The sequence below is a fragment of the Salmo trutta genome, chromosome 40, assembly GCF_901001165.1.
Source record: "Salmo trutta chromosome 40, fSalTru1.1, whole genome shotgun sequence".
Lineage (NCBI taxonomy): Eukaryota > Metazoa > Chordata > Actinopteri > Salmoniformes > Salmonidae > Salmo > Salmo trutta.
The window spans coordinates 12174072-12318250 of NC_042996.1; the positions used below are offsets into that span (position 1 = coordinate 12174072).

General features: G+C 42.4%; 3 protein-coding genes and 1 long non-coding RNA gene across 9 annotated transcripts; 2 read left to right on the forward strand and 2 right to left on the reverse strand.

Moving 5' to 3' along the window:
- Nucleotides 1-329: 329 nt before the first annotated feature.
- Nucleotides 330-4861, reverse strand: LOC115180084 (ubl carboxyl-terminal hydrolase 18). 2 transcript variants are annotated; one of them, XM_029741992.1, is made up of 11 exons: nucleotides 4261-4861; nucleotides 3431-3569; nucleotides 2852-2948; nucleotides 2590-2720; nucleotides 2396-2475; nucleotides 2137-2271; nucleotides 1872-1967; nucleotides 1613-1777; nucleotides 1307-1435; nucleotides 1155-1198; nucleotides 330-1035 (listed from the first exon to the last, which is right to left on the reverse strand). In XM_029741992.1, the coding sequence occupies exons 2-11, from the start codon at nucleotides 3498-3500 to the stop codon at nucleotides 963-965; spliced, it is 1020 nt and encodes a 339-aa protein (XP_029597852.1). In that variant the 5' UTR covers nucleotides 3501-3569; nucleotides 4261-4861; the 3' UTR covers nucleotides 330-962. The 2 variants fall into 2 exon arrangements, with proteins under 2 accessions (XP_029597852.1, XP_029597851.1); XM_029741991.1 differs by lacking the exon at nucleotides 4261-4861 and adding an exon at nucleotides 3739-3853.
- Nucleotides 4862-7078: 2217 nt separating this feature from the next.
- Nucleotides 7079-42027, reverse strand: LOC115180629 (protein mono-ADP-ribosyltransferase PARP12). Of its 2 annotated transcripts, none has more exons than XM_029742868.1 (13): nucleotides 41658-42027; nucleotides 13858-13993; nucleotides 13336-13612; nucleotides 12270-12416; nucleotides 11941-11991; nucleotides 11717-11843; nucleotides 11357-11522; nucleotides 11126-11246; nucleotides 10811-10907; nucleotides 9405-9489; nucleotides 9103-9233; nucleotides 8491-8642; nucleotides 7079-8350 (listed from the first exon to the last, which is right to left on the reverse strand). In XM_029742868.1, the coding sequence occupies exons 1-13, from the start codon at nucleotides 41930-41932 to the stop codon at nucleotides 7845-7847; spliced, it is 2271 nt and encodes a 756-aa protein (XP_029598728.1). In that variant the 5' UTR covers nucleotides 41933-42027; the 3' UTR covers nucleotides 7079-7844. The 2 variants fall into 2 exon arrangements, with proteins under 2 accessions (XP_029598728.1, XP_029598726.1); XM_029742866.1 differs by having other exon boundaries at nucleotides 12270-12428.
- Nucleotides 42028-43521: 1494 nt separating this feature from the next.
- Nucleotides 43522-62322, forward strand: LOC115180469 (transcription factor ETV6). Of its 4 annotated transcripts, none has more exons than XM_029742569.1 (8): nucleotides 43522-43909; nucleotides 45562-45694; nucleotides 56304-56468; nucleotides 57600-57734; nucleotides 60215-60802; nucleotides 60919-61061; nucleotides 61172-61272; nucleotides 61406-62322. In XM_029742569.1, exons 1-8 carry the CDS (start codon nucleotides 43877-43879, stop codon nucleotides 61506-61508), a joined length of 1401 nt encoding a protein of 466 aa, XP_029598429.1. In that variant the 5' UTR covers nucleotides 43522-43876; the 3' UTR covers nucleotides 61509-62322. The 4 variants fall into 4 exon arrangements, with proteins under 4 accessions (XP_029598429.1, XP_029598430.1, XP_029598431.1 ...); XM_029742570.1 differs by having other exon boundaries at nucleotides 45565-45694; XM_029742571.1 differs by lacking the exon at nucleotides 43522-43909 and adding an exon at nucleotides 44000-44068.
- A 406-nt stretch (nucleotides 62323-62728) lies between these two features.
- Nucleotides 62729-117286, forward strand: LOC115180470 (uncharacterized). The gene is made up of 6 exons (XR_003873084.1): nucleotides 62729-63407; nucleotides 100962-101065; nucleotides 105682-105834; nucleotides 110657-110781; nucleotides 113037-113093; nucleotides 116020-117286. It is a non-coding gene; the product is annotated as an uncharacterized LOC115180470 (long non-coding RNA).
- Nucleotides 117287-144179: the final 26893 nt, after the last annotated feature.

Genomic DNA, 144179 nt, shown 5'->3' on the forward strand with positions numbered 1-144179 from the left:
TGTGAGATTCCCCAGACAGACGGCCTATACCAAGTTGTACATGTACTGTAAAGTATGTTGAGAAGGAATAGGCGGATTGGAGATATTCTATCTGTGCCTCACTCTCCTTTTCTGAGAGAAAGATGACAGGCAAATGAGAATAAATAGAAGAAGAAAATAGAAGATAAGAAAATAACAGAATAGAGAAGACTATAGAAGAACATAAAATTTCAATGCATGTCATTCCAAACCACATTTAAGTATGATTATTGAGAGAGCCTGTGACACACACGGTGGGTGTTTTAGGTCTTGCAGGGCTCATATCAGTAACTGGAAAAAGACACAATACATTTTAAGTTGCTAGCTGGAAAAATGACCGTTTATTTCTCTGTTGACAGCATTATATCGGTAGTGATATCGAAACAGAACAGAGTACCGGTAACGACTGATTAAACCAACTGTTCTGAAACAAGGTGAGTCACATGTTTTCCATGTCAGGCAAATATTATCACCAATGAGTCAATGGCCTTTTTCAGGTTTTCCCCCAGAATACCTCAACTCAGCACTCTCTTCAAACCACCCGTCTTATAGTGGTTTCAGAACGATTTCAGAACGGTTTCAGAACGGTTTCAGAACGTGTGGTCTCTGAAGCTTACTAGATGACTGTACTAATGACAGGGTGACGGGTCTTTGCCTCCATCTATTGGCTAAGCTCAGTAATAACCTATGAATGTCCAACGTATCCAACATAAACAAAACCTCCAAACATATACACACCACACCAAATATACTTAAACAAATCCATGTAATTGCACATAAACAATGACCCATTACCCATAATTTTAAAGTGAAAATCATCAAAATAAATGACATCCCCAATGCTACATGAAGACAACAACCCCTCCAATAGGTAGTTGTGCACTTTGTGTTTGGTCCTTGATTCCTACGGTCTCCAGTCTCCACTCTTTATCCCTTTAGCTGCGTCAGCCTGAGGACCACTCCTGTTGCTTTCCCTCTGGGGTTCGTCTGTAGAGCAGCATATACGCTGTGCCTTCTCTGTTAACAAAGGATAAGACACCTGTCAACTGATGCCATTTCCCCCCCAGAATTGATCGAGGATAATACTGAGAGTTGTCGCCATTCTAAAGAGAAGTCATTTTGTGTTAAAACCTTACCTTAGACTCCCTCCATAGGTGTTCTGTACTTCCTTCCAGCTAACCTGTGTTTGTGCAAATGTTATGTTACATTTAATGATACAAAAGAAAGGTATATGCATAACACAAACTTGCTGAGTGGTGTAAACATTCTTCCACTAATTTTCTCTTACCTGCCGTACACAACTATCATTAGCGTAGTACCAGCTCTGGTCCTTGTGACGAACGTATGCTGTGTAGTGTCCAAACATGGCCTCGCCGGAGTGCACTATGACAGCACACAAACTGTACTGGCTGTCACTCTGAAAGAATGAACAAATACAATTTGATGTCCGTCAGTACAGCTGCACTATTTCCCTCCAATGATGTTGTGATAAAATGTAATTGTGTTTATGTAGGCCCATGTGTAATTGTTTTATGTGCATAATGTTGTATATTAGCATACCTCAAACATAAATGGTAAACATATGCCTATCTACCTGTACATAACTTTCTGACAGTGCCTCTGCCGTCAAGATCTCAGAAATGTTCAGGGTTTCTGGGAAGGCGACTTTGCAGTGTAGTTTCCTGGTGTAACCATGGGAATTACGGAATCTCTTCAGGTGAAGACACAAGACCGGGGGCAGGGAGATGAGTTTGAAGCCCTACATTAGAAAGAACAAAATGGAGTAATTCAGTGAACAGGCAAATCACAACAGTCTCTACAATGGAACATCCCTTTAGTTATAAAGAGCTGACCTGTTTGGATGGCTTCTTCTCTCCACACCTTTCACAGTAGCACTTATCTCCATCCCGTAGCTCCTGAAGCTCGAAGAAGAACCGTACGCAGTCCTCCTGGAAGACCACAGAATAGGAAAGACACAGAGACTCAATTTTCATTTTAAACAAACCTCATCCTCCCTTTGACAGCTATCAAATAGAGCAACGTAACATTCAGTGCTAAGTACTTGAATAGAATCCCAATATAAGAGAAAACTCGAGCCAAGTTTGAGGGAACCCTCACCAGGGAGTTGTGGCTCTCCCTTATGTGCATGGGGAGGCTGAGCAGAAAGCTGGTCCTAGTTTCGATGTATGTACATTCTAGACACTGAAGGTATGTCTCCACGGTAACCTTGTACAGAGACTGAATCTCTTGAGCCTGGGGATGGAGAACACAGACAGAGAAGTGTCCTATCATATCATCTCCAACATGCTTTTTGTTGGGTGTCCCTGTTGTTATTTTTTAGTTGATCTAATACTATGTTAATTTAAGTAGTACATACCAAGGCCTTGTCGCTCATCTGTTGTTGGATAAGGTTTAGAATGGAGAGGAATACCTCATCTGCATCCTGCTGAACATGGCCTGAGAAACACATTCTTGTCAATGTTAAAGTTGCAGACAGAAAAATGAGATTCTTTGTAATTCATAATTGTCGTTGCTTTTTTCTCCATGTAATGACACGTAGACTACTCATACTGCGGATGTAATTTCTGTCCAGGCAGTGCAGGAAGTCTTTATGAGGAGCAGGCTGGGATTGGTCACTCTGCATGGCTAGTAGCACCTTCCTCAGATACAGAGGGACACTCTCCTTGTCAACTGGGTTCCACCTAAGAACATAACATTCCCAGCACTCAATGCTTTCCCACAAGCAGCCTGATAACGACCAGTAAGCTAACTAATGTCTTTGTTACATGTTGATTCTTAATAGTGAAGTATTGTAACCTGCCACCTGGCTTACCCTTCTAGCAGATCTACCAGTTCCCAGGTGGCAGAGAAGGACTGCAGCAGAGCGTTCACACAGCACGACAGGCCATAGTTCTGCAGACCTCTTAGGCCTATGGGCATCAATATGATCAGAACATAGCTGCATGCCTCAATTCTATCCAGACAGTTAAGTAATAATAATGTATTATGTCTCACAGGAGGTTGTTGGCACCTTAATTTGGGGTGGACTGGCTCATGGTAACTGCTGGAGCAGAATCAGTGGAATGGTATCAAATACATAAAATATATGGCAAATATATGGTTTCCATGTGTTTGATGCCATTCCATTCACTCAGCAGCCTCCTGTGCTTGTTTATTGATCAATGCAAAGTGTGTGGTGTAAATTGCAGTGATGCTACTGCTGATTATGGTCAGAATTTCTTTCTGGTCATGTGATCGGGAAGAGGGAAAACTCAAGGCCCTATAGCGGCTCAGTAGGGTTCAGTTATAGGGAAAAGTGTAAAACAGGTCCCGCGATCAGGGAAAAATAGCCAGCCCATTGTCTTGTTTCAGTATCTACTTTCCACCATATGCATTCAGTCCAAGCCCGTACCTTGTAACCTACTACGGATAGGTAGACTCCAACTACCGGTGAACATTGAGAAACTTCTTCGTGACATCATGGCTATCGTTTTAGCTTATCTATTGCTGGACTACCGTTGTTGAGTTAAGAAGTCCAAGGGGTCCACCTCCTAGTGAGTGAAATACAAATTAATAACTGGATCGTCATCATACATTTTTACATAGCTGCGTTTACTCAACTTTGAGAAACTCGGCTAACATTAGGGGTGCAATTTTTGTGAATCCAAAACACTGCATATAGCATAATATGTATTTATTTTAAGCAAAGATTTCACTTACTTTATCGATGTCATTGACTATCCACAGCCTTGGGAAAAAAATTATGTGGAAAAGACGCGACTTGACGCGTCTACAGCAGCATCACTTTCATTTTCCATTTCTGGCAAAATTGAGGTAAAAACGAAACTAACGAAACTGAGTCCATTATATCGCCATCTGCCGGCCTTTGGGCTAAGTGCCATTCATTTCTATCTTATATTATTGTTGGGCTTTGTTGAGGTCGCCACATACAGCATTTTAAAACAGCATTGACTGTTATTTGCCTGTAAAATTCCATGTCAGGACTATAAAGTAGTTGACAGCGACAGTTAACAAAAATGTGACTTTTGTCATGTAAAAGCTTGTCCACATAGTTATAGACAGCTGTGTAGGCAACTATTTTAAATCAGCATGGAGGCAACCTTTCGTAGCAAGATAAGACTTATTATGGGACAAGATATTGAACTATTGATGGGCCCCTCCTTCAAAGCAGTACAGTATGAAACCACATAGTTGGTTGGATGGTACCCCCTAGTGACAAACCTGATCAAGCTGTAATTTCTTCAATGGAGAATGAGGATGAAGCTCCCAGGGGTTGAGGTCTTCATGGCAGGGGCGTCATTTCATCTAAACCTAGGGTATGGCAGCTCATTTACTGCATTTCTACACAATTCAAAAACTCTCAAATGCATTTAGAACAGCAAAAACAACCTCAATGTACTCCAGCCATTATCGCCTTGGCTGCAGTAACTTCATTCACCTCAGTCGATAGGGGACTTAACATTCTACAAACATGTCATACTGCAATTAGCTACTACGCACTAGCTCAGCAAAAGGATCAAACACTCTAGTTTAGTTACACGTCAAGTCAGACAGTTGCCTAGCCTTCTTCCAGATCTGCACTGTTCTCTGGAGAACTGCGTCGATGTTCTCTCTGTCTATAGTCCACATGTTCCTAAAGCCAGCCCTCTAAAACCGCTAAACTGCATTTTGCTTTTAATTGGGATTGGAATGATTTTAGTTGCCAATTTTTAATTGTTGGTGTTGAGCTAGGTTGGGTATGTTGACTGCCATGCCCAATTGACGCCCTACTTCACAGGTCCAAAACGTTGGTCCCAGACCCGAACGAGAACAATTAGACCCGGATTGGAACGGACCCGGTCACTTGGTTGTTGTTTTTTTTTTACTAAAAATGTATATAAACCCTAGATTGCGTTTTATTCCTATTGCCCAATGAGAGGTTTTGAAGCCTCCGTCCGCCATATTGGTACTCCTCAGAAGGAGCAGTAGTCATAGACGGCTTGGTTGTTTAGCAACAAAACTGACTTGTGCGCAACTATGGGGCAAAACAGATGGGGTTATCTTAGATTGTTGTCAACATGTTAACTCTATTATGTCTCCAAATGTTTATTGAAAACTTAAATACATTTGCACAATGAGCACTTGTCTCTCAAATACATCATGACAGTTGTTGATAAGCTAGCTAGTGATTTATTTTTGCCATATTAGCATTGACATGAAATCAGTCAAAACACCTCAAAACAAGACATGGTATCAAGCACAAGATAAAACTAGCTGAAACGAGCCACCTACAATTCCCCATACGGTAGGGTGACCATACGTCCTTTTTTTCCCGGACATGTCCTCTTTTTGGACCTAAAAAAATGCGTCCGGCCGGGATTTCTAAATCGCCCAAAATGTCCGGGATACGGCTTTTGCTTTCTACAGTCGCCATTCATTGTGTGCGTTTTGGGTTTTTTGCATTGCTTTGACCTTTCTCTTTAGGTCCCGCCTTCTCACACGCCACCATTGGTGGGTCATGTAGGCCTACGCAAACATTGGTCAAACTGCATCTCAATCATTACCCTCACCATGGCAAGAGACAGAGCAACAGCTTGCTCGTCAACAGTGGCACATGGCTCCAGAACAGAGTAAAATTGCCCAAACGTAAATGTAAATTCACAGACGATTTACAGAGAAAATTCCCGTGTTTTCGTCTTGGTCGGGATCCGTGTGAAGCAGAATGCATGACCTGCAAAGCTGGCACGTACGTGTCAGTGTCAAATAAAAGTGCTAGCGACCTAGAAGCCCACATAAGCTCCGCAAAACACAAAATTGCAGCTAAAGGAGAGTTCGTCAGGTAAATTTAACTGACTATTTTGTGAGAGCAGGTAAAACAGAAGATGCCGTTACTGCTGCGGAGGGAGTTTTTGCATTCCACAACACTAGGGTGACCATACGTCCTCTTTTTCCCGGACATATCCTCTTTTTTGAAAACTAAAATATGGTCACCCTACCATACGGCAGCTTCTTGTCATTGTTACCAGCTATCTGACCGCTCAGAATCATAACAAAGTACGGCTTCCGGCCACATCAATGTGCGCACATTTTTTTATGTGACGTTGTCAGCCGACCCATCATTACAATTACAATCACTAGGTTTAATTTCATTATTGGTGCATAACTTTACACTTACATTCTGGTGTGTTCATAAGAATGAATAAAGTGCTACTTCAATCAGCAAAATTATACTTCTCAAAATATTTACAAAATTGGGATTAATGCAAAGAAAACAGCTGGATTATATTCATAAAATGAACGAAACCCCTAATCGTACAAACATTGAACTAATGCACACCTGCAGATACTGTAAAAGTACTGTACTGTACTATAAATGTATAAAGCTTATAAAGTACACAACTGCTTCATGTTGCGAGGGGCACAATTTGCCATTATGTAAAGTGTGCAAAGCTATCATCAAGGCAAATGGTGGCTACTTTGAAGATTCTCAAATATAAAATATATTTTGATTTGTTTAACACTTTTTGGGTTACTACATGATTCCATGTGTTATTTCATAGTTTTGATGTCTTCACTATTATTCCACAATGTAGAAAATAGTAAAAATAAAGAAAATCCCAACTTGCCAGAATTATAGTTTGTTAACAACACTGCGGCTGGGACTTTCGTCCCTCTTACAGATCTCACAGGGGAATACCCCCTCTAGGGACCTATCCTACATGTCACTCATGGATCTCACAGAGAACTAGCTTCACTCGGGACCTATCCTTATGGAACCTACCCTACACCATATATTTACGACCGGTTGTTACACAATGGGCCGACTGAATAAACTCAGGTTTTCTGGGTCCGTATCCTATAATTGTTCAGCCTACGATTCTCATCTCCCCAAGATGTCAGAATTGGTGGCAACAGGTGTAGGAATTGTGCCTACCTTGTTTCTGGTGCCAGCTCCTGTTTCACTGATTCAGAATCTCTAGTTCGACTGTAAATCGTGGTGAACCCTGCTCGCAGCGCCAACTGTTAGATTCTAAATAAATGGAGTAAAAACTCAGACTAGTAAAGCTCAAATCAAGTTTATTCACCCAATGGGTCAAACAACTGAAAGACAAAGACATATTTACACAAGCACTGGTATTTAAACCTTCCTCCTATGCTGAGTCTCGTCCTTACACATCTGGACAGCCAATAGATCTCTGTTGCTAGACAGGACATTAGTCATTCCTGTTCTCTCCTCACTTCATCTGACCTGACCTCAGCCCAAATTCCTCACTCCTCCCCAACTCACGGCTGTCTTGTTGACTTGTACCAGACTGTGGCCTTTCTCCTTTCCATAGGATACCTGATGTCTAACCATGTCTGACAGAATGTAAACATTCTGCATTTCCCTCCCTCCCTCAGTGACATGAATAAGGATATTTCATATTTTCAAATTTAGAAGTCAGAACCCATCAATGCAAAGAAAACAGATGGATTATATTAATAAAATGAATGAAACCCATAATTGTACAACCATTGAACTGATGCACATCAGCAGATACTGTAAAAGTACTGTAAAGGTATAAAGCGTATAATGTACACAACTCTTCATGTTATGAGGGGCACAATTTGCCATTATATAAAGTCAGTAGCACTACAAAAATATTTGCATTGTAGAAAACAGATAATAGCACATCTAGTAATCATAGTAAGGTGCATCCCAAGATTATCTGTAATTTGTCAAACACATTTAAGAGTGCTAAATCCATTTCTGTAATTCACAAAAGCATATGTTTTTGCCTCAGTTTAATATCAAAAGGTTCACAAGTCACCCCTCGCAGTCAGCCTCAACTAATGACACAGGAGTTGTCAGGTTTAGGTGGAGGGGTTGGTAATGGTGAGTATGTTGGTGCAGGTCTAGGCGCTGTGGCAGCCGCTGGTCTGTATGCTGGTGCTGGTCTAGGCGCTGTGGCAGCCGCTGGTCTGTATGCTGGTGCTGGTCTAGGCGCTGTGGCAGCCACTGGTCTGTATGCTGGTGCTGGAGCAGGTACAGGAGCTGGACGGGAGTATTGCTGGTAGACTTGTGACCATGTGTCGTCCTCACCATAATGGATGAGGTACTCTGGGTACACTTGGTGCTTCTCAAACACCACAAAGATGGAGGGGTTGCTGACGTCATCCACACAGCTGTCGTAGAAGATGGTGTCCCCTCCGTCCTTCGAGGGGGGCCGGAGGTAGCTCGAGTGCCCTTTGATGTAATCTCCCGCCAACACACGACAGACAAACATGGACCTCGTATTTAATTTGCCAGTGTAGCTGTTGGAGTATTTGGCATCCCTGGCAAAGTAACTCCCTGAAATTGGATGTTAGGGGGATGAAGGGGTAAGCAGTAATCATTAATCACAGGAAAATATATTATATCAACGATATCATCTCGATTTATGTCAATAATTAAAATGAAATGTAATAGCACAAGCACATGAGACAGCTCACCTTTCCCGTAGGATGTTCCGTTTAGTCCACAGATCCTCCAGTCAAAGTTGTTAAGGCAGATGGCATCCAGGTATTTGGAGTCTGTGCCATGGAAAAGCTGTTTCTCCGTCACATTCCTCCCTCTGTTGTTCTTCTTCATGAGATCCCTTTGCCTTGCAATCAGAATAATACACATAAATCTCTTTGCCTTGCAATCAGAATAATACAAATACATCTATTTGCCTTGTAATCAGTGTATGTCCTCTAGAAGCACTGTAGACAGTGTGCAGAATGTATTGAAAATAAATAATTTTTTGAGATTATATTTGTGACAGAAAGTTAGTCGAGAGAGAGAAATATTGTATAATGTGCAATTATTGTGGGTGCAGTCAGGAAGTGAGCATCAGGCTGTATCACATCCAGCTGTGATTGGGAGTCCCATAGGGCTGCGCACAATTGGCCCAGCGTCATCCGGGTTTGGCTGGGGTAGGCCGTCATTGTAAATAAGAATTTGTTCTTAACTGGCTTACCTAGTTAAATAAAGGTAAAAATAAATAAAAAATAAAACATCTATTCTAGACCAATCAATAGGTGATTGTCAATTGAAGGTGTATGTAGTCTTAGGGAACGTACCACTGAAAGACTTCCCAAAGGGCTTTGTTCTGAATCCTCTCGATTTGGTGGATGCTGAAGCCTCTCATGGTGTTCTGAAAAAGCCCTTCAATCTCCTTAAACTCCACTGACGAGCACGGAAGGTCGACTTTCTGATAGGGACATGATGGGAGACAGAGAAACAGTCATAATACACCATTAGCCTACCATGAAGGGACAGATTGGAGCAGTTATTTGCCTAGGAACAAAACAAACAGTCATCTCCATTGGTCTAAAATAGCAGGTTCCTTGCATCCTTGCATGTACTGTATATAATATAATACCTTGTATCCTGTTTCAGGAGTTTGTGCCTTATCCCAGTGTCCTGGTAAAGCTCGGAAATTTGAGTGATTGCTCGGAGCCCTTTTGCTGAAATGTAGAAGAACAATAAATATTCCTAAAGGTAAATGCAAAGAGACATTTGGTTGTCTAGCACAGAGGCCTAGTTCAACCACAACATTTAAAACAAAACAAAAAGACAAATAAAAAAGGCAAATGGTTGCAGATAAATAGTAACCTGGTTAAATAAAAGACTGCTCTTAGAATTTTTAGACTGCCATTGTTTTGGGGAAATCTGTCTATTTCACCAAATATCAATATATTTATGTATTCTGATGTTTTGAAGTTCTTCAGAATTTTAATCAAGATAATCTATTCTTTCTAATGATGTACATAAGTTTGGGTAGAGTATTATGCTGTGATCAATTTCTGTAAGTTAATACTTCACATTGTTTCCTATAGGGGAAATAGGGGTATGTCTGTCTATTTCGCCAAATATCTACAAAATGTATATATTTTCACACCATAATAAATCACTATAATCTCCTCTTTGTAATGATGTAAGGCTGGGCAGCGAGCTCTGCTGTCATCAAACGCTAGTCTTTAAAATGTCAGAAATTACACATTACTGTTGAGGCTGCTGTTCCATTGTTTCGCTATGGGGAAATTCTACAAGGACATGTCTGTCTATTTTGCCAAATATCTCACAATGTGTACATTTAGATTTCTTTCACGTTGGACACCATTTTTAATCAGGAGAATCTCCTCTTTTGCATGATACAAGTCGGGGCAGCGAGCTCTGCTATCATCGATCGCTAGTCCAGAAAAAGTCAGAAGTTGCAATTTTTCTATACTTCCTCATTATGCAGATGTAAGCACTCTTGACACCACTGAGTTGTTATAAAATAATATTTATAAAATAAAAAGGAATACTTCTTTTGGTGCCATTTAGGGGAAATGGAATTCTAAGTATCACTTCTATCAAGCATCAAGGTAAGACCCAGATGCAGACCGTGTCGAAGTAACAATGTTTATTACAGCAACAGGGGCAAAGGTACAGGACGTGCAGGCAGGCTCAAGGTCAGGTCAGACAGAGGTTGGGAATCCAGAGGTGGGGCAAAGGTACAGGACGTGCAGGCAGGCTGTGCTCAAATGGTTTGAATCTGGTCGTTGCCAGACGGTATCCGTGTTGCGAAACAGAATGTAAGCTTGCATCATCAGGATGGTTCGTACGAGGCTATAGTGCTACGGCAAAAATCAAAACGTGCACCCGGTCAACTCTTCTATAGACAACTTTCAAGGCAAGAGAACACATGAGGAGCCTAGTGGTGAAGTGAGTGAACAATCCCCAGGAGAGTCATTTCAAGAGCAAATTGATCCATACAAAAAAACATTGACAGCTTTATCTTACTTGGTTTTGATAGTTTGTGCATCAGCTGAAGAGACAAACACAGGCCGTCTTCTCACAACCTTCTTGGTGCTGTACTGCTTGTTTGTTTGAATCATGTCTGAAAAGGAGCAGAGCTGTTGTAACAACAGACAGTTCACTTCACATGCAGATGTCATTGTTTTACCATAGTGACTCCATTGAGAAATATCTCAATTTGTCACATACAGTAGTAGCTGTAAGAATCACTGCATATCTGTTCGTAATATACTATGTTTGGTGTATATGTTTTTAAGGCTGCAGTTGGTTTATCTTGGATATCATGTCATCTGTGCTCACCAGGGAAACTGAGTTCATAGGTCTGTGACCCCGCGGTGAACTCTATCACAGCCTTGTTGTCTTCCTGGAACCTCTTCTCCAGGTCTTCACTGGTGATGGTAGCTGCCCTGTGTCGACCGCTCTGTAGGGCAAGACAGAAAACATGGAGGTTATGCATTATTTGCATTTAAAGAGGGACTGAACTCTGTCCTATTCAACCATCACTATTCAACAGTGCTCGTCGTCACTCACTGCTGATGCGTACTGGATCCAGCTTCCAAACTCGTCCTCCCAGAACCAGGCCCACTCCGTGGTGAGGATGAAGGTAGGCTGTAGCACAGAGGAGATGGTGGAGAGACGCCGGGCTTTGTTCAGACCGCAGGTCATCGTATCGAAACACACAGGCTGGACTCCCCGACTAGACAAGAGAGAATAAAAGACAGCGAACAATCAGCAATCACAATAGGAGAAGCTGTATATCACACTAACTAGAAGCGTATATGGCATTAATAACTCATTGTATTAGCAACTAGCAACATTTGCCCACCATGGACTAAGTGCCCTACGTGTTACTGTCCATTCAAGTTAATTCTTCTTAAACGTAGAGCACACCTGTATGTCTTTGCTGGGTCGCAATAGTCCTTCTCAATCACCTCGTTGTCTTGTAGAGCTGTCCAGTTTAGTCCCTCCCTCACCTCCCATTGGTAGGGCATGGTAGAGTGGGCTTTAAAGCACTTATCTGAAGTATGAGTAAAGTTAGGTGTTGAAGTCTTATGTTTATTACGCTCTAAGCATTGATTATTCATAAAATTATGCTTTGCAAAATGCTGTCTTACCACCGTGTTTGCAACTGCCCTTGATGAAGTACATGCATATTTCAGTTTTATCTGAAAAAGAGAACTGGACATTTAATTTACCATGCCAATAGAATCAACATCTATACATTTTGAGAGCTTGTGACTGGGAACTTGTTCTTAATGTTCATCGGATCTTAATACAAGTTAATAACCATACAAATACATTGTAACTGAGCACATAAAATAGTTTCTGCTAAATGTTATTTTAAACAAGAAATCCACAATTAACCTACGTGTTGTTTCTTGACATCATGGTGGGCTATGCTATGACTGCATGACTACCATGCTACGTGCAGTATTGGCATTACCTTGACTAGGTCTGTTGGACCTCTGGCTTGTGTTAAGGGCAGCGGTGGCAGCAGCAGCAGGAGTAGCAGTATCATGGTCAACCTCTTGGAGTTGGAGCGCCCTGAGTCTGGCGAGCATAGGAGCGGGAAATAGGGGTGCTGGAGTTTCTGCAGCACCCTCTGATAAATGTAAATATATTTTCCCAAAATATATAATTAGCCTATGCCTGTCTGTACAGACATTTATAAAAGCATTCAAAATAATACAACAGAGAGTTGCAATTTGGGCAGCAAGCGTGCCAAATATCGAACTGCTTGTTGCGTTGTGGCCATAGAAATATAATCCATGGAAGGGTCTTGGAACCTCTAACCCTGGCACTTTGACTGGTAAACTCATGAGTACACTCAAGATGCCTGCCAGTCCTGGCTTCAATAGACACAACCATTCTATGTATTCTAATTATATTGTTGCGGTTGTCAGTGAAGAGCAAGCTATAGGCCTTTCGTTAATGTCTAAATACAATCGCGGGAAAAACTTAGTTTGAAAAGCAAATGCCTCTTGCTGAACAGAGAAGACTAATCTGTCTGCAGAAGCTACCAAATGTTTTCTCAACACCTGCCAATATTAAGCAAACAGCAGTTATTTTGATTGGCTCAAGCGAATCGGCCATCACCGGTGAGTAGCCTGCGTATAGTCATGCTTTATCATGAATGCATCTTTATCATTGGGTAAGCCAGTATCACTGGATATTTTATTTTGTAGCCTATACTGTAGACCAGGGTTTCTTAAACCATGAGTTGGGACCCAAAGTGGGCTCGGGTCATGTGAGAGGTGGGTTGCAGTTATGAGAATGCATCTATAATCACACACTATTTCTTATAACTCCTACAAGATATTAGGAAGTAGCATTAGGTTCCACTAAATGCTATGTTCTCATAAATTAAACAAACTCACTTTACCATCTTTACACTTTAGTAAAACTATATTAAGGTATAACACAATATTATTTAATAACTTATGAGTTAACATGCTAATAACAGTGTAGGCCTTTGTTAAACATGTTACTTGTGTTAGAGGTTGCATTACCTTTAGCTCTTTGATGTTGCCCCTTGCCTTGCATGGCACGGTCTTGCTTTTGCAACCACTCGATGTTCATGTACACAGACTTCAGGGAGGCAATGAGCTCGTTGGGAACCCCTCTGTCCTGCAGGATTTTTAATGGGTGGGGTTCGTAGAAATCATGACACCTGGGACAGTTGCAGCTACCCCTGAGATACATCTCACAGATGTGGAGCCTCTTGCATGTCTCGCCATCCTGGCATTTGCCATATTCTCCAACGCCGTTGTTGTAGTTGTGGCACACCTAGCAGAAGAAAAATGTTTGTATGAGAAAATACACACAAACACACATGCATGCACACCCACCCATACACATGCATGTATGAGTACACACACACACAATATTCTGGGATATTCCATGTATATTTCTACACACCACAGCACAAGATTGGAGGAACATGAACTTAATTTAGATCATGATCACTAAACACAACGCCTTAACCAGACAGAGCATACTTTAGCAAAGGGGCCTACTGCAGTGTTACGTACTGGTGGTAAGAGGAAGCCATCATTCTGAAGCAGCAGGGTGCACAGCTCAGATTTGCTCAGTTCCTCCAGTCCGTGTTCTTTCAGGATTCTGCTGTTCCCCCCCGAGGTCATGTCATGGTTGAAGCGACATCCTCCTCTGTAGTCAAAAGTAAACATTTTCTTGATACAACCTTCCATCACACTATGCACAAACTGGTTAAATCAACGTTATTTGTCAATGTATTGAAACGTGAAATCTATGTGGAAAACACAGTCAGTGTACAAAATATTAGGAACACCTTCCAAATATTGAGTTGCACCCTCTTTTGCCCTCAGTGGGGCAAAAGAGGACATGGACTCTACAAGGTGTCGAAAGCGTTCCACAGGGATGCTGGCCCATGTTGACTCCAATGCTTCCCACAGTTGTGTCAAGTTGGCTGGATGTCCTTTGGGTGGTGGACCATTCTTTTTTTCACCTCTTTTTTCTCATGATATCCAATTGTGATCGAGTTACAATTTTGTCTCATCGCTGCAACTTCCCAACGGGCTCGGGAGAGGCGAAAGTTGAGTCATAAGTCCTCCGCAACATGACCCACCAAACCGCATTCCTTAACACCTGCCTGCTTAACCTGGAAGTCAGCCACACCAATGTGTTCAGAGGAAACACAGTTCAACTGACGACCAAAGTCAGCCTGCAGGCACCCGACCCGCCACAAAGAGTCGCTAGAGCGCCCGACCAAACCCTCCCCTAACCCGGACAACGCTGGGCCAATTGTGCGCTGCCCTATGGGACTCTCGGTCACGGCCGGTTGTGACACGGCCTGGGATTGAACCCGGGTCTGTAGTGACACCTCAAGCACTGCGATGCAGTGCCTTAGACCACTGCGCCACTCGGGAGGCAGTGGACCATTCTTGATAAACACGGGAAACGGTTGAGTGTGAAAAACACAGCAGCATTGCAGTACTACCTTTCTCTGTTCAAAGTCACAAATCTTTTGTCTAAGCCATTCACCCTCTGAATGTCACACATACACAATCCATGTCTCAATTGTCTCAAGGCTTAAAAATCCTTCTTTAACCTGTCTCTTCCCCTTCATCTACACTGATTGAAGTGGATTTAACAAGTGACATAAATAAGTGATCATAGCTTTCACCTGGATTCACCTTGTCAGTCTATGTCATGGAAATATGTTTTGTACACTGAGTGTACATTTGATTTGGAAAAAGTTTTGAAGGTGAAATTTCAACATAGACAAAGCTTATCTAAAATATGTTGAATTTATATATTTGAAACAACGTCAGATCTTCAACATTATATCCAATATCAGAAAAAAACAATAGACTTGGCAGCATCTCCTACCAATACTGATCTACAGCTACCCTTTGGTTTCCCATACAGGATTTTAACCAAGCCCTGCACAGCTTTGATATTTGTCACTGACTACAACCAATGTGCTATTGTGAGAATTATTATTAAGAGATCTCTTAATAACCAAATAGATTTACTGTTCTTATCAAAGTCATTCCAAAGGGTAGGTTTAACAGAGCAAATCAAATGTTACCATTCTTTAAAGATCATATATCATCTAATAGGCCTATGTAGCATTCGCAAAATCAACAGCTATTGTTTCTATTTAACCCAGGGTTCAACTAAAAATAGACATCACATATAGGCCTAGGGTTTCAAGCTTTGGTTGATTTCAAATATACTCTTCAAGTTAATAATTAATATGTTGGATTCATGTCTCCATCTCAACAAAAAAATCGAAGTTAAAGATTAGGACTAAATCAAATCAAACCACATTTAAAGTTTGATTTGATTTAGTCCTATTCTTTAACTTAGATTTTGGGGTGAGATGGAGATGTGATTCCAACTTATTCATTATTCATTTGTAGACAAACTGGATATTGAATTGTGTTTGGTTGTCAATGCAACCAAATATCAACATTTGAAACAGATGTATATTTTGTGCCACTGACTTAGTCTGGATTACATTCCAGTTGGTCTACAAATTCATAATGGATATGTTGGATTCCTGTCTCCATCTCAACCAAAATTATAAGTTAAAGAATAGGACTAAATAGAATAAAACTGTATTTAGAGTACATTTTAAAGTTTCATTTGATTTAATCCTTTAATTTATTTGTAGACCAACTGGAATTTAAGACAGACTAAGTCAGCGCCACAAAATATATATCTCCTTCAAATGTTGATATTTGGTTACATTGACAATTCAATATCACTTTTGCCATACAGTAACTTGCCTTAAATTAAGGCTATCTTACAAACTAATGTAACAGTATTTATTTAAGTGATAATGCCCGAGACGCCGGTGATTGGAGGATATATTGGCACGGGATATGTTGGCAAACCGTGCCAACATATCCTCCAAACACTGGCTTCAATGGCATTATCACTTTTATACAACGGGTTACCAACATATTCAAATAATGATTGACATATTTTCATTAACGTTATTTAGATACATTTATTCATACAATTTCATCCTTCCACAAGATATAGTTCTGACACAAATCTAGGGTTGCTATCCAAGCCGGTTGCCAGGGACACGACCCAGTTGTTCGGGCTTTTTGTTCTGTATCTATGGATGTGACCCAGTCGTTCATTCTAAACGTTACATTGCCATACTGGCTGGCAACGTTCTTATCCCTTGCTTGCTAGCTAGCCAACTACGGCTAACTTACAGTCACGTCAAACAGTGCAGCCAGAATAACAACAAAGTAGCTGTATTTGCATTTGCTTTAGCTTTTTTCTAAATTACATTTATTTGGATACATCCATAACAATGAGCGATTTCCCCTGGTATAGAAAATGTTCTCACTCGTCAGGACACTGTTGTTCAGAGGAGCTAGCCAACAACACAGCTAACACAATCACTTAAAACTGAAGCTGAAAAGTCTGCAAACTAGCTGCACTCCTATTCGTTTTACATTTTTTCAATTGACATTTATTTGTATATATCCATAAAAATGATGCCAGCTGATTCATGATTTCGACTGGCTGAGAAACGCTGCCTGCCTGTCTATCATCCCGACATATTAATTACTATTGGACAGTTGGAGATTTTTTTAAATATTGAAACAATGTTGCAAATGTCGAGGAGACAGACAGCAAGGTTTATACAAATCTCTGCTGTTGAAAACTAAATGTCAGTCTAAAAGAAATGTGAGATAATGTCTAGATGCTTTTTAGAGTGGAGATCAAGTTTATAAATTACCTGGCTGGACTGATGAGACAGTGATTGCGCAGTCAGATGGAACAGAGTAAATAGGCATTTTAACATCATAGATTTAGCCGGTGATAACTTGTGGAATAGACACCGGCTGGAATGCGGTTTTAACCAATTAGCATTCAGGATTAGACCCACCCCTTGTATAATCAACTATAAACGTCTTATGTAATCACTGAAAGTGTACATGCTCAAAATAGCATGCAAAGGTTGCAGGTCTGTGAAGGTGATAACACATCAAATAGATTCATAAATACAACTTATCTGATATTGTATTCTTAATTGAAATTTGTGGTTTTACATGGTTGAAAGTGCAGTGATAACACATTTAGATGATGTCACGCTGGTATGAAAAGAATCGGGAGACAGGCGCAGGAATGCGTAATAGTTTTTTTTATTACACCCAAAATTACGGCGTGCCGTGTAAAGGCACGGGGACAAAGACCAAACAAACACATACACAAAACACAGGGTTGAAACCCAAACAAAAGAGCGAGGAGTACCTTGAATAAATACACATGCGCACAATGATTATCACACGGGACGAGACCCTTAATCATCTGTGCAATCCACAACGGCACGAAAGCCAAAACACACAGCACAGGTACTAACACACCAACGGACATTGGAACAATAATCGACAGCACCATGGTTAACAAAGGGCACATATATACAAATACAATCAGTGGGAATAGGAGCCAGGTGTGCGCAATGAAAGTTCCAGAGGGATCCGTGACAGATGACAACTAAGAGCTTGATTCAATCTGTATCACCGAAGTTCAGCGCTATAGTGTGATTGAAATTTTAAGGTAATGTTCCTGCATTCACAGTAAACACTGCATATGTTGGCTCAATCAGAAATGACCTTAATATTTTAAGCGCGCTATAGCGCTGAACATTGGCAAGACGGATTGAAACGAGCCCTAAACCAAAATCAGACATCGCTTTTAGATTGTTGAGAGCATTGTGATCTAGAGGTGAAAGAAACGCAAACCTATTTAGGCGAGGTGCTGGCTAGCGGAATGGAACACTTGAAAATAAAGGGGAGCCGCACACTCTAGGAGCTCAGATGCAAAAATGTAATGTCCAACGTTTCGACAGACAAGCTGTCTTCATCAGGGTATAATGACAAACACTGCGGAGTGACTCGTTTATATAGTGTCAATAGAGACACACCATGGCCGGGTGTGGCCTGATATCATTGGTTAATTCTCATATTAAAATAGTATACAAAAAACATAAATGGATAGCGTACGATCATAGATACAATTTGGCCACATAAGCCTACAAACACTTACAATAGCAAAATCCCAATAATCACAAGAATAGCTTCAGATCAAAGTCTACGTTGAGACGGAAGGAAGCAAGGGTTTTTAAATGAAAGGTCCATTCAGCCTCTCGTTTTAACAATAATTTATCGAGGTCACCCCCTCTCCTAGGGAGGGTGACATGTTCGATGCCAATATAACGTAGAGACGAAATCGAGTGGTTTGTTTCCAAAAAGTGGGACGCAACTGGGTAAGTCGAGTTTTTGTACCTAATGGTGCTACGATGCTCCGAGATTCGTACTTTTAATTCACGCTTTGTTTTACCCACATAGTTTTTACCAGAAGGACAAGTTATAAGATAAATAACTGCCTTAGTGGAGCACGTAATAACACCTTGGATTGGGATCTGTTTCCCTGTTTGGGGGTGTTTGAAGGATCTACATTTATAAGTGCCATTGCATTGAGCACAGCCATTACACTTGTAGTTTCCATCCAGTAGGGGCGCAAATAGACGTTGTTTAGGAATATCTTGGCCTGGTAAATCAGAGTTTACCAATTGATCTCTGAGATTTCTGCCCCGCAAGAATACGACCAAGGGAAGGTTTAAAACACATTACCGATACTATCATTGGATCTTAGAATGTGCCAATGTTTGTGAACGATTCCCTTAATTTGTTCAGAGCACTTTGAATAGCGGGTAGTTAAGCAAGAATGCGTATTTTAGCGAGACTGACCTTGAAAAAGGTCATGTCTCATTTTGTTTTGAATTTTCTCAATGGCAGTATTAATCTGACCAATTTTGTACTCCCTCTCCTTGAATTTTCTTTGCATCTCAGCCATATTTCTATCGAAATCTGATAGTTTTTTGCAAATTATTTTGATTCGACAGAATTGGCTGTAGGGCAAGCAATTTTTCAAGTGAAGTGGGTGACAACTATCAGCCCTCAACAAACTGTTACGATCAGTAGGTTTCCTGTAAAGACCAGTGAATAGAACATTATCTTCACACAAGATCAGACGATCAAGAATTGACGTGTATCAGATTGCATAGTAAATCTCAAATGCTCAGAACAGGAGTTAAGAAAAGCTTGGAATGCCTGGAGCTATTTTGCATCACCCCTCCATAGAACAAAAATATCATCAATATACCGTTTCCAAATAATGATGTTAGGCAAGAAAACATTTTTGAGAGGATTGAAAATAGACTGTTTCTCCATGTAACCCACATACAAATTAGCATAGTTAGGAGCCATGGGGGATCCCATAGCAGTACCCTTCGTCTGAATAAAGAAATCATTTAGAAACATGAAGTAGTTGTGTGTGAGTACTATTTCAGCCTATGTTATAATGCATGCACTGGAAGGTAGTTCATTGGGGTCACGTTGCAGAAGAAAATGTTCCATAGCTTCAATACCGCCCTCTTGTTGAGTCGTTATACACAAAAATTCCACATCAAAAGCAACTAACAAAGTATTCTCAGGGAGAGGATCAAGAGATTCAATGATAGAGATCATACTGCTGGTGTCCTTTACAAAGGAGGGGAGCTGTTCTGAGATCATACTGCTGGCCTCCTTTACAAAGGAGGGGAGCTGTTCTGAGACCATACTGCTGGTGTCCTTTACAACGGAGGGGAGCTGTTCTGAGACCATACTGCTGGTGTCCTTTACAACGGAGGGGAGCTGTTCTGCGAGTGGTCTAATAAAAAAGTAACCAAAAGTCGATAGAGGGGCTGTTACTGCATCAATGCCCGCTACAATAGGACGCCCTGGAGGGTTTGTAACATTCTTGTGTAATTTCTGCAAAGTATAGAAAGTGGCAATTTTAGGGTGTTGAATAGCCAAAAAGTTGTGTTCTTTTTTGGTTATCTGATCAGAACTTAAATACCCATCTAGGACAGTAAAGATTGTGTTCTGAAATTGGGCAGTGGGGTCACTTCTGAGTTTCTTTTTGTCAAGCAGTTGTCTATGACACTCATTTACATAAGCTGTCCTATCCATGAGTACAACCGACCCACCCTTATCAGCAGGGTGGGTAAGGACTGCCGTATCGGGTTGTACAACCGACCCAACCTTATCAGCAGGGCGGGTAAAGACTGACGTATCGGATTGTAAATCAAGCAAAGCTTGTTTTTCATCCTTAGGTAAATTATGGAACGATATGTACTCCTGTTTGTTCTTAAGGAGATGAACAACATCTTTTTCAACAAGTCTGCAATATGTCTCGATAGAGTGATTGCGATTGGCTGGAGGTATAAAGTAACTCTTACTTCTAAAAGGAGTCGGAGTATGTGCAGGTGAGCAACCTACTTGTTCAGTAGAAAGATCACGATTAGGGGAGCTAAAGTATTCCCTTAAACGGATGTTTCTAAAAAACTTAAACATGTCTACCTTAATATAGAAATCGTTGCACTGAGTTGTAGGCACAAAAGATAACCCTTTATTAAGCAAGGAGACATGGGCAGGGCTCAATATCTTGCTTGATCAATTAAAGACACTCAGTCCCGTGGGTTCTGGGACCGTGTGAACGGTCCCCTCTGCCTCTGGTAGTCGTTTCTTCTTACCCCGTCGGGTGAGGCATCTCGTCGGTGCGCCACCTCCGCGGAAGTGCGGCCACCTCCGCACTTCCGTTGGCCCAGTCTCTCGTTGGATAAAAAACTGCCACTGGAAGCGGATGAGGCGCTGGTTGTAGAGTGTCGGTCAGACGGAGAGGATAGAAGTGAGCAGCCTCCCTCCTGCGTCTGTCATGGAGAGGAGGAGCAGGACCTCTTTTGTCAGGGTTTCTACAGAAGTAGACTTTGTCCTCGGCCTTGTCTTTTTTGTCTTGGTTCAATTTCTTGATTTTAAGTTCCTTTATTTCTGTAGACAACTTGTCCTGGAGCGCTTGGTTAGTTTTCATCAGTTCATTGAATATGCCATCATCATTAACAGCTCCTTGACGAGCTGTGTGTTTCTCTTCAATCGTGTTATCCATTTCAATAAAATCATTTTTCAACTGGTCAACAACAATTTTGTCTCTACGTTATATTGGCATCGAACATGTCACCCTCCCTAGGAGAGGGGGTGACCTCGATAATATATTGTAAAAACGAGAGGCTGCCTGGATCTTTAATTTAAAGACGTTGGACATTATAGAGTGATAATACATTGGGAATTCAACAAACGTTTGTCTGTCTTTCTGAGTGGGTATATAAATATTGAAATCTCACTGATCATCTCAAACAAATATTACAAAAATATCCACATTGAAATTACGTGGTGTACCCAGTGGGCTGAGGCTATAGGCCTATACTTAATCCATTGGAAACAGTAAAAAAAGGGATCCTACAGTACCCACTGGGCAAAAAAATGGTTGAATCAACGTTGTTGACATGTCATTAAAAAAAATATGTGTAATGTGATGACGTTGAATCAACATGGAAACTGATTGGATTTGCAAAATGTCATCAAGGTAAGGGAATTTCGTATTTTTCTCACCCAACTTTTAACCTAAATCCAATATGATGTATTTTTAGTTGATTTCACGTTGAATTCATGTTAGTTGACAACTCAACCAAATGTAAATCAAAAATAGACTTTGAGCAGACGTTTGTTCTCAGTGGGTATTTGATCAGTGCATGATAATATGCCCAGGCCTGTTTCTTACAATTTATTGCCACTACTTTTATCTTAGTGCACAATGGAAAAACTTTTGAATGCAATGCGTAATTTCATGCGTAATTATGGAATATTTTGGACAGAGCCAACTGGAAAAGTTTTTAAAAGTAGGCCCCCTCAGAATTGTGCCTCCTCAGATTTGCCCTGTTTAAAAAATAGTTGTATTATTTTTTGGGTTTCATTTTTTGTTGGTGTTTCTCTGTAATACTACTAGCCACGTCTCCCAACCTTATAACTGGTCACCAAGAAGCCATTTCAGCTAGCTTGTCTAACTATCTTAGCTGGCATGCCTGCTGGCAAGGTTGGTAAACTTTAGAAAAGCAAGCAATTACTAAATGTACTGAATAAGACTCACATTCATGATTTTAGTAGAAATACAGAGTAGCATATTTAGATTCTTTTAAAAAAGAACCAGGCACAGATCTGGGGAAGGGTACCAAAACATTTCTGCAGCATTGAAGATCCCCAAGAACACAGTAGCCTCCATTGTTCTTAAATGGAAGAAGTTTGGAACCACCAAGACTCTTCCTAGAGCTGGCCGTCTGGCCAAACTGAGCAATCGTGGGAGAATTTAAGCACTGTATGCTTAGATATAAAGAAATATAAAAATTTCTGACATAGAATTAAGCATAGTGATTAAGATTGCAGGAAAAGGCTGTTTGGGGGCCTAGCCCCCCTCAGACCACCCCAGAGATATCCTCACATACTTTGTGCCCCCTCAGATTTTTGGTATGCATGATATGGAAGACTATTAGGCCCAAGTGAAGACCAAAAAAATAAAAAATACATTATGAGTGGTGGTACTTGGATTGTTTTGGGCACGGATTGTACTTTATAAACTTGAAAAACTTAGAGAATAAAGTCGAGACATTTCGAGAATAAATTTGAAATGTATTTTATTAAATAAAGTCAACATTTTATTTCGAGAATAAAGTGGCAATATTTCGAGAATAAAGTGACAATATTTTGAGAATAAAGTTGCAGTTGTATTTCAAGATTATAGTAGGGGATTTGGTTAATAAATGCATAACTCCCTGGCTCCCTGTTGCTGTGTGCTCCACCTTTGAAATGCCTGAGTTAGATGACTGGTGAAACTATACTTTAGAATTGGCTTTAGTAACAAAGAAATCCTTGCTATTTTGGCACATAATAACCAAATTATTATAAGTATTAGGACCAAGTATTAGGACATGGAAGAGGTTGTGACTGCCACAGATTGGGTCTTTTCAGAAGGAGGAACCACACGGACTTGGATGAGGTATTTAAGTCCGTGTGGTTACATAAATAGGTAAACAAATGGCCATAATAATCAAACACATTGTTCAAATAGGTGTCACTGCACACTCACGCTTATCAATCTAATGATGTAATAACTCACACGCACTCTCACACACACCAAGTTTCCATCTGGCAATTTCAGCATTACAAGGGCTTGCTCCTACCAATCTCTCCGATTTGGTCCTGCCGTACATACCTACACGTACGCTACAGTCCCAAGACGCAGGCCTCCTTATTGTCCCTAGAATTTCTAAGCAAACAGCTGGAGGCAGGGCTTTCTCCTATAGAGCTACATTTTTATGGAATGGTCTGCGTATCCATGTGAGAGATACAGACTCGGTCTCTACCTTTAAGTCTTTACTGAAGACTCCTCTCTTCAGGAGGTCCTATGATTGAGTGTAGTCTGGCCCAGGGGTGCGAAGATGAACGGCAAGGCACCGGAGCGACGAACTGCCCTTACTGTCTCTAGACTGGCTGGCTCCCCTCTCTACACTGGGATTCTCTGCCTCTGACCCTGTTATTGGGGCTGAGTCACTGGCTTACTAGTGCTTGTCTATGCTGTCCCTAGGAGGGGTTCATCACTTGAGTGGGTTGAGTCACAGACGTGATCTTCCTGTCTGGTTTTGCACCCCCTCTGGCTCGTGCGGTGGAGGAGATCTTCATGGGGTATACTCAGCCTTGTCTCAGGGTAGTAAGTTAGTTGTCTGTTGATATCCCTCTGGTGGTGTAGGGGCTGTGCTTTGGCAAAGTGAGTGGGGTTATATCCTGCCTGGTTGGCCCTGTCCGGGGGTATCGTTGGACGGGGCCACAGTGTCCCCCAAACTCCACCCCTGTCTCAGTCTCCAGTATCTATGCTGAAATAGTCTATGTGCTGGGGGGATAGGGTCGGTCTGTCTTATCTGGTGTCCTGTGTGAATTTAAGTATGCTCCCTCTAATTCTCTCTCTCCCGGAGGACCTGAGCCCTAGCATCATGCCTCAGGACTACCTGGCCTGGTGACTCCTGGCTGTCCCCAGTCCACCTGGTCGTGCTGTTGCTCCAGTTTAAACTGTACAGCCTGCGGCTAGGGAACCCTGACCTGTGCACTGGACGTGCTACCTTGTCCCGGACCTGCTGTTTTCGACTCTCTCTCTCTCTACTGCACCTGCTATCTCAACTTCTGAATGCTCAACCTGTTGCACCCTCTACAACCACTGTGATTATTATTTGACCCTGCTGGTCACGTTTGAACATTTTGAAGAACAATCTGGCCTTAAATGGCCATGTACTCTGATAATCTCCACCCGGCACAGCCAGAAGAGGACTGGCCACCCCTCAGAGCTTGGTTCCTCTCTAGGTTTCTGCCTTTCTAGGGAGTTTTTCCTAGCCACCGTGCTTCTATATCTGCATTGCTTGCTGTTTGGGGTTTTAGGCTGGGTTTCTGTATAAGCACTTTGTGACATCTGCTAATGTAAAAAGGGCTTTATAAATAAATACATTTGATTGATTGATCTAAATATAGGCCTATTAGATATCAATGATGATAGGCCTATATAAAGAAATAATAATTGATCTGACATGACTTGGTTGGTAGCCTAGCTAATATCTCCTTTCACTATCCATCCATCGGTGATGTCGTCAAGGATGGGAGGAATGAAAGATGCATAGGTTATACCAAAACAGGGGCATCATCTCTGTTATAGGTTATTTGTTTCAACTATAACACTTAGGTTATCACTTGTTCACCTTATAAAGACTAGTGGCTACATCTGTCAGGTTATAATAATAGAATGCAAAATTGCTGTTTCAGATAGGGCTTTACCACTGCACCGGCAGTCACGAGCCATGACTGCAGTCAAATTCCACATGACTGTTGAGTCACGGTAACTAGGCTTCTCCTAAACTGCGCTCTAATGACGCTGATGGTCATTAGTAGCCTACCAAACTTGCTAACGGCCAGTCGCTAACAGCAGCGGTGTGTGGGTAAAATCACTGGCAAAGCCAGAAAAAAAATCCAAATCACAACCTGTGTTGTGATAATTGCATTGTTTGCTCCAGGTTATGAGGTGAACACACCACCCATCACTTCCGAGTATATTACTCGCTAATGTTCAGTCTCTGGATAATAAAGTTGACAAGATCAGGGTGAGGATTTCCTTCCAGAGAGACATCAGGGATTGTAACATACTCTGTTTCAAGGAAACATGGCTATTTCTGGATATAGTGTCTTAGTCCATACAGCCAGTTGGGTTCTCAGTTCAGCGCACTGACAGGAATAAAGATCTCTCCGGGAAGAAGAAGAAGAAGGGCAGGGGTGTATGTTTCATCATTAACTACTCATGGCATGATTGTGATAACATACAGAAACTCAAGTCCTGACCTGGAATACCTCAAAATCAAATGCTGTCCTTATTACCTCCCAAGAGAAGTCTCTTCGGTTATAGTTACAGATGTGTATATTCCCTCTCAAGCCGATACTACGATGGCCATCAAAGAACTACACTGGACACTATGCAAACTGGAAACCACATATCCTGAGGCCGTATTTATTGTAGCCGGGGATTTTAACAAAGCTAATCTGAGAAAAACTCTACCGAAGTTCTACCAACACATTGACTGGAGCACTCACTCTGAGAACATTGGACAACTCAGCTTTGGACAACTCAGCTTTTCAAAATGCCTACAAGGCCCACCCTGCCCGCCCTTCGGCAAATCTGATCACGACTCCATTTTGCTCCTCCCTTCTTATATGCAGAAACTCAAACAGGAAGTACCTGTGCTATGGACTATTCAACGCTGGTCTGACCAATCGGAATCCATGCTTCAAGATTGTTTTGATCATGCGAACTGGGATATGTTCCAAGTAGCCTTTACAAAAATATCACGAATACACGGATACGGTGACTAAGTTTATCAGGAAATGTATAGGAGATGTTGTACCTAGGGTTGCAAAGGGTCGGAAACTTTCCGGTAAATTTCCATAACTTTTCCAGAAATTTTCCACGGGAAGTTAAGCCCGGGAATTTTGGGGATTTTGCTTAAATTCATCAAAAAAGTTAGTTTATAACAGTGAACTTTTTTGTGGGATACACAAGGCAATTCTAGGTCTTGTGGCATATTTTGGTTAAACTATCCCCAATTCAATGGAATTGCAACCCTCTGCATGCACAGTGCACTCTTCCATCACATGAACAGCTGATTCTCAAGATCTTACACACTAATGAGATGCTATTGAGCCCACACTACTACACTGTCTGAGCCAAGGACTACATGCTTTCTGGTAAGTTTTGATTACAATACTGGGTGGGGTAATATATTTTATATGACATACATGATTTTCTGTTAACTAGTAAATAGTACCCTACAGAAAAGTGTTTAAATAATTTCTAACTTGTTAACAATATCTGCCTGTTAGTTTTTGCTACCATGTGGGTTTTAGCTTGCTTGAGCCTGCTAACTGAGGAGTGTTAATTCACCTGTTTCCATACATGTTTCATTTTAAAACATGTATCTTACAAAGGAGTTGTTTAATCTAACTGCTTAACTATTTAACTGTACATGGAATTGTATTTGTTGTTTTTTTACTAATTGTTTTCTAATCTTTACAGGAAAATGACGGGCACTATCTGATGTGTGGTGACATTTCACTGCAGCTAATGTAGAAGGAAAAGCTGTGTACATTTGCAAATACTGTTCCAAATCATATGTGAATAATGCAACAAAGATGCAGAAGCATCTGGCCAAGTGCATAAAGTTCCCTCAGTGCTCACAACAAGCAATCTCTGACAAAAGTCCATCTACTTCTATTTGAGGTGAAAATGATGAATCAGACACCTTATCGATAGCAACAGCTAACGGTCCTCCTGGAATCAGAAGTTATTTTGACTCAATAGAGGAACGTAGTCAGAGAAATGCTGATGAATGTCTTACTCGAGCTGTGTATGCAACTGGTTCACCTCTGATGCTCACAGGCAATGTGTATTGGAAGAGATTTCGGAATGTTCTTCGCCCAGCATACACCCCTTCAACCAGACATGCTTTATCTACTCATTTGCTGGATGCAGAGTTCAACAGAGTTCAAGTGAAGGTCAAGCAAATCATAGAGAAAGCAGACTATTGCAATAATTTCTGATGGGTAGTCAAATGTTTGTGGGCAAGGAATAATTAACTACATCATCTCCACCCCCTCAACCGGTATTCTACAAGAGTACAGACACAAGAGTGGTAAGCAACCTGAGCCCTAGGACCACCCTAGGACAATGCCTCAGGACTACCTGGCCTGATGACTCCTTGCTGTCCCCAGTCCACCTGGTCGTGCTGCTGCTCCAGTTTCAACTGTTCTGCCTGTGGCTATGGAACCCTGACCTGTTCACCGGACGTGCTACCTTGTCCCAGACCTGCTGTTTTCATCTCTCTAGAGACAGCAGGAGCAGTAGAGATACTCTGAATGATCGGCTATGAGAAGCCAACTGACGTTTACTCCTGAGGTGCTGACCTGTTGCAACCTCTACAACCACTGTGATTATTATTGTTTGACCCTGCTGGTCATCTATGAACATTTGAACATCTTGGCCATGTTCTGTTATAATCTCCACCCGGCAGAGCCAGAAGAGGACTGGCCACCCCTCATAGCCTGGTTCCTCTCTAGGTTTCTTCCTAGGTTCCGGCCTTTCTAGGGAGTTTTTCCTAGCCACCATGCTTCTACACCTGCATTGCTTGCTGTTTGGGGTTTTAGGCTGGGTCTCTGTACAGCACTTTGTGACATCAGCTGATGTAAGAAGGGCTTTATAAATACATTTGATTGATTGATTGACACACGGTACAATAGACACACCGGTCTCTACATTGCAGATGAGCTAAAGGCAGTCATCTATGGCCTTGGACCACAGAAGGTATTTGCACTGGTGACAGACAATGCTGCAAACATGAAGGCTGCTTGGTCTAAAGTGGAGGAGTCCTACCCTCACATCACACCCATTGGCTGTGCTGCTCATGCATTGAATCTGCTCCTCAAGGACATCATGGCACTGAAAACAATTGATACACTCTACAAGAGCGCCGAGGAAATGGTTAGGTTGGGAAGGGTCATCAAGTTATAGCAGCAATCTACCTCACCAAGCGAAGTGAGAAGAACAAGAGCACCACATTGAAGCTGCCCAGCAACACCGGTTGGGGTGGTGTTGTCATCATGTTTGACAGTCTCCTGGAGGGGAAGGAGTCTCTCCAAGAAATGGCCATATCACAGTCTGCAGATATGGACAGCCCCATCAAGAGGATCCTCCTGGATGATGTATTTTGGGAGAGAGTGGTAAGCAGCCTGAAACTCCTGAAACCTATAGCAGTAGCCATTGCACGGATTGAGGGAGACGATGCCATCCTGTCTGATGTTCAGACTCTGCTTGCAGATGTAAGATAATAAATCCGTACTGCCCTGCCCAATTCACTGTTGCACCAAGCAGAATAAACTGCAGTTCTGAAATACATAAAAAACCATGAAGACTTCTGCCTGAAGCCCATACATGCCGCAGCGTACATGTTGGACCCCAAGTTTGCTGGCAAGAGCATCCTGTCTGGTGCAGAGATCAACAAGGCCTATGGTGTCATCACTACCATGTCTCGCCACCTTGGCCTGGATGAGGGCAAGGTTCTTGGCAGTCTGGTGAAGTACACTTCCAAGCAAGGGCTTTGGGATGGAGATGCAATATGGCAGTCGTGCCAACATATATCATCAGCCACCTGGTGGAAGGGACTTTGTGGATCTGAGGCTCTTTCCCCTGTTGCCTCCATCATCCTCCAAATCCCACCAACAACAGCCGCCTCAGAGTGCAACTGGTCCTTGTTTGGGAACACACACACTAAAGCACGCAACAGGCTGACCAATACAAGGCTTGAAAAATTGGTGGCCATCCGGGCAAATTTGAGGCTTTTTGTGCCTGACAACGAGCCATCCTCAACAAGGTTGGAAAGTGACAGTGAAGATGAGGCCTCAGAGTCTAATGTTCAATAGGTGGACATTGAGGAGGTCCAGGGAGAAGACATGGAAGCCTGAGAGGATGACAACCAAAGCTTTAGTTTCTAGGCTATAATTGTACAGATGTATGTTGAAAATGTTTTTGGGAGATGCGATGGCTCATTGGGGATCATTCAAAATTCCCTTTCTTTTGTTGTTCAGTGAAATCATCCCATGTGAAGAGTCAACTCATTTAATTAAAGTTCAATTCGTAACTAAATTGTATTTTTATTTCTATTGGAAGGATTTTATCATTTGCAATTATGTCGACTTATGATAAGGTAAAAGGTTGATGTTTCAGTCTCCATATGATATGGTAAACATATCCAATGCAACAAAATCTACATTTAAATGGTATTAATGTTAATTTGCATATATTTCCATTATTTCTCATATATACCCACGGAAAGTTTCCACCTCTGAATATTCCCCAAAATGTGCAACCCTAGTTGAACCCACTGTGACTATTTAAACCAACTCAAACCAGAAACAGTGGATAGATGGCAGCATTTGTGCAAAAATGAACGCACGAACCACCACATTTAACCATGGCAAATTGACTTGGAATATGGCCAGATACAAACAGTGTAATTATTCCCTCCACAAGGGAATCAAACAGGCAAAACATCAGCACAGAGACAAAGTGGAGTCACAATTCAATGGCTCAGACATGAGACGTATGTGGCATGGTCTACAAACAATCACGGATTACAAAGGGAAAACCAGCCACGTCGCGGACACCGACGTCTTGCTTCCTGATAAGCTAAACTCCTTTTTTGCCCACTTTGAGGATAACACAGTGCCACCGACACGGCCAGCTACCAAGGACTGTGGGCTCTCCTTCTCCGTGGTTGACGTGAGTAAGACATTGAAGCGTGATAACTCTCGCAAGGCTGCCGGCCCAGTCAGCATCCCTAGCCGCGTCCACAGAGCATGCGCAGACCAGCTGGCTGGAGTGTTAACAGATAGTATAATTTGTATGTTTAAGATAATGACTAAAGTATTCCACCCTGAAACCATATAATTGTATGAAATGTCATAATCCAATAATGTGTGTGACTAGGCCATTGTGTTACTATTTCGCAATATGAGCTGGGTATAGTTGAGACATTGAAGGACAACTGAACTGTTGACTTGTGATAATGGTGAAACTAATAACTGGAAAGAGGCCTCCCCACCCTAGTGAGGAGAAAAACTGTTAGAAATGGCTAGGCTTGCAGAAGATGATGAAACATGTTGCAGAAGGGTGATAAACAATGTATGTGAACTTGGGAAAAATACAGCCCACCTAAAGAGAGGTGGAGTTTCTACTGATGTGAGTTCATTTGTGGGTGTGTGTGCTATAAAAAGATTGTGTTCTCATTTTGACGACAGAGCGCTCTCTGAATAAAGTATTGATCTATTGCAGAATCTGAGACTTTGTCAAATTCTTCATTAACCAGAGCCTTACAACCTCTGGAATTGGTCAAAGCTTGAATGATAGTTGAGTTCAACCATTGAGATAGCAAAAATCTCGTGACACAGACATATTCAATCTCTCCCTACCCCAGTCTGCTGTCCCCACACGCTTCAAGATGTCCACCATTGTTCCTGTACCCAAGAAAACAAAGGTAACTGATCTAAATGACTATCACCCCGTAGCACTCACTTCCGTCATCATGAAATGCTTTGAGAGACTAGTCAAGGATCATATCACCTCTACCTTACCTGACACCCTAGACCCACTTCAATTTGCTTACCGCCCCAATAGATCCACAGACGATGCAATAACTGCACATTGCCCTATCCCATCTGGAAAAGAGGAATACCTATGTAAGAATGCTGTTCATTGACTATAGCTCAGCATTCAACACCATAGTACCCTTCAAGCTCATCATTTTATTTTTATTTTATTTTATTTCACCTTTATTTAACCAGGTAGGCAAGTTGAGAACAAGTTCTCATTTACAATTGCGACCTGGCCAAGATAAAGCAAAGCAGTTCGACAACATACAAAAACACAGAGTTACACATGGAGTAAAACAACATACAATCAATGATGCAGTAGAAAAAAATAAGACTATATACAATGTGAGCAAATGATGTGAGATAATGGAGGTAAAAGCAAAAAAATGCCATGGTGGCAAAGTAAATAAAGTATGGCAAGAAAAAAAACACTGGAATGGTAGATTTGTAGTTTGAAGAAAGTTAAAGTTAAAATATAAATATAAATAATATGGTGCAAAGGAGCAAAATAAATAAAATAAATAAATACAGTAGGGGAAAAGGTAGTAGTTTGGGCTCAATTAAAGATGGGCTATGTACAGGTGCAGAGATCTGTGAGCTGCTCTGACAGCTGGTGCTTAAAGCTAGTGAGGGAGATAAGTGTTTCCAGTTTTAGAGATTTTTGTAGTTCGTTCCAATCATTGGCAGCTGAGAACTGGAAGGAGAGACGACCAAAGGAGGAGTTGGCTTTAGGGGTGACCAGAGAGATATACCTGCTGGAGCGCGTGCTACAGGTGGGTGCTGCTATGGTGACCAGTGAGCGGAGATAAGGGGGGACTTTACCTAGCAGGGTCTTGTAGATGACCTGGAGCCAATGTGTTTGGCGACGATGATGAAGTGAAGGCCAGCCAACGAGAGCATACAGGTCGCAGTGGTGGGTTGTATATGGGGCTTTGGTGACAAAACGGATGGCACTGTGATAGACTGCATCCAGCTTGTTGAGTAGGGTATTGGAGGCTATTTTATAAATGACATCGCCGAAGTCGAGGATTGGTAGGATGGTCAGTTTTACGAGGGTATGTTTGGCAGCATGAGTGAAGGATGCTTTGTTGCGAAATAGGAAGCCAATTCTAGATTTCACTTTGGATTGGAGATGATTGATGTGAGTCTGGAAGGAGAGTTTACAGTCTAACCAGACACCTAGGTATTTGTAGTTGTCCACAAATTCTAAGTTAGAACCGTCCAGAGAAGTGATGCTGGATGGGCGGGCAGGTGCAGGCAGCGATCGGTTGAAGAGCATACATTTAGTTTTACTTGTGTTTAGGAGCAGTTGGAGACCACGGAAGGAGAGTTGAATGGCATTGAAGCTCGTCTGGAGGGTTGTTAACACAGTGTCCAAAGAAGGGCCAGAAGTATACAGAATGGTGTCGTCTGCGTAGAGGTGGATCAGAGATTCACCAGCAGCAAGAGCGACATCATTTATGTATACAGAGAAAAGAGTTGGCCCAAGAATTGAACCCTGTGGTACCCCCATAGAGACTGCCAGAGGTCCAGACAGTAGGCCCTCCGATTTGACACACTGAACTCTGTCAGAGAAGTAGTTGGTGAACCAGGCGACGCAATCGTTTGAGAAACCAAGGCTACTAAGTCTGCCGATGAGGATGTGGTGATTAACAGAGTCAAAAGCTTTGGCCAGGTCAATGAATACGGCAGCACAGTAATGTTTCTTATCGATGGCGGTTACGATGTCGTTTAGGACCTTGAGCGTGGCTGAGGTGCACCCATGACCAGCTCTGAAACCAGATTGCATAGCGGAGAGGGTGCGGTGGGATTCAAAATAGTCGGTAATCTGTTTGTTGACTTGGCTTTCGAAGACCTTAGAAAGGCAGGGTAGGATGGATATAGGTCTGTAGCAACTTGGGTCAAGAGTGTCACCTCCTTTGAAGAGGGGGATGACAGCAGCTGCTTTCCAATCTATGGGAATCTCAGACGACACGAAAGAGAGGTTGAACAGGCTAGTAATAGGGGTTGCAATAATTTCGGCAGATAATTTTAGAAAGAAAGGGTCCAGATTGTCAAGCCCAGCTGATTTGTAGGGGTCCAGATTTTGCAGCTCTTTCAGAACATCAGCTGAATGGATTTGGGAGAAGGAGAAATGGGGGAGGCTTGGGCGAGTAGCTGTGGGGGGTGCAGTGCTGTTGAATGCAGTAGGGGTAGTTAGGTGGAAAGCATGGCCAGCCGTAGAAAAATGCTTATTGAAATTCTCAATTATAGTGGGCTTATCGGTGGTGACAGAGTTTCCTATCCTCAGTGCAGTGGGCAGTTGGGAGGAGGTGTTCTTATTCTCCATGGACTTTACAATGTCCCAGAACTTTTTAGAGTTGGAGTTGCACGAAGCAAATTTCTGGTTGAAAAAGCTAGCCTTGGCGTTTCTAACTGCCTGTGTGTATTGGTTTCTAACTTCCCTAAAAAGTTGCATATCGCGGGGGCAGTTCGATGCTAATGCAGAACGCCACAGGATATTTTTGTGTTGGTTAAGGGCAGTCAGGTCTGGGGAGAACCAAGGGCTATATCTGTTCCTGGTTCTAAATTTCTTGAAAGGGGCATGCTTATTTAAGATGGAGAGGAAGGCATTTTTAAAAAATAACCAGGCATCCTCTACTGACGGGATGAGGTCAATATCCTTCCAGGATACCAGGGCCAGGTCGATTAGAAAGGCTTGCTCGTTGAAATGTTTCAGGGAGCGTTTGACAGTGATGAGTGGAGGTCGTTTGACCGCTGACCCATTACGGGTGCAGGCAATGAGGCAGTGATCGCTGAGATCTTGGTTGAAAACAGCAGAGGTGTAATTAGAGGGCACATTGGTTAGGATGATATCTATGAGGGTGCCAGTGTTTGCGGCTTTGGGGTTGTACCTGGTGGGTTCATTAATAATTTGTGTGAGATTGAGGGCATCAAGCTTGGATTGCAGAATGGCTGGGGTGTTAAGCATGTCCCAGTTTAGGTCGCCTAGTAGCACAAGCTCTGAAGATAGATGGGGGGCAATCAGTTCACATATGGTGTCCAGAGCACAGCTAGGGGCCGAGGGGGGTCTATAGCAGGCGGCAACGGTGAGAGACTTGTTTTTGGAGAGGTGGATTTTTAAAAGTAGAAGTTCAAATTGTTTGGGTACAGACCTGGATAGCAGGACAGAACTCTGCAAGCTATCTCTGCAGTAGATTGCAACACCGCCCCCTTTGGTCGTTCTATCTTGTCTGAAAACGTTGTAGTTAGGGATGAAGATTTCACAGTTTTTGGTGGACTTCCTAAGCCAAGATTCAGACACAGCCAGGACATCCGGGTTGGCAGAGTGTGCTAAAGCAGTGAATAAAACAAACTTAGGGAGGAGGCTTCTAATGTTAACATGCATGAAACCAAGGCTATTACGGTTACAGAAGTCATCAAAAGAGAGCGCCTGGGGAGTAGGTGTGGAGCCAGGCATTGAAGGGCCTGGATTCACCTCTACATCCCCAGCGGAGCAGAGAAGGATAAGTATGAGGGTACGGCTAAAAGCTATAAGAATTGGTCGTCTGTGACGTCCAGAATAGAGAGAAAAAGGAGCAGGTATCTGGGGGCGATAAAATAGCTTCAAGGTATAATGTACAGACAAAGGTATGGTGGGATGTGAGTACAGAGGAGGTAAACCTAGGCATTTAGTGATTATGAGAGAGATATTGTCTCTAGAAATATCATTGAAACCAGAAGATGTCATAGCATGTGTGGGTGGAGGAACTGAGAGGTTGGATAAGGTATAATGAGCAGGGCTAGAGGCTCTACAGTGAAATAAGCCAATAAACACTAACCAGAACAGCAATGGACAAGGCATATTGACATTAAGGAGAGGCATGCTTAGCCGAGTGATCAGAGGGTCCAGTGAGATTCAGACAGCTAGCTGGGCCATAGGTAGCAAGCTGGTGGAAGATGGGAGGGAGGTCTGTTTTTAGCCGCCTCGTGCGTTTCCGTCTGTGGGTTAGTGGGGTTCCGTGTGGAAGGGGGGACCTGTCCAAGTTGGCAAAATAGTTAGTTATAGTGGCCCAAGAAAAGTGTCCGACAGACCTATTCAGATCACAGCCGAAAAGACAGCTAACGATTAGCTGGCCGCAGATGGGCGATCAGGTTACGTCGCGACGGAGGGGCCAGTTGGAACAACTCCCTCGGGCAGATAACGTCGGTGATCCAGTCGTGAAGACCCAATGGGGCTCCGCATCGGCAGTAAAACGGGTCAGGATAGGTGAGTTGTAGCCCAGGAGACACTTCAGCTGGCTAGCTCAGGAGTAGCCCACGAGTGGCTGACGGAATTCTTCAGCTGGCTAGCTAGCTAGCTCCGTAATTGTGTGTGTTAATTCCGAGACCGACGTTGCCAATAGTCACTCAGGTAGCAGCTAGTTAGCTGCAAGATCCAGGTGTAAATGTCCAGAGCCTGCGGTAGAAATCGAGGAAAGGAGAGAGAATAGGTCCGATATGCTCTGGTCTGAGTCGCGCTGTACAAAAACTGGCGATAGCTTTTCGAGCTAATGGATAGCTGAGGACAGCTAACCGTAGCTAGCTGAACTTCAACGTTAGCCTGTGAAAATAGCTAACCTCTGGCTAGCTTCTGTCGTGGAATTCAGATGAGGTAAATAATACTTTCTTTTTTTTTTAAATTGATGAGGCGGGTTGCAGGAGAGTGCTTTGAGGTTGAGTATTTAGAATAAAAAAATGTAAAAAGATAAGTGAAGAAAAAAAAAAATGTAAATATATATATATATACACGGGACACGACAGGACGTCTGAACTGCTACGCCATCTTGGATCATCATTAAGCTTGGGGCCCTGCGTTTGAACCCCGCCCTGTGCAACTGGGTCGTGGACTTCCTGACGGGCCGCGACCAGGGGGTGAAGGTAGGAAAAAATACCTCCACTTTGCTGATCCTCAACACAGGGGCCCCACAAGGGTGCGTAACCTCTCACCCAACATCAATAAAACAAAGGAGCTGATCGTGGACTTCAGGAAACAGCAGAAGGAGCACCCCCTATCCACATCAACGGGAACGCAGTGGAGAAGGTGGAAAGCTTCAAGTTCCTGGGTGTACACATCACTGACAAACTGAAATTGTCCACCCACACAGACAGTGTGGTGAAGAAGGCGCAACAGCACCTCTTCAACCTCAGGAGGCTGAAAAAAATTGGCTTAGCACCTAAAACTCTCACAAACTTTTACACATGCACAGTTGAGAGCATGTTTTGTCCATTAAAATAACATCAAATTGACCAGATATACAGTGTAGACATTGTTAATGTTGTAAATGACTATTATAGCTGGAAACAGCTGATTTTTTTATGGAATATCTACATAGGCGTGCAGAGGCCCAGGTTACAGTTTTGACTTGAATCTTCTTGAAAATCTATGACAAGACCTGAAAATGGTTGTTTAGCAATGATCAAGAACCAATTTGACAGAGCTTTAAGAATTTTGAAAAGAACAATAGGCAAATGTTGCACAATCCAGGTGTGGAAAGCTCTTAGAGACTCCAGGGTGTGAATAGTTAAATAAATGAGATATTTATGCATTTCATTTCCAATAAATTTGCTACAATTTCTAAAATCATGTTTCACTTTGTCATTATGGGGTATTGTGTGTAGATGGGTAATAATCATTATTTTTGTATATAATTTTGAATTCAGGATGTAACACAACAAAATGTGGAATAAGTCAAGGGGTATAAATACTATCTGAAGGCACTGTATGTAAACACACAGATTAGTACGTGTGGATCCTCCATCTGAAAAGACCCAATCTGTGGCAAAAACGCTTCCAGGTCCTAATAATTAGGTTATTATGTACTAAAATAGCAAGGATTTCCTTGTTACTAAAGCCAATTCTAAAGTATAGTTTTAATTAACAGTCATCTACTAAGGTGGCACGCACAGCAACAGGGAGCCATGGAAGCATGCAATTAATACATTTACATTTAAGTCATTTAGCAGACGCTCATATCCAGAGCGACTTACAAATAATACAACTGTTATTAGTTTATTCTCAAACTATAGCCATTTTGTTCTCAAAATATTGGCACTTTATTCCTGAATTATTGCCACTTTAATCTCAAAATATTGCCACTTTATTCCTGAAATATTGCCACTTTAATCTCAAAATGTAATTTTGACTTTATTCTCAAAATAATGCCACTTTATTCACAAAATGTACGTTTTTAAAGTACTATCCGTGCAAAATCAAAGTGCCACCACCCATCACCATTTATTTATTTTTTTCTCTTCACTTGGCCCTAAAAGTAGGCTACAGAAAGTAGGCTACAGATTATATTTTTTGCCTGGGTTAGGTGCAACATGTTATCTAAATGTAAATACCTAATAGAGCTCCACAGTGGTGTCCTAATTCCCCCCCAAAAACTAGCGGTCAATCAGGAAAATGGTTCCAATCATTTTCCAACATTCATTTTTTCCCATATGGAATTTTAGAAACACTTAAAATAAGAGCTGTGTTTTGTGTCGGCTTACCCTGGGGTGACGTTTTGATAACCATGTAAGTCTCTCTCGGAGAAGGTGACTTTTATCAAAATATTCGGCTCTATTTATTCTCATATTCGAAAATGCTATGTAGCATCAAAGTAGACATCATGCAAGACTACAAATCCCAGCAAACTCCTGCACATCATCTCTAGCTGACGCCTTTGCGAACAGGTATTGTGTCCATTTAAAACTTACACAAGACAGTTCATAGAACTGTCAATTTAAAGAAATGTAGTGAATGTATTCATTAGTAAATTTAGCTAACATTAGGTAGTTAATCCAGAGATGCTTACCTTTGCCTCGATTCGGTAGTATCGTCCAGATCATCATGGCATTTGTAGTTCTTTATGATAGCCACATTAGCAACTAATTAGCATTTCATTTTGGGGGGTAAATATACAGTTGAAGTCGGAAGTTTACATACACCTTAGCCAAATACATTTCAACTCAGTTTTTCACAATTCCTGACATTTAATCCTAGTAAACATTCCCTGTCTTAGTTCAGTTAGGATCACCACTTTATTTTAAGAATGTGACATGTCAGAATAATAGCCGAGAGAATGATTTATTTCAGCTTTTATTTCTTTCATCACATTCCCAGTGGGTCAGAAGTTTAAATACACTCAATTAGTATTTGATAGCATTGCCTTTAAATTGTTTAACTTGGGTCAAACATTTTGGGTAGCCTTCCACAAGCTTCCCAAAATAAGTTGGGTGCATTTTGGCCCATTCCTCCTGACAGGGCTGGTGTAACCGAGTCAGGTTTGTAGGCCTCCTTGCTCGCACACGCTTTTTCAGTTCTGCCCACAGATTTTCTATAGGATTGAGGTCAGGGCTTTGTGATGGCCACTCCAATACCTTGACTTTGTTGTCCTTAAGCCATTTTGCCACAACTTTGGAAGTATGCTTGGGGTCATTGTCCATTTGGAAGACCCATTTGCGACCAAGCTTTAACTTTCTGACTGATGTCTTTAGATGTTGCTTCAAATATATCCACATAATTTTAATTCCTCATGATGCCATCTATTTTGTGAAGTGCACCAGTCCCTCCTGCAGCAAAGCACCCCCACAACATGATACTGCCACCCCCGTGCTTCACGGTTGGGATTTTGTTCTTCACGGTTGGGATGGTATTCTTCGGCTTGCCAGCCTCCCCCTTTTCCTCCAAACATAACGATGGTCATTATGGCCTTACAGTTCCATTTTTGTTTCATCAGACCAGAGGACATTTCTCCAAAAAGTACTATCTTTGTACCCATGTGCAGTTGCAAACTGTAGTCTGGCATTTTTTATGGCAGTTTTGGAGCAGTGGCTTCTTCCTTGCTGAGCGGCCTTTCAGGTTATATCGATATAGGACTTGTTTTACTGTGGATATAGATACTTTTGTACCTGTTTCCTCCAGGATTGATTTGCACTTTTCGCACCAAAGTACGTTCATCTCTAGGCGACAGAACGCGTCTCCTTCCTGAGCGGTATGCCGGCTGCGTGGTCCAATGGTGTTTATACTTGCGTACTATTGTTTGTACAGATGAACGTGGTACCTTCAGGCGTTTGGAAATTGCTCCCAAGGATGAACCAGACTTGTGGAGGTCTACAATTATTTTCTTAGGTCTTGGCTGATTTCTTTTGATTTTCCCATGATGTCAAGCAAAGAGGCACTGAGTTTGAAGGTAGGCCTTGAAATGCACCCACAGGTACACCTCTAATTGACTCAAATGATGTCAATTAGCCAATCAGAAGCTTCTAAAGCCATGACATAATTTTCCAAGCTGTTTAAAGGCACAGTCAATTTAGTGTATGTAAACTTCTGACCCACTGGAATTGTGATACAGTTAATTATAAGTGAAATAATCTGTCTGTAAACAATTGTTGGAGAAATTACTTGTGTCATGCACAAAGTAGGTGTCCTAACCGACTTGCCAAAACTATAGTTTGTTAACAAGAAATTTGTGGAGTGGTTGAAAAACGAGTTTGAATGACTCCAACCTAAGTGTATGTAAACTTCCGACTTCAACTGTAGGTGTATATATTGATAAAAGTCATCCTAGAGAGATTTACACGGTTATCAAAACGTCACACCAGGGTAAGCCTACATAGAACACAGCCCTTATTTTAAATGTTTCTAAAATCCCCTATGGGAAAACTGTATGGTGGAACTTTCACTGTGACCTGCTGCTGACTATCAGGCAGTGAGCAGGCTGTTACTGAGTGAGTGGTGGGAAGGGGTGCTTGTGTGTGTTGAGACCACTGGTTGAGAGAGCGCTGCAGCAGGCAGCTGAGTCATGGAGACAACTTTTTACCAGTTGTAGGTAGGCTTTTTAGATTGGTCATTATGGAGACACCTATTTCCAAACCTTTTTCCATAAAACATATTCATGTTCTAGAACTGATATGATGGAGACAAAGCATTGGAAAACGACTTTCGGCACACTAGAGCGCTTTAGATAGTTGGTTTAAAGTAAACTGCATTCTAATGTCGACTTTTCTTATGGAAAATCAAATCAAGCAAAGGGTTTTTGTGTCTCGAGCACTGCGCAAGTGGAAATTTGAAATGGAAGTTTTGGAATTCCATTCGCATACTTCTGTTATAGGGAGAAAGTGACATTAAATGTGGAGAATGATAGATTTGCATATGTTGGCCATCAAGTAAGCTATTAATTTCTATGCCATTGTAGGCTCCTGTAGTCTACCATTTGATACAATAAATACGTTGAAATCACGATATGAATTTGTGCCACTTGTGTAGCCTACCTGGAGCTGGCAAATGTATTTAATAAATAGCCTATAACTTCAGTTTGTTGTTGTAGCCTTATGTTATGCAATTATTAATGGCAATGCTTAGTTACTTAAATTGTAAGTTATCAGTTGTAATCATGGTCACAGCTCAATGTCAGTTTCATTGAGGACTTTTCCGTGAAATGAGATGTTGGCCTACCAGGGGCTATGGGCTACCTGCATCTAGTTCAGCAAATCAAGGCAAAGTTGAATTGCTATTATAAACACTGATTTTAGTCAATAGCCTATTCCTATTGAAATAACAAGTCAAGCTCGCAAATAGGCCATTTCTAACAGTTTGTAGTCTTAACATCTGGCACATAACGGCACAATTGCCAGAAAATGGTGCTTCTTGTGTAACCGATGTGAAATGGCTAGTTAGTTAGCGGTGGTGCGCGCTAATAGCGTTTCAATCGGTGACGTCACTCGCTCTGAGACTTGAAGTAGGGTTTCCCCTTGCGTCGCAAGGGCCGTGGCTCTTGTGGCGCGATGGGTAACGTTGCTTCGGTGGGTGTCAGTTGTTGATGTGTGCAAGGGTCCCTGGTTCAAGCCCGGGTTGGGGCGAAGAGAGGGACGGAACCTACACTGTTACACTTGCACAGAGATTTTGAGATCCTCTGTCCAACTTTCATCACTCAAACTCTCCTGTTGGATTTATCTATAGTTATGCACATGCACAAACTGGATTTATTTACAGTCCTGAATGCTGATTGGCTGACAGCCGTGGTATATCAGACTGTATACCACGGTTATGACAAAACATTTATGACAAAACATATGGCCATATACCACACCTCCTTGTGCCTTATTGCTTAATTATAGCAGTCAAAATAAGTTAAATCGTCTTGCTGTGGAAAAACAAATGGGGGAATAGTTCTCAGGCCTTGTGCGCGGGTTTTGAGGGGTCTTTTGTTTAAAAATATTATCTTCACCTGGCAACCCTGGTGGTTCTCTATATACACCAATAACGCCATAAAGCAGGGTTCCACAACTGGCAGCAACGGTTGTTTTATATTTGCTCCCCAAGTATTTGGACATAAAATACTAAAAACACCAGATCAGCTGCAAGTGATTTTAATTTGAGAAATCTGTTCCAAGTATTCCCACGCATAATAGAGAGAGACTTGATCGTATACAAATGTAAGCAAGATTTGAAATTATTACGTTTCAGTGAAATATTATATCTGTTTGGGATTCTTGCGGTCAATTTGCAGTCAAATTAATTGTAATTATGATCCCTGCCATGAAGCAAAGGGAAAGGCTATGTGCCAAAAGTTCCCCAGAGCAGGCCTTGTGATTAAAATTGCTTCACGGTAACAACAGTAACAAAATTGGGAAGCGTTGAAGTTCCATACCTTCTCCGACTGAATGGGCAATCCCCAAGCATGAATCGTTTACAAAAATGTAAATTTCGGCATCCCTGGCAATTGTTGGATTTGCACAGTCGAACTCCAGTCTTGGCTACCACCCTTTGCTTTCCGTTAACAACAACAAAACAAAATTTCGCTCTATTCGTAATTACATCCCGCACCGAGACTTGCAAGTCACTGTAAAAATTCGCATCTAATTCATCGACGTTCATTGATCCATGATTAGCACAAATAAGTTTAGTTATGGTCGATTCCATCATTTCTTCAACCCGTTAAACAACGTTCTATTCTTTCCATATGGTTCGGAACTCTGACGAGAAAATGATGTGTTGAGAAGGAAGCTGGAGAGTGAATCGAAACCGAAACTTAGTATAACCTTACTGATCATTCCTTCTTCTGCAATGCAATAAAGCGTTCATATTGCACAAAATAATTAGCAAGAGCTTGACACTAGCCAATGTGTTATTGTATTTATATAAATAGGCCTGGAATCTTTATCATTGGAATGTAAATATGTAGGTCTACTGAATGCCTGTCTGTCTACTGTAAAAAATACCAACTATGCCCAGTAGATGTCGGATGCATCCTATCCAAACTCTACGCCTAGGGGAAATTCATGTCAGTCAAATCACTTTCAGTGATCATCATTTTTTAACATGTAACTATCAATATATTGCCATGAATTTGTTGTAATTTCCATCCTTACATTTGTGCATAATTGTTTATAGTGTTACGCTGCATACTATGTGAGTGTCAGTTGAGGTTGCTGAGGGAAGGATGACTCATAATAATATCTGGAATGGAGTCAATGGAATGGTATGAAACACGTGGTTTCCATGGTCGACATTCCAGACATTATTATGAACCGTCCTCCCCTCAGCAGCCTCCACTGGTGATTGTGCTGCCGTTACCATATGCCAGGGAGTTACACTCACGGCTGTACAGCAAGATTGAAACTCTCTCATATTACACTGGTGGCAGAGGTGGGATAGCCCCTGTTGTCTCTGGCCAATGTTGTAAGTGTACCATTGAACGCCATGGTGGGTTTCATGCAAAAGTACACATAGGGAGAGTAGGGCTAATTTGCTGATAATAGGCATATAATATCCTACATCAGGAGTACTCAGCTCTTACCCTACGAGGTCCGGATATGAGGTCCGGAGCCTGCTGGTTTTCTGTTCTACCTATTAATTAAGTCCCAGGTCTAAAGCGGCCCCTCAGAAAATGCCATGGAACTGGCTTCCAGGTCCCATGTTGAGTTTGAGGGTCCTACATGCATAGTATAATTGACAAATGTTATAGAGGGAAAATATTGTTATGAGAGTTTTAATAAAATATGCACCTTTTGGAGGACCCCAGGGGGCCCCAGTGAGCCCACTTTTGATGGCTATGAATGGACATCTCATTTCAAACTCCTTCCACGGAGTGCCTAGTGTCTGCAGGTTTTTGGTTTTTCCTTTCAGTTAAGACCTAGACAACTAGGTGAGGGGAGTTCCTTACTAATTAGTGACCTTAATGCATCGCTAAAGTACAAGGGTGGAGCGAAAACACGCAGACACTCAGACCTCCGTGTGTAAACATCATCGGCAATATCCCGATATGGGGTATCCCTTTAAGAAAGAAGTGGCTGCAGAAGAGAGTCTGGCTGCAGGCTAGACTAAAGTGTGTTTCTTGAATATAATTATTTAATTGGCTCCCTGGATCTCGTAGGCGTCTCTTTCTATGAATGAACCATTTGGAGATCTTTCTCCCCAATAAGAAACGCCTACGAAACTCGGGAAGCCAATAAGATAATTCTAAGCAAGGAACGCCTTTTTTTATCCAGGCTGCAATCAAACCCTCTGCAACAAGGGGGCTGGGCTCAAAACTGGGAATTCACGTCATTTCGCCGTTTACACATCCAAGTCAATGAGCAGCACCACAGAGATGTCTGCATTTTAGTCCTGTCTTCCAGGAAGAGAATTAACCAACGCGTCGCCGAAATGTAGAGCACAGCACCAACAGAAAACAAAGAACTTTCACGCGTTTATGATAAACATGGTTATATAATGGATCGATAACAAACCTTTAACCTATTTATTACGTGGCCCTGTAACCCTCCCCAAGTCAGGGAGTCGGGTGTGGGTGTTTTTTTCTGGTTTATTTCAAAGAGGAGATCGGAAAAGGAAAGTGGGAAGAGGAGAACTTCCTGAATTTAGCAAGACATGTCAGAATCCTCATCGCAGATCATAACCAAGGTATTTGTTTATTTTATAAAGCAGAATCAAGTTCAAGGACCCCGGGGTGAGATGCGCTTGACGCAGTCGTGTTGTTGACAACTGCATCGTGTGTGTTAGTAATCATCTGTTGCTGAGGGGAACGTTTCGCCGCTCTGTTGTAGACTACAGCAGCGCCTGGTAAATCCATCCATGCTGCGCTACAAGTTTACCGACTTCGCAGCACACCTGAGATAAACGTTTTCGTCACGACGTTCGTTTTCATAGGCTATTGGTGCTTTCAAGACAACTTAGAACTCGGGAAGAAAAACGAGGTCAAATCATGACGTCAGTGATCCTGAGGCGTGAAAGTCGGAGCTATAGAAAGATGCCCGCGTTTCCGACTTGGAATTCCGAGTTGGATGACCATTGAAACGATTTTTCCCAGTCGGAACTCGTTTTTTTTCCTGTGTTGCCAGTTGTCATGAACGCACTGAAGCCAGAAGTCGGAGATTTCAGAGTTCCCAGTTGTTATTACCGCGCCATATGGCTTGTTTGAAAACCACCAGAAATGTGACTATCCTTATGGATCATATTAGCCTACAATTAATGTTATTGGTTGCAACTATTCATGGGAATATAAATGTATCTGTCACAATTATATAGCATACACACAGGTAATTCATTTTATATACAATACATTTTGAATATGTAAACCTGAAATTTGTAGGGCTAAAATATGTTGCAGTGCATAAATGCATGGTGGTTATCATGTTATTACATTACAGTAACGGTCTAAAGATGCCTCTTCAAATTTCGGGTGACAAGGAAACTATTTGGGATTGTTGGGATGCACCCTAGGAGAGTAGGCCTAAAGATATTTTGGAATGATATTGTTTTGCAGAGTTATTGTAGGCTATATGTATGCCTCTAAACACACAAACTCACTCTCTTGCCCCCTCTCGGACCCATCTGTACCTGAACCCCTTTTTGACCGTACACAACCTTGTCAAATCTGGGCTGTACACATGCAAAATCTTCTAAAAGTAAGACTTGATATAGTGTATTATTGTTGCTATAGGCTACCAAAATACATCAAGTATTCTTGAAAAGTAGGGCGGTCTGTCTAATAAAATGAGATTAGAAGCTCATTGCTACATATGCCACAGTGAGTTCCTAGTACAGTAGGCTAATAAGAACTAGCCATTTTAGATTGACTGGTTAAATTAATCACCAATCCATGTTATAAGATGCTGCTGTTGGCAAACGGAGAGCCTATAAACATCACATTCAGCAGCACTGTTGCTGTCCATAGAAGGTGCAGAGTAGAAAGAGGCAAATGAATGATGTTAGAATACCATTGTACACAACAGGACATGCATACATTGTCAGGTCGACAGGTTACATTTGGTATGAGTAAATGTGCACAAATACCAGTAAGTTCAACCTCCTGTTTAGTGACTGGCTGCATTGACCATGCAAACGCACCAGCATCTTTCTCCAAATAAGTCAAATACGATTTTATGAATAAACAGATTGGCTATGTGTGGGTACCTTATCACTTAGATAAAGAATGTGTAAATGGTGTTATAGTTTCTCGGTGTGGTGATTCTCAGGCTGTTTGGGTTTAACGATGGTTTTCGGGGAGGTTTGTAACTAAGGCATGCTTTGTGTCTCTGTGTATCTATTCATAGCAGGAGAGGCGCTCATTCAGTCCTTCCTCCGTGAGCCCCCTGCCAAACTCCGCTTCCTCCCCCGTCCATGCTCCCACGGCCAGGCCAACCAGCCGAATGGAGGACGAGCCTGCCAGGCTGCCCGTGCACCTGCGTGAGTCACTCACGCAAACATGTAGACACACACACACACACACACACACAACTCATGACACGAGAATACATGACAGTCTAAAATAAACAAACAAATCTCTTTGTCTTTTCAGCCTGCATTTTCCTTATCCCATAAATATTTGTTTTGAGAGCATTTGACCTCAGAAAATGGCAGATTGAATGCCATGATTTACTATAGCTACTTGCATGTCACGTCATCACTCCAACTGGCATCACTCTCCCCATGTGGACAGACAGACCTACTCATGTATCCCTCCTCTGAGGTTCTGAAGCAGACCCAGGGTCAAGGACCAACACAAGACGTCTTTACTGGACCATAGCAGAGTCACTGTACTGGAACACTACACAGTGGAATTCAACACAGCAGGACAGTGACAGCCAACACAACTCAGTACACGGCAGCGCCACAGTGTTCAGTACAATAACACCTCAGGGTACTGAAGAACAGCACACAACACAACGTAGCTCAGTACAAGAGAATAGAGAACAGCACAGAATAATAGCCCAGTGTAATAGAGGAATATAACATGTAAGGAGTTTAGGAGAAGAAAGGAAGTAGGAGATGGGTTGGGCTGGGGACAGTCTAGAAATAGGAGAGAGAGTGAGGCATTACAGGACAGGACGGACAAGAAGGAAAGCAGGGAGAAGGCTGTAAATATGAGGCAAGGTGAAGAGAAGATTTGTATTGAGAGGGCAGATGCGTATATTGATTTACTGTGCTACTTTACATTATTCTGCACTGTTCAGGAAGAGCAGCAAGTAAGAATTTCACTGTACCATTTACACCCGCTGTATCCTGTGCACGTGACGAATTAACTTCGATTTGAGGTGTTTATTGACCTGACATGGTTGGAAAAGTGAGAGCATTGGTGGAAACCCATGTTTTTGTTTTACCTATTCTTAAGACCAGTAAAATCCCCAAGGGCCTCAAATAAGAGAGGAAGGAAGGGAAGGAAGAGGGACAAGGAGAGGAGGGAACATGACAACCGTGTACTGTCTGGTGGAGCTGCCGGCAGGTCTCAACCGGCCACTGCCTGAGCCAATAAAACAACAGGCGCGGTTGGATCACGGCCAGGATATAGACTGGGTGTTTATAGAGTTGTAGAGTCACTGGGCCTGCTCTGTGTGAAAAACTATTCATGTTTAACCAGGCACCTTTTAACATGTATGACTTTCAGGGCTTAGAAGGCTAGTGAGATTCGTATTTGTATTTCTTCAGTGAGTTTGGATAGAAATCTTCCCACTGGGCACAGCCGTCAATTAAACGTCTATTCCACATTGGGTCAACGCAATTTCATTGAAATGACGTGGAAACAGTGTTAATTCTACCAGTTTGTGCCCAATGATTTGTCGTGGGAGCTTTTGAGGGTAATTGACCTAAATATTGGCGGTTTGTTGGTGTGTTTGGTAAAGATATGGTACAGTACTCATAATTTAGACCAGTATAATAACACACTTTGTGGTAAGCTCAATATCTGAAAGAAATGACCTGTAGTGTCTATGCACGTGGACCATACAGAGGAAATTCCCCATTTCCACTTCCCCTTCTGTATTGCCATAGAAAAAGGAAGAACGTTTAACATGTCTGTTTTGGTCTGAGGTTGTCTGTTAGGGCCGTTTATCTGGGCGTGGTGAATGTGGTCTGCTGGACTGGGGGCTTTGATTCAACTTTTTGTTTGAATCTTTAGATTAGGCAAGATTTCCCTCCATTCTACGTGTTGACTCTGTCTTTAACTCTGTGAAATATATAAATGACCCTTCACCTGTAGGCCTACAGTACCCATACCTCTTATTGGAACCTTCTTTGGCTCAAAGCCATCGCTCTTCCTGAAAGAAAGAATGAAAGAGGGGGGGGGGGGGGAAAGAGGGAGAGGAAATTGCAGTGTGGGCAGAAATCCGCCTTCTCCATTTCCTGAGGAGGAAGTGGATTAGATCAGGGTGAGAGTTGCAGCCTTCTCCTCACTCTCAAAGAAGGCTACTCTTCTTTTTAACCCTTTTAGCCAGGAGCGTTAGAAACCACCCCACTCTGATTGGGAGAGTGTCTGGGTGAATGTTCTTGAAGTGGTGAAGTTAGGGTTACATTTCTCCATCACATTGGTGGATTTTCACGTTAATCCTCCAATTTCCTGTCTGTTAGCTGTCTCATTGTTGAACTATAGAACATGCACATGAAAAGAAAATAAGCACAGCTTTAAAACACTTAATTCTACTGTTTGGTTGCACTAGATGTCAGCACTTGAGTGAAGTGGATGACTTTTCAACCCTCAATTCCATTACATTAATCGTGTTTACTTAATTGTCTTGCAATGTGTCAGCCTCAAGGTCACCCGCCTAGCAGACACTAAGAAGCGTAGCAGTGTCATTCAGGCTCACTGCAATAAGGGATTCACGCTATTTACTGACGTCACGACAAGTTGGGTGGGCGCTGATGAGGATGTAACATTGAGACACCTGTGACAAGTTCAAAGAATATGGAGTGAGTGTCTATGGGAATTTGTCTGGAGAGTACAGTTTACATTAAACATGGAAGCTTATTGAACATGAGAAATCTCTTGCTGGGAGACAGAGAAAGAAGCCTCCTCTTGGATACTTGGCTTGCTGCTGTTTTTCTTTGTAAACCTTTCTCAATAGATTGTGTTTGCTTTGCTCACAGCTGGGTTTCTACTGTGTGTGTGTGGGTGGGTGGGTGGGTGGGTGTGTGTGTGTGTGTGTGTGTGTGTGTGTGTGAGAGTGTCTTTGTGTACAGGCATGTTGGAGTTGGTGTGTGCTTGTGTATTAATCGACCTCTCTGTGTCCACATGTCACTCTGTGAGTAATTGTACTGTGTGTGTGCCTGCATACTAGTTTGTGGAGTCTTTCTGTATGTGTAAAGATGTTTGCGTGCATATCAACGGTACAGCACACACAGAAGGGTATTTGAGTGTCTTGTGTGTGTGCAGTGATTGGATATGTGTGTGTGTGACTGTGTGTACGCCATTGCCTTTCAGAGGGGAAATTTCCTGCCCCTGGAAGCCGTTCTCATCCTCAGGAATTTCCTGAGTGGGCAGACGGCGCTTCCTGAATAAATGTTGTTGTTTTTCCCCCCCTCATTCCCTTTTCTCCCTCTGAAAGGGAAACTGTTCTCACATGCCAACAGCCAAGTGGAGAGCAGCCCCCTTCTCTTCCTGTTTGAAACACTCCACATGCCATCATGGAAGGAAGGGGGTTTAAAAGGAAAGTGGGGGGTATAGTTCCCCACCCCAAACCAGGCAGGGAGAAAACTGAGCCCACCAGACAGATTGATGCTTAAAAGACATCGCTATGTTGCTAATGCTACCCATTTTGGCTTTAAAGGGCGACTGCAGTTCCTTTGGCTTTGTTTTGAAGATTGCCCAATAAGAAATGCTAGAGACCATAACTGAAGCCAAACCAGAGTTTTCTTGGGGGTGTAGTTTGATGTGGGTGTGTTATGTTTGTATATAGACCCTTTCCAGAACACAACACAGACAGATGCACGTGGCTCTTGGCTGCAGTAAGAAAGCCATCGCCATCTGTACCCATTCAACATAGCCTAGATTTAGATTTTATTACTTCTAAACAAAATAACTTTTTTGGGTCCTCACACACTTACAATTATGTTTATGATTATAGCTTGAACAGTCAATAAGATTATATTTGGTTGTGATCTTTGCAAAATAACTGTTTTTGATGCCGCAGTTGTTAGCTAGAATGCTAATGCTCATTGACATCGTCTGTAGCAAAAGCTACAGACTAAAAGCTACAGACTAAAAGCTACAGACCAGTAATTTTACTGGTTGAAGTTTTTTAAAGTAAAATGCAGTTGATTTGCGATGATGACACAAACATTCATATGATCCTTAAAATCCCATTGTAATCCAAAAGTAGTGTGAAATGCTAGCAAAAGCAACATGTAAATAGAGGCTTTTTTTGCTGGCGTTCTATAAGAACTTCCCCGTGTTCTGCCACCAACTTGTGCGTATCGCTCTCGTGGGGCAATGTTTGCAAACACAGAAATGGGTCTATTGTACCTTGGCAGGTGTTTGTCCCTCCTGAGTCACTGTTGCAACAACAACCACTTCCTCAAAATATTAATTCATTTAGACGGTTTTGCAGAGGTCTTAGTCGCGCAATTTTGCATCTAGCTAAGGTATTTGGTGCAGTAATTCTTAAGTAAAAACATTTGCATGAAAAACTAGTCCGTGCACTTGTAACAGTGTAGGTTCCGTCCCAACCTGGGCTCGAACCAGGGACCCTTGCACACATCAACAACTGACACCCCACGAAGCATCGTTACCCATCGCGCCACAAAAGCCGCGGCCCTTGCAACGCAAGGGGAAACCCTACTTCAAGTCTCAGAGCGAGTGACGTCACTGATTGAAACGCTATATTAGCGCGCACCACCGCTAACTAACTAGCCATTTCACATCGGTTACACACTGCATACAGTCTATCGAGCCGGGAAAGTCTGGCTCCGCGCTCAGGACTGATTTCTGAGAACAATAATATCTTTACAATATCATCTGTAAGCTGTCAAACTATTGTAAATAAAACATAAGCAACACACTGTTTATCAGTGTACAAAATCACTTGCTAGCTAGCAAAGTTCCAACTCTATGTTTGTCAATGAAGCTAGCAAGTAGAAGCTAGCAGGCACATTGAGCAGCCAGGCCACAATCAGCTTATCAAGTCAGTGGCGAGTTGTGTGCTTCGGTGCTGTTTTTTTTTTTTTTACTTTCTCAGCATCTATTACCAGAATGTCAGTCTGTCTGGCAGTGTTTAATATGGAATCATGTTACAAAACAGGTCGCGGGGATACAAGATGCTTGCGAATGGGTTTTGGAATATTTAGAAGTGCTCTCTGATCGTCTCATTTTGCCCCAAAAAAGTGTCCGACTCGAGTGATTGACACTATCAAACATAATCAAGTGGCCACTCCATAAAGGGCTTATGGTCAAGGGTTATTTCAACATAACGTTGGCGAATCAGTTGTGTTATATAAACAAGTCTGAGGTGCTGTGTAATGGGCAGATCTGTTTCACTGTCTGCAGGTTCTGGCTGCTATGATTGGATAGAGTGCGTGCAGCTGCTTCTCTCGTGTTAGTGGGCATGATCGTAATCCATACCCAACCCCCCAGTAAGTCTCGACAAACTCATTTATGAGACTGACTTCATAGCCAAAATGATCCTATTTACACGTTGTAGATCATTTTGACACTACAATTGATGTTTCGAACTCATATCGATGCAACATATAACCAACTTCTCTGGTTTTAAACGGCCTAAGGGGCAGTTGACATTTTTAAGTGAAGGGCCTACTGCAGATGTCATTAGCATAGATGACATGCTAATTTCCATGACATTGTGGTTTAGTACAGAATAATTCTGGATGGAACAATGAGGTCAAACTGAGAACAGCTATTCACTTGAACATCTCAACCTCTAGCTGGGCTGATGTATGTTCCTAATACATCTGCATAATTTCGTATGCAACATGTCATATATATATATAACCTTGAATCCTGTAAGGGTCTGTTAACGTGAAACATTGTATTTATTCTAAGTTCTTGGTTGGTATTCTATGGCTCAAAGCTCTCATTTGTTAACCAGTGTCCTCAATACGATTTGAAAAAGTAGTCCGTTGAACCATTTTAAGGGCATAGCTAGCTCTGTTTTGTCTGTTTGAACAATGACCTCTATCTAGCATGCACACGTTCTGTGGTCTGTTTGCCCAAAGAGGAAGAAAGCATGGTAGCTGGTAGGTGTGCATTTAAGATTCACAAGTGTAGCTTTTTAGGTACAGCGTTAGTACAGTACTACTCGTTCCTACATTTTCTAAAAGAGGGTTGGTTGGCCTTCTCTTATAAAAACGCATAAGTAGAATCAGTGAAGGCAGGAACTTGTTAAAAACAAACTAGAGTACATGAGCCAGCTTGCCCCCAATGCACAACATACTGTCAAACAAGTTGCGCTACTTCCTGCCCATAAACCAAGCGTTTGATTGGTAATCTGTTTTATGCTTGTTTTGACTGGATGGAGTCCAATCCGGCTGGATTTGGAACACACAGTTTCCGATGAGGTAAAGTATGTAGTTTGCATATTGACCTGGAGCGAGAGAAAGGAGGGGGGATAAAGTGAAGGACAGAAACGGGAAGAGTGAGAGAAGAGGGTGTGAGTAAGGGAAATGTGTAAGGTGTTATACCCTCATGTCTGACTCAAAAGGCTTCCTCTTCTCCCTCCTACCCTGCATGAAGAAAAGCTATTTTCAATCAAGAATGGAAGACAATATCCGCCTCTTCATTCAAGAAGGAAAGCAAACATTTGCAGCAAAGGTGAATGACTATAGAGAGCATTGATTCAGGAAACATACTTTTGACCAAAGTCAAAAGCATTTGCCAACTTCTATAGCAGTTACAGTACATAAAAAAAATATTTTCTTATTCATTCCAGGTAAAACTGTACACACACACATTACTTGTCTGACCTTTTAGAGGTCTACAGAATGGACACATATTTCCCCTGTATGTTCTCTTTTGCTGAGAGAGTAGTTAAAGAGGTTGTGGAGGGTAACAACGAAACAAGATACCAGTGATCTCATCCCTTCTCTCCTTCATTCATCCCATGCGCTTCCGAGTTTCCCCGGCAACAGTGTGTGTGTGTGTGTGTGTGTGTGTGTGTGTGTGTGTGTGTGCGTGCGGGGGCCTGCAAATCCACAGAGTGAAAATGATGTGTCATCAGAGAGGATTAGTAGCCCACGGTTTAGTCAAGGGCCTTTCGGGTGGATCCGCCGGTCGTGTTCGAGAGTGTTTCATCTCATACACAAACAGACTGCACACCAGAAACCCGAGATGGTGTCCAACAAAGACACGGATGGTGAAACGAGAGCGGGGGCTGAAATTGATTTGGTCATGAACACTGAAACAGTAAATCTGCAGGTTCTTACACAACTGAAATGTGAAAAGGATTGGGCGAAAGGGGAAACTTCTCTGACTCTGTGAGGGACAGAGTAAGATGTGGGGCTAATCAAAGAGGCACTGTCACTCTCTTTCCTCCTGATCTTTTTCTGGGTGCCTCAGCTTCTCTCTTTCTCTCTCTCTTTCTCACCATGTGTTTGTCTGCTGAGTCTTAATATCCGTTTCTCTTCCTGTTGGTCTTCTTTTTTCTACCACTTCTCCGTTATTGTTTCTGGTTCCCATCACTCTCTATCTCCTCTCCCCTCCCCTGCTCTATCCTTTTCTCTCTCTGCTCTCTCCGCTGCTGCTGAATGTTGATAAACCTCACAGCGTCGCTCCCTAACCTACCGTAGGAAGTTTCCTGTGCTGAAATGGAGCCCATGCTGGATCGCTTCCTGCCCAAGCGTGTTTGACCCCCCCTCTGCTGGGCCCTGTGCAGATGGCTGGGTCCGGCAGGCCGGATCTCAGTGGAGTTTTGGCAGCGTTGTGCCTTCCCTCTCTTTCTCCTCTCTCTCTCCAGCCCTGGAGAGAACATACCACGGCAGTGACCTCACAACCAGGGCCTCCCTGCACGCCGTACGCATCACTAAGGTTATGTGATTAAGGGGTCACCCGTAGGCGACACAGCTGGTGGATGCTGAGCATATGGTAATTAGATCTGTTCTCTTGTTAGGTGCTACCTTACTGATGGTGTTTGTTCATGGTAGTCAATTGCATTGTTCGGTTGTTCAATCTAGAGCTGGCATTAGAATGAAAGGATATGAAAACATATTTCATTGGGACATTCTAAAATCCCTACAAACAATGGGCTGTAGTCCTCATGTTATGCTTGAACACCGGTATCCAACTGTTGTATGATTTACACCTTTTTACTCATAAAAGGGCTCTTTACTTGTCATATGTGACCCCTCAGGGGCCAATTGGCCCTGATTGAAAATCCAGCTCAGCTAGATAACCAGATGCATGGCCCCTGTGACAATCTGTAGTAGTTTTCACAGACTCTGGTTCTGGCTTGACTGTTTGTGGAGACTATCTAAGTAGACCCTGTGTAGTGATGGAATAGGCTGCATAAAACATTCCATTACACATCCAGTTGTTCACTGGCTATATAAACTCAGCAAAAAAATAAATGGCCTCTCGCTGTCAACTGCTTTTATTTTCAGCAAACTTAACAAATGTAAATATTTGTATGAACAAAACAAGACTCAACAACTGAGACATAAATTGAACAAGTTCCACAGACATGTGACTAACAAATGGAATAATGTGTCCCTGAACAAAGGGGGGGTCAAATCAAAAGTAACAGTCTGTATCTGGTGTGGCCACCAGCTGCATTAAGTACTGCAGTGCATCTCCTCATGGACTGCACCAGATTTGCCATTTCTTGCTGTGAGATGTTACCCCACTCTTCCACCAAGGCACCTGCAAGTTCCCGGACATGCCTGAGGGGAATGGCCCTAGCCCTCAACCTCCGATCCAACAGGTTCCAGACGAGCTCAATGGGATGGTGCGTTCCTGGTGTAACTCGGGCAGTTGTTGTTACTATTTTGTACCTGTCCGGCAGGTGTGATGTTCAGATGTACCGATCCTGTGCAGGTGTTGTTACACGTGGTCTGCCACTGCGAGGACGATCAGCTGTCCGTCCTGTCTCCCTGTAGCACTGTCTTAGGCGTCTCACAGTACGGACATTGCAATGTATTGCCCTGGCCACATCTGCAGTCCTCATGCCTCCTTGCAGAATGCCTAAGGCATGTTCACGCAGATGAGCAGGGACCCTGGGCATCTTTCTTTTGGTGTTTTTCAGAGTCAGTAGAAAGGCCTCTTTAGTGTCCTAAGTTTTCATAACTGTGACCTTAATTACCTACCGTCTGTAAGCTGTTAGTGTCTTAACGACCGTTCCATAGGTGCATGTTCATTAATTGTTTATGGTTCATTGAACAAGCATGGGAAATGGTTTAAATCCTTTACAATGAAGATCTGTGAAGTTTTTTGGATTTTTACGAATTATTTTTGAAAGACAGGGTCCTGAAAAAGGGATGTTTCTTTTTTTGCTGAGTTTAGTTATGTCCATACACTATATTCTAGATAAACTTTCCCTTCACAAGCCCTGCCAATCTCTCTAATCTATCTCAATATAGAAGGGAAGAGAGAAATGGGAAACTGGCCGTCTGAGACGTTTCTTTTTGTATTGATTGTTCCCTGTATAAAACGTTCTTTGTTTGACGGGCGGGGAAGCGATCGCTCTGAAACTGTGCACGGGTTCCGATTACTCCTGTGACAGTGACATTGCGCGCGCCGCCGGCCAAAGATAACATCTGTCCCATTCCAAGAGGAAGTGTTTGAGGCCTGGCGATAAGTGAGACATAGAAACTGCTGCTCTTTGTCTGGTGTAGGCGTGATGGATGCTGCTCTGGTGGTTTGCTGTGTGTGGGGTGAAGCACAACGATACTGTAAATCTGTTCACAGGTTACAGGTTAGAGCCTAGTATGAATGTAAATATAGGCCACCCAGTACCCAAGGACGTCATCTCGATCATGGCTCTCCAACGATGTTCCTGGGGAGAGACTCTCCTGCTACAGATGCCAGAGATGCCACAAACAACAATTACTTTTCTGTCAATGATTTATGTGCTAAACATCTAGTACTCTCAATTGCAAAATGATGAGCAAGACTGGGAAAACAATACAACTTGACTCATATGCCGTATAAACCCGTGATAAGGCTTTCTAGCTGATATGAATTACATGCTGTTTACTTTCTAGACATCTACTGCTCTCCGATTCCCGCGGTCACACACGCCATTGTTTTCCCTTTGAATACTATTGTATTGTTCATGTGTGGGTTTAACGAAAAATGTAATGTGATTTTTATGACATCAATTTCCTAAAAGAATGTATAGAATGCACCTGAAGGTTTGATTTAACCACGTTGTTATTGCTTAGGTTACAAGGAACAAGGTTATCATTTTCTAAGTCATGGTTCCAGACACACATTTATGGTGAGCGTTGATTTCTGGGCTATTGCTCATTGCAGTCAGTCACTAATGCGTTTGGGCGATCCATCAGTGCAGATGTTTTGCTCTCGTAAGTTCCCACGGCAGTGAAAGAAATATTTGAGAGCCTGAAGGGTGAAAAACGTCAGAGCTGTTTCCTCTGGTATTCCTCAGTGTGTCCTTGCCATTTATGCACTATGCATTAGATTAGTCTAATACACATGTAGTTATACACTATGTTTTAGACTGACTGAGAGAAAGCCACAGGCTTTCCTTTGCAAACTAAATCTACCAAGGTTAACTCATATTGACAAACGTGAAGCAAATATGAAATGAACGCGCTGTATGTGAGCACGCATGACTGAAGTTTCATCTTTCTTGTTCGACACCTCCATTCCTGCACTCTGCTTATCTCACCTCATACACTCCCCCCTTCTCCCCCCCTCCGCTAATCTTTGAATCAATGCCTCTTACTTTGATCTCCTTCCCTCATTTCCCTTTTTACTGGCACCTCTGTCTCTTTCCTCCCTCTCTCCCTTTGCTCCTTCCTTTACTTCCCCTTGGTCTCCCTCCTCCCCAACACTTAATTCTCTCTCTTCTACCACTCATCTCTCCCTCCTATCCCCCTTCGCTCCCTCCACCCCCAGGCCTGCAGCCGGTGTTCTGGAGCAGGGAGGACGTGGGCCAGTGGTTGCGCTGGGCCGAGAGGGAGTTTGCCCTGCGGCCAAACACCAGCGGCAGCTTCCAGATGAACGGCAAGGCCCTGCTCCTCCTCACCAAGGAGGACTTCCGCTTCCGGTCGCCCCACTCCGGTACGCCCACCTCCCACGGCCCTTATTCATTCAAACGGTTGCTATGTTGTTAGAACACATTTTTCTAACAACATGCTCATGTTTAACAATAATTCATACTGAAGGGGGAATGACTTTGGAGAAATGGCACACTGACCTAAGATAATGGCCATGTGTTTAGGGCATACACTGAATGTCTTTGATAGACCTTTAGCCTATATTTGTAAAATATGTCGATAGATCTGCTCAGCTGGAAGAAAGCGAGATGAAGAGCAATATCAGGTGATTTAGCAGCTGCCTTAGTGGAGTTGCTGTCTGTCTTTATTGTTGGGGGGAGGAAGTAGGAGACTGGTTGGGTAAACAGCCGATCAGGAAGTGCAAACCGACCTTAACCGTCACCTGCTAACACCAGGAATTTCCCCTGCAGTGCCGTGTTAACCAGCAGGGCCAGAAAGTGAGAACTGAAAGGGGTTTATGTGTGCAAGTGTGTGTGCCTGTGGCGTCTTCACTTCCTTTATGACAACCATTTCCTTGATGTTCTGACGGGAAGCCTCTCAAATTGAAGTGAAAAAACTCCCTCCATTCTATTGATTCTCTTTGAGGGAAATACTCTCTCAGAGCCCTTCATATACAGGTAGTGAGTTAAATCTTTCAGGGTGGCCTAATAATGCAATTTTTACACATTGAGCATAAACGGTGTTATGCTAATGACATCTCTGTTGTAGAAGATACTACACTTTTTTTCTTATCGTCTGACACAATCAACCTAGCCTTAACACAGGAATCTAGGAGTGAGTCACATGGTTGGTTTATGACTAGACTTGCCATTAGGATTCTGTCACGTCCATGACCACCTCAAGTAGGCTGCTTTGTAGGAGAACGGACGAGGTACGGAAGTTGCTAGGCAATAATATCAAGTCTTGAAACGGTCTTGGCAAGTCTTGGCAGGCTGATTCATTAGCAACACTATGACTCTTGTCTTGATCTGTTGGCATCATTTACCATCTGTTTGGTCCACACATGTTCTAAAACGTTTTTTTAATCCTTTTGATTACATTGATTGACAGCTGCTGCCATGTCTATGGGGTGCACCATTGGAGGGGCTCATACAGTAACGTCTGACCTCTAACCACTGACCTGTGTATTCTGCAGGGGACGTCCTGTACGAGCTGCTACAGCACATCCTGAAGCAAAGGAAGCCGCACGTCTCCTACCCCTCCGCCTACTTCCCCAGCAACTCCTTCCACCCTCTGCCAGAGGGAGCTCTCCAGCACCACAAACTGGAAGGTCAGTGATGTTCATTAGGGCACACTGTAGCAAAGGGCTTTGTAACAGCAAATTAAAGTCTGTGTTCAGACAAGTTCATGTTGTACATTGCGTTTCACTCTCCCTACTGAACACCAGCCTGATGGTGTTCTTGAGATAAGCCAGTCCACTTGGAAAGCATGTCTCAGACCAATATGAAATCAACTTATTAGCCTATGGGGGGGGGGGGGGACAACAACATTTGAGGCCCACCGTGGAGTGGAATATTGAACGCATCACCATTGCGTCTCTTTCATGACAATATTATTTTGTTATTCATCAAACTTGTCTGCCAGAAGGATTTTGCAATTCTGTTCTTGCCTAGGGGAATTTGTCATGTTTAATTCCCCCTGAAGAACCCAACTGATCTGACTTATGTGTCACAGGAGTTACTCAACAATCTTAGACGGTGGCTTCAATTCAAGTATTTAATTACACATGATTAGCAAAAATCAGTTGCTCTTAAATACAAGTAAAACTAAATGCATGCTCTTCAACCGATCGCTACCTGCCCGCCCGTCCAGCATCACTACTCTGGACAGTTCTGACTTAGAATATGTGGACAACTACAAATACCTAGGTTTCTGGTTAGACTGTAAACTCTCCTTCCAGACTAACATAAAACATCTCCAATCCAAAGTTAAATATAGAATTGGCTTCCTATTTCGCATCAAAGCATCCTTCACTCATGCTGCCAAACATACCCTCGTAAAACTGACCATCCTACCGATCCTCGACTTCGGCAATGTCATTTACAAAATAGCCTCCAATACCCTACTCAATAAACTGGATGCAGTCTATCACAGTGCCATCCGTTTTGTCACCAAAGCCCCATATACTACCCACCACTGCGACCTGTACGCTCTTGTTGGCTGGCCCTCGCTTCATACTCGTCGCCAAACCCACTGGCTCCAGGTCATCTACAAGACCCTGCTAGGTAAAGTCCCCCCTTATCTCAGCTCACTGGTCACCATAGCAACACCCACCTGTAGCACGCGCTCCAGCAGGTATATCTCTCTGGTCACCCCCAAAGCCAATTCTTCCTTTGGCCGTCTCTCCTTCCAGTTCTCTGCTGCCAATGACTGGAACGAACTACAAAAATCTCTGAAACTGGAAACGCTTATCTCCCTCACTAGCTTTAAGCACCAGCTGTCAGAGCAGCTCACAGATCACTGCACCTGTACATAGCCCATCTATAATTTAGCCCAAACTACTACCTCTTCCCCTACTGTATTTATTTATTTATTTATTTTGCTCCTTTGCACCCCATTATTTCTATTTCTACTTTGCACTTTCTTCCACTACAAATCGACCATTCCAGTGTTTTACTTGCTATATTGTATTTACTTTGCCACCATGGCCTTTTTGCCTTTACCTCCCTTATCTCACCTCATTTGCTCACATTGTATATAGACTTATTGTTCTACTGTATTATTGACTGTATGTTTGTTTTACTCCATGTGTAACTCTGTGTTGTTGTATGTGTCGAACTGCTCTGCTTTATCTTGGCCAGGTCGCAGTTTTAAATGAGAACTTTTTGTCAACTTGCCTACCTGTTTTTTTTTTTTTTTATGTAACAATACAATTACGAGAAAGCATCTCAAGTATGCTTTAAGTGAATCTGACACAAGTAACAAGTGGTTCAATGGTCTATTCTAGAGAGAGGTGTTTAAGTCTCTGTTTACTATCCACCCGAAAAGAGGAGGGACTTCACCTTCTTAGTGCTACACTTTGGACTCCTTTCCCTGGCATGGATAGAAGGAAATAGGAGCGAGGGGAGGAGAGGTGTGGGGTTGGAGTGTTGACAGTGAAACCTGCTCCACAAGGAAATGCTTCTATATTTAAACAACCTTTGGTCTAGGAGTTGATTATCTACAGTTCCTCATCTCTACATGTTTTATAGGGGAAGTGATTGGGTTAGACGATTAAGATGCTCAGGACTTCCTTGTTGTTCGGTATGCTAGTTTTGGTATGCAGAAGCAAAGATATTTCTTTCTTGCTTAGAGGCCAAAGAATACTAGCTATTCACATGTAAACACTGTAAGTAAATGTGTACTCTACATGTTGTAATGTCCTATCCAGTAGAGGGCAGTTCAAATTCACCACTAATAATCTACCACCCATATACATTGAGACATGATGAAGTTTGTAAATGTCTGTAGTGACATCTACTGGACATAATGTAAATATGTTTTGAAACATATCCTAGGGGCGGCAGGTAGCCTAGTGGTTAGAGCATTGGGCCAGTAACCGAAAGGTTGCTGGATCGAATCCCCGAGCTGACAAAGTAAAAATCTGTCATTCTGAGCAAGGCAGTTAACCCGAAAACGTGGATGTCGATTTAAGGCAGCCTTTGCACCTGTCTGATTTAGAGGGGTTGGGTTAAATGAGGAAGATACATTTCAGTTGAAGGCATTCAGCTGTACAACTGACTAGGTATCCCCCTTTCCTCTTCATTGCAGAAACGGTACGGCGGACACCACGCAGTACAGAGCTCCAACCCCAGCACCCACCCACCATTGAGCTCCGACACCGCTCCCGCTCACCACACCACCCTGCTCCACGCCTCTCCCCCCTGGACCCCAACTACCCACGCCCTGGTGCCGAGGACCACCTCCAGACGTCCTCCCAGCTGCCCGACAGCAACCACCACCTGCCCGAGGACTTGTACACTCTGTCAGTGTCCCCAGCTGCCCCTAACGGCTGCTGCGCCACACCCCGCGAGGCCCCCTGCCCAGGCAGCCCCGGGTGCCAGGACGCTGCCCCCCCTCGTGTCATCCAGCTCATGCCCAGTGCCATCATGCACCCCCTGCTGCTCAGCCCAGGGCGAGGAGGTGGCGCTGGAGAATTCAGGCATGGCCGTGGGGGGCCACCACTTCAAGCCCCCCATGAAAACGGGCGTGAGGGGAAGGGCCACATCCAGCTGGCACTGGCCCACCATCAGCAGCACACTCTGCATCAGCAGGAGGAGGCGCTCTACAGGAACCACCACGTCATCGTGCCCGTCTCGCCACCAGAGGAGCAGGCAATGCCCATTGGACGGATAGCAGGTAACTAACGCTCCTAACTACTCAGGGTTCATCTTAGAGGGTGTGGCTAGAAAACAGTTGAAGTTAACAGGTACTGTCTGAAATGTGTCACACCTCTAACGTGTTTGTGTTCCCAGACTGCAGGCTGCTGTGGGACTACGTCTACCAGCTCCTCTCAGACAGCCGGTACGAGAACTACATCCGCTGGGAGGACACAGAGACCAAAGTCTTCCGCATCATGGACCCCAACGGCCTGGCTCGCCTGTGGGGGAACCACAAGGTAACGAACTACACCCCCCAGTGTTTGATTGGAAAAGGCATTTTCCTGCAGTGCCGGTTTTCTTAAAGTTCTGTGTTGACATTATATCTTGTTCCTATTGGTTGTAACAGAACAGGACCAATATGACGTACGAGAAGATGTCACGAGCACTGAGACACTACTACAAACTGAACATTATCAGGAAAGAGCCAGGACAGAGACTCTTATTCAGGTATGTTAGGGTTTAGTTAAAACCCAATAATTATTTGAAGTTAAAAAAAAAAAATATATATATATATATATATATATCACACACTTGTCCAGTTTGAGTTAATGATTAACCACTGTGTGTATGTGTGGTTCAGGTTCATGAAAACCCCAGATGAGATTATGAGTGGACAGACTGACAGGCTGGAGCACATAGAGTCGGACACAGATGATCAAATCTACATCAAAGAGGAGTGCTGAGGCCTCTGGGAAATGGAGTCCACTAAAGCGATTAACTACTACAGCCGCTGATGCCTTTCGGAAAGCAGCTCGAACAATCGTTTCAAACCGAGAGCGCCCGGACATTCACTCTATCCAAAACTCAGATGAACTTGACGGTGACGTCTCTCTGCCTTTTTAAAACTATATAAGATTTTCTTTCCAGACAAATCTTATCAGTTTTCTGTCTTAATTCAAGGAGTTCAAAGAACCCGGTGAAAAGTATATCTCATAAGACATTCCTTTTCCCTGAACTGCCACAGCAAATCAATCATTTCATGCTTGTCATGTCATATTGTTGATTTTTCTTCCCCACGTGTGCATTAAATATAAGAAAATGTTGCAATTTGTGCAAATAATGGGAGGGGGTGTGTAGCTGGAACATTTTCACCACAGAATAAATATTTTTGAATAATTTGTATGGCGGACCTTTTTAAAATGCATCTGACCTTATTGCCTGAAGCATAAGTCTAGCAATCATTCCTGAAACGATTGAATGAAGTGATATGTCGGCGAAATGTATGGTGCCTTTTTTTTCCCTTTTTTATAAACATAACTGCCAACATCAAGTTTGGAACTTATTCTGAAACAATCCACATGGTGGCAATGCTGCACCACTTTAGACTGTAAACCAACAGTTCACTGCACTGTAGTCCAAGTCCAGCTCTATTGAACTTCACAAGGAATTAAAAGTCCAATGCAGCCTTTATCTCAATGTCAAATCATTTCCAGGTAACAATTAAGTACCTCACTGTGATTTTTGTTTTCAATTAAAATGGTCAAAAAGAAACAAAAATAGCAACTTAGCAAAGAGCAATTTCTCATTGTCATCATGTTCATAATTTCACAATATTATTCCAACCTTATAGTGTGGGAAAATATATACAACACAAGAAATTCACGTTTTTGACTGCACTGCGCCTTTAAGAGGTTTTAATTAAAGTCTGTGTGTGATCCAACCACACCTGTTTTCACATAAGACAATTAAAAGGTATACAAATTACTTATGCAAAACTGGGTTCCCTAAGGCTCACATCTGCCAAAGTTAAATTAAATCTTGCACATTACTAAACCAATGCAAATACTACCCCTAAGCTATAATGTCATGTCTCTTACAACTTTCAAAAATCATATTTAACTATATCATGATGCAATTCAATGTCATGAATCGAAATTCCCATTGATCGTATTTGCGCAAAAGTGAGCAGACATTTTTGTGTAGTCTCTTGATATGATTAACCAATGCAGGCTTATTAGTGTGTTTACGCCAGTGGCGATGGATAGTGTTAGTGGCCTTGTGCCACTATGATGGGTTATTCCCGAGTCTGTGATGAGCGCAGCGGTCGGTAGGTGTTTGTATGATGATAAATTAGTGCGCACCGCGTGCGTGCAGTCAGTCTCTGATGGAACTCAGTGGAATACAGACTGGTGCCGCAACTGAGGCAGAAGTCGGGACAATTTCACTTCAATTTTGAGTTTATTGCATTTTTTTATTAGGTTATATTTGATTTTCTCTCACTTCAAGGGTGATCACACTCCGTTAAGACTAGGGGAAACAATTATGACAGTGTATTCACACATATAAATAGCCTGACTATCAGAAAGCATTATAGGACGAGAAAGCACCCGAATAATTTTCTGTGCTCTATCAATCTACAGTCGAGTATTTGTTCCAAGAAAACGAGCAGTGTTTCATTTGTGTGCGCGTGGATTTAATTTTCGGATATCTATCACTGTGTCAAGCAATATTGGACCCGTCCTACACAAATCTAGGCTGTGCTGATGTCGCCCGCGGACAGACGCACCGCTGGATTGTAGCAGTGCTGATGGATTAAAGGGCAACCTTAACCTTTGGAGGGCGCGAAGGGAGCGGGGCAGCAGGTATGAAAAGCATGATTTTAGCATACTTGGTCAATTTTGTGCGCCCTATAATGATAGCTACTGACACTTTCTTTCAATAAAAAAAGTGTGCGCAGTCAAGCACCATTTTATTTTTATTGCGTGCTACAAGAGAATTGGTCTACAAGGAGCTCACCTACTAGGCACACGCCATTTCAACGTCTAGTTTTGATTCACATTTGATTGAGTTGTCAACTAACGTGAATTCAACGTGAAATAATCAATGTAAAAATGTCATTGGATTTAGGTTCAAAGTTGGGTGAAAAAAAGAGGACCTTTCATTAGTTAATTACTTTTTGCAAATCCAATCAACGTCATCACATTAGTTATTGTTGAAATGATGTGGAAACAACGTTGATTCAACCACTTTTTGCCCTTGTGGGCGTTCTCAAGAAGTGCTTAACTTGAATCTCATCAATATCCAATCAAGTCTGAAATAATTAGCGCGATAATGTCTGGGTTCGTTTTAGTCTTGATGTTGATCAGACTAGCTCACAGCATGAGTTTAATTACCAGTCAATCGCCCTCATCTCGAGAAAGTGCACCTCGAGTGATGTGTGGACCTGCATTTATTAGGCTATATCAACTGCATCCGCTCATTATTTATTTTCTCTCCATCAAAAGTTTAACCACTGAAATTTCTGGCATCGTTGTAACTATTTAGATTATCTTTACAATTAGAAATCAGACATACCTTTATCCTTCTGTCCCCGAAATATGGTTCAACTGTCAAGTTAGTAGTCTATTTGGTCTTGGGGCCGTTTAATAGGGGAAACCCATATATGGTGATTCTCCATCCACTCATTTTATACACAGACATCTATTGGTCTGCCGACAGTGCAACCATTGTTTATTCAGTGGGCTGCCATACAAGACAGAGCTGCCTCATCAACATTGGTCCACTGTCAACTTCCAATACTAAATAGGCTTGTAAATTAACAGGCTAAATGCATCAGAAGGGCAAGTGTGTCCTCTGGATAGTCATGCAACCTAATGACTAGCTGTTCAACCCAAGACAGTATACCAGAACAAAAGTATAGGGGATTTATGTAGACCAACTGAAATCTATGATAACATTTAAAAACAACATGGATGCAAAACTACAAACATGCTCTCTCACTGTGGAGAAGCAAAATGTGTTGGTCTGATCAAAACCTGGGTTTTCAATCAAATAGATTGGCTCTCTTTCTATTTTACTGTATGCCTGCACCTTACACCCTCTGTACCAATTCAGAGGCACATGAGGTGTTCTTGCATCACCACCAGCAGAGTAAAGATTTGAGAGGCTTGATATGAAATAGACTGCAAAATGTGGTCTCATCCTACTGGCAGTCAGAGCAAGATAATGACAGCCTTGATACATACCATGATACACTATAAATGATACAAAGTAAATGTGGAGTCTGAAGAGCATTGTGGTGTTCAGGTATGACGTTATCATAAATCTCAGTCAATAGAATATCTAAGCTGTTTGTCAGGCTGCTACTTCTTAAAATATCCCATATTTGTATCTCTCCTGCTCATCTCGTGTCACACTGACATTGTTAATCAGATGACATGAGCATTTGTCACCAGTGACAATTATATTACACCTCATGGAGAGGGCATATGGATTTCACTCTCACATTAGTGAGCACACACACACACAGGTGCATGCAGAGTAGTTAGTCAACATCAATAACATCTACTGACAACTGCCTCAACTCCCTCAGACAGACAATTGATGGGCACATCCCTGGCTCTCAGCAGACTGGCTACACTGAGAGGGGACATAACACAGAGGAATGCCCTCTCCAGCTGGGTGACCTGGTGCCAACTGTCGGCAGCTGTCTGGCCAGAGCCGGATGATGATTCTCCAATGTCACATCCCTGGTGTGTACTGTGCCCTTTCTCATTCAGGGCATTACCATTGATCCATCCATCTATGAATTTGAGAGCGGTTACATTTCCCTCAGCTCATTCCTTTAAATTATCAAAGTGGCAGGTGTTAGGCTGTTGAAATGACAGATTAGGCTTTTAAATGAGCAAAATGTCTTATTGGTGGGTTATGAACCCTACATTGACCCGCTGCTATATTAACACATAAACCATTGTGGTTCAAGTCCCTCTGGAGCTTTTCTGTAGTGTCTGGCTTGACCTTTCAGTAAGAGTCAGAGGCATCCTAGTTCAGGGTTTCCCAAAGTGGAGTCTGAGGAGGTACTGCAGGGGCCCATGGCAAGACCTCAATATGTCTATATATATTTTTTAATACCCTTTTTATGAATATTGCTAGCAAGAACAGTTTAATACATTTTGTACGAGTTGCGTGGAAAAAGTTGAGTGTATAATACATTGTGGATGAATAATATTACATTGTGTGTTCTTAACCTTTTAGATGCCCAACATGGGCCTGGGAGGCTCACAGGGATATTTGTATACACAGTACTCCATCATTTACAAAAACATTTTTTACTCAATTATTCTTGTATTCCCCCAAATGTTGTTTTGAACATAATGCAATGTAATTTAAGCTTTAAAACGGCAGCTCTTTCACTCTGCCCTATGGCAAAATGTGTAGAATTGCAATAAATGGCAAAATGTTCTCTTTCTCAGGGTCTGATACGTGATTAGTCCGGCCATGCACTGCAGAAGTCATAGTAAAACTGCTTGTATGCTATTTCAATCACTCTCTAAATAAGAGTTGTGTTCTGATATTCTGAGAGGGTCCCTGATATATTTGCTATCACAAATGGTTTCCCTGATGCAAAAAAAGTTTGGAAACCCTTCTCCTAGTTCATGAGTTCGTTTTGACCACGTGCTGATGTTTTAAAGTTGTAAACTAATTCTACAGATTGATAAGGGTCACGGAGGTACATTACCTATAGTCCTAATGGTGATTTCTATAAAATCAATACATTGTGGATTTAATCTAGTAGACCATTTCTCTTATCAGACCTAGGTTACATGGGTAGAATATGCTTCAATAGGACACACAAACTAAATAGATGTAGCCTATGACCTCAAGTACTTTTGTCACAACTTTTAATATCAATGCGACATATCCTTGGTGTCACTTGAAAGGCGTTGGAATGTGATACATTTTATATTACTCCGCAAAGAGAGAACCTATACTGTAGCTCTCGACTGTTCTGGGCTCCATTTTCTTTGTGATCAAAACAAAAGACTTCAGAGGCCAAGCTCTCGCTCCTTTCTGAAGAAACTATAGAAATGTGTGAAAAAAATTGGTAGTTGATTGTCACCCGCTGTGCCTGCGTTTGATGTAAGTCGGAAGCGAGGGCTTTTTTCCCCCTCTCTCTGCCTGTCCCATTCTTTTTGATCAGCCTTTTCCAATTGGAGTTTAAACTAATTCACCAGCCGCAGAATAAATAAGAGAGCAGAAATGCCAAAATAACAGCAAGTCCCGCCCCTCACCACCTTCTCTATCTAACCCCCCCCACACACACACACACACACACACACTGTTAACATACACCTCATACATGTTATTTCCCTCTCTCCTACTTTCTCCCCCTTGCTCTCTATCCAATCAAATGGGCTTTGGCACTCTAGTGCCAGGGTTTTGCTAGGTCCTCCCAGGATCCATTTGCCAATGCAGTGCGGACGCGTTCGTTAGCATCATGTCCACCTTCATTAGTCTTTGTTTAGAGGCTGAAGGCTTTGTTCCTTTTCCAATTTAACACATTGTCCGTGGTGTTTTCGTCAATGTTCGCATCTCTCTGCCTTCCCCTCCCTCTCCATCTCTTTTGTGCCCTCTCACTCTTATTCTCTCTCTCTCTCATTCTCTCTTTCCCTCTTGTCTCTGGAGAGGTACATTGTATATTTCACCATCAAATAATACTGAGTGAAGCACAGCTGTTTGGCACTGTGTTGTGCATCACATGCTTCTATAAGTGGTGGTTTCAATTTAGTAGGAGGAAAGAGGTTTATTGTAGGATTAGCTATTGTGAAATATAGAGCATTTCACCATGTATTGAGTCACTTCCTGTTTGTGTGTTCTACTGACTAAAGGGTACTACATTGGCCTATCAAACTGGCCCTGTGAATCGTCTGTTTACTGTGGAATGTGATGGCTTTAAGTGGGTGGCCGAGTAGGTACTTGCCGTTGTCGACAGCCACTACCTTTTTAGACCCACAGACAACATTACTTACACAATTATAAAAAACTAGGTTATTGAACTTGATGCTCTTCTAAGTTCCATGTTGTTGACCAAGCCCACTTGGCAAAAACTGGTTGAATCAACGTTGTTTCCACGTACTTTTAAGCAAAAATTAAATTACATTGAATCAACGTGGAAAACTGATTGGATTTGCAAAAAGTCATCAGTTTCTGTTTTTTCACCCAACTTTTAACCTAAATCTAATGGCAGGGTGACATGTTTGGTCGATTTCAGGTTGAATTCACGTTAGTTGACAACTCAACCAAATGTAAATCAAAACTAGACGTTGAATTGATGTCTGTGCCCAGTGGGATGCTTTGTTACGGTTTCCATGCTCATTACATGCGTACTCCATGTGTGCACACCAATCGAACATAACTATAACCTCTCTCTTTCTCTATACTTGTGATTGTCTCCGAAGATGACTGGCAGCCATTGCTATCCCAGAATCCTCTTCTGGTGCGGTGGCTCTCACATGCCCCTTCCTCTGCTACCCCCTCTTCCACCCCCTCCTTCTTCATGGGCTGTCCTCCAGTCGTCTGTGATCCTGTTTCACACCGCTGGTCTGCGTCCGACCTTTTCCCCACCACGGTCGTTTTATCTCTCCTGCAGGGTCTTAGCAGGGCTCTGCGTGTGGCCCAATGGCTTAAAAACATGCGGCCGTCACGCAGCTTGCCAGCAAGGCCCAGAGAAGTATCCACAAATACCAATACTCTTTTGACAGTAGGGAGAAAACTCTAACTTTTCATTGCTTTTTGTTGGTTTGTGGGGCAAATCTGTAGCTACATCAAACTGTTGTTTACCAGTAGGTCTCTGGCTCTTCAAAATTGACAGCGTGTTAACCCTTTGAGCTAAAGCCAAGGTTGTAGCTCCTGGAGGCAATTGCTGTCTTTAGGTCAAAGACAAGGTGACATCACAACCTCCTGGCTGTCAATGCCTGACTAGAGATTTAGACTAGCGCCCTTTACGAATGTCTGGCATCACACATACCTTCAACATAACTAGGCAGTGCAAATAGGTTAGCAGATACGTTACTTCCTGTTCAAGTAAAATACATTTGTATTTGTAACATGCTTTGTAGACAACAGGTGTAGACTAATGGAAATGCTTACTTGCGGGTCCTTTTCCAACAATGCAGAGTTAAAAATATGATAAAGGAATAATACACGGTGAATAAGGAATAGAAATAACCTGTCACAGTTGTCGGTTAAGGAGGACCAAAACGCAGCAGGTACGTGCAGGCTCATCTTGACGTTTATTTATATTCAAAATGAACATACAAAAATAACAAAAAAACACGAACGATTGAACAACAAAACAGTCTGACTAGGCACAAGGCTAAGCACAGAACAATCACCCACAAATAACAAACACAAACACACCCTAATATATGGGACTCTCAATCAAAGGCAGATAGACAACACCTGCCTTCAACTGAGAGTCCCAACCCCAATTAACCAAACATAGAACACACTCACCAGACTACACATAGAAATACATAAACATAGACCATCAACCAAAAACCCGGAAATACTAAATCAAACACCCTTTAAACAAACACACCACCCTGAACCACATAAAACAAATACCCTCTGCCACGTCCTGACCAAACTACAATACTAATTAACCCTTATACTGGCCAGGACGTGACATAACCAGTAAAAATACCATGGCTATATACAGGGAGTAGAACAATACCATGGCTATATACAGGGAGTAGAACAATAACATGGCTATATACAGGGAGTAGAACAATAACATGGCTATATACAGGGAGTAGAACAATAACATGGCTATATACAGGGAGTAGAACAATAACATGGCTATATACAGGGAGTAGAACAATAACATGGCTATATACAGGGAGTAGAACAATAACATGGCTATATACAGGGAGTAGAACAATAACATGGCTATATACAGGGAGTAGATGTACTAAGTTGAGGTAATTGAGGTAGCTATGTACTCTACATAAGGTATAGGTAGTAGTAAAGTGACTAGGCAACAGAATAGATAGACAGTAGCAGCAGCGAGTGTGTGTGTGTGTGTGTTTTGGGGTGTCAGTGTAAGTACTGTATGAATGTGTGGGTAGTGGCCAGTGTGTGTCCACAGAGTCAGTGCAAGAGAGTTAGTGCAAAAAAGGGTCAATGCGTTTAGTCCGGATAGCCATCTGATTAGCTATTTAGCAGCCTTGTTTAGAAGTCTTATGGCTAGGGTAGCAGCCGTTCAGGGTCCTGTTGGTTCCAGACTTGGTGCAATGGTACCCCTTGTCATGCGGTAGCAGGGAGAACAGTCTGTGGCTTGGGTGGTTGAAGTCTTTGGATAAAAATGTGGGCCGTCCTCTGACACCGCCTGATATAGAGGTCCTGGATGGCAGGGAGCTCCGCCCCAGCGACGTACTGGGCCATACACACTACCCTCTGTAGTGCCTTGTGGTCGGATGCCAAGCAGTTGCCATACCAAGTGGTGATGCAGCCAGTCAAGATCTCTAGATGGTGCAGCTGTAAAACTCCTTAAGGATCCGAGGGCCCACGCCAAATCTTAACAGCCTCTTCGAGGGGGAAGAGGCATGGTCGTGCCCTCTTAACAAGGGGGAAGAGGCGTTGTAGTGCACTCTTTAAGGCTGTGTTTGAGGTCCTTGATAAAACCTGCTCCAGAGCACTCAGGCAATAGGACTGGAGTATAGGTTGACCTTCCAACAGGACAAAAACCCTAAGCATGCAGCCAAGACAACACAGGAGTGGCTTCAGGACATGTCTTTGAATGCCCGGACTTGAACTCGATCGAACATCTCTGGAATGACCTGAAAATAGCTGTGCAGCAAAGCTCCCCATCCAACCTGGCAGAGCTTGAGATGATCTGCAGAGAGGACTGGGAGAAACTCCCCAAATACGGGTGTGCCAAGCTTGTAGCATCATACCCAAGAAGACTCGAGGCTGTAATCGCTGCCAAAGGTGCTTCAACAAAGTACTGAGTAAAAGGTTTGCAAAAATGTCAACCTGTTTTTGCTTCGTCATTATGGGGTATTGTGTGTAGATTGAAAGATTATTTTTTTCAAATCCATTTTAGAATAAGGCTGTAATGTAACAAAGTCAACAGGTCTGAATACTAGCCTATTGGCATGGCGGTGGTGTCTAATTGTAGATTTGGAGACTTGGTGACCTAAGATGCGACACACACACACAAACCAGAGCCTGGCTTGATCTGGCACTCTGCCTCCCTCAGGCTATTTAACCCGGGGACTGTAACCTAAAGATTTCACCCTCAGAGACTGTGGCTTTCAATCTGACCACTTTCCTGCTCTTATCTGGTGAAGAGGCCATTTTAATAGCTTACAGCCAGTGCCCTATCAGGCAGCTGAGTGTAGTGAGGATGGAGATAAGGCTGACATGGAGTCAGGCGTGAGTAACAGGATAAGAAGACCACAGAAAAACGGGGGTTGAGTCTTCCTCAAGGGAAAACACTGGCCTCAGGAATGCTGCGAAATATTAATAAGGAGACCCCATTCAATTAATTAAAACTAACATTGTTCCGGGAGCCAGCATGAATAGCGTGAACTATCGGGTAGTCAAATGCTGTGATATAGCAGTCAATGGAATTGGCAGTTAAGTGTTTGTATGTTTTGTGTGTGTGCAGGCGTACCGTGCATGCATGTGTTTGTGTGTATTATTATAAAAATAAAACATTTGACCACTTTTTTGATTTGTTTTGTCATTTTTTGTTCAGAGGTTTGCAGGTACAATATCAATTTAAATTAATATATTTTGGCTGCCACTGAAAAGAAAAACAATAGTAGGAAATACATATAGAAATGACCATATTGAGGATATTGTACTAGTAAAATTGGTAGTTAAAGAGAAATAAATAAGAGGTGGGTCTACACCGCTAATGGACCCCCCCCCCATGGGACTGAAAGCAAGGAAAGTACAAAATATGACTATAGAAGACACACTACCCTTCAAAAGTTTGGGGTCACTTAGAAATGTCCTTGTTTTTGAAAGAAAAGCAAATGTTTTGTCCATTTTTAAAATAACATACATTTGATCAGAAATACAGTACAGACAGTGTTAATGTTGTAAATGACTAGTGTAGCTGGAAACGGATGATTTTTAATGGAATATCTACATAAGCGTTGAGGCCCATTATCAGCAACCGTCACTCCTGTGTTCCAATGGCACGTTGTGTTAGCTAATCCAAGTTTATCATTTTGAAAGGCTAATTGATCAGAAAACCCTTTAACAATTATGTTAGCACAGCTGAAAACTGTCGTGCTAATTAAAGAAGCAATAAAACTGGCCTTCTTTAGACTAGTTGAGTATCTGGAGCATCAGCATTTGTGGGTTCGATTACAGGCTCAAAATGGCCAGAAACAAAGTACTTTCTTCTGAAACTCGTCTGTCTATTCTTGTTCTGAGAAATGAAGGCGATTCCATGTGAGAAACTGAAGATCTCGTACAGTGCTGTGTACTACTCCCTTCACAGAACAGCCCCGGTGCACAACTGAGCAAGAGTACAAGTACATTAGTGTCTAGTTTGAGAAACGGACGCCTCACAAGTCCTCAACTGGCAGCTTCATTTAATAGTACCCGCAAAACACCAGTCTCAACGTCAACAGTGAAGAGGCGACTCCAGGATGCTGGCCTTCTAGGCAGAGTTGCAAAGAAAGAAACATATCTCAGACTGGCCAATAAAAAGAAAAGATTAAGATGGGGGGAAAAAGAACAGACTAGACAGAGGAAGATTGGAAAAAAGTGTTATGGGCAGACAAATCTAAGTTCGAGGTGTTCAGATCACAAAGAAGAACATTTGTGAGACAGAAAAAATGAAAAGATGCTGGAGGAGTGCTTGAAGCCATCTGTCAAGCAATGTGGAGGCAATGTGATGGTCCGTGGGTGCTTTGGTGATGGTAAAGTGGGAGATTTGTACAGGGTAAAAGGGATCTTGAAGAAGGAAGGCTATCACTCCATTTTGCAACGTTATGCCATACCCTGTGGATGGCGCTTAATTGAAGCCAATTTCCTCCAACAACAGGACAATGACCCAAAGCACAGCTCCAAACTATGCAATAACTATTTAGGGAAGAAGCAGTCAGCTGGTGTTCTGTCTCTATAAAGGAGTGGCCAGCACAGTCACCGGATCTCAACCCTATTGAGCTGTTGTGGGAGCAGCTTGACCGTATGGTACGTAAGAAGTGCCCATCAAGCCAATCCAACTTGTGGGAGGTGCTTCAGGAAGCATGGGGTGAAATATCTTCAGATTACCTCAACAAAATGACAACTAGAATGACAAAGGTCTGCAAGGCTGTAATTGCTGCAAATGGAGGATTCTTTGATCAAAGCAAAGTTTGAAGGACACTATTTCAATTAAAAATCATTATTTATAACCTTGTCAACATCTTGGCTATATTTCCTATTCATTTTTCAACTAATTTCATGTATGTTTTCATGGAAAACAAGGACATTTCTAAGTGACCCAAAACGTTTAAACGATGGTGTATGTACAGTGCCTTTGGAAAGTATTCAGACCCCTTGGCTTTTTCCACATTTTGTTAAATTATAGCCTTATTCTAAAATTGATTAAATAGTTTTTTCCCATAAATCTACACACAATACCCCATAATGACAAAGCAAAAAAAGGTTTAGAGGTTGTAGCTAATTTATATTAAAAAAAATGAAATATCACATTTATTCAGACCCTTAACTCAGTACTTTGTTGGAGCATCTTTGGCAGCGATTACAGCCTTGAGTTTTCTTGGGTATGACGCTACAAGCTTGGCACACCTGTATTTGGGGAGTTTTACCCATTCTTCTCTGCAGATCCTCTCAAGTTCTGTCAGGTTGGATGGAGAGTGTTGCTGCACAAATATTTTCAGGTCTCTCCAGAGATGTTTGATCGGGTTGAAGTCCGAGCTCTGGCTGGGCCACTCGAGCATTCAGAGACTTGTCCCGAAGCCACTCCTGCGTTGTCTTGGCTGTGTGCTTAGTGTCGTTGACCTGTTGGAAGGTGAACTTCGCCCTAGTCTGAGGTCCTGAGCTCTCTGGAGCAGGTTTTCATCAATGATCTCTCTGTACTTTGCTCCGTTCTTTACCTTGATCCTGACTAGTCTCCCAGTCCCTGCCGATTTAAAAAAAAAAAAAAAACATTCCCACAGCATAATGCTGCCACCACCATGCTTCACCGTAGTGATGGAGCCAGGTTTCCTCTAGAGATTGTGCTTGGCATTCAGGCCAAAGAGTTTAATCTGGGTTACATCAAACCAGAGAATCTTGCTTCTCATGGTCTTAGAGTCTTTGGGTGCCTTTTGGCAAACTCCAAGCTAGCAGTCATGTGCCTTTTACTGAGGAGTGGCTTCTGTCTGGCCACTCTACCATAAAGGCCTCATTGGTGGAGTGCTGCAGAGATGGTTGTCCTTCTGGAAGGTTCTCCAATCTCCAAATAGGAACTCTAGAGCTCTGTCAGTGTCCATCGGGTTCTTGGTCACCTCCCTGACCAAGGCCCTTCTCCCCGGATTGCTCAGTTTGGCCGGGCAGCCAACTCCAGGAAGAGTCTTGGTGGCTCCAAACTTCTTCCATTTAAGAATGATGGAGGTCACTGTGTTCTTGGGGACCTTCAATGCTGCAAAAATGTTTTGGTACCCTTCCCCAGATATTTCCCTTGACACAATCCTGTCTCGTAGCTCTAAAGACAATTCCTTTGACCTCATGGCTTGGTTTTTGCTCTGACAACTGTGGGACCTTATATAGACAGGTGTGTGCCTTTCCAAATCCTGTCCAATCAATTGAATATACCACAGGTGGATTCCAATCAAGTTGTAGAAACATCTCAAGGATGATCAATGGAAATAGGATGCACCTGAGCTCGTGTCTCATAGCAAAGGGTCTGAATACTTATGAATACTTTGTTTTTTATTTGTAATAATTTGCAAAATGTATAAAAACCTGTTTTTGCGTTTGTCATTTGGGGTATTGTGTGTAGATTGTTTAGGATTTTGTTTTATTTAATCCAGTTCAGATTAAGGCTCTAATGTAACAAAATGTGGAAAAAGTCAAGCGGTCTGAATACTTTCCAAAGGCACTGTATATACTACATGACCAAAAGTATGTGGACACCTGCTTGTCGAACATCTCATTCCAAAATTATGGGCATTAATATGGAGTTGGTCCCCCTTTGCTGCTAAAACAGCCTCCACTCTTCTGAGTCAGGCACTGATGTTGGACAATTAGGCCTGGTTCGCAGTTGACGTTCCAATTCATCCCAAAGGTGTTCGATGGGGTTGAGGTCAGGGCTCTTTACAGGCCAGTCAAGTTCTTCCACACCGATCTCAACAAACTAATTTCTGTATGGACCTTGCTTTGTTGACGGGGGCATTGTCATGCTGAAACAGGAAAGGGCCTTCCCCAAACTGTTGCCACAAAGTTGGAACCACAGAATTGTTTAGAATGTCATTGTATGCTGTAGTGTTAAGATATCCCTTCACTGTAACTAAGGGTCCTAGCCCGAACTTACCGAGGCAGCTCTAGCAGGGCAGAAATTTGACTAACTAACTTGTTGTTAAGGTTGCATCCTATGACGGTGCCATGTTGAAAGTCACTGAGCTCTTCAGTAAGGCCATTTTACTGCCAATGTTTTTCTATAGAGATCACATGTCTGTGTGCTCGATTTTATACACCTGTCAGCAACCGGTGTGGCTGAAATAGCCGAATACACTCATTTAAATAGGTGTCCACATACTTTTGTAAATACAGCTCTGGAAAAAATTAAGAGAAACATTCAGTTTCTCTGGTTTTACTATTTATAGGTATGCGTTTGGGTAAAATTAATATTTTTGTTATTTTATAAACAAGTGAAAAATTCCAAATAAAAATATTGTCATTTATTTGCAGAAAATAACAACTGGTCAAAATAACAAAAGTGTTGTCAGACCTCGAATAATGCAAAGAAAATAAGTTCATATTCATTTTTATACAATACTAATGTTTTAACTTGAACTCAGAAATCAATATTTGGTGGAATAACCCTGATTTTCAATCACAGCTTTCATGCGTCTTGGCATGCTCTCCACCAGTCTTTCACATTGATGTTGGGCGACTTTATGCCACTCCTGGCGCAACAATTCAAGCAGCCCAGCTTTGTTTGATGGCTTGTGACCATCCATCTTCCTCTTGATCACATTCCAGAGGTTTTCAATGGGATTCAGGTCTGGAGATTGGGCTGGCCATGACAGGGTCTTGATTTGTTGGTCCTCCATCCAAACCTTGATTGACCTGGCTGTGTGGCATGGAGCATTGTCCTGCTGGAATAACCAATCCTCAGAGTTGGGGAACATTGTCAGAGCAGAAGGAAGCAAGTTTTTCTTCCAGGACAACCTTGTACGTGGCTTGATTCATGCGTCCTTCACAAAGACAAATCTGCCCGATTCCAGCCTTGCTGAAGCACCCCCAGATCATCACCGATCCTCCACCAAATTTCACAGTGGTTGCGAGACCTGGAGAGACCTACAAGCCAGTGTCTCGTACCCACTGTGAAATTTGGTGGAGGATCGGTGATGATCTGGGGGTGCTTCAGTGGTCTCTTTATTTTTTCCCAGAGCTGTATAGTGTTTGCATGTATATTGTTTGCATATATGTGTTGAGCTTTATGGATTGTTTAGTTGTATGTGCTAGGCTTTAGCTGAGATTATTCTTTATGGAGTCAAGTATATTTGTCCAGGCCTCAATTGTTCCTTTACTAGCTCCATTAATTCTCGCTGTTGATAATTCTAATGTTCTAACTTCTAATTGTAACTGGCGAATTGGGAGAGAGTGGGGTGATTGCCATCTGAGGCAACTGCCAACAGTAATCTTCTCTGATTGATTGAGAGATTCAAGGAGCTGTCATCGTGAAGTCACACAGTGGATGCAATACATTGAATATTTACATTCATGCACTTCCAAAACATATTTATTTAACTTTGGCCCAGAAGCATTTAACTGCAGGGAACTCCCACATCATATGAAGGAAAGTGCCTACCTGATTTAGGGGACACAGTAAGCAGTTGGAATTTGGGGCCAATTTCATTGTAAAATGTTTCCTTTGTGTTAAATACAGTCTGTGAACAAACGTGTATAAATTGATGGTTGGGATTACGTGATGCCAAGGTAATATTTTTCCATATTCTTTTCCATTTAAAGAGTTGTTCTGATTCACTTAGATCTGTAGACCATACTTTTTTTAATGGCTAGCTCAGAATATGAGCTTTCCAAAAGTTGTTTATATATTATAGAGATCAGTCCTTTCGGGGGCCCAGATAATATATATTTTTAAATCCCATCATTGGATGATTCGGTAGTTTGGTTTCCCAAGGGACTCCATAGGCCAGCATAGCTGACCTAAATTGATAATATAGAAAAAATGATATGCCTGGTAATGTTTGAGTCTTTCAAGTCTTGGAATGTTCTCAAACCATTACTATCCATGATATCGGCAAGCGTACTGGTTCCACATTTGGACCATGGTGGGGGATTTAAAATGACACCCTCCAGATCGCAAGGCATTATTGTGAAATATGGGAGTATGGGCATGCCATTTTGCGCCAAATAGAAATTGTGTGAGCAATAATAGGACCAAATCGTAGTTTACATTGTTTAAGAGATATATCAGTGAAAACCACCTCTTACAGGTCAGAAGAAGACACCATATTTCTCTCTATACTCAGCCAGGGGGCGGAAAAATCATGTCGACACCAATTTAGGATGGGACGAAATGCTAGTCCATGGAAATACAATTTAAAGTTTGGTACGGATAGTCCTCCCTCTTTCTAAGTTTGTTAATTTTATCCGGGATCGCTTACCTTGCAATATATATTTTCAATCCACGCTATGGATTTCATCCCAATAGCCAGAAGGGAGAGAGAGACAAGGGGAAGCAAACTACAGAAATTCAGTCATGGCAATATTTTCATTTTGACAATAGTCATTCTGGGATATTAGTCCATCTATTGAGGTTGGATTGAATTGATTTGAGCTTTCTGTTAAAGGTTCTGGCAATGATTGTATTTAGGGAAGGAAATATATCTATTCCCAAATATTTAGAATGGAAAACATTTGCGATTCCATAAGTAGAGACAGGGTACTCCATCATGGTCTTGAGGCAGCAGGGCAGATTTGGTTAGATTTATTTCATAACTTGAGATGGCGATTAATTTGTCTTTGGGAAGGTTTGAGAGACATTGTCTAAGTAAGATATTGTCTGCATATAATGAGATGACGGGATCCGTAGAATTGAGAAATTAGTGTAATTTCATGTCATTGTCTAATTGATTGGGATAGGGTCTCCATAGACAATAAAAATAGCAGAGGTGAGATCCGATCACTTTGCCTGCTACATCTAGTTATTCTAAATGGAACAGAGCAGGTATTGCCTGTTATTACTATGGCTGAGGGATTGGCATATAGTATTTTAATCATATTAATGAAATTGAAGCCAAGTGCAACCAAAGATATGACCATTCTAGACTATCAAAAGCTTTTTCTGTGTTCACATTTCTGTGCAACACATGGCGAATCAACACACTCCCTGGGTAAATGTCAAACCGGGTCCTAACGAGATCTGGGACCACGGCGGAGCCCACACTAGCACGGACGCTTCACTCACACTCTCATTTGCATTCTACCGGGGCGACTGTACCAGAGATGATTCCACAGGAGAGAGCAAGAAGGAGGGAGGGAACAAGAGGGAGAAAGTGAGAGAGGTGGAGGACGAAGAGGAGGAGGAGGTGGTGGAAGAAACTCTGAGGAGTTCAAAGCCACGTCTTTGGCCCTGTAGCACCCTGTCAACCCAGGCACACTTCCTGAATGTCAGAATACGCCAGACATGAGGGGAAGGGAAAGAAATCCAATCACACCAGTATGCACGTACAATAACATGCCGTGAATGCATAAAAACAAGGCTTCTAGTTGCTAAGCCAATGGCACAAGCCAGTAGACTCCAAGCTTTGGTTGGTTGTTATGGTTGCAAGCAGGGCCTCTAGTCTAGGTCACTCAAATCATTTAGCAATGAAGAAGTTTGTCACTCATTAATCAGTTCATGCAGGAAACCAGAGTGATGGCATCAGCTAATATTGCACCAATTACATTCGACACTAGCTGCCGCAAACAAGCTATGCACTGGAGTTTACTGGTGCCAAGCTGTTGCTTTAACATGCGTTACTCGCTATGCATGTCTGTTTTCTGTTATCCCACCAGCATCCCAGCCTCCACCTGTTTGGCTCTGCTTTTTCTTCAGTCATGGGGATTTGTATAGTATACCTTACTCACTGTCTGTAATTATCATTATCTTAACATGATGCATGCTTTCTGTACATTGTCAGCCCCTAAAGGGTCACACGTTGGCAACATGCAGGATGTTGGGCAAAACCACATACTGTACATACCAGGGATCGTCAACTAGATTCAGCCACTGGCTGTTTTTTTTTTTTCTATATTTTTTTTCTTGAGCGGATGGTTGGGGGGCCGGAACAGAGTTACTAATAATTTGTAGACTTGTCTTCCCTGTGGCTCAGTTGGTAGAGCATGGTGTTTGCAACGCCAGCATGGTGTTTGCAATGCCAGGGTTGTGGGTTCGATTCCCACGGGGGGCCAGTATGAAAAAAAAAATGTATGCATTCACTACTGTAAGTCGCTCTGGATAAGAGCATCTGCTAAATTACTAAAAGGTAAATGTAGACTGCAAGTTGACCGCAAGAAGCCCAAACAGATATGATTGACTAAAACATAATCATTTTAAACCTTGCTTACATTTGTATACGATCGCGTATCTTTCTATTATGTGTGTGAATACTTGGGAATAGATTACCTAAATAAAAATCAATTGGAGCTGATTTCCTGTTGTTTTTAGTCATTTTTGTTTTGAATTTTTTTTACCCCAAAGAATTTAGGAGGCAAATAAAACCACCCACGGGCCGCCAATTGTGAACCCTGCTGTACACTCTTACAAAAATGGGTTTCAAAAGGGTTCTTTCGGCTGTCCCCATAGGAGAACCCTTTTTGATTTCAGGTAGAACCCTTTTTGATTTCAGGTAGAACCCTTTTGAGTTCCATGTAGAACCCTCTGTGGGAATTGTTCTATATACATGGAACCCAAAAGGCTTCTATCTGGAACCAAAAAAGATTATTCAAAGGGTTCTCGTAATGGAACAGCCGAACAAACCTTTTAGGTTCTAGATAGAAGAAAGGTGCTCAGACTGTAGTTGAAATTTGAGTGTTAGCCTAATTGGATTTCTTGTAAACTATAGAGTGAGCGAAATCAGACAAACTGATGTAAATCTGTTTCAAGTGTGTCCCATCATGTGTCAAGTGTTGTTGCAAGCTACTTATCTGCAGTTAATGACAAAGTCAACTCAATGTGTGCCTATAGCAGATAACTCTATATTGGATGGTCGTTCAATCTCAGTAGTTGTCAAGGACAGGGCTTCACCTTCTGTCCATGCATCAGGCTTTTTTCCCCTCACTATCAGTCTGCTTTTTAAACAGCAAATCCATAATCCTATCAATAAGGTGCAAACGGGTAGCAAAAAAGGTGGGTTGCTGTTATTAAAGTTTGTGAAAAATGTAGGTCTATTATGGCGTCTTTGCAGTGTACAGTGTGTGAAGGACATTATTGCAGTGTAGCTGGATTGTATTTTCTTCTTCGAAGACTGATTCAGTCGTTATGTTCATCAGTATTATATTGTGTTCGTATGCCAGTCCTCTATGCTCATATGTATTTCCTAGGCCGTGCTGATACGGAGCTACCCAGACAGTGCCACACGCCACCAATTTGCAGCAGCTTTCTGAGGTGTCACTTTTCCTCACCAGACTTTATTTAAAGGCACAAGATCAGACACGTACTCAACAGCATCTGCGCAGCGTTTTTCTGTTCTGTGTGTGTGTGTGTGTGTGTGTGTGTGTGCTGACACAAGGGGAAATGGTGTGTTCTAGCATGAACACATTCTTATTCAGAAAAGGCAAACAATTCATCAGAAGTCCTTCTCAAAAGAAATAGGCCTATTGTTTGATATTACGGCAGAAAGATTTTTTTTTTTATTAGAATCTTAATATTGTTGGTTAGAGACTATACATTCACAAGCTGCCAGGACAATTGTACCCTGCACCACTATCCAGCATGCATTTGGTAAAAAGGGGCAATTTGGTTTGGATCATACAGTACATCAAAGTGTTTACCCGGGCCCAATTGTTCATCATGAAAATGTGGGCTGAACAGTTGATATACTTAGATTTTTCTCTTGTAATTCTTCAGCCTGTCCCTCACAGCCCTCTGACTATGTAGGCTACCACAGAGTGCTCTCAGACAACAGTTCCTACTCAGGCTTGAGTTTTGTAGCTTAATGATGCCCCCCAGTCATGGCTTTGTGTCCACTGGTAGCTTTGGAGAGCGACTGCCAGTTCCAACAATGCATCAACTTCTGTAGGCCTTACAAACCAGACAATCATTTTGGGTTCTCAAAACATTCCCTGAATGTAGGCAAAAGCTCAACATTTTTTATCAGAAGTTTCCAACTTTGTGTTCTTGTCACTTTCTCAGTCAAAAGGCAAGCCGATATCTACCCCTCAGGTAAAACAAAAAAACACGACTTAAAAAATGTAAGCCTATGCAACATTAACATAATACAAACAGTTCTGTAGGAATGAGGTTTACCACTGGGCACAGACATCAATTCAACATCTGTTCCACGTTGGTTCAATGTAATTTCATTGAAATTATGTGGAAACAATGTTGATTCAACCAGTGTGTGCCCAGTGTGTTGTGCAATAGGCCTAATACATTATCACAGTATATTGGCTATGCTTGGCCTACCAATTTTGTTAATCTCAGACCATATTATATTTCAAAACTCAAGCTTCAATAACAAAATAGGCCTAGATCAGTTGTATCACTTGCAAGGTACAGCTGAGCATAAATTGAAGTAATTTACTGATCATTTTGTATTTCATTTTACTGGACTGATGGTACCTGCAAATGATCAGGGGAAGGAGGGAGAGAGCAGTAGATGGTCCACCTCTCACAGTCCTTGCTCTCTCCTTTCCTCCGGTGAGACTGACCAGAGAGAGGGGACATCATCTTCCACCTGACGGCGAAACTCGAGTCGCACTGCATTATTTCTGCCTCATGCACAAATTCATGTTGTTCCTATGACCAGAGAAAGTGAAATATTCCTTGATATTAAAATAGACACTACGAGCTGCTGATAATAAAAACGCAGTGCTATCTATACATACTCATTCATTGCCGCTGCAACGAGAGTGGAAGTAGGCAAAAGAGCATTTTCTGTTTTGTTAATGTGTTGAATAAAAACCGTGTTGACAGTGCTGAATAAAAACAGTGTTGACAGTGTTGAATAAAAACAGTGTTGACAGTGTTGAATAAAAACAGTGTTGACAGTGCTGAATAAAAACAGTGTTGACAGTGCTGAATAAAAACAGTGTTGACAGTGCTGAATAAAAACAGTGTTGACAGTGCTGAATAAAAACAGTGTTGACAGTGCTGAATAAAAACAGTGTTGACAGTGCTGAATAAAAACAGTGTTGACAGTGCTGAATAAAAACAGTGTTGACAGTGCTGAATAAAAACAGTGTTGACAGTGCTGAATAAAAACAGTGTTGACAGTGCTGAATAAAAACAGTGTTGACAGTGCTGAATAAAAATGTAAACATGAACTCCCTCATAAAAACATCAGAACTGCTGTATTCTTTGACAGTCTCTATCTGGTCATGGGGTTTCAAAGTTATGATATCTCACATAGGCTTGTATCAAACATTGCTGTGGGGTTGTGGAAATTGTAGGTAGGCACGTTGATTTGAGCTATCCAATTGGCCAGCACAGTAAGTGCACTTGATTTAGCCACAGCTCTCCTGGTCCGCCGGGTAGACGGAGTTTGTCCTTTCAGACCAATGAAATGGTTCAAAATGGGAACACTTTGCCTACTTGGTGCACAGCAGGGCTTCTGAATCAAGTGTACCTACCGTCAACAGCGCCAGACAAACGTTTTTAAATAGGAGCGCAAGGCTTTATCGTTGGCTTTTCAACAGAAATGTTTGGTGATCGACTAGGAATGCCTTGAAGATGGACCGGTTGATGACCACTGGTCTAGAATGGTTCAGGGAACAATGGCACTATAAGGTGGTGGAACCTGTAGGACATAGATGCTCCAAACAGCATGTCTAAATCACTTTCAGGTTCATTTACTGTAAATCATGTTTTAAATTAGTCCTATTAGAAAATTCTAGAAACAGGCCACAAACAGATTAACAGCCTGGTCATTGATCACCCATCAAAGATGGCTGCCGCTGCTCTGTATTTGATGCTTTCCTTAAACAGTGGCATCTCACAATAATTAATAAGTGATATCCCACACAGAAATAAGTTTAGTCATTTGGAGGTTTGCTCCAGTTTGGGGGGGGGGGGGGGGAGTTAGACGTGTTCTGAGTGATAGTAATGAGCTCCTGGAGACAGGCTCGGCGTGCTTCCCGTCGACACAGCAACCAATTATCGGCCCGCACCTGTCCAACTTGGTCGCAGCTGTACGGAACAGTCAAGCAGTCAGGCTGCATGCTCCAGTCCCTCCCGACAGAGCAGCGAGCATCGAGCGCTGCTTCCATTTCCTATTCCTGGTTGTAATGAGGGTGGAGCCTGTTCTGATCCAAAGCCATCAGCGATCAGCTCTCCATTTGAGTGTCAGAGCCCATCACATTCCCCATCTTGTTTTTCTACCCACCCAACCACCCATCTACTGAGGTTATTGTTATTGTTAGTCTTTGTCTCTGATGTCGACTCAGACTAGAGTAAGCTGCTTCTGCTTTCAACAAGCTCTGTGTGTGAGTCTTAAATACTGTGCACACAATAGAAGCTACAGCTGGCTGAGTAAAAATTAAAAATAAAGTACAATCTGTTAACGTCTAAGTATCATGTCGATAAATGTATTTAACTCTGCAAGGAATTGTTTGCAGACGCTCGCTGTTACACGCCACACAAAGGTCCATTATCACCCCCCCCTTTATAAATAATACATTTAAATGACATGCATTTCCAAAATGGCGGATATGGATTGTGTCTCTGAGTCACATGACCTGTATTTTGAATAAGAGAAAATAAAATGTATTCCTTAAATGGCGGATTTCATATTTTAGCGTTCATTGTCACATATTACTTTTCTCTGCACAAAGAGAGCCCCGGCCACCATGTTCCTAATAATTTAAATCCACATGCAATCTCGCTCAGCCATCTTATCCAGGCCTGACCATCCATTAGCTACTTCTCATTTCAGCCCCATTAGTTCTGCCATGCTCGGCTACATTTCCATATCGTTCCATTTCAGCATTTTCAGCCTAGAAAATGGGAAAAGTTGCGGATTAATTCCAACTAATCCTCAATTTTTCTATTGCCTTTAATTACTTGTTCTGGCCTCTGACATTCTGAATGGTCTCCTGCAATAACTTGACTTAGACGCGTTCCCCATTGTGACTTTAAGAAATGTTTGCTTATTTTTTTGCTTGTCTGTCTGTCTGTCTGTCTGTCTCTCTGTCTCTCACTTGCTCACTCTCTCTTTCTCTTTCTGTTTGTGTGTGTGTGTGTGTGTGTGTGTGTGTGTGTGGTCTTCTATAGTTTGGTAATGAATGACACCTTGTTCTGGTGGATCCTCATTTGAGATGACTAGCTAGGCAGGTCATTTTTAATTTCTGGACCATTTTCATAAAGATTTCAGACCGCTGATGTAGACTGTGAACGGATGCTTATCCAAGTGGTCTACTTAATGATCCCTAAATGTTACACTCAAGCTCTGTAAGAGTCTTCTGTCAATGTCTAACATAACTGGTGGGAGCCATTTGCTACTGCAATGTAATGTCAGACACATGCTGAATGGACAAAATTATAATATGCCACATCTGTGTAGAATCCATGTATACATTTTTTCATAGTGAGTCATCAAGGCGTTGGAACAAGGCGATTTGGCAGGTGTGTGTGTGTGTGTGACTCCTCTGAGCCACCACGGTGTTGTGATAGCCCCCTTGACAGCCCTCATGAACAGCACACTAGTCGCCGTGGCCATCCAAGCAGAGCAGCCGTTTATGCCCCTTTGCGTTCAAAGGAGGCCCCAACGAAACGCGCTGATGAAAGTAATCTAATACCACAAATTAGCCTGTCACTTAGGCTGGGATTATAACCCCCGCGAGAGCACGAGCTCAAATAACTTCTGCTTCGTTGTTCCTGGATGTAAATGGAAGAAAGAGGGAGCGAGGGAGGGGGTAGAGTGAGAGGAGAGTGAGAGGTGAGAGGGGGGGGAGAGGAGAGAGAGGGAAGGGGAGAGTAGAAGGAAGAAAAAAGTGTACCATTTCATTTGAATCTGCTCAATCGCTCTCTGTGTAATTAAATAGACCCCCCCCCCATTAAAATAAGGCTTGCTCGTTCCATTTGAACACACCCTGATTCCCTTCTGGACTTCGAGGAGCCTGCCTCGCTAATCTAAATCAATGCCTGGTTGGCCCCAGCCACCCACTCCACCCCTATGCCTATGTAGCTGTGCTGACATGTGAGGGAGGTTGACACAAGTAAGAGAAAGAGAATGAGAGGTGTTGTTGATTCATGGCCTGCTCTGGCAAAGCTTGTCATAGGCTGTGCATTCGGAATGGTCAATGGCACTAACCTACAAATTATCACTGAAGAAAGGTTTTGAAGCCTGGGTTTGATAAGCTGTCAGGGTCACACACACTCACATGCGTACACACACACACACACACACACACACTGAGGGAATGAACAGAAAAGCATTGAGGGTGACATTGGCTGAATTTGTCAGCCATTCTTATGGTAGAGGGGCTTGAGTTTACACACACAGACACACCACACACAGTTAAGTTCTATTCTGGGGAAGGGTTGCTCACCTTGGCTCTCCCCCCTATCAGTCTTAACTTGAACCTCTGAAGCCGGGGCACCATTTGTTCAATGGGGGAAAGAAGGAGCATTGCTCCTCAAGGTCTCTCCACTTGCAGGCAGGCAAGAACAGCAGAACAGAAGTCTCCAGTCACTCTGTTGAATAGCATCTCCAATAGCTCCAGTTACAATTACGCTACTGTATATAACCTCAGATGAAGACAGCAACTCTAATATAGAATCATGTCAGGCTAATCACTGGCTTGATCACGCACATGATCTTGATGAATGATAATGATATGATGACATTTGCTGCAAGGTGTTTCTATTCCAGCTGAGGTACTGTAAAATCACACCTAACGGATCTTCGACAGCTTGACAATGTGGCAGGCAGGGTGCTTTACAACACCTTTTCATAAGGTTAATCCGTCACCAAGGTAGTTGGTACAGATAGCATAATAAAGCCCTACCGTTGTCTTGTAAGAATTTCTATCTTGAATACTTGAAATGAAAACTTCAGTACCAAACAACATACAGTACTACCCATTATTTGCTGTGCATCAATTTCTCAACCCTAGCCACAGTTTACTGCGCAATAAAGCAACATATTCATTTCCATGTTTTCTAGGAATTGATATATTACAGCTTCAGTTACAAAGTTATTAAGAGTCGGGTGCTGAGTGCTCAGACGATAATTGGCTAACAGGTAGAACAGTCAGTCTCTGTGGCTAATTAAAGGTATTCACCTGTCACTTCTCGCCTATCCTTGGTACAGAAATAAAGTTTTATCAAGCCTCCTAAAAATAGAGTGCTCCCTCGCTCTGACGCCTCACTTTTCACCTTCTCTTTCTCATCAAAGAGGAGCTCGGCGCGCCCGAGCACGGTTTAGACACTCTATTCATGTTTCCTCTCGCTTATTGGCTTCCGTTAATCCGAGGTGGGAATTTTTGGTTTCCGATCACACCAAGTTAGGCTAAGAAAATTGAGCCTGTGACTGAATGCAGGATGTGGCCCCCGGGGGGATACATTGTGTAGTTATTTACCGGTACAATATCTTAACTTTAAAGGCCCAGTGCAGTCATAAATGGGATTATCCTGTGTTTTATATAAATTTCCACACAATGAGGTTGAAATAATGCTGTGAGATTGTGAAAATGATGATTAAGGACCGTTTTAGTGTAATAGCTGTTTGGAAAGAGTGGCTGAATTTTCTGTCTGCCTGCCTGCTGTCATCAAATGAGTTAATAGACCAATAAGAAAGTGTTCCAACCCATTCTATCAATAAGAGCTAAACTCGGCAAGAAAAGAAACATCCCTTTTTCAGGAGCCTGTCTTTCAGGACCCTGTCGAAATAACTTCACAGATCTTCATTGTAAAGGGTAATACCACTGTTTCCCATGCTTGTTCAATGAACCATAAACAATTAATGAACATGCACCTGTGGAACAGTCGTCAAAACACTAACAGCTTACAGACAGTAGGCAATTAAGGTCACAGTTATGAAAACTTCGGACACTAAAGAGGCCTTTCTACTGACTTCGAAAAACACCAAAAGAAAGATGCCCAGGGTCCCTGCTCATCTGCGTGAACGTGCCTTAGGCATGCTGCAAGGAGGCATGAGGACTTCAGATGTGGCCAGGGCAATATGTAAGTTGCTCTGGATAAGAGCGTCTGCTAAATGACGTAAATGTAAATTGCAACGTCCTTACTGTGAGACGCCTGAGACAGGACAGACAGCTGATTCTCCTCGCAGTGGCAGACCACGTGTAACAACACCTGCACAGAATTGGTACATCCAAACATCACACCTGCGGGACAGGTACAGGATGGCAACAACTGCCCGAGTTACACCAGGAACGCACAATCCCTCCATCAGTGCTCAGACTGTCCGCGAGAGGCTGGACTGAGGGCTTGCGGGCCTGTTGTAAGGCAGGTCCTCACCAGACATCACCGGCAACAACGTTGTCTATGGGCACAAACCCACCGTTGTTGGACCAGACAGGACTGGCAAAAAGTGCTCTTTACTGACGAGTCGCGTTTTTGTCTCACCAAGGGTGATGGTCAGATTTGCGTTTATCGTCGAAGGAATGAGCGTTACACCGAGGCCTGTACTCTGGAGCGGGTTCGATTTGGAGGTGGAGGGTCCGTCATGGTCTGGGGCGGTGTGTCACAGCACCATCGGACTGAGCTTGTTGTCATTGCAGGCAATCTCAACGCTGTGCGTTACAGGGAAGACATCCTCCTCCCTCATGTGGTACCCTTCCTGCAGGCTCATCCTGACATGACCCTCCAGCATGACAATGCCACCAGCCATACTGCTCATTCTGTGCGTGATTTCCTGCAAGACAGGAATGTCAGTGTTCTGCCATGGCCAGCGACGAGCCCGGATCTCAATCCCATTGAGCACGTCTGGAATCTGTTGGATCGGAGGGTGAGGGCTAGGGCCATTCCCCCCAGAAATGTCCGGGAACTTGCAGGTGGCTTGGTGGAAGAGTGGGGTAGCATCTCACAGCAAAAACTGGCAAATTTGGTGCAGCCCATGAGGAGATGCACTGCAGTACTTAATGCAGCTGGTGGCCACACCAGATACTGACTGTTACTTTTGATTTTGACCCCCCCCCCCCCCCCCCCCCTTTGTTCAGGGACACATTATTCCATTGCTGTTAGTCACTTGTCTGTGGAAGTTGTTCAGTTTGTCTCAGTTGTTTTAATCTTTTTATGTTCATACAAGTATTTACACATGTTAAGTTTGCTGAAAATAAACGCAGTTGACCGTGAGAGGACGTTTCTTTTCATGTTTTCCCCTTCCCATTCGGACTCCCCAGACAGTCCTAGCAAAATTCTTGCTTGAGAAACTGCTCTTTGCTGAGCAATTTATTTTCAATCAAAATTGTTAAAAAAAAATACAATCACAGTAAGGTTCTTAATTGTTACCCAGAAATGATTTGATATTGAGATAAAAAACGGCTGTACTGGACCTTTTTAAAGGGAATGTCTTTTTAGTCACACCAGATGGAGTCTGAGGTAACAACGGTTTGGAGGGATGTTAAACAGCCAAGATTCTGTTGGATTGCGTTGATTCCCATACGGTGGTTAAGTGTTTGTGAAAAGCGGCCTACCTTAAAAAGGTCAGACCACTTGGCACCTTCGGTTTGTTTTGTGTTGCTACTGCACCTCAAGCAAATACTGGGGAAAAACACTCCGAAGCCTAGGTGGTTTCTATACAAGGATAAATGACAGTGTCTAATGCTAGCACACAGCATGTGTACACACAGCCTACATACACACATTCACGCACAAACATATACACACCCACGGCCTCACACTACAGGCATGCCCACGTGTACACTCACTCACACACACCTTCCGTAACAATCTGCATCATTCACCATGATTGGATAATTCAAGTGGCTCTCCGTTTTCGACATGTTGTCAAATGCCAGATCTTTGAAGTCATTTGCTCCCTGTTGAACAGCTAGGACCTATTCACCCTGCAGCACTAAGGCATAATGTGGTGCCATTTATCTGTGGTTACGTCCCAAAATGGCACCCTAGTCCCTACATAGTGCACTACTTTTGACAAGAGCCCTATGTAATATAGGTCATAGGATGCGATTTGGGACGTAACCTATGTTTCCCTACCGAATACACTGCTTTCTTTCTGGAGCATCGTCTTCTGGGGTTAGGTTGTAAGGGGATGGAAACATTGCTTTAAAAAATATTGCACATGAATATTTCAAACGGCTGCCAAAGCATGTCAATAGTCATAAAGAGTGTTGCACTTCTGAAGGGAGAATGGTAAAGAGAGAGGAAATATGCTGCGTACAGTTAGGGAAGACATCACACATTATACCCTCATCTATTGACATTCATGATACATGTTATTGTAGTAGTGTAATTCACACAGCGGTGCTGCCCAAAGGCCTAACCATAAATAAATGACAAAAGCATAATAAAGCAATACGATTAAACATAAAGGATAATATAAAGATGAGAAAAATGCCAAATCAAACCAATAGATTTTATGACAGACAATGAAAACAGTGGTGATATGTGGCTAGATGAAAGGACACAAATATTTCAAGGATCTAACTCTTTGAGAATGGTGGAGACCAGTGTCTGAATTGCACAGGAAGTGACTATCTGGCGTGATAATCTATCTCCACAATTTGATTGTATTCCAACATGTCTGACAGCGCCAGCCTGGGTGGCGGTGCGGATGCTGCATATAAATAACACAAAACTCATCAGGTCATTACTAGTACAGGCAGATGATGCACACTTCCTCTGAGGATGCGACAAAGGTCACCCACAACAATAATCACCACTTCATCATCAATATCAGCTGTGCACATGAGAAATGCCCCGAGGAGGTAGGCCTAAGCTGAAACTCATGAGGACAATAAGTGTCACCTCCAACTACACACACAGCTAGTTACACATACTAATGTTTCTAAAAACATGTTTTCACTTTGTCATTATGTGGTATTGTGTGTAGATGGGTGAGAAAAAAAGTAAGTAATATTACCATTGTTATCAAGTTAGACAAGAACAATATGCATTAAAGAAAAATAGCTCTTGCTGGGTTCTTTAGTTATTTCAGTTGCATCAATCAAGAAGACAAACTTAATAAAGTTTACAAAAGGGCATAACTAGTGAATGTAAACGGCAGAACTCAAAGACATTATTTCATAGTTCCCCCCCCCCTATATTCATCTCTCTGATCAATCTTTTCATGTGGAAGTCATTATTGGGTCGCAGTAAAGGAGCCCATCCTGTATGATTACTTCCTGTACTACCCTTCATTAAAGTAAACACTCAAAAGATATGCAATGCCTTACTACTAAAATGTTTAGACCACATTCATTCATAATTCATAAAGCCTCGGCTAAGAGAGCAATTTACCGTCCATTCCAAAATAGACCATTGTACTATGACCTCATAAGAGGAGGAAGTGGGAAAAGGAGAGCAAGAGAGGCAGCCATCCAATCCATTGGTGTGAATGCACTGGTTTCTCTTGATTGGTAATAGTGCCAGAGTGAACTTGATGGGAAATGGATTGAAATATCACACTGGCCCCCGTACGCCTGTCTGAGACGGACGGGGTTGAATGTTGCAGCCTGCTACGTTTATGAGCTTGCCCTCTCAAATGGCTTCACATCTCCGAGTGTCATTACGGAAGGTCATTATGACGGTTACCACTCGGAAAGGGCACTCAGCGTTGGTGTCGGGTAACGGATGAACACTTTGAAAGTGAGAACTTTTTGAAAGGGTTCAAACTGAAGTCAGGTCATGCATTTAGGGGTCCCTGCATTTATGTCAGTTACTTACAGTATATTGGGAGGCTTCTACATGTTGTTTGTGTTTTTCAGCTCTGCCGGACATGCATAGCAATTTCCATTAGCCAGTGTGACCCGGTTAGTTCAAGATAGACATTGAACCAGATAATATTTTGTGACAGGGTTTGGTCATTTTGTTGATAGTTTCGACCTAAGAATCACAGACTGTTGTGACTGGTGTCACGTCTCGTTTACATTCACATTAAAGCAGGATCTGTGACAGAAGGTTCATGAAGTGTTTGGTGTGACAGAGGAGAAAAAGCTTTACTTTCGCTTCATACCGTCAGTGGAGAACATCTGTGTAGCAGAGATGCTTGTTCTGTGACCGTGCTATCGGCCCACTGCAGCTGTCCGAGGTGACAGTCTCTGTCACGGTCGAAGAAAAGGGGGGGGGAGAGAGACTAGAGGGAGATAATCCCTGTATCAAATCCAGCTCCAGAGAGTGGAAAGTCCAGGTTTTTGCAGTTTAACGATTTCACTCGCTTGCCTGCCAATCTCTCCATCCACAGCTTTGTCTGTCTCCCACGCCACCCTCTCCCTCACTTTATTACACTGAGGCGTTTATCGTATGTTGGGCCATGTCTATAGGAATAAAAGCCTATGTTTGTTCGGCGAATGTGTCAGGGCTCTTTGTTGTTATGGCCTCACAAATCCCTCTGTGGGCTATTGTGTGTCGTCTCAAAGAGGTTTGCACAGTACAGTGGCGTAGGAACAGCTCTCATCATGCGTGGCTTAACTGTGTAATAGCTTTGCAACTTCAGCAGATCTTACTTACTATAATGGCTCCACCATTACAGTATCATCAGAGTCTCCTCTCCTGTATGGCCTCTGTCTTTGATAATAGGGCCCTTATTTTTTTCCACTATGTAAATACAGATGTAGGATCTTAATTTGATCTCCCTGTTGCAGGAGAACTGTCCTGCAATACAGGAAATGTAAAATTTGTAATGTATTTGAGGTATAAAAAGACTTCTGAAGTTTGTAATATCCACTTTGAAATGTATCAAGCCCCACAATGTCCATTAATTATAATCCACATAATAATTCACATTTCTTGTTGTTGCAGGATTATTTTCCTACTGTAGCAAACTGGCTCAAATTAAGATCCTACATCAGTAAGTCTTGATGAATAAATGTCTTCCCTTCCTGAGTTCTTTCCTCTTTACAGTATGTATGTAGGCCAAGGTCGATGGAGTCTTTTGTCCACATTATGAAAACTATTATAGATTGGTCCTTCTAGGCTGGGATATGAGTGACGTGTTATGCGGCAAAATATTTGTAGGTTTAACAAACAGGACAGAATGATTTGACATGTATCCCGTTGATACAGTCTGTCTTCACAAGGGAATACAGCTTTTCCGATTTCTGTTCCCCTTGGCAAACGTGGTCTTAGATTTCAGCCCCACTCTTAAATTATTGAATCTCAAGTTTCTTAAAAAGTAACCTAGTTATGCTATCCATCCCTGACAAAAGTTCTAAAACTTGCAGCAGCTTGACCCGTTGGCTGTGAGAACACTCCATCGCTCGTCTTTGTTCTTGTATCAACCTGAATACACTTACTGATGCTAACACTCACTCTGGGTTGAAAGAAATCTTGGTATGTTTCCCTGTCTGTAGAGTGCCAGCATCTCGCTTTTACCTCAGGTCAGAATCCATCACTGTCTGTCCATGGGGAAGGCTGACCTACGACTATCTCCTCACCACAACGGCACAGGGGGAACTTATCAAAGTCTGTGAACACAACCTCGCTCTCCACAGATCAGCCAAGGAGCTCGGCAGAATCTAGTAATGATTTTGTGGAATAGGCAAACTTTCAGTGAAAGGCTGACCATAACCACATGCTGACCTAATGACCTGTTGGAACCACAGTGAGGACCAGCCTCGTAAGCAGTCCATCATAGCTTGTGGATAGGAATGAATCACATGGTCTTCATCCAATCACAGTTGGCCTATTTAGTAATACTATTCAGTCTAGCCAATAATTGTACTCCAGAGTATTTGGTGTTATGAGGCAAATACTCAGTTCACTGCTAGCAGTGGCAATGTTCTCATATCAAAACCATGCATTATGACACAGTTTCATATTTATGTAGAATATCCTGTCAAGGTATAGGGGGCAGTATTTTCGATTTCGGATGAAAAGTGTGCCCAGAGTAAACTACCTAATACTCAGTCCCAGAGTCAGATATTTGCATACTATTAGTATATTTGGATAGAAATCACTCTGAAGTTTCTAAAACTGTTTGAATGATGTCTGTGAGTATAACAGAACTCATATGGCAGGCAAAAACCTGAGAAAAATCCAACCAGGAAGTGGGAAATCTGATGCTTGTAGTCTTTTCAAGTCATTGCCTATCTAACACACAGTGACTTAGTGTTCATTTTGCACTTCCTAAGGCTTCCACTAGATGTCAACAGTCTTTAGAACCTTCTTTCAGCCTTTTGCGGTGAACAGAGAGCGAACAAGAAGGCCGGGAAGTTGGTGACTCAGAAAATGACATGAGTTTAGTAGTGCGTGTTCATGTGATGAGGTAGCTGTGTTCCATAACGTTTTTCAAGACATTGGAATCGTCCGGTTGGAATATTATTGAAGTTTTAGGTTAAAAAGGCCCTAAAGATTGATGCTATACAACGTTTGACATGTTTCAATGAACGTAAATATAACTTTTTTTGACTTTTCGGCGTGAAATTTTCGGCGCGCTTCCTACATTTGGATTAGCTTACTGAACGCGCAAACAACGAGGTATTTGGACAGAAATTATGGACTTTATTGAACAAAAAACATTGTGGACCTGGGATTCCTGGAAGTGCCTTCTGATGAAGATCATCAAAGTGAATATTTATAATGCTATTTATGATTTTAGATGACTCCGAAATGGCGAGTATCTGTATTGTATGATGTATTTTTCTGAGCGCCGTACTCAGATTATTGCAGTGTGCTTTCCCCGTCAAGCTTTTTTGAAATCTGTCAGTGGTTGCATTCAGGAGATGTTTATCTATAATTCTTTGAATAACAGTTTAATATTTTATCAACGTTTATGATGAGTATTTTTGTAAATTGTTGTGCTGATTCACCGGCAGTTTTGGAGGAAAAATATTTTCTGAACATCACGCGCCAATGTAAAATGGGGTTTTTGGATATAAATATGTACTTTATCAAACAGAACATACATGTATTGTGTAACATTGAGTCCTAGGAGTGTCATCTGAAGATCGTCAAAGGTTAGTGCTTAATTTTAGCTGTATTTATGGTTTTTGTGACCCCTCTCCTGCTTGGAAAATGGCTGTGTGGTTTTTCTTGTGTTGGCACTGTCCTAACTTTATGCTTTCGCCGTAAAGCCTTTTTGAAATCGGACAATGTGGTTGGATTAAGGAGAGGTTTATCTTTTTAAAATTGTGTAAAATAGTTGTATGTTTGAGAACTTTGAATTATGACATTTTGTTGTTTTGAATTTGGCGCTCTGATTTTTCACTGGCTGTTGAATAGTGTGAACCGTGGGTGGGACGGAAGCGTCCCACGTAGCCCTGAGAAGATATAGTAATTAACACGAATATGTGCAAAAACATAATTATGTTACTAATTTGCATTAGTAATTGTTGGTTCTCAATGAAGACAAGTGTAATTGCTGGTCATTAAACAGTAACAGCATTTAACATAATAATAACCTTGGTTTCATGCATGTTAACATTAGAAGCCTCCTCCCTAAGTTTGTTTTATTCACTGCTTTAGCACACTCTGCCAACCCGGATGTCCTAGCTGTGTCTGAATCTTGGCTTAGGAAGTCCACCAAAAACTGTAAAATCTTCATCCCTAACTACAACGTTTTCAGACAAGATAGAACGACCAAAGGGGGCGGTGTTAGCCTGCAGAGTTCTGTCCTGCTATCCAGGTCTGTACCCAAACAATTTGAACTTCTACTTTTAAAAATCCACCTCTCCAAAAACAAATCTCTCACCGTTGCCGCCTGCTATAGACCCCCCTCGGCCCCTAGCTGTGCTCTGGACACTATGTGAACTGATTGCCCCCCATCTATCTTCAGAGCTCGTGCTACTAGGTGACCTAAACTGGGACATGCTTAACACCCCAGCCATTCTACAATCCAAGCTTGATGCCCTCAATCTCACACAAATTATTAATGAACCCACCAGGTACAACCCCAAAGCCGCAAACACTGGCACCCTCATAGATATCATCCTAACCAACGTGCCCTCTAAATACACCTCTGCTGTTTTCAACCAAGATCTCAGCGATCACTGCCTCATTGCCTGCACCCGTAATGGGTCAGCGGTCAAACGACCTCCACTCGTCACTGTCAAACGCTCCCTGAAACATTTCAACGAGCAAGCCTTTCTAATCGACCTGGCCCTGGTATCCTGGAAGGATATTGACCTCATCCCGTCAGTAGAGGATGCCTGGTTATTTTTTTTAAATGCCTTCCTCTCCATCTTAAATAAGCATGCCCCTTTCAAGAAATTTAGAACCAGGAACAGATATAGCCCTTGGTTCTCCCCAGACCTGACTGCCCTTAACCAACACAAAAATATTCTGTGGCATTCTGCACTAGCATCGAACTGCCCCCACGATATGCAACTTTTTAGGGAAGTTAGAAACCAATACACACAGGCAGTTAGAAACGCCAAGGCTAGCTTTTTCAAACAGAAATTTGCTTCGTGCAACTCCAACTCTAAAAAGTTCTGGGACATTGTTAAGTCCATGGAGATTAAGAACACCTCCTCCCAACTGCCCACTGCACTGAGGATAGGAAACTCTGTCACCACCGATAAGCCCACTATAATTGAGAATTTCAATAAGCATTTTTCTACGGCTGGCCATGCTTTCCACCTAACCACCCCTACTGCATTCAACAGCACTGCACCCCCCACAGCTACTCGCCCAAGCCTCCCCCATTTCTCCTTCTCCCAAATCCATTCAGCTGATGTTCTGAAAGAGCTGCAAAATCTGGACCCCTACAAATCAGCTGGGCTTGACAATCTGGACCCTTTCTTTCTAAAATTATCTGCCGAAATTATTGCAACCCCTATTACTAGCCTGTTCAACCTCTCTTTCGTGTCGTCTGAGATTCCCATAGATAGGAAAGCAGCTGCTGTCATCCCCCTCTTCAAAGGAGGTGACACTCTTGACCCAAATTGCTACAGACCTATATCCATCCTACCCTGCCTTTCTAAGGTCTTCGAAAGCCAAGTCAACAAACAGATTACCGACTATTTCGAATCTCACCGCACCCTCTCCGCTATGCAATCTGGTTTCAGAGCTGGTCATGGGTGCACCTCAGCCACGCTCAAGGTCCTAAACGACATCGTAACCGCCATCGATAAGAAACATTACTGTGCTGCCGTATTCATTGACCTGGCCAAAGCTTTTGACTCTGTTAATCACCACATCCTCATCGGCAGACTCAGTAGCCTTGGTTTCTCAAACGATTGCGTCGCCTGGTTCACCAACTACTTCTCTGACAGAGTTCAGTGTGTCAAATCGGAGGGCCTACTGTCTGGACCTCTGGCAGTCTCTATGGGGGTACCACAGGGTTCAATTCTTGGGCCAACTCTTTTCTCTGTATACATAAATGATGTCGCTCTTGCTGCTGGTGAATCTCTGATCCACCTCTACGCAGACGACACCATTCTGTATACTTCTGGCCCTTCTTTGGACACTGTGTTAACAACCCTCCAGACGAGCTTTAATGCCATTCAACTCTCCTTCCGTGGTCTCCAACTGCTCCTAAACACAAGTAAAACTAAATGCATGCTCTTCAACCGATCGCTGCCTGCACCTGCCCGCCCGTCCAGCATAACTTCTCTGGACGGTTCTAACTTAGAATTTGTGGACAACTACAAATACCTAGGTGTCTGGTTAGACTGTAAACTCTCCTTCCAGACTCGCATCAATCATCTCCAATCCAAAGTGAAATCTAGAATTGGCTTCCTATTTCGCAACAAAGCATCCTTCACTCATACTGCCAAACATACCCTCGTAAAACTGACCATCCTACCGATCCTCGACTTCGGCGATGTCATTTACAAAATAGCCTCCAATACCCTACTCAACAAGCTGGATGCAGTCTATCACAGTGCCATCCGTTTTGTCACCAAAGCCCCATATACTACCCACCACTGCGACCTGTACGCTCTCGTTGGCTGGCCTTCGCTTCATAATGTAGGGTGCCGTCTTTCGGATGGGACGTTAAACGGGTGTCCTGACTCTCTGAGGTCATTAAAGATCCCATTGCACTTATCGTAAGAGTAGGGGTGTTAACCCCGGTGTCCTGGCTAATTTCCCAATCTGGCACTCATACCATCACGGCTGTCTAATCATCCCCAGCTTACAATTGGCTCATTCATCCCCCTCCTCTCCCCTGTAACTATTCCCCAGGTCGTTGCTGTAAATGAGAATGTGTTCTCAGTCAACTTACCTGGTAAAATAACGGTAAAATAAAAAATAAATAAAAATAATCGTCGCCAAACACATTGGCTCAAGGTCATCTACAAGACCCTGCTAGGTAAAGTCCCTCCTTATCTCCGCTCACTGGTCACCATAGCAGCACCCACCTGTAGCACGCACTCCAGCAGGTATATCTCTCTGGTCACCCCTAAAGCCAACTCCTCCTTTGGTCGTCTCTCCTTCCAGTTCTCTGCTGCCAATGACTGGAACGAACTACAAAAATCTATGAAACTGGAAACACTTATCTCCCTCACTAGCTTTAAGCACCAGCTGTCAGAGCAGCTCACAGATCACTGCACCTGTACATAGCCCATCTATAATTTAGCCCAAACTACTACCTCTTCCCCTACTGTATTTATTTATTTTATTTATTTTGCTCCTTTGCACCATATTATTTATATTTTAACTTTGAACTTTCTTCAAACTACAAATCTACCATTCCAGTGTTTTTCTTGCTATACTTTATTTACTTTGCCACCATGGCATTTTTTGCCTTTACCTCCCTTATCTCACATCATTTGCTCACATTGTATATAGTCTTATTTTTTTTCTACTGCATCATTGATTGTATGTTGTTTTATTCCATGTGTAACTCTGTGTTGTTGTATGTTGTCGAACTGCTTTGCTTTATCTTGGCCAGGTCGCAATTGTAAATGAGAACTTGTTCTCAACTTGCCTACCTGGTTAAATAAAGGTGAAATAATTTTTTTTTTTTAAAACATACAACAACGGACTTCATGAAAACCTGCTAAATATAGATATTATTACATTAAAAAGGTAATAATGCGTATTACATCTTATTAATGCTACATAATATAGCTTTTTATACCTTTATCATAATTTAATTAAATAAAAATACTACAATCAATTCCCTTATTTTTCATTGCATTCACTTCAGCTAATTTTACATATAGATCAGCTGTGCATGCATGTTTTTTCTGTGTGGGAAAACTCTTGGTGAAGTGGTCCTTCCATAGCCAATGCAACCGCTCCACTCTGCAAGGTCAAGTTGAGTCTTTTGAAAGCCTGCTCATTGGTCTGTAACTATTCAATTTGTTTCAGAGAGAGAAGAAGTCAATAGAATAGGAAGGGGCACACGAACAGAGTTCACAGGAAAGGGAAAATATTTCTTGCTTCATTCCGTTTTAAACTAATGCACTTTGTACTCTTGAAAGAAAATCAAATCTATACTCCATAGGCCATACATCAAACAACAGACCTTACTGCAACAGAGCTATAAAGGAAGTAAAGTCACATTCCAGATGAATTTGAACACAGATTTCAATTAAGGGAAACCACTGAGGTGGCACAAGTGAACAATACTATGTTCTTCTATTGAAAAATGTTAATAGAGCTATTGTATCATTAATATCAGCACACACCCATAGAGTAGAGGCAAAAGAAGAAACTCATCCTCACAAACTATATTTTAATTATACAGTACGTTTCTCTGTGGTTTATTACTGTTTGGTTTGTTTTTGCTCTCCTCTAAACTTTTGTGTGATATTCGTGTTTTGTGCCTGCAGCAATCAGCGGCATACGTTATGCATATTTCCTCCGGGTCTATTCTGTGACAAAAAGCCATGCATTAAACATGAAGTTGTATTTGAATAAAACACACAAATTAGAACTTGACGCTTGCACTTTGACACTATCTTAACTAGAAAATAAGTGTGAGTCTCCTCCTTTCTGTCTAAAACTACAGTACAATTAAAAATAGTAATTTCACACAATGGCGATGTGGAATATTTAGGTAACTCAAATCCCGCTGCTTGAAGGCCAGCGCACATTTTTTTATTTATTTATCTGCACCCTTACTTTCATAGTTTCCCATGAAATGAAAAGACTTTGCAAGAATACTAACAATGCACAAAATGGTTCTTTACTTCAGACTTGTGCTTTCTCAGAGAAACCCCTCGTGAGGTAATGGTCTGTGAGTGTTCAAGGAGGAGTGAACTTAGGAGGGGATGAATAGTTTGCTAAATCAACACTTTCACTGATCCCACAATAATTTTTAACATTCAGTAATGAAGGTGAAAATTGGGTTGTTGACTAGAAAGAGGCTAATAATGTCTTTGTTTGTACTGTGCATGGCTGACTGTGTGATATACTGGCACAGCTATGCAGCGTCATAGTAACATCCACTTATTATGGGAGACGTGGAATGAACAGTACATTTTACAAATCTTGTATTGAAAAATTGAATCTTGTGCAAGACCACCATGGCAGCTCAGTACTATATTAGAATGGTCAGTCTTGTATCTGTTTTATCGATCGGCCATCTTTTAATCACTATTTCCGCACTCAAAGGCCGGGTCCCGTTTCATGATTGCAAAAATAAAAATGAACTACATGAATAATCTGATAATCCCTGTGAGAGATACACAATCTATATGTCAGTGATTGAGGCGGAGAAAGACAGGGGATGGTGAAAGAAAAGGGGTAAACGAAGCATGTCACTGTCTCTGCCTCGTGGCATCTGATACCTCGCCTCTTCCAGTAATTACTGCACCACTTGTGTCTTGTGTTTTGAAATTTGATCATTTCCTGTCAAGGATAGCAAGCAATGCCAAATGGTTTATGTATTCCGTCCCCATCTCAACCACACTTCATTAGGGAGAAAAGAGTGCAAGGCCCAGGGTAAGGCCGAAGGAATGGATTCATGAAGAACCCAGGTTCCTCTCTCGTCTCCTCCCTGTGTGGAGCCACAGGCCTGTCAAGGCCTCTGCCCTGCTGAAATGGTGAGGGCCTGTGTGGGGGTGGCAGAGGGCCTCACCTGCTCTGAGTGGCCCTTTGGCTCCTGTCATAGAGAGAGAGATAATTAGGAAATGTGGTAGAGACGGAGGTAAAGCAAGTGAATGAAACTGGAGATTTATTTATATATTTCACCTTTTATTTAACCAGGTAGGCCAGTTGAGAACAAGTTCTCATTTACAACTGCAACCTGGCCAAGATAAAGCAAAGCAGTGCGACAAAACAACAACAGAGTTACACATAAACAAACGTACAGTCAACACAATAGAAACATCTATGTAGATGAGTAGGAAGGTAAGGCAATAAATAGGCCATGGAGGCGAAATAATTCCAATTTAGCATTAACACTGGAACGACAGATGTGCAGATGATGATGTGCAAGTAGAGAATAGAGATACTGGGGATGAGGGGATGGGCAGAAAAAGAGGGAGATAATGAAGTAGAATGTAGACATGAGTAGTTGGCTAGTGTGTAGGCTTCCGGTGTGCAGAGGTTGGCCTGATGCCTGACGCAATTTAAAGCACATCTCCTACAACACTGGAGAAGACGCTACTAGATGGACGCTTGTTGTGCCTTTCTTGGAAGTGGATTTGAAAAGGCAGGAGCAGAATGAATGTGAACCACGGGACCTCCAATAGTCAAATGTCTTCCTCTACGCACTGATCCAAATGAACACGATTGGTGAAAGTAAATGTCAGAAACCAACGGGACGATTTTCTTTCCCCTATCCAGTTGTTACAGATCAACGTTGATGAATAATAGCTATGTGGAGAGAGGAAGTCTCTTAAGACCACTTGAGATGCAACTGCCATGTTTTGGGTGACCTAAATGCCTAACGTGCGAGATGCTGAAGTAGACAATGAGATGCTTGTGTAAGTGTAGCCGTGCATCTCTCTTCACCCTCTCTGTTTTTCTCTCGCAGGATGAGGGAGAGACACACACAGCAAGGAAGTAAAGGGGTTCTACTTCTAATGGTCTGCATGGTGACTCTGCTGGAGACGGCCAGACCAACAGAAGGTGTCAGAGGTAAGGACAGTACGGTACACCTGTAAGAAGGGGCGTGTTATGATGAGCGTCTGTTGGCTGTCGTGGACAAAGTGGAGCGTGCTCATTGCCTTTTTTTTAAGTTCATTTTGGCAGATGCCTACCGTACGTGTACTGAGTGTACAAAACATTATGAACAGACTGACCAGGTGAATCCATATGAAAGCTATGATTCCTTATTGATGTAATTTGTTAAATCCACTTCAATCAGTGTAGATGAAGGGGAGAAGACAGGTTAAAGAAGGATTTTTATGCCTTGAGACTATTGAGACATGTATTGTGTATGTGTGCCATTTAGAGGGTGAATGGGCAAGACAGAATATTTAAGTGCCTTTGAATGGGGTATGGTAGTCTATTTTATTTAAGTTGTTTAACTAGGCAAGTCAGTTAAGAACACATTCTTATTTACAATGATGACCTAGGAACAACCTGTGGCTCAGTTGGTAGAGCATGGTGTTTGCAACGCCAGGGTTGTGGGTTCGATTCCCACTGGGGACCAGTATGGAATTTTTTTGAATGAAATGTATGCATTCACTACTGTAAGTCGCTCTGGATAAGAGTGTGTGCTAAATGACTAAAATGTAAAATGTAGGAACAGTGGGTTAACTGCCTTGTTCAGGGGCAGAACGACAGATTTTTACCTTGTCAGCTCGGGGATTAGATCTAGCAACCTTTCAGTTACTGGTCCAATACTGTAACCACTAGGCTACCTGCCGCCCCGGTGCCAAGTGGACCGATGGAATGCTTTCGACACCGTGTAGAGTCCATGCCCCAACGAATTTAGGCTGTTCTGAGGGCAAAGGGGGATGCAACTCAATGTTAGGAAGGTGTTCCTAATGTTTTGTACATTCATCCTGCTAGTTTAGATGATGTCTGATCGCTGAGCCTTCACATTAAAATAACTTTCTGTAGCTTATAGTATGCCTAGATGTTTTATGTTAGGTCATAGATGATTAAATGCACCTGATGTTCCATAGGTAAAGGACTGTGTGATAGGGTTTAAATGTCTGGAAGAGATGTAATTCAACATACTTCCCTTGTCTTGTTAAGACTGTTGACAAGCTGGGACACCACTAGAACATCACTAGAACCTAGTGAGATCAATTATGGCATCTCAGTAACATTACAAGTATGGGGCAACTCAAATGTTTCAACCTCATTGGTTTCAACACTGGGAGACTCACTGACAATCCACTGTCGCAGATAATTGGCAAGGTGATTCCGTAGACATGCAGGATGGCCATTCGTGGACATGACAGAAAATATTTAGCTTTCTTCTGTCTGTCGGCCAATTAAAGTAGGGCATGGGCCTACAGCATGTGGCTTTTGATTGGCAGCGATCCTTACTCAAGGCGCTCATCATTTCTGCCGCAATTGGATCAGAATAATCTCGCACACATTCAATTTCTATCTGATAGCTTCAGCAGCCCTCTAATTTCCCTCGGGTGTTATTTCTGTTGCTGTAAACCTGTTATCATTCCAGGGATGAAATCAATCCAGAACACATTCAAAGTTGAAAAAATAAATTCTTCCCAGAGAACACAAGAAAAAATGTAATTATACCATTGTAAAAAAGAACCACCCTAAGTAAATATTGTTGGTTTCGGCAAGCAAAGAAATAGATTTTCTAATGCACTTTGTGTCCTATTTGAGTGCTCGCAATACTTTTTTATTAGTGGCTTCTGTCAGCAAAAAGCTGCATAAATTTGTATATCTTCAAAAACTTCCCTCTTTTCGCTTTGACGTGTCGGCTTTAATTTGCTGAGATGTGCAGGAAGAGTGATCTGCCTCGCCTTCCGAGTTGCTCTCTCTGGTTCACCTTGTATTTGCCACTATATTGAGTTGTTTACACGGCCAAGGTGCAGTACTGGAGAGGCACAACAAGAACACTTGACCCTATTGGCACTCCTACCGGATACACAACCTTGGAATAAGATATCCAAGGACCTTTACAATCCTTATCACTACAATGATCCACTGTCCTTGTAAAGTCAGTGGAGGAATGCTTCTGATAATCTGTCTTTTTCCTTGTATTCCAAGTATTGATCCAATGGGAAAACACTGGACACGTACAAATCGCACTGAGACTAAACATATAGCTTTAGTTTGTCCAATGGTTTGTCTAATTACTGTCATAGACCATTAGCGCATTGCAATAAAATGTACAATGAAGCATGGTCTCACTCCAAAGGTTTACGACCTATTCAGCATACTTAAAAACATTGAGAATGTCCTTATCCCCCCCATTATACGGGAGCAATTCTATTTGAATTATAGGCAACCCAGAGCGAGTATCCTATTATGTCTGTAAGTGCATCTTATCTTCTTTGTAGATTTCCAGTGTTTGTTGGGAAATCAGTTGGCTGGTAACAGTGCAAATGGATTGCCAAAAAATAAACATTGTTCTTTTCTTCGAGCACAGTTCCCGGCCATTTGGGAGTCCTATCTTTCTTTTTTTTCTGAAACAGCACAATCTATACTTCTTGGTCAGGAATAGATCAGCAATTGCATTACCCTCGGGAAAATACATTTTATTTCACTTCTTAATCTGATTTGTAGTGTGCCTTGAGGATTTCACTTCATTGACTGTCCTCTTCAGTGGAGCCCTGCAATAAAAGGTATCTTATGAGAGAGAGAGAGAGAGGATGTGTTCACGACCAATTTACATGATCAAAATGATGACAAAACAGTCTTCTATCTATGGCCCAAGCTTTACGGACGTCAGATGCAGAACACCATAAGGATCAATGATTTGAAAAGCTATTTGCGCCACTGGCTGTCTTCACTTGCACTATTGCTATAATTACATATTCAGAATTGATTGAAGGTAAAAAAAAAATCTAGACATTCTGTACTGTGCATCTGAGACCGGCTCGGCCAAAAGCCTCTCAAACAGAGAGAAATAATGACTATATAAATGTTTTAAAGTGAATGTAATCATGAACTGTAGTGTTGGTAGGTACCACTTTCCTAACACGGACCAAAAGAATCAATTTTGTAGTCAGTCAGTGCATAGCAATTACATGGGTCACCAGTTCTTTATCACCTTGGAATATGCTTTTCACCAGTGTATATACTCACTCACTCCTTCCCCATGCACCGGCCCAGCAGGGAAAGGCGCTTCTCTGGGATTCTGGAGAAAAACTCATTCCCAAGTACATAAAAAACCTCTGTTTCATAGCAGGACAGCACAGTGGTCATACGACTAGAGCTCCACATCTACTCCAAAAAACTATTCCTCTCTGTGTGAAGCATGGCGCTACTTTTACATAGAACTAAGCAACGCCGTCAGAAACGTATTTGTCTTTCATATCTTTTTTTTTATACGAGTAGAGTGCGAGTCAGACTCCTGCTACGTTCAAGCGATTGCTCCTCAGTTATTTTGATGAATGAGCAGGGACGGGGGACGGCGATAGCAGAAGCGCTATCAAAACTTGTGAATAATCAAAAAAGAGCTCCGCCTCCCTCCTTTTCACTTCCTGCTTGTCTTTTGATGTATAGGCCTATACCGAACACCTCTCTATAACATGGCACGACTACTCATCTGCTTGAACTCCTAACAGTTAGTGTGAGGAATCTCACCGGAGCAATAATACTCGTCTGCTACTGTGAGTTCATCAACCACTGCATTCAGTTTGATTTAAACCAGTTGGGTACAAATGATAGATCGAAGCCATTGGAAACATTCAAATGTTATTGATTGAGGTGTGATTTCTTCCACGTTGTGTCCCAGTGATGGTGGTGTTGAGGGTGTTAATTTAGGTGTTGATGCAGCTGCAATGCAGTCCACTCGATACCCTACCTCCTCCTATGACATTTCTGCCTAATTGAAAAAAAGGAAAATAACATAACAAGGCATGCAAAAGCAATTGAATGAAATAAGCTTGGCTGGCTTCACTGGTATAAAGTACAGCAATCAGTGGGAAGGTTCCACAGCACTTTTCATTTGTTGTTTACCAAATGAGCAATAACTGCCTCTGCAGAAGGACGGACTCCTCGTGAAAATGTCACATGTAATTAAAAGAGCAGGAAGCAGCACAGTCCCTAAATAATTCAGACAATGTAGCGTGAGCTGGAAATTGGCTCAAAATACTGCAGCAACTGCACCTTATTTTCTGGAGAACTTGTAAGAAACTACTGAGAAAGGGATTTTTCAATTGGTTTTTTGAATTGCAAAATAGCCTACTAATTCATTGGCTGATGCTTTCAGTTGCAAACTATTTTAAAGCTTAATCATAGTTATTCTGTACCTTCAGGGTTGTGGGTACCGCATAAATATTAGGTAGCCTGCCTTAACAGGTATATGCCTCCAGTGTTCTGAATATGTGAACAGGCTGTTAGTCAACCTAATACAAAGTGAACTCTACAATGGACATATGGACATATGGCCTACTTCATTGCCTGTTAAAAATGAACCATTGATTGTAACTTTTTTTGCAGTCACACAGCATAAGTAATACAAAAGTATTTAGGTTCTGGCTCTTTTTTGTGCTACACTATGACATTAAGCTGAGTTTTAGGCTATGTGGAAGTAGTATTGCGTTACTGAGTTATCAAGTGGCTAATTCTGATTTCATTCTGTTTTATGTTTTCTACAGTGCATCAAGTCAGAACTGGCACTTGTGAGGTTGTGGCTTTGCATCGATGCTGCAACAAGAACAAAATAGAAGAACGCTCCCAAACGGTTAAATGCTCCTGCTTCCCTGGACAAGTGGCCGGGACGACCAGAGCTGCCCCGTCCTGTGTAGATGGTACGTTCCAGCTGAATATTTAATGTGCTATCGATGTGTCATTTTTTTGCTGATGGTCTGTTCCACTCGGACTAATCTGAGGAGGTTAAACTGAGATGGTGCAAGCTCACCATATAAAGATTTAATGACCATCTTCTTTAGTGAAACTGCTCTTAAGAATTGTTGTTAATTTTGTAACGCTTCAGACCACAAGGTGCTTAGTCATAGCCATCCACAGAGGCCTCATTTATACTTTGTTTTATTCTTAAACTTTACAATACACTTTACAAGTGTTAAACTGTAATTAAATGTGTTAAAGTGTTTACCAGAAGTGCTCCTGTGCCATATAGTCGTATCCTCAGGGGAAATTAGTTTGGTCTCCTGTTTTTCAACCTGCAATTCCCTACATTTAGTGGAGTCTGGTGCTTTACGACAACTCGGTACTGTCTCTGCCTTTTACAGTAATGGTCTTGCTGAATTGTACTCCTCCTCTAACTCCCTATAGTGCTGTAGAACCATGTGATCCTATTAGAATGAGCTGAACATGCCAAATACACTGCCTTCAGAAAGTATTCATACCCCTTGACTTTTGTGTTACAGCCCGAATTTAAAATGAATTAAATTTAGATTTTTTTGTGTCCCTGGCCTACACACAATACCCCATAATGTCGAAGTGGATTTATGTTTTTCCACATTTTTACAAATGAATAAAACATGAAAAGCTGAAATGTCTTCAGTTAATAAGTATTCAACCCCTTTGTTATGGCAAGCCTAAATAAGTTCAGGATTAAAATATGTGCTTAACAAGTAAAATAATAAGTTGCAAGGACTGTGTGCAATAATAGTGTTTAACATGATCTTTGAATGACTACCTCATCTCTGTAAGGTCCCTCAGTCGAGCAGTGAATTTCAAACATAGATTCAACCACAAAGACTACCTTTTCCAATGCCTCTCAAAAAAGGGCACCTATTGGTAAACGGATACAGAATAAAAATATTACAAAACATGCATCCTGTTTGCAACAAGGCACTAAAGTAATACTGCTAATAATGTGGCAAAGAAATGTACTTTATGTCCTGAATATAAAGTGTTATGTTTGGGGCAAATCCAACACAATACATCACTGAGTACCATTCTTCAAGCATGGTGGTGGCTGCATCATGTTACGGGTTTGCTTGTCACCGGCAAGGACTAGGGAGTTTTTTTTAATGATAAAAAGAAACGGATTAGAGCTAAGCACAAGCAAAATCCTAGAGGAAAACCTGGTTGTCTGCTTTACAACAGACACTGGGAGACAAATTCAACTTTCAGCAGGATAATAACCTAAAACACAAGGCCAAATATACACAGGAGTTACTTACCAAGACAACATTGTATGTTCCTGAGTGGTCTAGTTACAGTTTTGACTTAAGTTGTCTTGAAAATCTATGGCAAGACTTTAAATTGGCTGTCTAGCAATGATCAACAGCCAACTTGACAGAGCATGAATCATTTTTTAAAGAATGTGTAAATACTGTATAATCCAGGTGTGCAAAGCTCTTAGAGACTTACCCAGAAACACTCACAGCTGTAATCGCTGCCAAAGGTGATTCTAATGTGTATTGACTCAAGGGGTGTGCATCACAAGAGGTTGGTGGCACCTTCATTGGGGAGGACGGGCTCGTGGTAATGACTGGAGTGGAATACATCAATACACATGGTTTCCAGGTGTTTGGTGCCATTCCATTTGCTCCGTTCCGGCCATTATTATGAGCCGTTGCAGCCTCCACTGGTGTGAATACGTTCTGAAGGCACTGTACCAATAGGATGTGAAAGTAGATGTTGTGAATCTCAGCGCCGTTTCAATGAGTGTTATCTTCAGTCACCCAGAAATGTGTTGTCTTTTCCCATCAGAACCCAATTTTACGCCTTCAATGCAACGTCAGGCCCAAGTCGGATTCTCCTCACGTTGATACCGTACGACTTAATCCTTAAATTACTGACAGATCAGGGGTGTAAGTGACTGCTCCTTGTTTTGGAGTAAATCTCATGTGTGGCAAGCAGGGAATGTGTTACCGTGAAATAAGTGTGAAATTAGATATATATTTGTTTCAGGGCGGCAGGTAGCCGTTAGAGTGGTTGGGTGGTTAGAGTGGTTGGGTGGTTAGAGTGTTGGGCCTGTAACCGAAAGATTGTCAGCGCGGGGATTTGAACTAGCAATGTAAAAATCTGTTGTTCTGCCCCTGAACAAGGCAGTTAACCCACTGTTCCTAGGATGTCATTGTAAATAAGAGTTTGTTATTAACTGACTTGCCTAGTAAAATAAAATATGTGGTGAGCAAAGTATGCCAGGAGTGCTCTTGGCTTTCTAAAACAAATGTCTTCTATTCTCTCAACTGTTTTCTGGATTCATAAGAGGTTTTCAATGTACAGGATAAGAATTTCAATACTGACCATCGTTATATAGGCCGACTGCTGTATTAATGATGAAATCAATGTACGTTTGCATGTGAACTGTAGATTTGAGTGCTTCAAAGTTGCCAGTAGAAAGAAATGTACTTGATTTGCATATCTTGATTTTTTTTTTTAAACATTTAATTTAACCTTTATTTAACTAGGCAAGTCAGTTAAGAACAAATTTTTATTTACAATGATGGCCTACCCTGGCCAAACCCTAACCTGGACGACGCTGGCATTATTATGCGCCGCCCTATGGGACTCCCAATCACGGCCGGTTGTGGTACAGACTGGAATCGAACCAGGGTCTGTAGTGATGCCTCTAGCACTGAGATGCAGTGCCTTAGACCGCTGCGTCACTCAGGAGCCCTCATGGTAAATGTGCTTCTTCTGAAGCATAAAGCTGACTGCTGCATCATGTTTCCTTTCATTGCATTAAATCATACAGCCTCTCTGAACCACATTCAAGGTTTAGCTACACTTCAACAGGCCTCACTGCAAAGTCAACTCAGCTTTACATATCCACTGTCTTGTTGGTATGAATGATTCGGGAGACCGACGCAGGAATGCGTAATAGGGTTTTTTATTTCACTGAAATTACGGTGTGCCGTGTAAAGGTATGGGGACAAAGACCAAACAAACACGTAACAAAACACAGGGTAGAAACCCAAAACAAAAGAGCGAGGAGTACCTCGAATAAATAACACAAGCACACAATGATTAACACACGGGTTAATCATCTGCACAATCCACAATGGCACGAAAGCCCAAAACACACAGCACAGGTACACACACGCACCAATGAACATAGTAACAATAATCGACAGCCCAATGGAAACCAAAGGGCACACTTATACAAGTACTAATCAGTGGGAATAGGGGACAGGTGTGAGTAATGACAGTTCCGGAGGGGTCCGTGACATCCACAAGGCTGAAGTTTTGACCACAGAATGGTGAATTCACAGCCCTCCCAGTTGGCTTAGCTCACATTAGACTTGCTGCATTCCTTGTGCACCTGGTATCATATTCAAAAGCTCACAGGTTAATTTGCAAGGCTCCAAACCTGTTCCCTTGTATTGCACAGTGAACGTAGGTGATTAACAGTGCTGTGTATCAGAATGTTAAGACTGATGTATCATTGTCCCATAAAGCTTTCTATCCATGTACAGTATCATGATACTAGGTCTACAGGAAGTGGGAAGGGAACACGCGTTTCTGCTTTGAAATCAATAGAAAGTACACAGCAATCGCTATGCTTTCTAAGGGAAGGGGACGATTTGAAACCCTCACATTTTCGAAAAAGGCACTTGAAGTTGACTTGCATCTATGCGATGTCAGTCCCAGAACATCACTTACCCACACTAATGTGGCAGTCAGACCACCAACCAGGCAGAAAGAGCTGCCTCAATTTGGGATTGAAAAGCAGTTCACACCTCAAGTCTGGCACCAGATGCGTTTAACCTATTCGATGACATTTGAGTATTGACATTCTCAGCAAATTAAAGTGCTGTGCCAATGGCGCCCAGTTTAAAGTGCTCCACGGGTGATCTCTGAAAAATGATCAGCACTTAACCTTTTTAATTATGTTTTTTTTATACATCCAGGGATTACCTGAGCTCTCATCTCAGTTTGAGCCTGATCACCTCCTCAAAGCCTTGTTTAAGTGTTTGAAATGTATCCTGTTCCAACAGTTTGGTTGGACATCAAACTGTTTGATACAGCCAAGGTTGTACAATTACTGTCACTTCTAAAGGTGCTTTACACAATATTGCTGTTATAATCATGCCTGTAGGATACAAATAAGTTTATCTTAATGTATCCACCCTCTGTTTATGATGGTTTGGCTCTCATTAAATTCAATACAACTACCTCATGGTGTTTTGTAGTGACGGGGGAAAAAAATCGATAGTTACATTTCACAATATTCTTTTTTTTGCCAATATTATATCAATATTTGACGCGAAGTATTGATTTGTAAAAAAAAATAGGTAGGTAACGTAAGCGTTAGCTAGCTCTAGTCGGCTGTACCTGCGCTATAACGCTGCTATTTTTCATCCTCTAGCTTGTTTTCCATCTTCTTTTTAAATAGTGAGCCAACATGTTTTCAGCACTTTTATTTCCCTGACTAATCCAAACTAATTTTCTCATGGCTCTCTCTTGTCTCTCTGCAGCAGACGTATGGTGAGAAATATATGTTTGGAACATCAAATCGCAATACATATAGAATCGTGACAATCGCAATGCATATCGTATCGGCACCTAAGTACCATGATAATATTGTATTTTGAGGTCCCTGGCAATTCCCAGCCCTAGTGTTTTGTAAAACAAGGAAAATGTCTGTTCCTGTATGTCTCCCTAGTATCTCTCAAAGCTGCTCATTATAACGAGGCCTCTGTTCTCCCGTAGCCTCTATAGTGGAGCAGAAGTGGTGGTGTCAGATGCATCCATGTCTGGATGGGGAGGAGTGTAAAGTCCTCCCAGATCTAAAGGGATGGAGCTGCGCCACGGGGAACAAGATAAAGACTACCAAGGTAAGGGTCATCGTAATCAACACATTGCACTTTAGACAGTGGCAACAAGCCATCGAATTTAATTTCAGCTGTACAGTCGTGGCCAAAAGTTTTGAGAATTACACAAATATACATTTTCACAAAGTCTGCTGCCTCAGTTTGTATGATGGCAATTTGCATATACTCCAGAATGTTATGAAGAGTGATCAGATGAATTGCAATTACTTGCAAAGTCCCTCTTTGCCATGCAAATGAACTGAATCCCCCAAAAACATTTCCACTGCATTTCAGCCCTGCCACAAAAGGACCAGCTGACATCATGTCAGTGATTCTCTCGTTAACACAGGTGTGAGTATTGACGAGGACAAGGCTGGAGATCACTCTGTCATGCTGATTGAGTTTGAATAACAGACTGGAAGCGTCAAAAGGAGGGTGGTGCTTGGAATCATTGTTCTTCCTCTGTCAGCCATGGTTACCTGCAAGGAAACACGTGCCATCATCATTGCTTTGCACAAAAATGGCTTCACAGGCAAGGATATTGCTGCCAGTAAGATTGCACCTAAATCATCAAGAACTTCAAGCAGAGCGGTTCAATTGTTGTGAAGAAGGCTTCAGGGCGCCCAAGAAAGTCCAGCAAGCGCCAGGACCGTCTCCTAAAGTTGATTCAGCTGTGGGATCGGGGCACCGCCAGTACAGAGCTTGCTCAGGAATGGCAACAGGCAGGTGTGAGTGCAACTGCACGCACAGTGAGGCGAAGACTTTTGGAGGATGGCCTGGTGTCAAGAAGGGCAGCAAAGAAGCCACTTCTCTCCAGGAAAAACATCAGGGACAGACTGATATTCTGCAAAAGGTACAGGGATTGGACTGCTGAGGACTGGGGTAAAGTCATTTTCTCTGCTGAATCCCCGTTCCGATTGTTTGGGGCATCCGGAAAAAAGCTTGTCCGGAGAAGGTGAGCGCTACCATCAGTCCTGTGTCACGCCAACAGTAAAGCATCCAGAGACCATTCATGTGTGGGGTTGCTTCTCAGCCAAGGGAGTGGGCTCACTCACAATTTTGCCTAAGAACACAGCCATGAACAAAGAATGGTACCAACACATCCTCCGAGAGCAACTTCTCCCAACCATCCAGGAACAGTTTGGTGACGAACAATGCCTTTTTCCAGCATGATGGAGCACCTTGCCATAAGGCAAAGTGATAACTAAGTGGCTCTGGGAACAAAACATCAATATTTTGGGTCCATGGCCAGGAAACTCCCCAGATCTTAATCCCATTGAGAACTTGTGGTCAATCCTCAAGAGGGTGGGTGGACAAACAAAAACCCACAAATTCTGACAAACTCCAAGCATTGAATATGCAAGAATGGGCTGCCATCAGTCAGGATGTGTCCCAGAAGTTAATTGACAGCATGCCAGGGTGGATTGCAGAGGTCTTGAAAAAGAAGGGTCAACACGGCAAATATTGACTCTTTGCGTCAACGTCATGTAATTGTCAATAAAAGCCTTTGACACTTATGAAATGCTTGTAATTATACTTCAGTATTCCATAGTAACATCTGACAAAAATTTCTAAAGACATTGAATCAGCAAACTTTGTGGAAATTAATATTTGTGTCATTCTCAAAACTTTTGGCCACGACTGTACAGTGTACCAATATAGTAGGGGTCATAGTAGTCCTCATAGTAGCCAAGTACAGTCAACTTCAGTTTAAAAAGACAGACATATGTTTCTCAACCTATTGACCTTGCCTATTTGTATCATTGGTCAAGGTCAAACGGTTTAGTCTGAAATTACAGCACTCTGCCGTGCCATTGCTAAAACTGTCTAATGATTGAAGTCACTACTGGGACCCCGGGGGCCTATCTGAGGGGCCGACATGTCTCCTTAGCACTATCAGAGCCATTTTGAGGACCGAAACGTGCAAATTACTCACTCCAATTACTTGCTTTTAACGCAGTAACCCGATGCCCATATCCTTCCCTGGGTTATGACGACCCCTAGACTTGAGTTCTGCCTCCTTCCATGTACTTAATTATTTAAACTGGCCACACCACACCACACCTGTCTGGAGCCTGTAATTATCGATCCAGGGATTAGTCGGGACCTCAAAATGGAATGGGGTTTATTTGGTGGACAGTGTTGCTGCAGCAGTATTGATGGATTGATCAACCATAATAACCTCACCCACATGTTAATTTCGCTTGGGATGAAATTTAAAACTCATCTCTTCACTTCCTCTTTTTCCCCTGTCTTTGTTAACACGGAACGCCGGAAAGATCTCATCAGACAGGGATCAGCTCTGGTAACCCTTGATGCCACGGAACCGAATCAAGGTGATGCAATCTTGTAAGATGAATTTGATTGCATTGGACCAATATCAACGTTAATCTTCATTGTTTTCTGAATTCAGACTAGCCTTTAATGCAAGCATTGAATATTACAGTTTAAACATTATCTGTATCCTACTGTGTCAAGTGCTGGTGAGAAACAGCAAACAAACCATTTCCATTGGTTTGAACATTTGCTTAATGAGGAAATAAGATTTACACCATGCTCCTTAATTGTACTTATTAGGATGCAAGTAATGACTATTCATGGATCATTTATGGTTTTAACTGATAAATTCAACAAAACAGCTGGAGAGAGTGTTCTAATTGCTTTACCTGCCATACAAGGTACTTCAACATCTTTTGGAAGATGGAAAATACATTGCTTCCCCATAATGTGATTATGCCATCTCAATAAAATTGCCTTACATTTAAATGGAAGCATATTTCCATCTACTCGCTAATGTGCTTCCCTGCTACGGGCAAAACCTATTGAGAATGCAGGAGAATGAACAGGAGAATGATTATCTAGCATAACATGTCCAAATAACCCATTTAGCCATTATAGATTGGAAAATGATAATTGTACAATGAATAATGAGCCGAGCCAGGTTGGGTATCTTTCTGTTACAGATTTCATGAGTCACCCGTTGACCCATGCAGCTATAGGTGTCACAGTTGTCGTATGAATGAGACCAAGGCGCAGCGTGTGTATCGTTCCACATCTTTATTCATCTGTGAAACTATGCAAGACATACAATAAACAAAAACAACAAACTGTGACGAAGAGGTGCAACAACAACTCAAAATAATCTCCCAAAAACCTAAGGGGAAAAACAACAACTTAAATATGATCCCCAATTAGAGAGAACGATGACCAGCTGCCTCTAATTGGGAATCATACCAAAAACACCTACATAAAAAAAAGAAACTAGAACCAACATAGAAAAAAAGAAACTAGACAAAACCCCCCAGTCACGCCCTGACCTACTCTACCATAGAAAAATACAAGTTCTCTATGGTCAGGACGTGACAATAGGCCTGTTTTGCTCATTGTTTTCACTCAGCCTTAGGTTTAACACAATGTATGTGATTGAATATGATTCAGAAAGAGATTGAGTTAAATGTTTTGAAGGCAGCCTGAAAAACCTTCAGAAGGTGCCACATTCCTATTTAATTCCTCCTGTCTTCTGTTGATGATGATGATCTCAGTCGATGCATTAATTTTCCCCTTCTGCGACTACTGAGATGCCGTTAGGATCTGTCTCATGTAGGCTCCTTTCTCTGCTGACAAAAACCGGTGCCTGCTCTTTGTCTTTGTAGCATGGAATTATTCTCAAATTAGTACCACATTAATCACAGTGACAGCTCGGAAATGTAAATGGCTCGTTGAGGGAGAGAATTTATTGCAATATGAACGACAAGAAGGCGCTCTCTCCTTACCCATATGCAAAGTGGCGTAGTGCTAACCTAAATATCTGTGGAATTTACTGAGAGTGTGTTTGATATGATTATGAGAGATTTTTTTAATATGAAGTTAGGCGATGCCTGGGGGTTGTCACAATTTTTTTCCCACTATATTTTAAGCTAATTTATTCACAGACAGAGAATACAGTGTATTCGGACAAATTAAAACGGGCCTGTACACAGTCAAATAGCTGATTGGTGAATTAGCAAAATGAGTCTGTCAAAGGTGCCTGTTTTCTTTGCAAAGTTCAGCAGTAAAAATGTAGCTTGACAACTCCCGTGGCAGTTTCCGTCAGCTGTCAGACTGGCATAGTCGGTAGACAGTCTGCTGGAATCGATAGTGGAACGTAGTTATGAAGGTGTTATGGGTGTTCCTCGCAAGGCACGTTTCTTAAGCCCTTTCCGGAATGTACTTTTGCTCGAGCCGAGGAGCTGTCAGTCAGAGCCGGAGCTTCATGACGGGCAATTTAATCTTGTGAAGGGTCCGAAGTGCTGAGAGTATCTGACAGCATTAAACTAGGGGAGGGAGAAAATCTCAGTCTGTACGGTAAGGCAAATTCTATCCACAAGTCCTTTATCAAGATAAAAACACCATCCCTGTCAGGATAGGCCAGAATCTGATATGGAAGGTGGAACAGGAAAAATTTGAACGACAACTTAGCCTAAACTGCAAAACATATTCTCTGTTTCAATTTTCTTCAAGGAATTTCCTCCCCCTGAGTGTAGCCTACCACTACAAATCATTTCCCAGCACGGATGGGGAAAGGCATTTGGTTGGAAAAGCACATTTTTATCCAGGGGAAATCACTTGTGCCTTTCAAATCTTGATTTAGTATTATGCTTATCATTATTGTTTTACCCCTATCTGGAAAAAGAAGTAGACAAAATCATGTGTGACTTGTGCAGTCAGTGTGACAGAGGTAATTTCAGTGGCTGCGAACGCTAATGAGTTTGCTTTGTTTGTTGACCACTGTGAGTGGAGACGCTAATATCGCCTGATAGCTTTTCTTTGCTCACTTTATTGCCTTTTCTCATTAAAACTAGCAAAGAAAACCAACCACCTAATTCATACAAGATTAGGTCATGAGATTAAGAATTGTAAACTTTTCAAAAAAGGTCATTTCATAATGCAGGCAGATGAACCGTAAAACTTCGATGCAAAAGGCCAAGCACCAAATTACCTCAAGTTCTTCTGGGAAAAGTAGAAGATAGAAGCTGACTCTGTAGTCACTAAGGACTGAATGTGAGAACACCGGGGGTTTTTTTCTTTCTGAAGAAACAATGCATTTTGAATTAATCTGTTCATTAACCTTTGTCTACACTTCAAAGACACTCTTTAGAATCCTTTTATAACTCAACAACTGGGTGGTGAAAACAGTGGCATTGGTTGTATTGCACATACTGTATTAATTGTGAGATGGATTCAGGATGGTCTGATGTTCATGGAAATGTGTTTGTGTTACAGGTTGATCAATAAATGTTACCGGGTCTTTACCTGTGGAATACCATCATGGACTCAAGAACATTGCAGCGACCCTTTTTGTAAATAGAGACTCCCTCTATTGGAGACTATACTATGAATCTTCTGAAAGACTTACAAGCACAGGGTAACAAAGGACATCTGGATGAGAAGAGAAGAGTGGACACTACTAAATGATTGCTCAGTAGAGGGGGCCTATATTTTGAAAAGCCCAGACATGACTATCACCACATTGGGCATCAGGATGTCTTTTTATTCTCTAACATTGTTCTGCTTATAGTGGATTACAATGGGGAATTTTGTCTAAACATTATTTGTAAAGTGATAGTTTTTCTAAGGGAAATAGTTTTTTTCCCCTTAGAATGCATTGTGCATCATTACTGTGCATCATTACTGTAACAGAGTATCATCAATATCAAGAATGTCCTCCATGAATATTAGGGACGAGTCAAATTCGATCCAGTTTTTAACAATCAAATGATGGTCAGAAAATGGGAAGAAGAAATATAAAATTGGTGAACCTTATTGTATTGAGCCAATCATTGAACATGCAGTGTGATTTTCAAAGATACACAAAAAAGGCACAAGGTACTGGAATTGGCGTATTTTTTTAAAAATGGGTGGCCATTCTTATGGGTGGCCATTCTTATGGGTGGCCATTCTCGATATTGCTGCGTGCAGGGAACATGGCTTATTCAAAAGAGTTTCAACCAATGGCAAGTGAGTGAATGTGATGTATCCAAGGAGAAATACATGTATACTGATGTATAGGGCAGACTACAATGTAGCACCAAAACTGAATACTGAAGTTCATGTTTGATTTGCATGTTTTATTCCAAGGGTATTATCTTTCATTTGGGGCACTAGGTGCATACTTTTGAAAATGTACACATTTAATGAATGTGGTGCGCAAATGAGTTACTCCTAGTGTGCTTAGCGTTTGCTTAGGTTCTTTTGAAAATCATCCTGTCAACTGCCAGTGGATCCAGTTAGTTAGTTTATGGTGCACAATGCCTGGGCTCAGATTCGAATGTCCAGGTAAAGTTTATGTTAATGTATGCAAGCTAAAATGCATTCATTCTACAATACTGACTATAGTCCATGGGGTTGGTAGGGGCCGGTTAAGTGTTAAGTGCTTTTTAAAATTAATTTCTGATTCGCTGATAACTTTTCAACAGGTATCTCTGACGCTTCCTTCGTCTGTGCAAGTGCTAACATCTTCGAATAATAAACTGTGGTAGTCTTAACTTAACACTTGTCATGTGACCCTTAACCCCCTCAGGTGTAGGAAGAAGAAACCAGAGATTGACTCTTAGCTATGCTTCACACAGTGTAGGCTACAGTATGAAGCTGATCAGGCTTCATAATGATTATGCATCAGCCCTTAGATTATCTCTAGTGTGGAATGGAACATTGATTACTTTCAGAGTCCTCTTTATGTGCTATGCCACAACACATAGTGTACAAAAAACAAATACGTGTACACACACACACACACACACACACACACACACACACACACACACACACACAGTCTTGTACAGCTAACCAATTCAGTCACATTCAAAATCCTACTTTCCCTAAACCTAACCCTAACCTGTACTCTTACCCTTAACTCTAGCCTTAACCCAAAAACCTAACCTTAACCCTAAACCTAACCCTGACCCTAAAACTAACCCTAGCTCCTAACCCTAATTCTAACCTTAACCCTAAACCCCCAAGAAATAGCATTTCACCTTGTGGGGATGAACAAAATGTCCCCAGTTGGTCCAATTTTTGTTTGTTGACTATTTTTGTGGGGACTTCTGGTCCCAACTAGAATAGTTAAACACGTACACACACACACACTTTGAAAATGTACATTTAAAGATTTTCTGAGCCATGATTAAAGATAAAAATATAGCAAACTACAAATCCTAAATTGGTACTGTATGGGGCATTTTCAACCATTATGAATGCAAAGCCCACAAACTCAAAGTCAATGTCACCCCCACTCAACTAGAACATACCTTTTCAAATGCTCCCCCCTACAGAATACCATTGTTTGCTTTCCATGGGCAGACAAACAATGATGTCACCAGAGTAAATACATCACACCGAGAGAGGAGCTAATGCAATCTAGGGGTTATTGAGTTCCAAGAACATGACAGCCAGGAGAGAAAATACCTTCATAAAATCACAACTGAAAAGGCATGGAACTGCGAGGAAAAATACCAGTAAATGAATGTCGTACTGGCATAATGTCAACATAATAATAATAATAATAATAATAATGCTTTTCTTGAAGCTCTTAAAATGTGTATTTCCAGTGCAGTAATTCTATGGGTGTATAGTTGCTTTGGGGCAATATAATATAGAAAAACAGCATGTTCACTTAGATTGTCAGTTGTATGGAAAGGACTAGGCTCAAAACAGTAAGCTACTTATTTTGTTTTCTTAGGTCATGGCAATATGGATTCATTACTGTACTCTAGTCTTCTTGACGAAGGTCAGGTTCAAGAAGGTGCCTCATGTTTATATAGTTCATTTGGCCCCTCTTCAGATTTTCATGGACACATGTTTTAGTCTTGTACAATCCTTGTACGATTGACTCATATCGTCTCCCAGCAGCCTCAATGCCCTCTCTTACTGAACCACTGAGGTTTCTTTGCAACGCACCGCTTCCAACGATGTCAAACACCACCATCTTGAATGACATGGCTTCCCAAGCCTGCTAACGCACTCCCACTCTGCTGCACCGATCGTCTGTTTGTCATGTTTTGCGGAGTCCTCTTAGACGAGCAAGTGCTTCCTTTAAACACAGGGCTTCACCTTCGATTACAAAGGGCGCCCCATTCGGAACAACACATGTTCTCCACCATCAGAAGGCCATGACACCCTGCAAGCCTCAGAGCGTTAAAACAGGTTGACATTTTAACACCCCTCACAGATTCTCTGCCGCTTTCTGACACGTCTCAATGCTGTGATGGGGGAGGTGGTGGAGTTAGCAATGAAAGAGAGAACAGTGAGCAGAACTTAGTCTCGCTCTCTCGCTTCTTGATTCAAATGAGGTAAAGGCATTTGTCTCCTTTTTCCACTGCTGCCATTACAAGTGCACATCAAAGGAAACTCGTTCCTCTCACTATATGCTGTATAGTTTCATAATCTTATGTGGGTTTTGTAATTAAATGCTCCGCCAGGGGAATGGAGCTTGTCGATTCTCTGGGAAAGGAAAATTTCATTAAAGAAGCTCAGTGTAAAACATTGGTGATGCTATCGCTGGCTTTGTACTTTTATTTCATTTGATAGTTTTGCATAACAAAAGGACTTGTCAGGCTTATATGTTGGAAAAAGAATAGATATGGAATGAATCGTACTAATCATTTTAAGACAGGGAATGTTGATAGCCTATAGATTTTTATCCTTGGAGATATGTGTTTCAGCGTGGACTTGGAGAAGAGACAACATTTGGGTAGATTAATTGGTCGATTATGAACTTTTTGGATAACGCATTTAGCCAGACAATTTCTTATTTCCTTCACTAGACAATTCATAGTATTTCATTTGACAGTAGGTGTAGTGACTAGTCAACAGCATGTGTGGAGAACCAGCAAAAGGACACCATTTCCTGTTCCTAATAATTACTGGCCGAGCACAGTTTCTCTGGACCCAGTTTCTCTGGACCCCCCCCCCCCCGCAAAGTGTTGTAGTCTTCGCTGAGAAATAGGCAAGTTAGATGCATGACAACTGTCTCACCTACTACCCCATGAAGATTGGACAACACAAGCAATTCACTTGCTACGTGTGGAAATAAAAAAATCTGGGTTACTGTGAAATAATTTTTGTATTTTTTCAAATAAAATGTAGACATAGGTTTAAGATGACGGGTGCATGGGCCTCCAGAGTTAGTGCCTTGCAGGGCTACAGGGGTTTCTGTTACGCCAGGGCTAATAAGAGCTCCCAGCTAAGCACAACTCTAGGATCAGCAGTGCACCTGCACTTTAAGCACAAAAATCAGCTTTTATATTGATGCATTCTGTAGACCCACGTCCTAATACACTAATTGCTAATGGTCCCTACAACCTGCATGTTGGACAACCTTCTGCCAGTAGAACATTTTATCCTACTCATCAATTTCACTATTGCAGCCTGGGCCCACCAAGATGCACGAAGACATTTTACAAAACCAAACTTCAAATAGCCCTCCTCTGACCTGTTATATTGAAGCAGCTCCCTGACGGACTGAACGAGTCATAGCCTGTGATTTTTTTCTGCTTCTTAGCTGCTAATGATGATCACCTGTTTGGTCCCCTTTCTCAAATGCTTTAAAATGAGCTGATATTAACAGGTCATGGGAATCATAACAATAGGAAACATTTAAAGCCTGAACGCGAAGCTCTAAACAGTCACATTGTGGTAGGACTGATGGTCAGATTGGCTGATAATTGTACAGTTTTCATGTTCTCTACGTCAGTCCAAGGTGTACCAGTTTTGTTGTGCACAGCCAGCAGCCAGAACCCTCATTAAATCTTAATCACGCATAGGCACGCACACACATACAGATGTTTGATCTTAATTTGACCAGTATTGTTGCAGCGAAATAATACTGCAGCAAAAGGATTTTAACGTTTAGTCCATAATGTTGATTGATAGGTGGTTAGGCTATTAGCTTGCCAAAATGTGGCTACATGAAAAGTGCAATAATGTTAATTTAACCGTTTTTTTAGTGCGGGTTTTCAGTAAGATTATGATAAATCGTGAAGCTTATCTGCATTTCCTGCAGCACAGGAAAATTCTCAGCAACAAGAGTGATCAAATTAAGATCCTGTACACACACATACACAAACGATATACACACAACCTCTATCAGAGGACCCATGATTTTTCTGTCTAAGCTCCTATTCTACTGATGATGGTGAGATCAAAGATCAACATGAGGCATTCGTCATCATCAAACGGCACTCCCAAATGCATCTGTGGTTTCACTAGAAGGGTGAGATACCACACGTTTGTGTGTACATGTATTTGTATGAGATAGAGAGAGAGAGATTTTTTTTTTACTGTTGTATTTATGAGGTTGTAAGTATTTGAAGTTGGTTTGGGGGTAAAAAATACATTATTGCTCAAGGCAGCAGACCACAGTACTCACAAAATAACCAATAATGAATGTGATTTACTGTCTATTATAAACTGGGTGGTTCGAGCCCTGAATACTGATTGGCTGACAACCGTGGTATATCGGGTATGACAAAACAGTTATTTTTACTGCTCTAATTACGTTGGTAATGTCACAAGTGTAGAGAGGAGGAGGCAGTCGCAGGTTTAGAACTACCGAGTTTATTTAAGCACTATATATTTAAAAGCGGAACAAAACCCAAAGTACTCAGGAAATAGTGGGATCAATTCCTCTCAGGAAAACAAGCAACATTTACAATGACCGACAAAGACAAATGACAGAGGGAGTGTATATATACAGTGATAGAGTTGGGGATTGGAACCAGGTGTGTTTAATGATAACGGGACATGTCCGAGGTTGATGAGTGAAGGGCGTTTGCCAGCTGCAGGTTCGGCAGCAGCTGAGCTGTACAGGAGGAGGAGACAAATATACCACGGCTAAGGGCTGTATCCAGGCACTCCGCGTTGCGTCGTGCTAAGAACAGCTCTTAGCCGTGGTATATTGGTGATATACCACACCTCCTCGGGCCACTTTGGAATGGGGGGATGGGGGAGGATCAGGAAATGACTGAGCAGAAATTTTGGATAATGTTACAACATAGTTAAATGTGTCCTGTCTATCTCAGCCCAATTTCAACAGTGAGAGAGCGAGACACTAATTAAGACCATGGCGGATCATGCTGGGCCGGCTCATTCCCCCGAGCTCACCGGAACATTGTTCATATAACACAGTGAGGGAACACACTGGTAAAACACAGGAAGCTGAGGAGATTCATTCCAGTGATAGATTAAATACCCCCCCCTTCTCATATGCCTTGCCTCTGTGTCAAAGTACAGGCTTGGCTGTGCTCTCCATTTCATCAGTGCACTCTCTAATCAAACGCCTAGGGAGGTCTGCAAAGTTATCATCCGCTCGGCTGATACCACTGTACTTCCATAACCGTAAGTGGATAGGGTTAGTGAACATGATAACGTGTTATGGTTAAATTGGAGGCTCTCTCTCCAGTTGTCATGGCAAGACAGGATGCCCTTGCCATATTTGTATGTTGGAATTTTGATCCCACTGGGCACAGACGTCAGTTCAACGTCTAGTTTTGGTTTACATTTGACTGAGTTGTCAACTAATGTGAATTCAATGTGAAATCAACAAAAAAATGGTATTTAGGTTGAAAGTTGGTTGAAAAATTGATATGGCCTTAAGTTGATGACTTTTTGCAAATCCAATCAGTTTTCCAGATTTATTCCAAATCATCACATATATTTTTGGAGTTGGAATTACGTGGACACAATGTTGATTCAACCATTTTTTTTCCCAGTGGGATGTTGGGAGTCCAACTGCCATTCCATCAAAATGATAGATTTTTATTTAGTCTAGTTTAGTTTCTATTCAAATCAGGTCAATGGAATCACTATGTGAAGGGCAGCAATCAAGAATTATTGCTTTCAGAGTTGCATTACATCCACCCTAATTATTATTCATAGCAGTTCATTTTATGATAATTTTTCTGGACACAGAACCTTGTAGTTAGAGGAGCAGTCAGTCAATTATTTGGGGGTAAAACACCAAAATTGATTAGCAATAGAAACCTGCGTAGGTGCTAACTTACTAAGCCAAAATAAATGTATTAAAAAGCATCACATTATTCTGGTGTGAGCACGAGAAATCAACAACAAAAATAAATGTATACAATAGAAATCTGTCCATCTGGCATAGGATAATGTTTTGGGGAGAAAAGACATTTAACAAAGCCATCTCTGCATTGTCTGTCATGCGCCGGACATTCCTCGCTTTATTAATGTGTTGAAAATGGATTCATTCCTTGTGAAAGGGGTGGTAAATTAGGTGTTGGCTCGCAGTTCAACCAATTGTAAATATATAAAGCAAACAAATGATGTTTTGGATGAGCCGGTGACCCTCCCTATCACTGTCATCAAGCAGAATATATACCTGTCTAACAACGCGTCCAATGGAGGAGAAGCAGACACGACAATGGCTGCCACAGTGATTTGCACTGCTATTGTATCGCCCATTGTTGTGTTATGAATTTATCATTTGCGGGAACCCTGCGTTGAATACCGGGCTTGCAACAACAATGGTGAAAAGAGATTTTCAATTTAAAACGAGTAAAATAGCAGGGTTTTCAATGAAAGCAGGCCATTTCAATAACTGTCATATTTCTGGTGGAACATCAGAAAAAGCGAGTAGTGTCTTTGTTGGGTTTGTCAGGTTCTTTGTTTTCTGGCCTGTTTCTTTATCTGCATGATGAAAGCATGGTATGAAGGCATGCCGTTAAATCTATGATCAAGGCCTGGTGGCCAAGTTGTTTTGTGTTATTGTTAGATGAATCTGTCGCTAATGAATTATGGTGAATCATAATCAAATATTTGTTTTACGACTGGCCTTTTTTTTTACCCGTTCAGTTCTTTTTTAGAACCTCTAATACTATAATTCAAACTTTTATGGGTGGGTTTTTGAGGAAATTTGAATTTATGATACTGTATAATTGGTAAACTACCATACTGACCTCTTTTTCCTCTCAAGAATGTTTCAACACACTTATTAATTATTTGACAATACTGAACTACCTGCCCTCATCTGTGCATATCAGTCTCTTGACAAAATCCCAGGTCATGACCTGGACATTACACTAAGGAATCTGAAAGAAGAAAAGCATGAAAAGTATTAGATTGCGATGGAAGCCTGGCCTCTGATAACCTCATTTTTAGGGCTGTCTCATCTTTATTGCGATAAATCCTCCACTGACAGTGACCTGAGATGAAAGCAGGAGACGCAAAGCCGACACAAGTTCAGATAAAGTTCTCTGCGGGTCCGCATCTGAATCGCCCCACCCACTCACCCCCCGCCTAAACCTCTCTTCACCTCCACACCAATGCAGAGAGATTGAATTGGGAGGGAAGGAGGTTGTGGGGAGGGAGGGAGAGAAAAGTTCCTGCGCTTTCATTACAACTTTCTGGTTGATCCCACAAGGGGGCCTTGGATGGCGCAAAAGACACTGGGATTGACGTCTCTAATCTCTCCGGCTCCCTTGAACTCTACCTCGCCTTTTGTTCTTTAAGCCTGGCCTTCGCTCATTTCTACAACTCTATTTGCGCTCAGGTCTTGGTTCGAGGAAGGGCCATGGGCGGGTGGGGCTCGGGGAGAACAGGGAGGAACCATGGAAGTGGAACAGCAATCGGCGTCATGGCTGGAGCACTCGGTTCAGCGTCCTCTGGAGGGATGAGCTGGTAAAATGTATTCTGTCTGACTGAGGTAAAAAAATGAACTTGGCTGGCTGAGGTGACCCTACCACAGAGGCTTTAGAGAATTCAGAGGAGAAGACTTTGATCAGCTGTTTCGTATTGATCTACAGCGGACTGCGACCAGGCAGATCGCTTTTATGTCCCAAGAAGTTTAATGGGTTGTCTCCTTTCCTACATTCCAAATCTGTAAAGTGTGGATAGGCAAAAGCAACATGGCAGCAATATGTCGTAGTCTTATCTATGTTTAACTATCTAGATCAGATCAGTGGTGGTTCCAAAGGAAAGGAGGACTCTTTATTGGGAACCTCTTAATTGGGAACCCACAAAATGAAAAAACCCACAAACAACAAAACCCACAAAATGATGGTGGAGAGGCTACTTAAATGTAGATGTATAGGACTACCTCCTAGAAGGAATCCCCTTCTTTCTCCTTCCACTATTGAGTATATTAACATTCTATGGGAAGTTGCGGACTCTGTTACTGTAACGTCCGTCGTTAGGAATGGACCAAGGCGCAGCGGGATTGTGGACATTGTTTATTAAATAAAACACGTAAAGCATCCACTTGAAACAAACAATAAACAGTACTTACGACAGCAACAGTCTTGCAGGCACATACAATGCAGTGCAAGGACAACCACCCACAACCCCAAAGAAAACACACACCTATATAGGACTTCCAATCAAAGGCAACTCAACACACCTGCCTTCAATTGGAAGTCCCAATCACCAACACAACATTTAACAAACACAAACCACCTGCCACATCCTGACCAAGACTAACACAATTACGCCCTCTGCTGGTCAGGACGTGACAGTACCCCCCCCCTCTCAAGGTGCAGACCCTGGGATGCACCTAAAAAAAGAAACCACGAAAATCCCCAATACCCCAAGAAAACCAACAAACAATAACCCCTAAACAATAAGGGAGGGAAGGGAGGGTGGCTGCTGTCACCGACGGCACTGTGCTACACCCTCTCTCCCCAACCCACCTCTCCTGGAGGTGGTTCAGGTGCAGGACGTGGACCTCGCTCCACCTTCGGCGTCGCCCACTTTGGTGGCGCCGATAGCTGCGCCAGGCAGACGGGCCACTCGGGCTGACCATGGCAGACAGACCACTCTGGCTGGACCGGAAGACATGCGGGCCACTCGGGCTGGGCCGGAGGACAGGGGGCCACTCGGGCTGGGCCGGAGGACAGGCGGGCCACTCTGGCAGCTCCGGGCAGTCGGGCCACTCTGGCAGCTCCGGGCAGTCGGGCCACTCTGGCAGCTCCGGGCAGTCGGGCCACTCTGGCAGCTCCGGGCAGTCGGGCCACTCTGGCAGCTCCGGGCAGTCGGGCCACTCTGGCAGCTCCGGGCAGTCGGGCCACTCTGGCAGCTCCGGGCAGTCGGGCCACTCTGGCAGCTCCGGGCAGTCGGGCCACTCTGGCAGCTCCGGGCAGTCGGGCCACTCTGGCATCTCCTGACTAGCGGTCGGCTCTGGCGGGTCCTGACTGGCGGTCGGCTCTGGCGGCTCCTGACTGGCGGGCGGCTCTGGCGACTTACGACTGGCGGGCGGCTCTGGCGACTTACGACTGGCGGGCGGCTCTGGCGACTTACGACTGGCGGGCGGCTCTGGCGACTTACGACTGGCGGGCGGCTCTGGCGACTTACGACTGGCGGGCAGCTCTGGCGACTCTTGACTGGCGAGACTGGACTGACACACTAGATGCCTGATGCGTGGGGCTGGTACTGGACGTGCCAGCCTGGAGACACGCACCTCCATGCTAGTGCGTCTAGCGGGAAACACCGGACCGAAAGGGCGCACTGGCGGTCTTGAGTGTAGGGTTGGCATCACCCCTTCCGGCTCGATGCTCACCTTGCCCTGGCACCTGCGGGGCGCTGGTACCGGGCGGACTGGGCTGTGCGTCCGTATAGGCGAGATGGTGCGTACCTCAGCGTAACATGGCGCCCTCCACCTCATACGCCCCTCCCTGTAGTCACGGGTAGCTGGCTTACGGCTCTTCCCTGGCCTGGCCAAACTACCCGTGTGCCCCCCCCAAAAAAAAAATCTTGGGGCTGCCTCTCGGGTTCCCTTAGCTCCCTTAGTTTGTCCTCCGCTCTTCTCTGTGCCTCCACCTGTTCCTTGCGCTCTCTCTCCTCATAGAATCGCCTCTCCGCTCTCGCCGCTTCAATCTCCCACTGCGGGAGGCGATACTCCCCAGCCTGAGTCCATGGTCCCTCTCCGTCCAGGATTTGCTCCCACGTCCATTGGTCCATCACGTTGAACTCTTGTGGCTCCTTCCTCTTCCGCTACTTGGTCCTTTTGTGGTGGGTGGTTCTGTAACGTCCGTCGTTAGGAATGGACCAAGGCGCAGCGGGATTGTGGACACTCATGTTTATTAAATAAAACACGTAAAGCATCCACTTGAAACAAACAATAAACAGTACTTACGACAGCAACAGTCTTGCAGGCACATACAATGCAGTGCAAGGACAACCACCCACAACCCAAAAGAAAAACACACACACCTATATAGGACTTCCAATCAAAGGCAACTCAACACACCTGCCTTCAATTGGAAGTCCCAATCACCGACACAACATTTAACAAACACAAACCACCTGCCACATCCTGACCAAGACTAACACAATTACGCCCTCTGCTGGTCAGGACGTGACAGTTACTCTATGTTACCTGTCTGACATTCATCACCAAATGGGGGATCCACACACACACAATGAATCTTACTAATTTCTCTACTTTCCATGATGAGTGGATGCAGCCTACTGATTCATTGTGAACTCTGCTACTGCTACTCGATAACAGATGACCTCATTACAGTATAGGCCCCTGTTTGTTTTGCAGACAGGAGCCTTAGTGAGATGCTGAGCTGAAGTGGGTACTGGGACACCTGTATGAATACATTAGACCCTCTCATTTCCATGGCTCCCACCTGGTGCCCTCATGCTGTACCGAGCGCCACACCGGCCCTTTCTCCAAAGCCCGGCGCTGTGAGTGCCTAAAAGTAATCAGCCAAACGGCAGGCTAGCCAGCTTCCCCCTCCCTTATGTACCCTGTGACGCACAAAGAGGCTATAAACCAAACAATATTTGTGTTCAAGGCACAACTGTTTCCCTCATCTGTTATTTAATCATGTTGATGTAAAGACACGTTTATGGGGAATCCAACATCTTCATTTGTAACACTGTAATTAGTTGTTCATTGTTTTGATTCAACTTTAAGGCGTAGGCTATGAATAGACATCGCATGCATTGCAAATCAGTCCTTGTACACAAATTACAGTAAGCCTACATGGTCAAACAAAAGCATCTTATTTCCATATAGGATGAAGGACTAAGATACTGTAGGTCAAAGGGAACTATACAAACCAGCTTCACTCAGAAAAAATCCTTTACATTGTTTAGCCTAAATATAATGTATATGGCTGTTTTAGTTTGAAAAGTCCACAACAATCTAAAGTGATTCACAAATATATTTTCATTCCTACTGTAAACTGGGGGGTATTGTTTTTTCCTTCCAGAATGTACTCCCTGCCAATCATTCAGCCTTGCAACTACACAACAAGACTTGTTCAGATGTGCAGATGTGGTAAGAGGAAACCACTATTTCAAATCCACTCGCTTGAAAACATGACACTACAACAATCCCCTAAAGTCTATTCAAAGTTTTCTGGGCATCTCCAAGACAAGAGGATGAAAAGACTGGAACACTGTGTGCTGGTTTGCAGGCATGCAGCAGTTGAATGATCCCATCTTGAGGATCAGGTGCCATAGCAAATTTGACAGCCTCTCTCATCTCCGCATCCTCCTCTGCAAAAACTGCATGCCTGGTCTTCCCCTCCCCAACGCTTGAGAGGGAACTGGAGAGAGGAAGTCCTGGAGTCAGATCTTGTCTTTGGGCAAAGAGAAGCCCTTCTCGCTGCTGGGAGCGGCGTCAGATCTCAACAGGAAGTGTTGATGCAGCGGAGCTTGCGTGTGATCTTGGCTGATCGCGCTAGGCAAGGGAACTGTCTGGCCGTGGTCGCAGATGGTGTTCGGTGCCTTTGGCAGTTTATAGTCTCAGAACTTCCATTAGCTATCAGTGCTAACGGTGCTTGTGTTGTAATTAAAACTGGGAGTAGACACCGGCAGCTTGACATGACAATATTGAGCCATTTCGGTTTGTGCACTTCCAGGAAGCCTTCAAGGAATATTCTCCTGGAAGAGTTTACCTCTAGTGTGGAATAAAGTAGATAGATGTTGAGTGTTCGACAAATGATGTCATTCCAGACAATATTACACACATGACGTAGGCCTATCATATAGCCTAGTAACTGTTAACGAAATAATGATGGAGGCACTGCATGGTAAAACAGTTGCTGCATGGCCTGGAGGTGCAGGTTCCATCGTATTTCGTTTTTTTTTTCTATATAAAAAAGATAAGGATGAATATGATGGCATGAAATATGCTATGATGGATAGGAATGCTATATCATGATTATTCTATTCTCTATGGTCCTGAAGAGCTGCACACCTCCAGGGTTCCCACAGTGCCTTAAATCACACCTTCAGATCCAGGGGCAGGGTTCTAGAAAACGGTTGACTCTCATTCAAAAGCCTTCAGTGCTAAAGAAGACATAGCTTAAATGGTGCTGATGAATTAGCAACACCCAAGTCATTTTCAATGCAAAAGCTACTGGGAAATGGAATTCAGGGAGAGGGAGGAATGCTCTGCTCTGCACAAACTCCCCCGGGGCTCTGTCAGTGTGGAGGGGGACTGGGGAATTGGTGCGATAGGGGAGGGAGTCGGTTTTTCCAGCGTGCATATCTCTGCTCCTCCACCCACACACTCTTTTCTTTTACAGAAGAACAGAATCCCAGCAGAGAAGTCCCTTCATCTTCCCAGAGTATGTTTGTCCTTTTGTGGCAAAGCAGCTCCTCTTAATTAAACAATGGCAAGTATATGCTGTGTAGTCTGGCAGAGGAAGAATGTCAGAAAGTGTAAGCATATCAGACGAGACCCCAGTTCGTTAGCAACGTAAAGCTAGAGCAAAAAATAGATATTTTAGGAAGAAGAGATATAGAATTATATCTCTGGCAGATATGGTTCATGATCCTGGTCTGGAACATACTGAATCCTTGTCACAGAGATTCCAGTGGTACCGATCGCCAAATATATACAGTATGTGAGAACGGGAGAGAATTTCATTGAGAGTTTGTGGGATGTCCTCCTCCACCAAACATTATTTATTGGAGACGTTGCATTGCCGCTGTTGCCTTAGGCTTTCCCATTATGGAGTAGATGATACATCTCATTCTTAAAGTTCTTTGTGAAATGGCCTTGAACAAAGCAACTTAGAAATAAATGGACGATGATGACTTATGAGAAGGTTACCATCTTCAGCAACTGCCAAATCCTACATACCGTAATGAGTGTGGCTGCTGTACATTTGCATCTCTTAGAAACTGTAATTTTCCAGAGGGACTTGAAGCCAGCATTTTCTCTACACATCTCATTCAGTACTACTGCCCACTAAATGAATCAACACATAGGCTACAAGCTTGTCAGTGATAGAATATTGCTGCTCAAATTGTTGAATTTAATGGGCTAATCTAATGGAATGAAGACTGCGCTATGTACTTCCCTTGTTCCTGATCTATAGATAATTCTACTATGCTGCTAAACAATTAAGTCAAATAGAGAAAACACACACAGGTTGGCGGTGGCCGGTAAGGTAAAGTGCATCACAGATTCCCGCCGACACCTTTGCAAATGTGATTTATGCTCACCGCCACAGCATGGGCCCCCAATCTTTAATTACCGTGCAAATTACTCGCCGCTGTAATTCATCAGTACGCAACCACCCTTACCTCGTTTCCACACTGTTTAATGAATAATTGCTTTCCTGGAAAACCGGCTTCTCCCCTTGTAATGGCCACGGCCTCTGAGGGTATTGGCCGCTAATGTCGAGCGCGGGCTTGCAAATTCGACTAGAGCCCAGATTTTTACCTGCACTAATGAAATGTACGGCAATGAGGATGAATTGTCTTTAATTGCACAGACCTTTACATCTTCATGTCGCATGGAATCACGTATCGTAATAAGGCCGTCTGCATCCTCTAATCGTCTACACAGGGAAGCAATCAATGCCGGTTAGCGTTTTAGTTTTCAATTCAAACAGTGGAGGATTAAAGGGGACTCGTTGACTGGCTGGGTTGGTCCCCAGCTAAACATGAGCCATTGACCATAGCCTCTTCAGTGTTTGTGCGATAAAGCCCACTAAATGAATTATGAGAGGCCTCATAAAACACAAAGATATTTTACTGGGTGAAGGGCCTTATGATACCCTTCAGTCCGCTGGGTAATACAAATATTTTATCCCCACATACCTTAGAAACAACCTATTTGAGTATTTTTGTTTGAACTGTTATACAATGTATCTAATGTTATTATTGAATAACTTTCAAGGTAAATTAATGGACCCAAAAATAGATCTATTGCAGTTTCAAACTTTTATGTCTCACTGAATAATCTGGTACTCATTATATTGCACAAGACCAAAATATTTTACAAAAGACAAATGCCACTATCACTGTTTATTACACAAACAGTAGCCTGCCAGTTTGTTCTCAGTGGCCCCTGCCATTGCACCCCGGGAGCCACTGGGTCTGCTGGTTGTGGAAATGGCCTTTTGTCCAATCAATTACCAATCAATTACCCAACCGCTAAATTGATTCTCAGCAGTAATCATTTGGGCAGAAATCCCAAATCAGTAGGGTATTTCATGTGTTAATATGTGAATGTTCTATCACTAGGACCTTGGTCACAGTCTACAGCCCTTAAATTCAAATCTCGAATTCGAAGCCAGTCACTGCTTTTTTCCCCCATTTTTCCTCTCTAAACAAGGACTGCATTAGACCTGGAACTCCAGGTTGGTGCAATTAATTATCAGAAAACCAGCAGTAGTCAGGACCTTGTACGGTAATATCAGAATACCCCTGGTATATACGATGAAAATAAAATATAGATGACTAAGCTTGGATTGGTTGGATAATTTTTGCCTTGGAACTACAAGAATAAAGTGCATGTACACTGTAGAAGGAAATCAAAGCATTCACTCTACTCTAATCCCTGAGAGATCATTTGCAGAACACACTGATTCTTCAATGCAAGGCTAGTAGCTACACTGTCAATAATTCATCACTTGTAAGTGAAGTGAGTATCGACACACCAACACACTGGACAAAAGAGGTACCGTATACAGTCGTAAAATAGTGAATCATGAGTGGGTCTTTAATAGCTCTTCCATGGCCACTATTTATTCACTATGGCACAATGTTGAACTCATAAAACCAATCAACAAATAGCTAACAGCTACAAATCAAAGACCTCTTTTACTACCATTGATGAGGTAGCCTATTATTTGAGATGCACACAGTAACTCAGCAACACCTGCAAAAAGTATAAGAGACAAAACTCTGATGAGAACTCCAACTCATTTCCTTTAGAAGCCAAGCTTCTTACCAGCAGAATAACCCCAACAAAGTATCCCAGACAAGCCGGTGGGTAACCTAGCCTACAGTACCTCTGGGAGAGGGTTTTGAAGTGTAACATTTTCCAGGGTTAACCGGTCGAAAGGCTGTCCGCCAGCTATTTTTAATTGCCTACAGGGGCCGTTAGCTTGGGTCATTCGTCACGGTGGCTTAGTGCTGTGTCTGCACACCCCGTTCCAAGTCCACACTAGGCCTGGGGACCATGCAGACTACGCTGGCCCCACTCAACTCATCCAATCTGGATTGGCGGCCAAGGGAGGGAGGCAGCATCCACAGTAAGATCTGATTATACCTGCCCTCGCGTCAGCAACATTTGTGGTTGCTTGAACTCAAGCGAATCATCAAGGCAGGGAAAGGGAGGTGGGGGTCTATAAAAGTGTTGGGTTGTTCGTATTCTTATAGAACAGTACTTGAGGGCCTCGGTTACATACTGTAATGCCAATGAGTAGTGTGTTCTTAGCCAAGACTGTGGTGGAGAGATTGAGAACAGAGTCCATTGGAAGTGGTTAGATTTTAATTACTGCTTTGTCCTGGGCAAATACGGAGAGAGTGAATGTGGACTGTGGAGGTCTGTGTTTTTGAAAAGGATGTGATTGTGCCCATTGTGATTGTGACCTTATAGTCTTCTTCCATTGTTTTTTTTGCATATTCTTGGATGGGTCATCTGTTTTGCATTTCCTTAAAGAAAATCATACTTTAATTTCTTTAAATGTACTTAACATTATAGTTCAACAGTGCTATAAACTAGCAAATACATGTGTGACTACAATAACCAAATTGTGTTTTGTTTGTGCAGACAATCATGAGAGTTGATTTGAGGGAAGACTAAACAATGAATAATTTGTAAAAAAATAAATAAATGTACAAAGCATAACAATTTGGCTATACGGAATAAGAATACGACATTATCAAGTGTGGGTAATGCTAAAACGTCTATCCTGTGTGTGCAGCAGGCACAAACACTCTTATATGCCAAAGGTATATTATTATGACTAATTTGAAATCATAGATCAGTTTGAATCTTTCAACATATATCTTCTGAAACAGGAAAACAAGATGGGGAACACAACAAACAGAATATACTGGAGGGATACCTAACCATACCTGACTGAAGGTAAAGAGTCGTTTTTAAAAGAGAATGTGATGTATTGTCCCATCGCTCCCTGTTCAGCTGAGCCCTGGGCTGGGCATGGCCCTCAGAGAGACCCAATCCCTGATTATTTTTCACCTTGTTTACGGTTGCACACCTCCGCGGCGCTCCCTCCCTCCATCCCTCGCTCAATCTCCCTCTCTGCATGGGCCCGTCTCATTACGTCCATCTCAAGGAGTCAGTCAGCGGAAAGAGGGAGCGAAGGAGGAGATTGAACGAGGGGGAGGCAGGGAGGGAACAGGTAATACAGGGACAGGTAGGGAAAGCGCCGATGAAGAGATAGGAAGAGTAAAAGTCGATAGTTGAGAGTTTGAGAGTAGAGGTTGTTGGATGAGAAAGTGAGAGTGTTTTCTGTTCAAAACGGCATGACAGGTGAGAATGTTTACTGTTTTCAAACTGCTATCAGTGTTACATTGAAATAACCCCTCTAACCCACAAGCAGATTGGACGGGATATGACAAAAGACAATTTGTAACACTAAGACCCCAACATAAGTCATGATTTGCATGATGACAAGTGTAGCTGTGATTACATTCTGAGCCTACTGTACTGTGGGAGGTTTAGAAGCTAATGGGTTGTCTTATATAAGACTGCCATGACAACCAGGCCAGGGATTGACTAGCCTACATTTCCTCAAAGAACAAGGTCAGCATACACTGACTTCCAAATCAATATTTGAAAGAAAAATAGGTGAGTTGAATCAATAGGCCTATCCACCTTATGCAGCCTGGCAACAAGGGTGCAGCCAATTTCTTGCGGTTGTTTTCCAACTTTTGGCGTGTTGACACACAGTTGGTGATTAAATATAAATTACATGTAAAACCTATTGAATAACGTGCACAGAATTTGAAAGATATGGTAATTCTCTGGTGAGGAAAATTATCGTTTTCAACTAGCATAAGCACTCGGAAGCCGGCGTTAGCGTAATAAGCATTCTCACAGAGATAACATGGTGGGTTAGCTAGTTAGCTTTGTCACACATTAGATTGCAAATATCCAAATGTTATCGACAAAACATTTTGGAACAGTTTCTGTCTTTTGTCATTGAAATTCTGTGTCTAACAACATTACCTTTCAAGCATTGATCTTTGATTGAAAAGGAATATAGACTGTATGGTTAGATACAATCAAATGAGATACCATTAGATACAGTCAAATAAGCTAACTAGCTAACCTGCCATGTTATCTATGGAAATGCTAATTATGCTAACATTGGCTTCCGAGTGCTAATACTACGTGAAAAAAAAAAGTTTAAAAAAATGTCCTCAACAGAGAATTGATATATCTTTCTAATTCTGTGCACATTATTTAATAGTTTGACAAATGTAATTCATATTTAACGATGGTTTCGCTTGTTTGTCAATGAGCCAGCCGGAAGTAGAAAAACATTTGTGTTCGATCGGGAACTGAGTCAAGTGGGCAGGACTCCATAACGTGAATAGTTTGGAGTGATTCAATCATAACTTCAGTGAAAAGAAGACAATTGTGACTGCGCTATGATCTGTTACTGGACGGACTAAGGATGTAGCGCAACACAAAGCTCAGTGACAGTTGCACTGGGTGTTTTGCCATGTCCTCTGGGTATACTGTAGGATGCTCTCCTGGTGGCACACAATGTAGTGCCAATGCGTTCTAGGTTAAACAGGTTTTGAGAAGCTGTGTGGTGATGTGACACGAATGGGTTTGCAAACTGTTCTGTGTGGGCTGGAAAACATCAAAAATAGCAGTGTGGCTGTATGTAGCCCATTTAAACATACATCTGAAGTAAAACATATACACAGTATGGAGTGATAAGCAATTATTTCCATAATGATAATAAAGAATACGGAATGCTACAAACCCAATTGATTGGTGATTTTTCTTCCTGTTAAACTATCGTTCAACACATCGTACAGCACTAGCTTATTACTGTACACAGGGGGTGTGTGACTGTGCGTGAAACAATGTGCTGGGAGGGAGATAGAATACAGGGAAATAACAGCAATCTGTCCCCTGTGCTGTCTGCCTAACACCTGTGTGTCAAAATGAGAGGGATCCATTTTTCCACATTACTAGCTGAAACATTACCATGGCACGTGTGCAGAATAGATAAACCTCAAACCTAGGAAAAAGCCTGGTTTTAGGGGAACAAAACCGATCTGAGACAATGATGACATGTCCAAGTGTGTTGTTAGGTGCATCTCACTAAACTAATGTGGAGATTCTCCAACAAATTTAAATCATACAGTGTGATAGTACAACGTCAAGTAATTCATACAGAGGCACTTATATCAAACACCAGGTGTATGGTGTAAATATAACCAATTGTGACTGACAGAGGCAATTTAACTTGGCGGTTCAAAGACACAACACATGGTTTTGATGTGACACACTCAACACAACACAATTACAGTGGGGTAGCTGTCCTGCAGTCAGTACAGTACATTGATTAAATTGGCCTTACTGTATTCTTTATGTAGCCTATGCTTTATGTTGTCCCTCTTTCTGTACAGTACAGCTAATGCCACTGTGCCACAACATAACCCTCTGCCCCACCAGAGAACCAGTGTCCCAGAGAAACGTTACTCCCGCCACAGTTAGGACGATTAGCTCGCCACTTTCCATGTTTCTGGAGCAGAACTAATTAAAGCTGAAAAAGAGAGTTCCCTCACTATCCATGCACAACGTGTCTACCGAATGTATGCGAGGATATAAAAAGGCTTCTGCTGGATGTGACAATTTTCTAAACCTGTCCATTACGCTAGCTTGTTCTATTCAGAAACTTCTGGAATTGTGTTTTTTTTTCTGTTTTGGAGTATCTGGGTTACTTCTGGATGTTGTGATTGAGTCATTTACTTGCTTGTCTTAGTGGTTACACTTTATTTTACAATATTACATATTAGCTAGTATGTAAGTACTTTTAATATGGCAATTTTGTTTATTTTTTAAGCACCACTAAGCATATTTTGGAAGCAGGAAGTTGCGATAATGCTTAACTGAATTGAATCTTTGTTAATACTTTTTAGTATTTTTTTCTACCGTGACTCTGGGTATCACCATTTAAAGCCAAGTAATGGAAATAGTAGGCTTCTTATTGGATGTCTAGCATTGGAAAATTCATGACTCCCTGGGTGTGTTTCTACCCCTGGATAATTTCAGTCTGTCTGAACACGGAAACAAGAGAAGGTGATCAAGCTGAGGGTAAACATATCTGCAGGTGCAGAAGATGTTTTTACCCATGATTCGTTGAGTCATGCTGGTTTCAGCTGACGCAAGAGGAGACACCTGCGATGCACTGTGCTTCTGAACACTTGAGAATCCCAATATTGTATTATTGGGCAATACTTCCTCTGCTACATTTTTGGCAGGTTGGCATTCATTATCATGACTCTTGACCTGGAGGCAGCTCTGCAGAGTGGTCACTAGCTAGAAAAGCCAAAAAGTCATAAAATCTGATTTTAAACCTAACCCTAACCTCAGCCTGGTCTTATAGACTGGACGTAACAGAGTAAAAGTAGATTTGGGACACTGAAATTGGTATGATATGTTAAGTTTGATGTGGTTACATAAGATAGATGGTTACTTAGGGCGAAAACGAAAGTAGGGCGGTTGGTCGGGGTGGATGGGTTCAGAGTATAACGCAAACTTCTAGCAACCTAAAGATTCCGAATTCAAATCTCATCACGGACAATTTTAGCATTTTAGCTAATTAGCAACTTTGCAACTACTTAGCATGTTAGCTAACCCTTCCCCTAACCCTAACACTTTTAGCGAAAACTTCCCTTAACCCTAACCCTTTTAGATAACCCGTCCCCTAACCCTAGCCTTAACCTAACTCCTAACCTTAAACCTAACCCTAACCCCTAGTCTAGCTAACATTAGCCAGCTAGATAACGCTAGCCACCTAGCTAGAATTCGTAACATATAGTACATTTAGAAAATTCTGAACATATTGTACTTTTACAAATTTGTAGCATATAATACGAATTGTAATTCGTAACATATCATACGAAATGTGTGATGGACATCCATAAATTAATACATACCATACGAAACACTATAAATCAAGTTAGAGTAGCTTGTCTAACTATCTTAGCTGGCATGCCTGCTGGCAAGGTTGCTAGACTTTAGAAAAGCAAGCAATTACTTAATGTACTGAAGAAATTCCTTTTAATCTTTTACCCATATTTTAGCTGAGATGCATAGAAACATTCTAGTTTCTTTAATAAAAGACTCACCAGTCAGGAGGATACAGACAGCTCAAGAGGTATGCTTAGATATGCAGACAAATACTTGGTTTAAATGTAATCTGGCACCCTATGAGAATATCATGATATATATGTATTCATGATGATGCCATGATGTGCCTTTATGAATGATGTGTGTCATGATCCCATGTACCCATGTACTATGCTGTAATGTTGCACTATGATGTAATATCCTAGACATGTTAGTGCAGTATATTGAGATGTGTGATTTCCAACAGTCAGAATGACACCCTCATTAACAATTGAACAGGTAAAGAGGTATGCGTAGATAACCTATGCAGAAAAATTGACTTTTTTTTTTTACATAGAATTAGGCATAATGATTATAGCTCTATATTGCAGGAAAAAACTGTTTCAGGTGTTTGAAAAATACTACATTCTCTGACTTTCCCCTCCATCTTCATGTACTTCGTGCCCCATCTAAAATAATGGGTGCATTACAACCCTGGATGCATAATTGGGCCAATGAAATATTAACAGTATTTTAATATTTCAGTGCAAATAATGAGGGCTCTTGACCTCTGTATTTAAATGTGAATGTGAATTTAGGGGCATTTTTCCCCTTGTCTCTTTCTCATTTCCTGAGAAACTTTGGAGAGTGATGAAGAACCTGTCGTTACATAATAAATGAACACAGTAGAAAATGTATCAAGAAAATTAGTCATAAAACCAAGTGCTTATTGTGAAAATGTTGAATCCATCAAATTGGAAAATGTCTGAATAGCTGGCAAATCAATTTCATTTGAAACATTTCTAAATATACAAGCACATCTAATACCTAAGAAATCAGGGAAGTAAAAGTATTTCCAGGTGAAAAGGTGAGGAGTGTGTGCATCTGAGTATGTGTGTGATTCGATGTGCATCTGTGTTTGTGTCTGTGTGTTTGTGTGTGTGTGTGTACGTTTGTCTGTGGAGAGAGTAAGGCAAAGGGTCGGGCATGAAGCATCTGACAGCTTCATCAAAGAGGGACAAACACCGACGCCCAGACACAGGCTGAAGGTCGGCCACGCCGTAATGGCTGGCCCCCGCTCCCATTTGTCTAAATCAGGACGTGTGCGTTTAGCAATCAGCCGCAGGTAAAAAGGCATTTGGCTGGCTGTCATACCCAGTCACCTTCATCCACGCCTGTATCGCCCAGTAGCCCTGTCAGGCAGGAGGCTGGACGCAACCCGACTCAGGTAGCACAATAACTCTTATCATCAAGAGCAGCGGCGAGCCAGATAGATACGTTATTATTCTGAGACACACATTCCATCCCAGGTACGGCGGGTGGAAGACAGAAAGAGAGAAAGAGGGGGAGACAAAGGAAGAGAGGGTTAGAGGTAGAGGAGTGGGAGGGGGGAGGTGAAAAGATAGGCGGGTGTTCAGTAGAATCAAGCAGAGAAAGGATGAGAGAAGAATGGAGAGATGGTACAGCTGGGGAGATTGGGGTAACGAAAGACGATGCAAGAAGGAGAGAGGAAGGAGAATGAAAGGAAGGAGAAAGAATGGCAGGTAGATTTAAAGAGGGAGATGGAATACGAAGGAAAATAAAATATGAAAAAACTGAAGGGAAGAAGATAGTGAAAGCAACTGCTGAGTATACGGGTGAAAGAGAGCTGATTCTCTGAGGTGAGAAAACGGTTAGGCCTATGTGTTAGGACCCAAACACAGACACATCCTCATGAGTACAGAACTCATCAAGAGGGACTGAGTTGGATATTGATCTTTTTGAGGTAAACAATATTTACCCTGCACACATGCATTTCTCACCTGCAGTCAGATTCTGTGCAAAGTACCTTTTGTCGATTTGTAATTGTATAGGGGAATGATTTCCTGGCAAAGCAACCCTATTGATAAAATTTATTTTTTGCCGATGTGTTGTGTAGCTGTGTGAGGCATCTATGGCAGTAAGTACAGGGCAGTGTTACATTTAACTGTTTGCTTTCAGTAATGAGATGTAGAGTAGAGTAGACATTAGCAAGTCAGATTGCCAAAGACCTGGACTGGTTCCATTCTGTTTCTCATTTCAAATCCAATAAACACTACAAATACATCTTGTTATTAAATGGTGATCGAATGGCACAATATAGACGCAGGCTGAATGCAAAAGTGATTTGATAACCACTCTACCACATCTATTCCTCATCTCCATCTCTATGACAGCCACCAGATGGCTTGGACTTTAACAGGCTAGGTAAATCTAAAATTACACCTTTTACAGAGTCTGCCAGTTTTACCACTGAGGCTTCCCATCTTAATCCCTCACAGAGCTATCTGTCTGCCCTGCCCACGCACACTGACACCACGGTCGCCCCAGCTCACTAAGGGAGTAAAGAGGCAGGATTAAATACCTTCAGAGACTAGGCGTGGGTAACCAATGATAGGGGCGACCTCAAGCCCCCCATTTCCTGGGAGATGACTTGAAAGCAAAGTGACCATGTCAGGGACAGGATGTCCCTCTCACGACATCCAAAGTCTCCACCTAAGCCTCCCTGCCCTCTACCCCCTCCACCCCTTTTCCCCTGGCCTGTATAAGCCCAAGCACCTGGCCACAACTGGGAGAGGGGCCAGCGAGTCACACACTGCTCTTTTTATAGACACTCGCTGAAGCTCAGCCAGAAATGTGGACCAAGCATTAATCATGAATTTCAATTTGCCACTAATTTCATTCATCTCCGTCTGTGATACCTCTGGGTTTGCGATTCCCGATTTTTTAAGTGCCACCACAATCCCATTGGTTGGTTTGATTGCATACCTGAAGGGTATAGAAGCATAAACAGTCAGACAATATGTGCAAATTACTTTCTGTGGGTAAATGCAGGGTTTTTCAACAAAATGCAGGGTATGTAAGTCAATACAATATACTGAGGATACCACTAAGACTGTCTGGGTAAGTTTGGTAAAGTCCATAATTAAATGGACAAAGGACAACCCACAGAGTAGCCGAATAAATCTCTTAAAAAAGGAATATACTGGAAGGAATAATCTAGTATCCAATGCAGCAGACATTACTGTAGTCATGTTGTTGTACTATGGTTTCTTTTGAATCTGGCCTTTTGTATTTGACCTTCTCTTGAAATTCTGTAGAACCCATTTCCTCTCAAACACTGGATATTTCCTAGCCTGAGCAAGACCTAGTCCAGTGGTATGATCGTCTTTAAAGTATAGCCTAGCTATACAGTATTACCAAAATGACTACGCTCATTCAGCAGTCCTCTACTTGCAAACAATATAAAAAACAACTATAAAATCACCATTTACAAAGACAAAGTAAGAGAAGGGTATAAAATCATATTCCCTCCAACAATAAATGGTTGACTTGTAATAAAGTCAGAAGTGGGAAATTTGTTGATGCCCAGAGCTCAATTTTCCTTTCTGGTGTCTCTGAGAGATACATTTCATTTCCTGTAATGAAATGAGGCAGATGATGAAGACTTGAGGAGGTATTCTCTGTAGTGACAACATTCGTCTCACACCTGTTCTCTCACATCTGACCATCTCCCTGTCTGACGAACCCCCTGGGGTCTGACCTGCAGTTGGAAAGATAGTCAGATACGTGCTGCGTCTGGAAAACAGACACAGTGGGTGCTGCTGGCATTGAGGAGAAGCAGAACTTTGGATATTCCGAGATATCGGCCGACACAAAGACAGATGATTCCAACAGAGATAAACAGACGGAAAGATGAGCAGACAGAAGGTAATGTTCCTGACACATTCCTTCTCTTTGCCTGAGGGACTATGCATGTGTTTATCGAGCATCAGCAAGTCCTTTTGTTTTGCTTAGTCCGACGTTGCCCCCTGTCTAAGGCTCCAGTGGTTTACATATTCCATTCGCTGCCCTGAGACACCGCTGGGAGAGGAAAAATAGCCCTTGGTGCGGTGCATCTTGCTTTGTGCGGTTCACATAGCAACGGGACCCTCTAACCTCTAGAGGTCGGTCACCCGGGAATTCTGGGAAGCTCAACTGTCAGATCTGGCAGCCACTCAGGTGTGGAGTATGAACCGGGGGGAGAAAAAGACCAGCGCACACACTGTAGAAACTACTGCTCCACACACACACACTATCAAAAATCCGTATCCACCTCTCCATAACTGCCTCAACCCTCCCTGGTGACTCAGTTTGATCCCAGGGATGAGATTGCTTCCTTGCAGATACTGTACCCTGTCTTAGCATGGGCTGTTTTACCAGGATTAAATTGATACCTCAGGGAGAAACGGGGGATGGGGGGGTGTAAGGGATCAATGGGTATGGGAGAGGGGGTGTCAAGGGATGCAATTAATCTCTATCAAAATGCTCCTTTTAGGTGTAATTAGAAATGATCTCAACACGGGGAGATGGGAGAGCCAGGATTACAACGATGAGGACGGGGTGACATCTGTATACTGAGACAAGGGGTAATTTGTCTCTCTAACGAGGATGTAATATTGATTGGGATGCAGGCTGACTGAGATCATGCAGTACCTCACTAGCATTTTATTTTACAGTCACATTGATTGTCAAAGGCAGAACAGAACAGGAATAACAAACACTGGCAACGCAATCTAGCCTGCATGTATTTATCATACGCTTACAATACAATGTTCACTGTGATGATAAAAACATTTCTTTCAAAATGTATATTGTGATAGCTAGCCCTACTAATATAATATATGCCATTTAGCAGACACTTTTAATTGGCTCAGGCATCCAAAACAGCCAAATACTCCATCTAAACGAGAATAGTTTCTCAATTGTGGTACGGTTCTAGAAACATAGAGTGCTCTACTTTCATGTCTTCTGTCGGTTTCCATAAACGAGCGTTGTAACAAATGTGGCTATGTGGGAAGCCCACCCTTTAAAGGTATGTAGTAATTTATTTGATTATTTCTCGCTGTTGTGAAAGATATGTTCCTTATGTTTCCAAAACCATACCGCAAGCATTGCATTTTAACATTCAGAATGAGTGTCAGGGCTCTTAAAAAATCCCCCGGCCAGAAGACACTATCACCAATAGGCGCTAAAGGTAATTAGCGTCTATGAATGGGTTAAGTGCACTGTAATCAACGATTGAGACATATGCTTAACCGACGTATCCAAATGTGCAATACTCTAGTGAATGCTATAGGTGAATGTTTGGGTGGAGGCCCTTAATTGCTTGGGGCCCCCCTCGCCTCATTGGGGCTGCAGGGGCCTCCGGTAGTACACCAGTGATTGTCAGTACTGTAGTTTTCAAGGCAAAACCTGGCCAAAAACAGGCAATAGTTTTATTTGATGGAGAGCATGGGTTAGACTCCATAGACAAGAGGTAGTGCTAAAGCATGTATTGTACAGGCCTACTTACTTGGAATTCCGACAGCTTACTTGGGTTGGCAGCGTAGCCTAGTGGTTAGAGTGTTGGACTAGTAACCGAAATGGTTGCAAGTTCAAATCCCCGAGCTGACAAGGTACAAATCTGTCGTTCTGCCCCTAAACACGGCAGTTAACCCACTGTTCCTAGGCCGTCATTGAAATAAGAATTTGTTCTTAACTGACTTGCCTAGTTAAATAAAGGTCAAATAAAAACTTCCTGATAAGGCTCTTTATCCTTGTGAGCTGAACCTTCCTCATTGGCTCATAGCAGAGTAATGCTATTGTCTCCAGGCTTGGGTCATTGTGTCAAAAGATATAACTCTCACTAGCAAAGGTAGAAAGAGTGACATGACATTCCCGAGCCTGCATCTCCAGCAATTAATAGGGCGTTCGACATCATTAGTCTCGGTGAACATTAATAAAACAGAGTGTTTGAGTGGGCCACGAGAGGTGATTTAAATGCAAAGAGGCCTGGGTTCCTGAGCAATCCATCTCATAAACCTGATCTTGTACTAAATGTTTGATTCATAATCGCCTGGTAATGACTTCCCCCGTCAAAAAGGAATTGCGTCAGAGTCAGATTTAATCCGTACCTTGTTCAGATGATATCCTATCAAAGCCTGGAGGGGCGTTCCTAGGTACCACACGGTGGCTTACGGGTAAGAAGAAATGACAACCCCCTATAAAAGGCTATTATGAAATCACACCGTTTAAGGAATGACTTTCAGTTTCATTTCCCTATGTCCTCAAATTGCAGGGATATTAGCCTACACACACAGGTAGACTTTGGCACACACACAGCATGTATGTGTGTCCAAGCATGTAGACTTTGGCACACACACAGACAGATATGACATGCATGGTGCACAAACAAGCATATTTTCTTTCTCTTTCTCGTCCTCTCTCTCACAAGCACTTTCCTCATAGCCGACACCCATATTTCACCGTAGCTCCAAGGGCCTCCTCCTGTGACAGTCATTAACTGTGTGACAAGTTCCAAATTGTCAACCCACACAATGTTGTCAGATTTCACTGCTTATGAGTTTTTCAGCTGCGGTGCAGCAACCTGACAGGAGGCGTCAAGGAGACTGCAATAAGCAACCCAAGCCTCTCCATGGCACCATGCCTCAAATAAATTAGTACAGATGTAGGATCTTAATTGGATCACCCTGTTGCAGGAGTACTTTACTGCAATTCAGGACCTTTTTAAATTGTAGTCTATTTGAGGTTTAAAAAGGCTTCTGAAGTTTGTAATTAACACTTTGAAATTTCAGACTTGATTTTCCCTATTGAAAAATGTATCAACGCCTACAAAAATGTCCATTAATTCTAATCCAAATAATAATTCACATTTCCAGGACTATTTTCCTTCCGTAGCAAACTGGCTCAAATGAACATCCTACATACAGTACGTAGTGTGGTGCAGATTCATTTCTTTAAAGATGAAACACATGACGTCATACAGACACATTGGATAAGCTAAAAT

What these genes read in the sequence shown, in the direction of transcription:
- LOC115180629 (XM_029742866.1), bottom strand. Translation starts at nt 41,932, where the DNA reads ATGATGGAATCGACCATAACTAAACTTATTTGTGCTAATCATGGATCA. An exon ending in GACCCAGCAAAGACATACAG is followed by an intron (nt 11,523 to 11,716) that starts GTGTGCTCTACG and finishes TCTCTTGTCTAG; the next exon opens with TCGGGGAGTCCAGCCTGTGT. An exon ending in CGGAACATCCTACGGGAAAG is followed by an intron (nt 8,351 to 8,490) that starts GTGAGCTGTCTC and finishes ATCCAATTTCAG; the next exon opens with GGAGTTACTTTGCCAGGGAT.
- LOC115180084 (XM_029741992.1), bottom strand. Translation starts at nt 3,500, where the DNA reads ATGATGTCACGAAGAAGTTTCTCAATGTTCACCGGTAGTTGGAGTCTA. An exon ending in GGACAGAAATTACATCCGCA is followed by an intron (nt 2,476 to 2,589) that starts GTATGAGTAGTC and finishes TGTGTTTCTCAG; the next exon opens with GCCATGTTCAGCAGGATGCA. An exon ending in ATGATAGTTGTGTACGGCAG is followed by an intron (nt 1,199 to 1,306) that starts GTAAGAGAAAAT and finishes GCACAAACACAG; the next exon opens with GTTAGCTGGAAGGAAGTACA.
- LOC115180469 (XM_029742569.1), top strand. Translation starts at nt 43,877, where the DNA reads ATGTCAGAATCCTCATCGCAGATCATAACCAAG. An exon ending in CATCGCAGATCATAACCAAG is followed by an intron (nt 43,910 to 45,561) that starts GTATTTGTTTAT and finishes ATCTATTCATAG; the next exon opens with CAGGAGAGGCGCTCATTCAG. An exon ending in GCCCATTGGACGGATAGCAG is followed by an intron (nt 60,803 to 60,918) that starts GTAACTAACGCT and finishes TTGTGTTCCCAG; the next exon opens with ACTGCAGGCTGCTGTGGGAC.